The 144,179-nt window shown below is 43.1% G+C and overlaps 5 protein-coding genes across 8 annotated transcripts; 4 read left to right on the forward strand and 1 right to left on the reverse strand.

Annotated features, from left to right (window-relative positions):
• Positions 1–3,222: 3,222 nt before the first annotated feature.
• On the forward strand, positions 3,223–15,712 carry ankrd50l (ankyrin repeat domain 50-like). Of its 3 annotated transcripts, XM_084545093.1 has the most exons (6): positions 3,223–3,472; positions 3,563–3,665; positions 3,764–4,346; positions 10,930–11,147; positions 11,325–14,889; positions 14,995–15,712. In XM_084545093.1, exons 3-5 carry the CDS (start codon positions 3,898–3,900, stop codon positions 14,876–14,878), a joined length of 4,221 nt encoding a protein of 1,406 aa, XP_084401219.1. In that variant the 5' UTR covers positions 3,223–3,472; positions 3,563–3,665; positions 3,764–3,897; the 3' UTR covers positions 14,879–14,889; positions 14,995–15,712. The 3 variants fall into 3 exon arrangements, with proteins under 3 accessions (XP_084401219.1, XP_084401218.1, XP_084401220.1); XM_084545092.1 differs by having other exon boundaries at positions 3,563–4,346; XM_084545094.1 differs by lacking the exons at positions 3,223–3,472; positions 3,563–3,665 and having other exon boundaries at positions 4,207–4,346; positions 10,935–11,147.
• A 14,058-nt stretch (positions 15,713–29,770) lies between these two features.
• Positions 29,771–53,289, reverse strand: fhip1b (FHF complex subunit HOOK interacting protein 1B). 2 transcript variants are annotated; one of them, XM_084544977.1, is made up of 12 exons: positions 52,599–53,289; positions 47,209–47,643; positions 44,398–44,802; positions 43,561–43,791; positions 41,220–41,465; positions 40,796–40,963; positions 40,141–40,220; positions 39,749–39,918; positions 37,982–39,367; positions 35,955–36,133; positions 35,408–35,570; positions 29,771–34,072 (listed from the first exon to the last, which is right to left on the reverse strand). In XM_084544977.1, exons 2-12 carry the CDS (start codon positions 47,335–47,337, stop codon positions 33,762–33,764), a joined length of 3,468 nt encoding a protein of 1,155 aa, XP_084401103.1. In that variant the 5' UTR covers positions 47,338–47,643; positions 52,599–53,289; the 3' UTR covers positions 29,771–33,761. The 2 variants fall into 2 exon arrangements, with proteins under 2 accessions (XP_084401103.1, XP_084401104.1); XM_084544978.1 differs by lacking the exon at positions 52,599–53,289 and having other exon boundaries at positions 47,209–47,782.
• A 4,277-nt stretch (positions 53,290–57,566) lies between these two features.
• Positions 57,567–62,779, forward strand: cnga4 (cyclic nucleotide gated channel subunit alpha 4; the record flags this gene model as incomplete). The annotated part of the gene is made up of 7 exons (XM_084545407.1): positions 57,567–57,763; positions 58,172–58,273; positions 58,363–58,469; positions 59,281–59,864; positions 59,951–60,196; positions 60,443–60,608; positions 61,980–62,779. Exons 1-7 carry the CDS (start codon positions 57,615–57,617, stop codon positions 62,777–62,779), a joined length of 2,154 nt encoding a protein of 717 aa, XP_084401533.1. The 5' UTR covers positions 57,567–57,614.
• A 1,255-nt stretch (positions 62,780–64,034) lies between these two features.
• On the forward strand, positions 64,035–86,693 carry trappc10 (trafficking protein particle complex subunit 10). The gene is made up of 23 exons (XM_084543991.1): positions 64,035–64,283; positions 69,386–69,467; positions 70,492–70,627; positions 74,511–74,710; positions 75,544–75,739; positions 75,871–75,982; positions 76,117–76,364; positions 76,690–76,836; positions 77,096–77,210; positions 77,856–77,932; positions 78,178–78,269; positions 78,718–78,858; positions 79,164–79,273; positions 79,549–80,087; positions 80,195–80,336; positions 80,514–80,672; positions 80,785–81,014; positions 81,320–81,420; positions 81,550–81,673; positions 82,043–82,207; positions 83,254–83,434; positions 83,867–84,061; positions 84,803–86,693. Exons 1-23 carry the CDS (start codon positions 64,223–64,225, stop codon positions 85,048–85,050), a joined length of 3,801 nt encoding a protein of 1,266 aa, XP_084400117.1. The 5' UTR covers positions 64,035–64,222; the 3' UTR covers positions 85,051–86,693.
• Positions 86,694–88,766: 2,073 nt separating this feature from the next.
• Positions 88,767–90,766, forward strand: gdf3 (growth differentiation factor 3). The gene is made up of 2 exons (XM_084544915.1): positions 88,767–88,986; positions 89,649–90,766. The coding sequence occupies exons 1-2, from the start codon at positions 88,776–88,778 to the stop codon at positions 90,500–90,502; spliced, it is 1,065 nt and encodes a 354-aa protein (XP_084401041.1). The 5' UTR covers positions 88,767–88,775; the 3' UTR covers positions 90,503–90,766.
• Positions 90,767–144,179: the final 53,413 nt, after the last annotated feature.

Below are 144,179 nucleotides of genomic sequence, written 5' to 3' on the forward strand. Positions count from 1 at the left end.
AGTCACAATTAATACAGTTATTATGTGTGGGATTAGTGTTTTGTGGGAGAAAATAAATCACACTGTCGCTGTTTGGAGCAGACGAGCCGACAGCCTGCAGCGGATCACCTGTAGATTCCGACGGATGTGAGCGAGGAGGAGCAGCTGATTGGCTGCAGTGTTAAATGCCAGGCATGCAACACTGAGCTGTGGAAAAGCACCAAAATTGGAGGTGTATTATAACAGTGTGTCAGGGAAAACAACGCAGTCAGACAAAAATATATGCTATGCTTTTTTTTTTTTTTTTTTTTTTTTTTTTTTTAAACCAGACCTGCAAAATCTTGATGCGAGCTACAAACAGCCTCTTTGACCTTTAATTTTAAATATCTTTGCTTCCCACGTGCCATGTTTGCCAAGAAATTGTCCAGATTAAGATTGGTTTGTTTTAAAATTGATTTGAAAGAAATGTTTATTTGTGAAACTTTAAAACAGACCCAAAGCTAGCTCCTCTTGTTCACATTTATGCTAAGCTAGGCGTTTATGCTAAGCTAGGCTAATCACATGCTTAATTTGTGAGTGTGTGTGTGTGTTTACAGCACTGACATGAAAGAAGTATATTGAAAATTATGTGTAGGTTAATAAAACAGTGTCTCATGAAAAACGCAGTCAAATAGTTTGAGGGTTCATAGTTACCTGCAAACTTAACATCTTACTGTAGCTACAAACGTCTCTTTAGCGTTGGGCTAACTAAGAATCATTTAAAAGAACATGTACAGAGTGCCAAAAACACTTCAATCAGACTGTTTTAATACAGATTTGTTTATAAGAATGTTTATATGGGAGCTTTAGAGGTGGAAGCTCAAACTTTTAGCCAGACGCAAGCTAGCTCCTGTTGTTTACTAGGCTAGGCTAATCACATCCTGGATTTACTGCTAGGTTTACACCGTTGATTTATCACATTAAAAAATAAAAATAAAATGTAAACATAAGTTCACCATTACATCACTGTATTTAAATATACATTTACATCTACAGTCAGACAAGAATGGAAACTGAGCATCTCTCAACAATCAACTGTTTGCTAAATCTGGGCATCTTTGTGCAATAAGAACCAGGAAGTTGCGTCTTATATCATCACCGCAGTTAAATTAACTATATACAGTATACGTATATACACCGATCAAGCATAACATTATGACCACCTTCCTAATATTGTGTAGGTCTCCCTTGTGCCTCCAAAACAGTTGTGACTCATCAGAGAATGGACATGGGCCTTCTGAGGGTGTCCTGTGGTGTCTGGAAACAGGATGTTGTTAGGGGAGGGACTTTGGGTCCTATGGGTTGAGGGAAAGGGCCTCTGTGCATCATCCCACAGATACTTAATCAGTTTCTAGTGAATTTGGAGGCCAGGTCAACACCTTGTGCTGTTCTTCATGTTTTTTTTTTTTAGTTGTTCCTAAACATCCCGCATCTTACTGGGGATGGCTGCTGCCATCAAGGAGTGTCATTGCTATGGGGTGGGGGTGTCTGGTCTGGTCTAGGTGGGTGCTACATGTCTAAGTAACATCCACATTAATGAATGCCAGGTTCAGAAGTTTCCCAGCAGAACACTGCATTGTCACAAGATGGTCAATGTTATTTACTTCTCCTGTCAGTGGTCATAATGTTATGCCTTGTCAGTGTATAATCCAGATGAAGGTAGGGCAGTGATCTGACTTGACTTCTGCACCAACAGCATGTCAGTAACAGCTTGGCTTTGGTTTCTGCACCAGTGCATGCCAGGTTTATAGAGAGCTTTGAGTACCACAAGTAATGACAAGAATGTAGACGACTTCACAGCTCGGTGCCAGTTCTTCTCATTACTCTCCTCAGTGGCCTGGTGAGGCATCACATCTCTTGATTTTCCAGTTGATTTTCAGTGTTTGCTTCTTGCCAAATGACAGCGGAAGTATTAAACACACATGCGTCATCGAGCTATAGGTGGGTATTCTTAGTCTGGGAAATCATTAAGGCTGAACGCTGCCTGAGATTGAAATGCTTTAGTTTACAAGAACATCAGGTGGCTTAACTTAGGTTTTTTAATTATGCCGTCATGTTGTAGCTGAGTTTCTTTGTATAAATATTGTTTAATGATGGGTTTTAATCCGTCGGAGACCTGTCAGCGTAGCTGCCTGTTGACAAGTCGCTTAATTGGAATGAGCAGCAGTGTGCACTCTCGTCACCATGCTAACGTTGTCACAGAAACCTTTGACATTCTTTGTCTGGATTCTTTGAAGGTTTGGCCTTCTTCTTCCTTTTATTGTTCCAAATTAAATTAACCTACATTACAAAAGCTTGTGTGTGAACATGCTTCTGCCACAACCTCTCAATTAAACCCACGTGTAGCGTAGTATGTCATTTGTCACATTACTCGCATGTTATGAATAGCTGCACACACTCTGGATTAATGACTAATTAAATATACTTGGTATTACAGGGATTAAAAATGCAAAAGTTTTCACATTGGGCGGCATATTATGAAAATTGCTGAAAGCTAATTATACAGTGGGGGTAACAAATGAAAAAAATATGGAGGGTTTATGTGACAGCTTGTAAAATAACTGGATAATTAGTGTAATTCTTGAAAGGTATTTACTGAAAATGGCAGCGACTTTGTAAAACTTTCTTTCTCGAACTTTCTCGTGAACGCATTATGATTTGCACTTCCACACGAAGGCCGTAGCAGAGGGAAGATTGAGCTAACTGGTCCTCCGGTGCATCAAAAACACAGCGGCCTTAAGGTTTGTTGCACAGCTAGAAACTTTTAAAAATGTGTGGTGGATAGTGCTTGTTTTTCTGCCAGTCAAACATTGATGCAAAGCAGAGAAATCATTTTCTAAATCACACCGTAGAAGCTATAAACCTAGACGGCCACAAAAAAATATTATTAGTGACTAATTAATGGTTTCAAACTAAGTCTGAGGGCCATGATTTTACTGATAACAGCACCTCAGAGGACAAAGAAACAAAAGTTTTCCAGCATAACGTGGCTTTACCTGGATACCTCATGCAACACCTGTAGTCTGAGGTATAATATTGCCCCGTGACTGAACCTTGACCCCAGGTAACCCCTCCCACTTGCCGGCTGCAGAGTAACTCACACCCACATGAGCCCTCCCCCTTCTCTCCGCCCCTCTCCCTTCCTCTCGCTCGCTGCATGTCTTGACATGTCGAGAAACACCAGGGGAGGGTGGAGACAAAAAAAGAAAAAAAAGAAAAAACCAAAACAAGAAAAACCAGAGAGCATGACAAGCTGAGAGACAGAGAGACAGAGAGAGAGAAGGAAGGAGGTGTGAGGTACGAACACAGGGAAGAGAGAGAGAGAGCCGAGAGCGTGAGAAAGGAAAACAGGATTGCATGCTAGAGCTCCGCCGTGTTGGGTCTCAGAGCTGGAAAAGGAGGGAAGACTGTAGCTGTAATTGGAGCACGGAGGACGACTCAGACGGGGGACGGGGTGAGACGCGGTGTCATTATATCTGTGAAAACCACGCTGTCTAGTTCCTGTCTTGACTCATTCCTTCTCCCTCTTTTTGATTTCTGACAGGGCAGCTCCACAGCCCCCTGTGGAAGCATGGTGAGCGTTGGTAACCATGGCATTTCAAGCCAAGCAGCGAAGACATCAACACTGAATGAAGAAATTTAAAGAGGTGACTTTTTCTAGCTGACTTTATTTTTTTGCAGACCTCTCTGTGACTCCTGTTGCAGGACAGCTACTGATACCTCTCACCTGATGCAACCCTTTCAGGAACTGACAGGTTGAGGAAATACCCAGGCATTGCCCAGAGCTATTGCACACAAGCCGCAGCTCAGCCTCAAAGTCGGAGTGAAATAACCGGAGGAGCATGGGACGTGGACTTGAGAGCGCACAGTTTTCCCTGGATGTCAGATCTCCAGGAGCAAATGAGTAGCAGTGGATTTGGCTGCAGCAGCAGCTTGCTCCAGGGCCGGCGTTTTTACTGCCGGGAATGGGCCCTGGACAAACTGCGGCGCTGCCTGGATGCCCGCTCTGTGCCTGGCCAAGCACCAGGGCTGCTGATGACTGGGGGCCCCGGCGCTGGGAAGACTGCCTTGTGCACCGAGGCGGTGTGGCCCACCTCAAAGGCAGGAGTGGCAGTTGGACTGGCACGGCGATGCCTGGCTTCCCACTTCTGCCAGAGGGAGGACCAGAGGAGTACAGTGCTGTGGAGGTTTGTCCTCGGCCTGGTAGAGCAGCTGAGGGCCTCCCCTCTCCTATCTCCTGGGTACGAGGAGATCCTAAATAGCACGTCTGTGTACCCAGCTCTGGAGCCTCTCACCTGTCAAAGAGACCCTGATGACACCTTCAAAAGGTTTGTATCACATTTATTCACTTAAAATAATTGTCAAAGTAAGGATGTCTTGTCATTTTTTTTCCATGTGACAGTCAAACGTGAAAAGGGAAGGGAAATTTTCCCTCTCTTGCCAAATGAGAGGGGGTGGAAAGTTGCCGAGAGGTACTGTAAGAAGCATGACACCGGCCCAGGTGCTCGGCGTGTATGTGCACGCTCAAGTGCATGTCTCATTCCCAGCTCGGCTCGGCGTAATTTATGTGTGGTATCACTTTCTGTAAATGGCGACGGTGCATGAGCAGCTGAACAAGCTGCGTCCAAACGCGCCCGTGTGAAAAGAGGGTTTTATCAGATTCAAACGCCCGTGAAAACAGAACGGGGGAAACCTGCTTGGCCGCTTTGTCTCAGTCGTGTAAACAGTCGGCCTCGGCAGTCAGCTGTTGTGACCGCAAACTTTAAACATTGTTGTTTAGTAAAGAAACTGTAAGTGACTATGTACCATGGTGTCATCTGGTTCATTGTAAATCAGATAATCTCTGATTTGAAACTGATGACACATTGATGATAAGATTTTTTTTGCCTGTTGCTCAATTGACTGCAGTGGTAAATAGGAATGCAATGATTACTTGTTACGAAATGAGAAGATGTTTATTCTTACAGTGATAAGACATGAGAAGTTTGTCATATTTTACTTAATGAGTGACAATCGATTATGAAAGTGTTGCTGATTCATTTGCAAATTTGATTAATTAGCCAATTGGAGACTATTATCTAAACGACAAACTCCTTGATGTTGGTATATATGTGATGAATTAATCACAATATACTACGGCTCATTGAGCCACGTCCCATCGCTCTTTATATCACTTTATAAGACAAGGACTCATTTTTGTTAGCTTTACGTCTCCACAAAAGAGATTATTCTCCAAAACACTGACATGAAACTGTAGTACAACTCCTCAGTCGCTGTATACTGCACATCTGAAAAAGCTGCTCGCTCTAAAAAGAAACACGAGGCTGGCTTCTGCTCGCGTGTGGAGAAAGATCTAAACTGAGGCGATATTCTGCAGGTGTTTAAACTGTCAGCAGAATTCTGAGAGGCTGTAAATGTAAAAAAAACCATGTGACCGTCAGCGAAGCAAACAGAAGCCAGGACAGTCGCAGGAAAAGAGACGGCAGCGGCCATTCTTCCTCGTCTTATATTTATTTCTCCGCTCATAATGCGGCCCATTCACGACCCACACAATGGGCCTGCAGAGTGAATGAATGCTACAGTGTTATTTACGACGCGACATCCTTTCAGAGAGAAGGTTGAAAAAAAAAAAAAAAAAAGGACAAAGAGGTGAAAAATGCCTCCAGTACCCCGGTGACCATCTCAGCTCCAGTCAGAGGCGAGGTCACCCTCCTCTCCAGGAGTTTTAAACTCTCTCCCGGTGTGTTTACTTTGCGATGAGTCCGGGCCCTTGTGCACTCCTCCTGTGTTTGCTTTCCTCTGGTGTGAAGTGCCGAGCTGGATTCCACACTCCCCCACGGACTGACTCGCAGGCAGCGGCCGTTTGGAGCTCAGAGGAGGGAAAAGGTGGCTCTGGGCGAAAATCGACCATGTGAGGACGGCCGTCGACAAACCGATGAAACGTGGGCTTGAATTGGCAGCGAAAGGGCATGTGTCAGACACGGGCCTTAAACCGGCCGGAGACTTGTTGTAGTCAGTAGGTCATTAAGTCCTCGCTGAACTTTTGTCGTGCAGCTTGCCCTGTCTGGAAACTTTCAGTTTCTCTTGGTTGTATTTTCATTACTTATTACAAAAGATGAGTAAATATCATTATCTGAGGAAAAACGTACACACCTTATCAGTGCAAACTGCAACTCCACTTCCTGTGACATTACTGTTGACAGATGCACAATGGATTGAAATGTTACTGATGGGTTTACGCCAGGGAACCAAACATATGGCCAACAGCCCAAAACCTAATCTCTTCCTTTCAAAGTAGAAAAATTACATAGCAATTGCAATTTTCCATTGAAAGTACCTGCTATTCCTAATTTGTCCACTGTTTTCGTCAGTGTAGCAGACAGAACATTTTTCTGTACTCATTTTCATAATGTACTTATTTGCACCAAAACAAGGGGGAAAAAAATTGGAGGTGTCGTTATTTATAGGTTATTATGCTGTTCTGTTACTGGCCTGGCCCGCTGGAAATCAAACTGAGTTTGAACTTAAAGGGGAACTACTGTTTTTTACAACCTGGACCTTATTTCTGGCATAAAATACGATCATTTACTCACCCATATAACTTTTGTGTAATTTGTAGTCCTTCGGGAGATAATTAGATCAGCGTATATCCATGTAATGGGAGTGATTGGGGCACCGAAACGCAGCCTCTAAATAACGCATTATCTGCCATGAAACTCGTTCATTTCACCAATATTTTGTTATGATACGCTAGTGCTATTTCCTGTTGAGTCCGGAGTTACCTGTTATCATCATCCAAGGTCTGTAGATTGACCTACAGACCCCAGATGATTTCTTCTGACCTGGACAATGTCGTCTCTGAGCACCGTGCGCACCTGTGGCGGTTGGCTTGTTTACCTATAATTTGCTACTTCGTCCACAGCTTCAGAATCGGAAAAATATTCAGCCATGTTGTAAAAAAACTAGCAGTAGCAAATTACAGGTAAACAAGCCGACCGTCGCGGGTGCGTTTAGAGGCTGCGTTTAGAGGCTGTGTTAAGAGGCTGCGTTTCGGTGCCCCAGTCACTCCCACTATATGGATATACGCAGATCTAAGTATCTCCCGAAGGAATACGAATTACACAAAAGTTATATGGGTGAGTAAACGATCGTATTTCGTGCCAGAAATAATGTCCAGGTTGTAAAAAAACAGTAATTCCCCTTTAAATGAGTTTGACACAGTTTGCTCACATACAGAGAACAGGCTGATTTCTTTTTAACCACTTTCTGACAGAGAAAGAGAGAATGCCTACATACCGTAGCCTATATGTAGCCATGGTTACCAAATTGTCTGTCATATTCATATATGGGCGTAAAAGTATTTATCTTGCTTTGTTTGCTTGATAGTCGACGATTGTGTGGAGGAAATGGCTTTTTTTAGCTTTTGATTTAACATCATCTGTCTTATTATATCATCATGTAACCGACTCCTACACCCCAAGCAAGCTGCACCGATGTCTCAATTCTGATTTTGGGATGTCTTCTTTTGAGTTATAAGAAATGAACATCCTTCATAGTGTCACGTTATCCCTGAAAAATACATATTTTTCCAACTGAGATTTGCTCCTGAACTCACAATGGATTTATACGATGCATATCAATAAATAAACGCCAACGCTGTCAGGTAACATTATTTTCTTATTCTAGCTACAGTAGCGGCTGCTGGGTTGAGAGCTCCGGTCGAATTGAAGTTTCCATAACGTTGACACGCTTCTCTCGGGAGTCCAATTAAAGCGCGGTGTCAAAGGTCTCCCGCAGACATGTGTCCACGAAAACCTTGAGCTACAATAAAAGGTTAATTACACTCACTCCTCCGCAGAGGCGAGTGCCAGACCGGTGAGGGAGTGCTCCTTCAATCAGATGACTAAAGAATGCCGCGGCGTGATAAGCTTAACCTAGATGTAGCTGTCATCAGGGCAGGGTGTTGATCTACTTTTAACAGCAGGATATGACCGACGATAAAAGTCAAGGCTATTATGTAGGCAGGGTAATTAAACGATTTGTACACATTAAGACCGGATCTAGGCCGAGAGCCTAGATGTGAGACAGCATGACCTGAAGACATTCTTTTTTTTTTTGGTGGTGATAATTACTTCCCCTTAACGGTTTGATCAAAAATAAGGGTTTGGATTCATTATCTAAAGTTAAATCGAGTAGATATCTGCTGCTCTCAGGCACTGGGAGTCTGAGGATTTGCAGATATTTCACCATTTCTTTCACCAATTATTTTTTAAATTGGCTGCACTAAATGTTGTATTCGAAAATGTCAAAGGATCTAAAACCTTTTTATTAACTGGATTAAAAAAGTGGATTCAAGACTTGAAGAGGAATTGAGTTGGACTCCTGAACAAATCTTTAAAGCTGAAGGAAGCTGAACTCTGAACAGACGATAGAAGCTTAAGTGAGACTTACTCCGTGTCCATCTCCACATCTTCTATCTGCTAACTAATTCATCACAAGCTTGAGCTGCGTCCACGATGTGAGGACAGATGCATTAATTTGTAGGCAACTTAAAGGAACATCCAGTCTCTAATTTGTTTCAGCGTTGGTTGCCTCGTTTGCCGACATCTAATCATTACAGATGACTCATTTCTTTTATCTGGAAATTCCACATCCCACTCCCTCTGCATATGTAGAGTTCAGATATTTAGTTGTTGACCTCTCTGTGTTCAGTGTGTGTTAGCTGATCATCTGGCTCCTGTTTGATTAATTCACCAAGATTCTGTATTAGCCAGAGTAAACTGAATATTTGATGGATGCATTTCTGGCATCACTGCTCCGCTCAAAGCTCCACTGACCTCTTCCTTAATGTTTTAAAAACACTTCAGAAGCTGTTTCTTCTTGTTTTATTATGTTGAGAATTTAGACTGATTTGCTGTTTATTTGGTATGCTCACAGATGGGTTGTTTTTTGACACAGAAACAGTACTGATTTGGTTGTTTTTCTTTGAATCAGGTTTAAAGAAAATGACTAAAGGGGACTGGACCTTGTGGTCACTCTTAAACATAGACATTAACACTTAATAACAGCACACGCACAAACACCCGCCCTGTGTTTGTTGCAGAATAAATGACTTGTGTTCAGCCCTTCATACCGGGTTGGTGTCACAGGTTAATTGCTGTTTGTCACCTTTGAAACAAGGCCCTCAGACACAGCATTAAACCAGACCCGGTGTGTCCGCTCAGTGCATCTTGTAGCCGTTGAAACATTTCAGTGAAACCACTGACAGCAGAAGTAAATAATACCAACCATCTTGTGACAATTCAGTGTTCTGCTGGGAAACTTTTGGACCTGGCATTCATTCATATGGATGTTACTCAGACATGTAGCACCCACCTAGAACAGACCAGGCACCCCCACCCCATAGCAATGACACTCCTTGATGGCAGCAGCCATCTCCAGCTGGATGCAGCCTGACACAGACACACATACGCAAAATCGCTTTAGGAACAACTCAAAAAACATTTAGAACAGCACAAGGTGTTGACCTGGCCTCCAAATTCACTAGATCCCAAACTGATCAAGTATCTGTGGGATGATCCACAGAGGCCCCTCCCCTCAACCCATAGGACCCAAATGCCCCCACTAACAACATCCTGTTGCCAGACACCACAGGACACCCTCAGAAGGCCCATGTCCATTCTCTGATGAGTCAGAATATTAGACTGGTGGTCATAATGTTATACCAGGTCATTAATCCAGTGACTTCTGGTTGACTGGCTCCTGACCTGAAAGAGGACTGCGATTATTTTATCTTAACATTACTGTAGGTGCTGTTGTTGTACTACCGCCACATCAGTTTAGTCTCCACCTCTTCATTGTGAAGTTATTTTTGTTCCAGTGGACTGCAAAACTTTTCTCCACAGATCACCCTTCATCCGGTCTTTAGGCCTGATAAAGGAATAAAATCCCATCTGTTATTCATGCTCTGACGATGGGTTCAACTTCTAATTCAGGACTTTTGTTGCTCTCTTTAGTCTAATCCATTTTTTTGTTTCTAATATTTGAAGGTTTATTGAGTGTGTGTGTGGGAGACAGAGAGTGTGTGCGTGAGTTTACAGGGTGGAGCAGAAAATTACAGAAATTCCACTAACCTGAGTCAGCGTCAGGTCAAATCAGGGTGTGGGTGCTGAGTGCACGCTTTAATTGACACTTACTCTGTGATTTGCCGCCAGTTTTAAATTGTTTTACTGTTTTATGAGGTGTTCCAGTGTTACAGTAGAAGATACAGTGTTTACAGTTGCTGTTATAGCCGGGGGCGGCACAGTGATGTGGCGGTGGTTAGCACTGATGTCTCACTGCAAGAAGGTTCCGGGTTCTAATTCATGGGCTGACTGGGGCCTTTCTGTGTGGAGTTTGCAAGTTCTCCCTGTGTCTGCGTGGGTTCTCTCTGGGTTCTCCGGCTTCCTCCCACCGTCCAAAGAAAGGCTCTTTAGGTTCATTGGTGATTCTAAATTGACCGTAGGAGTGAGTGTTAATGGTTGTCTGTCTCTCTGTGTTAGCCCTGAGATAGACTGGTGACCTGTCCAGGGTGTACCCCGCCTCTCGCCCCCCCATGATGCTCAGAGCTTGTTTCTGAAAGATGTGACATGAAAAAACATAAAGCCGAAACTCAACAAAACATTTCTGCGTTCGAAATAAAACTGCCTGAAGTCATAGCAAGATAGCTGCTGGAATATTGATCCAAACTATTTCATTTAGTAGCTCTGACTATATGCATAAGGCCCCCGCTATCTCAGATAATAAATAGAAACAGCTCACATTGTTGCTCACTGCTCCGTTCGACTCCCAGATCCACCCACGATTCCTGTGGTTTTCACATCGCTGTCTAACATTTAATGTCTTCCTTTGTGTGTCTGCCACTTCCTCTAGAGCAGTGCTGGGACCCCTGTTGGACCTTCCTCCTCCTGCCCAGACTCTGATGGTGGTTGTAGACTCCCTGGATGTAGAATATGGGCCAGGTGAAGGAGTTGGGAAGAGTGGCTCTATTGCAGAGCTCTTGGCCGCCAATCAACACCTGCTGCCCAGCTGGCTGCTGCTGGTGTGCTCCGTCCGCCGCCATAACAAGACGGTGTGCAAGATGTTCTCAGGTACGTAGAGTGTATAACTCATAGTTATTTGTACGGCCAGACAGGCATTCTGCCTTGTGTGGCAAAGATCTTGGGCAGCTAGACTTGGACACTCATTGAAAAATAAAGAGCACAAATGACCATAAAGACAAAAACTATATCAGGGTTACAAAACACTATCTCCTATGTGTGTTGAAGGTTTCCGTAGGCTCTGCCTGGATGATTTGCGGAAGCCTCCAGCAGTCCGTGATGTACAGCAGTACATCCTCTGTCGACTGGACGAAGATGGCGCACTTCGCCGTCAGCTCACTCCCGACACGGCTGACATGCTGAACCTGCTGCACATCAAGAGTGGTGGCTGCTTCCTCTTCCTCGAGCGTGTCCTGGATGGTGTGGCAGCTGCGCTGGTGGGTCTGCGGGAGATCCGGGACATACCCGGGACTCTCAATGGCCTCTACTTGTGGCTGTGCCAGAGACTGTTCCCCCGTGGGCTCTTCGTCTACGTCAGGCCTCTCCTCAATATCCTCTTGGCTGCCCCAACTCCTCTCACGTCCCAGCAACTATTCACAGCAGCCTGGACCCAGGACACCTCCCTCAACTTTCAAGACTTCCAGAACAAACTTCGAACCTTATCTCCTCTCCTGATCGATGGACCTGGCGGCACCAAACTACTTTTTCATGCCAGTTTTACGGAGTGGCTGACTGATGTTAAGTACTGCACACAGAAGTACCTGTGTAGCAGAACAGAAGGTCACAGCATGCTCGCTATGGCTCTGACTCTACAGGGAAGCCATCTGGATATTGAGGACACTTGCCAGCTGGCCACACACTTAGTTTGCTCAGGTCACCATAAAGATAAACCCTCATTACTGGCACTGTGGATGTTGTTGGCAGATGTACCGGCTCTTACTCCCAGCTGCAGTAGAGTCCTCACCACATCCTTAGCTCAACTTCCTGTTCGGGTCAGTCAGGATGTCCCTCAGCTGTTAATGAGAAGTGGGCTCGTCTCTCCGGCCTGTTTTCCAGATGCAGACCCAAGTGTTAGACTGCATTGCATAGGTGAAGAAAGAACAAATTTACAACATGCACTTGAGAGGGAGCTGTCAGTAAAGAAGCTGTTGGACAGTGGGGTGTCTGTAAATCAGCGTGACGCTACAGATGGACAGACTTTGCTTGCTAGAGCGGCCCACGAGGGTTCTGCAAATGTAGCAGAACTTCTCCTGTCACGTGGATCTGATCCATTAATCAGTGATCATCAGGGTCAAACACCGCTGACTTTGGCTTCCAAGCAGGGTCAAGTCAAAGTGTTGTCTCTGCTCCTGGAGTGGTCCAACAGCCAGGACAAAGAAACTGCATTACAGATGATGGAGCACGTTGACAATGAAGGCTGGACAGCACTGCGCTCTGCCGCTTGGGGAGGACACAGTGAGGCCGTGCGGCTGCTACTGGATGCCGGAGCAGATGTGGATGGATGTGACAGCGAGGGTCGGACTGCTCTCAGAGCTGCTGCGTGGGGGGGTCACGATGAAATTGTCCTCACACTACTGGAATACGGGGCACAAGTTGACAAAGCTGACAGCAAGGGCCGCACGCCTCTTATTGCTGCTGCCTACATGGGACACCATGAATCTGTGGAGATACTGCTGGACCATAATGCAAAAGTTGATTTAGCTGATGGAGATGGACGCACTGCTCTGTCAGTCGCCGCCCTCTGTGTCCCTACAGCAGCAGGCATTAAAGGTTTTGGTGATGTAGCAAGTCAGTTACTGGAACATGGGGCAGATCCAGGGCACAGAGACCACGATGGAATGACACCGCTGCTTCTCGCAGCCTATGAAGGCCACGAAGAGGTGGTTGAGCTTTTGTTAGAAGCCGGTGCTGATGTAGATGAAACGGCTGGCCCCAATGGAAATATCACTGCTGCAGCCGCTGTTACTCCCCTGCTGGCATCGGCAGCAATGGGCCACATGATGACAGTGTCACGGCTGCTTTTCTGGGGCGCGGCTGTGGACGCCATTGATTGTGAAGGGAGGACAGCGCTCTGCCTAGCAGCAGCCAGAGGAAGCGTCGAGGTTGTCCGTGCCTTGCTGGATCGAGGCCTGGATGAGAACCATAAGGATGACCTCGGCTGGACTCCACTGCATGCCGCTGCTTGTGAAGGCCACCGTGCTGTTTGTGCTGCTCTGACGGAACGAGGAAGCATGGCACGTGTTGGAGAGATGGACATTGAAGGACGCACCCCACTTATACTGGCTGCCCAAGAAGGTCATTGGAGCACTGTCAAACTATTGTTAGACAGGCGTTCTCCTATCGATCACAGGGCATATGATGGGCATTCTGCATTAAGTGCCGCACTCCTGGAGGGTCATGCTGATGTTGCAGAGCTGCTTATGAAACGAGGGGCTGATACCGATGTCCGGGATGCAGAGGGACGTCCTCTGCTATACCTCCTGGTGCTGGAGGGTCGCCTTGACATGGCGACTCTCCTCATAGAGAAAGGGGGTGTGCCCCTCGAATCTCGAGACTCTGAGGGCCGTACAGCACTTCATGTGGCCTCCTGGCAGGGATGTGTGGAGATTGTGGACCTACTATTGAAACATGGGGCAAACCCCAATGCACAAGATACAGAGGGTAGACCACCAATGCATTCGGTAGCTTGGACAGGACATACTAAAGTAGGACATCGTCTCCTAGAGGCCAGTGGAGTCAATATAAATCTAGCTTGCCACCAGGGGGCAACAGCTCTGAGCATTGCTGCCCAGGTTGGACATTCGAACATTGTGGCAATGCTTCTGGAGAGAGGGGCAAATCCAAATCACGTGGATAAATATGGTCGTAGTCCAGTGAAAGTGGCTGGGAAGCATGGACACTTTAACATTGTCAGACTCTTGGAGAGCTATGGAGCCAAGCCTTACATAGGCCTGTTGCCTAAGTCTAGTACCACATCACCTGCGAAACCCAACAAGAGTCTCTCCTCAGTGATTTCAGACTGTAACGGAGATGAATTAACAGCTGCTACCTCCTCCTCTTCGGTTTCTTCGCCTGGCTCCACTGCAGAACGATTCCACTCCATGCAGAGCTCCCAGACCTCCTCTACCTGCCACTCACTTGCCACAGTGCAGACAGTTCCAGCTGACAGCCTCAGCTTTATTCAGCAGATCCAACAGCACTCGCTGCCTCGCAGTCGTAGCCGTCCCTCCACCCTTCCTCCACCGGGGAGCTCAGGCATGGGTAGCCTCCACGGAAGTTGCCAGAGGCACCCCAAAGGCAGTCCTCCTCCTACTGTTTGCACAGTCACTGCCATGGTGCACAACTGCGACCCGTCCCAGAAAGGCTTGTCGTCCGGACTTGAGTATAATGACAAAATGAACAAACAAAATTCAAACTTGATAAAAGCTGACAAGACTTCTTACACTGGTGGCAAATGGCACTCAGTCATGGCTTCACTTGGAATAACACCGGGTCACGATAGTCCCCTAGGTGCTAAAAACAGAGAGGACCCTCCTCTGGGCTACCCATATAGATTACAGAGCCCACTTCAAGGAGAAGCTTGGGATTCTCTACCCCAGAAGAACATTTTGTCACCTGTTTGCTACAGTTTCTCCCCAGTCCCGGCTTGTAGTGCCTTTCCAGACGATGTTATGGCCACTATGACCACCACAGACCCACAGCTTAATCTCAAACAGGCAATCAAACTACAGTTTGAGGGTCCCACCAGTGCAGCCTTATACAAGCGAGAGACACCCCTGTGACTGGCACTCAAGTAAGTGTCCCTCATCGACAATTGCTATATTGACTTTGCAAACCTTCCTATTTCAGGAATCAATGCAATCAAAGCACTGACATCAATTTTACATCTTTGTTTTAGGTGGGGTTGGACATTTGTGGTTTGAGGCGGAGGCTGTTTTCTCAGCGACTCACTGGGTTTGGCTGAGGAAGTGATCCCTTTCTCCATCCCCCTTCAGAAAACCGGAGGAAGGACAAACTGAATAACTTTAGAGCTCGTGTTTTCAGCTGCGTGTGCTGAGCAGAGCTCTCACGGACGCAATCCCGCCGATTTATTTAAAGCGTAATGTTTAATTGTGTTCATTTTTAACTTGATCCCTGATAAGCATCGGTGACGAAAAGGCATTTTGTTTCTTTGCTGTAAAAAACAAAACAAAAATCCCTTTCGGGGAGTGAACACTCTTTTAAGCTTGTGGCCTTGATCTTTGTTGAAGCCTTTGATATTTATTATAAACTAGCCTCCATTCCCTGTAGCTGGTCCATAGCTGACAACCAAAATAGTCTGCAGAAATGTTAGCCTACTGAAGCTTGACCCTGTGCGGGTTTATGAGGCAGCACAAACTATAAACCGCAGCCAAGTTTACCGAATCAACTTGGCACGCTCACAGTGTGTCAATGAGCAGGCAGGAAGGAAAATGAAAATTGGACCATATAAACCGAGGGCGTATGTGGGAGGGTTGTCAACTCTAAACTCGAATGTGGCCTAAAGAAATGTCTACTTTTTGATCATTTTTCATTGTATTAGTATTTAATTACACTCATTAATTAAAAAATGGCAATCGGTGCTATGATATTGTCTACCTCTGCTCCGTGTGGTTCTTTGATAATGTGTCAGAGTGTGTTGTGTAGTTACTTTTCATGCACTTTATCACTAAATGTCACGGGTAGCTTCTGATGTGGCGGCATCGTGCAGAGATCAAAGTCTGGAAGCAGGTTGATGTTGGCCACCTGGGAGTGTAATCCCCAAAGCTTTTGAACATTTTTGAAACCGTAGAAAGGAGAACTCTGCAGATAGATCTAATGGTGATACATCCTTCATTTTTATTGCTTTGCTGTATCTTAGAAATTTGTAGGAAATAGATTTCCAAACCATTTGATGTCACTATAAACTTTCGTCAAACATTTGCCTAGATGAATCAAGGTTTGGCCCTACTAATGAAAGCTTGCATCAGATCTGCAGAGCACTCCTTTCTCCACATTCACCACACCTTTTGGCCTTCTTCCACCTTTTCACCACGTTCCACATGAAAATTATGAGGAAACTAAATGCTCTAAATACAAACGTGCTCAAACATAAAACTGAGCACTCTCTGACAAAGGCTAATCCAGATCTCACAATACAGGTTTTGACACGGACATCCACTTCTGAATTCTCGATGTGAGGAAAACTGACAACGACACAAATATATATTTTCCAAAATAGAGCTGTTTCCCCTTCTTCAGATTTTTTTTTGCTGAGCGTTTTGAAAAAAACACAGTTCTCGGGGGTGAAAAACGTCAGCTTTAGAAAACAATATTATTTGAAATCACACGGTGATAAGTGAACAGGCTCTGAGTTTATTTCAGTGCCGAAGTCAGCACTGTCACCAAGGTGACTGATGAGATGGGTGTTCAGACGCTGTTCGTTTGTTTGTAAGCGAGTCACACTACTCTGAGTTGTGCTGACAGCTGTGTTATGGCCCCTCTGAGGATGAGATTGAAAGGTCGGCACAGGCTTTCAACAACTGTAATGTGAAGTAAGTAAATAAGCAACCTGTTTTGAAAATGCGTTTGCGTGACGTGTGAAAATGATCAAATCCACTCTTTTGACACAGCAATTTAATGAAAAGGTAAAACAACTTGTCAGTCAAGTTAGTGGCAAAAAACCCAAAGAAAATGCATTAACAGGCTTAGATAATACAGTAATGCTGGTATTTGCTTGGCACCAGTGCAGTAATCTAGTAATTTTGTGTTGGTGTCTTGTGCGTAGGAGCCCACTAATTTCCATAATTCCTCCACAGCTCAAGTGCAAATTGAAGTTATGTATATCTTATATAAATATATATAAATGTTTAACATTAACAACGCTTCCTCATTTTTTTTTTTTTAATGTATTTTCTTTGCTGCAACTGCCGCGAGTTATGTTACTATAGGATCAGGGGTGCGTTAAAAGAGAAAATGTTGGATGACAGGATGCCCCACTGGTTAGGAAACGAGAAGACTCGCTGACTGGAGAACAATGGAGAAACAGGATAGTTCATCAGCGAGGAAACAGCCGATGGGGAAACAGGTGGAGCCCCAGAAAGGGGAAACAGGAAGACTTATTCTGCAGAGGAGGAGATGCAGCACGCAGAGAGGAGAGAGGAAATTACAACTGTATATATGAAGGCAAGGCTTGGCTTTAAAGGTTCACTTAGTAAACAATGTGTCTTTAGTAGCATCTAGTGGCAGTAGCAGGAAGATACTGCTCAAACAGAGTAGACACCCTTGCAATAAGGAGTGTTCACACCACCTGCAAACAAACACTGAGTTTTACACAATGCCAGCGGCAAAAATTTGAGTTTGCATGCAAAATATTAGAAATGCAATGTGTGTATTTATTTCAAAATGTTCCGATCTTAGCTTACTAGCTAAGGGGCTAATTCAAAATATGGATTTCGTGTCCACCAAACAGAGTGAAGAATTCCAGCAAATAGACAGAGCCACTAGGTAGTTGAGTTGCTGTGCAGAAAATGCTCAAAGCCAGGGCTAGACATGAGAATCTGTAGCATTTCCAGGAATTTGCTGTGTTGGATACCTCCAATTTAGCCGGTCTGACCCCCAATCTGGAACCTATCCAACAAAGGTTAAAATTAAAAGGTTTAAATTACAAAGAAGTAGCTTGCTGCTGCTGCTGCTAGCTAACAGGCTTAGCATAGTTGCAAGGAGGGCTGAACAGACATTATCTGGTGTCTTGGGCAATGTGGTTGTTGCCTTGATTCGAGTTAACTAGTTTGCTTAGGATGCTAGCTTTGACTGAGATGTTGCCACCAGACAGTAGCATCAGATTGGTTAGCTTGACATGTTATCAACTGGAATGCCTTCACATTATGCAAGTAGCTGGTGAAATCAAAGACGGAAATATAACTTACTATAGGGATCTGTGTTGAGTGTGTGGATGTGTGGATGTAGGTATGAAGGGAATGTTTTAGGGATGCTGTACCGTACTGTTTGTCCAGAAACTCAATGCAACCTTTTACACTCATGCACAGATTTATAGGGAAACCATGTTTGGTCAGATATAGTTCTCTATACACTAAAGTTGATTAATAGTAGTCCTTGGAACATCTTGCAGAACCAGATAAAACAATGTGATGGTGGCAATCAAGTCATGAATATCCAGAGTAGGCAGATGTGCTGTAGATATAAAGCTAGGTCAGGCCACACACCTTTTCTTTGTATTGACGAGAGGAGGATTTTGAGCTCTAGGTCAGGACTACAGAGTGGCGCATGATGGTAAATTTACAGGCAGTTTTTTAGCCACTGCAGTGCCCAGTCATTGGTCAAAACAACATTTTGATTTCAGTACATATTGAAATGTACGTAAAAATAAACTAAAGCTGTTTTCCTGCATGAATGCACTCACATGTACCAAACACCAGGTGATGTGTCAGCTACTAGAAATACTGGGTTTGGTTTAGACAAAGGGTGGCACCTAGGTAGTGTTGCAGGAAGACTAATGAAGGCTGTTTGTGCATTGATATCTAAATACAATAAGAGAGAGTGGAAAGCCATATGCGGGTAGCCAGGAAAAAGTGCAAATCACCTCTAATTGGACATTTCATTGACTTTTTATACGAGAGAGCTGGCAGGATCAAATCTATTTAACGTTTTAGACACTTAAATGTCAACAATGGAGTGCACGAGCGAGAGTGGATTATTTTATTAATCTTCGAGTATAAGAGTGACATCACTGAGGCATTTTCTTCTGCAACCAGACACCATGACCGTACAAAAACCACTGGATGTCAGACAGAGAGTACATGGTGTATTGCAGCGAGAGTGAATGCCGTGCACTGCTAAGCAATCATGACACATTTTCAAGCTGTGAAGCCGGCATCTAGAGGATAGTGCTGAACAGCTGATTAACAGCTGGAGGGGCCGAGGTGTTTGATCTGCGGAGAGGCCGGCATTAGTTTGTCAGATGTGCAAGAAATAGACTTGGAGTGCAAACAAAACCCTTGTTATCCTTTATAGTTTGCAGCAGATATGTAAGTGGGCGTAGGCCCCGGAGCGACACTGTAACAAATTGGCCCTTAAATTAACAGTAAACTACCGGCAGCAGGGTTGCCAGTAAATTACAGTTTGAGTTTATGAAATATGATTGTTTGACAACCAAATTAAAATGTGCAGCATAGACCTATATTTTGCAGAAAATTACTAACACGCTGGTGTCCTTTAATACTACTTTAACACTTTTACAATGGCATTTGTCAGCATTTATATTAAATGACCTCTTTCTGGATCGATCCCTTAGGAAGCACCTGAAAAGGTTTTTACAGTTATTTTTTGCACTAATCTGCTTTTTGCACTGCCTTATTTTGCACAAACCACTACCTCACTGTCTTGTCCAATACATTTTATAGTCTTAGCAATTTTTTTGTAAAAAATCTCCACCACAACACTGTACATACAGAATGTCTTTATATTTCTAGAGTGTTGTTATTTTGTGTATATATTCTTGTCAAAGTCAGCGCTACTGTGACAAGGAAATTTCCCATATGTAGGATGAATAAACAAACAGTGTCTTATGTCTTATACCTTTTGTTACGCACCTCTGCACCTCAGTGGCTGTGCAAGTGTTTTTGGCTTGTGCTTAATCACCTTAACCAGCCGCACCTGAGAAGACCAAATAAAAGGCCTTGTTGAAGAAGCCTAGGAGGATCACTTTTCAGCTGCAGAGGCTCGCTGTGTCTGACCTGTCGTCTTTTTGTCTTTTTTTTTTTTAAATTAAAAACCTTTATTTTTCTAACTCCGTCATGTGTTTCCACTTTATGTTGTGCTCCCTTTCAATATTTAACTGAACACACAGTGAACAAACGGACAAACCGCCAAATAGGTTTGCGCCGTAAAGCTTCCAGTAGCAATTTGGTTAAACAAGCAATGTTTGTTTGTTTTACCTCGGTAGCTACTCTGAAAATGCAGTAATCCGGCTAGATATTTACAACTGAACAGACACAGTAAAAAAGATGATAATAAGAAACCATATAATGTCACCAAAAAAGTCAAACTTAGAATGATGATTGCTGATAGAAAGTCGGGTCGTGGCCTTCCAGTGCTGTTCCACTTGCCTGCTCATGGAAAACAGTACAATTCTGTATTTGCGAGGCCTTTTTTTCTGTTGATTCACTCCCACAGTCCAATGCACTGTACAGTATAACACAATATTTTGTAGGAAACTGTAACTATTACCCAGAATGCAATCTTTTCTGAAGCAATTTATTACAGTTCTTTCTGCGTGCGAAGCTCATTTTGCAGTTATTAATTTTAATCAGCATAACAACTCAAATTGCTGTTGTGCTAAAGAATTGAACTCAACTTGTAACCCTATTAAATAATTAGATTTTCATCTGTAACCTTTAACTTCTTTAATAGGAACCTCGAATATAATTTTACATGGTAAATTCCTACAATAGAAAATGTGAAGTGTTTAACCAGTTCTCCACGGTGTTGTGACTCCACCATTGTTTCTCAGTTAAGGCTTATAATTTTGCCGACACTCCAAATGATAAGGCTAGATAATACCAGGATTTACTAGAATCTTTTGAGAGAAAGGAAAAGGGATTAGCGAGGAAAGGATCACAGCAGACAAAATGCACAAAGGCACGTTTTTATTGTTACTGTTAGCATGCAAGGCTTTTCAGGAATAAATATATGCATAGCATTAAAACAAAAATAATGAGACCAGCTTTTAAAATAATGGCTCACAACAACAGCTGGATGCCTCCCAAGATATTGTCTGTTTAAATATGTCATGGTGTATGGACGCTCTGGACCATTTTGAATGTAATCCAAGAAAATGTAGTAAAGTGTAAGGTACAAACTGTACCCAAAGAAATCACAAGAAATGAAACACTCAGCAATCTGTCTTGTGTAAATATTCTGAATGACTTCACACCTCTGCATGTTCCCAAACAAGAAATAGCTGCCTGAATAAAATGCTATAAACAGACACGTCTCACAAAAGAAAAATGTGGATGGCAGTTTGCTACCACTGCTGATTATTCACCCACATGTGCATCATGGCAATCGCGTATCAACGTGTTAAATGCTGAATTTACATTGCAGAAAGGGGAGCGTGGGAGGACTGCAAAAAAAAAAAAAGCCACAAGCCCCACTCATCAGTCAAGATCACTGACAGCATGATTAATCGTAGAATTTGTAGGAATTATTGACTCCAGTTGTGACAAGATTCAACTGAATCATCTAAAACCTTCCTGTCTCAACACATCAAAAATGCCTCACTGGAAAGGAGAGTAATCCAAGACCCTTTGCTTGAAAGTTTCTTTTTTGTAAAAACTGTAAATCTTCTAAATGCACAGTGAATACCAGCCTCTGCTATTCCCTGCAGGTTTGCAGCTTTGGAGGAAAACTCACACAGAGACACACACAACAGAATAGACTGTAACTGAACTCTAATCTACAAACTACTGTCAACAAGCAAACAGCAATTCTAGTTCACTTTGAACACTTAAAGGGGAACTACTGTTTTTTACAACCTGGACCTTATTTCTGGCATAAAATACGATCGTTTACTCACCCATGGTTCGTCAGATATTTATATTAGTGAAAGTTGGGCACATTGCTGTCTGCTGTTTAGTCCTTTGTCTCAGTGTTGTGTTCTGTCCACTTCTCTTACTAGTAGTAGCAAATTACAGGTAAACAAGCAGCGCGGGGTGCGTGCGGCGCTCAGAGATGACATCATCCAAGTCAGTGGTTATTAGGTCAATCTACAGACCTATGATGATAACAGGTAACTCTGGACTTAACGGGGAATAGCACTAGTGTATCATAACAAAATATTGGTGAAATGAAAGAGTTTCACGGCAGATAATGCGTTATTTAGAGGCTGCGTTTTGGTGCCCCAGTCACTCCCACTATATGGATCTAAATATCTGACAAACGACTACAAATGACACAAAAGTTATATGGGTGAGTAAACGATCGTATTTTATGCCAGAAATAAGGTCCAGGTTGTAAAAAAACAGTAGTTCCCCTTTTGAGGATGAAGCTAGTGTTTAGCTTGCAAATTTAGGCAAACTCTTAAGGTATAGCTAGACCAAACGACATTTACAGAATTGTAGATGCAATTCATCTATAAATTGGATTCATAGGAGCAACTAAGTCTATATCATAGTTTTCTTTAAGCATTGTAGATCTTTCTAGTCCTGGGGCGATTTGTACTGGTATATCTTAATGCAATGGTGCATGCTGTCTGACAAAGCTAGTTGGCCCTCAGGTAAGAGGGTCAAGCCCCGTGGACTACTCAAGCCTTCATTGATTATGGGCCAACCCACTCCATGTGCTGTGTATAACAGGACTCGGTGCTGCTCGCCCCAGTCTGCGACCAGTACATTACCATCTTTATCTATACAAATACCCCACGGACAAGCCAGGACTGGTCCCATACCAGCACACACCCCCAGAACTCTCACTGTGTTCCAGCCTGGCTCCAGCACTTTGATGCAAGGCACGTGGCCTGTTTCATTGCCCCTTTCAGACACAGCTATCATGCCCGAGCTCAAACAAGCCGCCACTAAGTAGGGCCGGTGGAATCCGGTCACCACTGTGCGTTCAAGTCGAGAGCCTGTCTTGGGATCAAGCTTTAGGGCAATAAGGGTACCTTTCCGGATATCTGCTATCAAGAACTCATCAAGCCTGGTTACAGTCACGCCCCTGGGAGCTTCTAGTTCATCTTTTGCTGAGCCCAAGCCTGACCCTCCATAAGTCTGGAGCAGGCGGCCATGCCGGCTAAACACGAGCAGGGCCCTCTCTGCAGCACAGCTTAGGGCAATCAGACCCTTAGCGTTGACAGCAATGTCAAAGTAGTTCCGACATCGTCTCGCTGAGCCATCGGCAGTTGGGGAGGTCACTTGCTGGAGGACATTGCCCCGAGGGTCAGTCACCTGTTTCAAAGTTCAAATTTAGTGTATAGTACTCATACTGTATGTTGTACAGGTTTGACACAATTAATATAACACCTACCTGAACACGTGCATTGCCACAGTCCACTATAAAGAGTTGTCCCTGTGGTGTTGCATGGATACCACTTGGCAAGGTAAGGTCAGCCCGACCAGAACCCTGCTTCCCAAACTGCGCAATGGGAAGGATGCCTCTGGGGTTTAATACCCCAAAGGACGGGTCACCCTCCTCCTCTAACTCCAAAAGCGCTGGCTCTCCTCTCTCTCCTCTACCTCTCTTCGGCTCTTGAGAGGAACAACCTATGACAGACATGGATAAAGACCTAGCCACAAGGGGCTGTTTTGATCTAGCCTCAGTGACTTGTCTCTGTGGCTGGTGCAAAACATTGTGACTTCTATAGGCAGGGTACAAGAGAGTCTGCCCCATGTCAGAGACTCTAGGTCCCCTACTGACAACTGGTGAAGCTGGGGTGGAGCTCGACGTGGAATTTAAGTTGCTACGCTTGACTCTCCACACTCCATGCTCATTTGACCCTCCACTGATCAACGGATGTGTTTTGTGTGTCAAGTCCACTGCGGACTTCGATAAGCGGCAACTGTTGTTCAAAGAGCTTTTGGTCGCCTTGTAGTCATGAGACGGGCTAACAATGAAAGTGTAGCTGGAGTCGAGGCTGTCTGTTGGGGATGGTGCTCGACCAGAGTCGCCAAGCGTCCCGAGGGAGTGTTCATCAGAGGACTGGCTGAGGCGAGAGTGAGGTCGGCCCCTGCAAGTGAGGTCTAAGCAACTTTGACTGGCCACAGAGTCTCTTGCATACATTCTGGGGGATGTTAGGGCACCGCTGCCATACCTAAAATGTCTGCTATTGGAATCTTGACTCACTTTTCCTTTATCTCCATCCTGGCTGTCTAAACTCAAGCAGTGACTCAGCTTAGGATGCTCCCGTCTTCGTTCGGGTGAAGGGGATGGCTTCCTATTGGAGGCTGCAGTAAGTAATTTTCTCTGATTCCTGGGAGAGTACTGTTTTCCATTACCATTCATTTTGTACACCTGGTCCTTGTCTTCATTGTCAATGTTTTTAAGTACAGTAGGGACAGCCAGAAATACATCCTCTCCCTGTGACTGAAAGGACTCCATCTCATCATCATGGAATGACTCCCAGTCAGACTGTTCGCACTTCGGAAGCCAGCGAGATATCTTTGCAGAGGACAGCCTTTGCTCCTCTTCTGATTCAAGGTCACTCCTGTTAGAGAGGCTGATCTTTCTCACAACCCTGCCTGTTGGTGATGTCCAACCCTGTCCTTTGGGGCTCTTCTCACCCCCAGAAGCTTGATGGTCTGTGTCTTCACAGTGAATCTCCTGTGAATGGAGAGCACACATTTGTCCCTTCGGCCCACAACCTCCAGCATTCAGACGCAGGCTTTGTTCTTGCACACGAATGTCTCCAAAGGTGACAGCATTAGGTTGAGAACTAGGTTTGAAGTTAACTTTCTTTAGGGAAACGGAGACTTCCCAGGGTTGTAGGAACTCTGCAACCTCCTTATGCAGCGGGTTTTGGTTTGCCCCACTTTCACTCAAGACTGACCCACCCACGTCCTGAATCCTCCGCTGAAGTTGAGCCAGTTTACGGATCCTTTGGTCCAACAGAGACTGGCTGACTCGCGCCGCCGCCATGTTTTCTCTTTGCACCTGCTCCAAACGCTGCTGAGTGTCTCGATGGTCCTGCTCCACTCTCTCCAGCAGACGCCTTTCCTCTCTGCGCGCTCCCAGGATGGCTCGCTCTACTCCCCGCTTCACGGACTCTGTCTCGGTTGCATGACGCTCCTGTAGCCTACGCAGCTCGGCCTCCGCCTGGGCAAGGTCACACTGTGCCTGTGCTACCCAACATGGAGGGGACTGAGGTAGGAGAGCAGCTGAAAGACCATCTGAGTGGGAATCAGGGCTTGGGCTGTGGACTGGGACTGGAGAGGTGGGGTTGCTCCCCAAAGGACTTCTGGCAAACATCATAAATGGATGTATATTTTGTTTCCTAGTATTCACTTTGAGTTCCTGCAGAAAGACAAAGGAAAAAGGGAAAATACATGAATAATTTAATCTTGCATATAATAAATGTGAAATGCTATGTCAGTAATTAAGATTATAATGAGTTTGTTGCTGTTTCCAAGCAAAATCCTTCTACCTCCTCTATCGCAAGTTCTTTCTGCAAGCAGTCTTGCCTGCAGAACTTGCACAGAGCAGGACGAAAGTTTTGAGTTTTGCACTGAGAAATCTATTAGCAATTCAAAAGAAAGCAGACAGCCAGAAGCATCCAGAGTGAGTACAAGAGTGGGAGGTAAGGAGACAGCCCAAGTGTCAATAGAACAATACATCTCAAACTCCCCAGTTCTGTGAATAGACCCCGCTTTGATATTTTATTCATGAGCTGAACAAAGTAATGCAGAGAAACGTGCTGAAAGATATCTGCCTGTCCTGTGTGTGATGTGTTGTCATAATACTGCAACCGCGGGGAGCCGTCATATGATAAACGGCAAGTAGCGTTTTAAGTGGGCGAACATTAGAAAATTCATGGCCCCAAACCGTACTTTTTTTCCCACTTTATATTCACAATAAAAAAAATTATTAAATCATGCCTTCAGCAATGTTTGTATATATAAGGGCCTTTAGCGAATTTAGCCCGAAATTAACAAAACAAAGACTCAAATTGTTGAATTGTTGCAAGCAGCTTGAACACAAAGAACCAGTGAATTGGAAAGGAAGTACATGGCCAATAAAAAGTCTGTGTTATCAGCTAGAAAATGCTCAAATGTTTTCATTTTATTTGACCTAAAGTTCGCAGACAATATGAGTGCGACTGTAGAATTAATAATGTATGGTCAGTGTCAGTAGTTAGATAGGAGGTTGTAGGACATGAAATCAACTTTATGCAGTTAATATCGATGCTACTGACTTATCATTTTAGGATTATGCCACAGACCTCCACATAAATCAGCCGTACCATTGTTCTTTTACTGTGAATGCACTGTAGGCAATTTTAAAGTTCTACTACATGAACCGTCCCATTTGAGTGGCACATTGTTGGTTTTTGTCTTGAAAGGGAATTTGTCGTGGTATCACAACAAAGTATTCAATGTCACCAGCCTTATCCAGCCAAGAGGAGAAAATAGAGAGATGCATCCATCAACCGTATAACTCAACTTTGAATTAAGCGGCCTTTAATAGACTGATGCAAAACCAATAATGCTAAGAAGATGATGATGCTGATTGTACTTAAAATAGCATTTGGTCTGCATTGACAGCATGTGTGGTTTAACCATTTAAGTAGTGTGACGGCCACCTGCTACTAGGGTCTCTTCCGTGTTTTTCCTTTGTGTTGTTGCTGGTCTGTCTCTGCAGGTACCTTAGGGGGCGGGTCTCAATTTGGGCAATTGGGAACACCTGGCCAGTCTCCCTGAGCCTTTAAGAACTGGAAGTCACGGTCCTCACTCTTTCTCTGCTCTTCGACCTGGAGTCCTCCGACATGTGATTTTGTTCTGTTGGCTTCGGCTTGTTTGCTTTATGTTAGCACCTTTCAGCAACACACACACTGATACTCACACTCAAACCTCATTACTTCTTATGGGTTTTTTGGTTTTGTTTAAATAAACCTGGTAACCGTTATGTTTAGATCGTGTTTCTCTGTTTTTTGTCCAGGCTTATGAGCCATGTCATGACAGTAGCCATACTATAAGTGTACTTGCTGCCGTACAAGTTACCTTACACATTAATAATTTATTATCCTGAAAGCAACATTGTTCCTATGAGAACGTTGATGTTAAATGTAAAAACGACGAACAGGGACAGTTTTAATTGGAGTTTTTTTTTTAGGTGTAGCTACTTGTATTTGAGAACTTCTTCTGGTGCCACCGTCTCTTATTTCATGTTTTAGAAAGTTGACAGGTGTAGCTTAGGGCACCGTGACAGTCCCATCTGTTGGTGTCTCGAACCAGGTTCCTTCTCACGTTACCAAACTACATTATAGATGAGGGGGGCTCAGTTACTCATCCTGTGAATGCTGCGTCACATTATGAATAGTCGATGATGAAAAACGCTGCTATTAATGCAAAAAAGTAAGAACTTAAGACTGTAATTAAGAAATGAAAATTAAAGTTACTCAAATTGTACTTTACAATCTGTTATTTGTTACCGCCTTTCGTGTAGAGCACAGGTGTCAAACATACGGCCCGCGGGCCAAAAGCGGCCCGCCAGAGAGTCTAATCTGGCCCGCAGCATAAATTTGCAAAGTGCAAAAATAACATGCACTACTTTGTCCACTGTTTTAGTAAGAGAACACAACGCTGAGACCCCGGACTAAACAGCAGACAGCAATGTGCCCAAATTTCACTTATTTTTGTTAAGAAATTTCATTTTTTTTAAAGGATAGTTACAGAATGTAAACTTTCTTCTAATTTACTTCACTTATAGGTTATTATGCCGTTATCTTACTGGTCCGGCTCACTTGAGATCAAATCAGGCTGTATGTGGCCCCTGAACTAAAATGAGTTTGACACCCCTGCTGTAGAGGGTCCCAGGTGGCTGGGGACTATCCCAGCTGGCACTGGGCGAAGAGTTGGGAACAGTCCAGAACAGGGCTAACTAAGAGAGACGACCGTTCACACTCACACCTACAGCCAATTTAGAAATGAACCCAACATGCACGTCTCTAGAATCTATCACTGTTGTCTTACCTATAGTCAGGTGCCGGCGCTGCTACCACCCCATGCTCCACTCTTCTTCACCACATCCCTCCACTCCTTCACTCCTTCGCTCCTTCACTCCTCGCCTCCCTCCCTCTGTGCCGGTGAGCCTCAATTTGGCTGTTGCTAGGACACGGCCAAGCCGACTCCAGTTTCCTCTGTATGCAAACTCAGAAGTGTGCGCATCCACACTTGACATTTGTCTTGGTTGTCAAGCTGCGTACTTTGCACTTTGCTTGGACTCACGCTGTGTGTTTTAGAAAAGCATCAGAGTGGAGGGTAAATCCAATAACAGGCTGCAGCTTCAGGAAGCGTGTTTACCCCAACATAGACGTGCTATATGATATAAAAGCAGGGCAGTGTTGCGGAGATGGTTGGTAATAAGGGTTTACTTTGACGTGCATTAAACATTGATTTCCAAGGTCGGTATCGTGCTGTCTTCTGGGTTTGAGCCAGTGCTTTCTTTATAAGGTCTCCGTCAGCTCTGCTTCTGTGATGTGCTGGCGACAGGCAACAAAATATTTATAGTGTTAGCCGATCCATTAATAAAGAATGAACAATGAATTAGCAAATATTCACATTTAAGAGGCGGGAACTAATCGATTTTGAGCTGTTTTTGTGCAAATTTGCAAATCTTCTTGTAGTTAGTGAGTGAAATGTAAGAATGCAGCCGTCGCACATTTGCAGAAGCCAGTGTGACACCTTCAGATTGGTTGTTTTGTCTGACTTGAAATATAAAAAACAAAATAGTTTAAATTAAATCAATATAAAACAAATAACTGCTGCATTTCCTCTGATGGAGCGGCTTGTATTTGTAAAAATAAGTGCCTTCAAATGATAAAATGTTGAATTTCTAGTTATTGTAACTGATTAACTCACAGCTCTAAGCATTAGCCGAACCTAGGGTGTACAGACTGATCAGGCATAACATTATGACCACCTTCCTAATATTGTGTAGGTCTCCCTTGTGCCTCCAAAACAGTTGTGACTTATTAGATAATAGACATGGGACTTCTGAGGGTGTCCTGTGGTGGGGGTCTTTGGGTCCTATAGGATACTTGATCAGGTTGGGATCTAGTGAATTTGGAGGCCAGGTCAACACCTTGTGATGTTCTTCATGTTTTTTTTTTAGTTGTTCCTAAAGTGTTTTTGTGGGTGTGTCTGTCAGGCTGCATCCTGCTGGGGATGGCTGCTGCCATCAAGGAGTGTCATTGCTATGGGGTGGGGGTGCCTGGTCTGGTCTAGGTGGGTGCTACATGTCTAAGTAACATCCACATGATGATATATGCCAGGTGGAAAAGTTTCCCAGCAGAACATTGAATTGTCACAAGATGATCAATGAATCAATCACTTCTCCTGTAAGTGGTCATAATGTTATGGCTGATCGGTGCAAACAGGGCACTCCAAAAACTGAAACCCTAGCCTGCAGCTCCAGCCTTGAAATGGATGAATAATGAATGAACACTGCTTAGTATTTGTGCAACGACTGTGTTAGCACGCTCACCAGCTATGAGTGGACTCAGCGTTGTTGCAGCAGTTGCAGCATTTACAGTACTGTGAACCGGGCGTCTGTGGAGACGTTCTCATGCAAAATCACAAACCGTGCACAGTTTTCTTTGCAGCCTCTTTAGATCTCTGGGAGTCAGGTTCAATTTATTAGCATATGTGCCGCCAAAGACAACAGAACAGATCTTTTAGAATATCAGATACTTAAATTAACTGGAACATACTGTCATTTAACCTCAAAGTATGGCAGCTATTCAAAGCGGCTATCCTATAATTACTTTAAGACTTAAAACCATGTAGAAATATTCAAGTAAAAATCTCCTTTAATGGAAAACTAGTGCTCAGACTAGTTTCTTCAGAGTCGGCATGATCCATAGAACCACCCCCCCACCCCGCCCCCTCTCCCTCTCGGAAAAGTCAAAGAAAGGACACCAGGACAAACGTGATATTGCTAGGCAAAGAATTTATAAATTAATAAAAACATTCCCTTTGTAGTGTTCTTCTAACAGCTTTTCCCACTTTGCATTTCTGTCCTTTTTGTTTTTTTCCCTAATGATTTCAAAATATAGAAAAATATTTCTGACAACATTCATCGTTACATTATTTTCATTCTGTCCTGTTGGTTATTTCTCACACCTCTGCATTCTGACCCACTGCTTTGACTCCTTCCTTCCTTCCTTTCGTTTTCATTTTATTTTTTTTTTTTTACACTATTTACACATTAAATCAGTCCACATCATCTTTCAGCTTCAAACCGGGGACACCAGAGCATGTTTTGCATAGATCACAGATGGGGAGGAGGGGTTCGGGGCGAATGGTAGAAGAAGTCAAAGCTTTTGAGAGACGCTGCAGATACTGTGCGTTACAAATCAACACATGGAAAATCAGAAATCACACATGGCACAGCGTGTACATGACGAGTCCTCCAGATGAGATTTCATTTGTAATTGTCCGTGATCCTTTGCAGAGAAATAAACTAACCGTATTTGCATTTGTGACTAAAATGCACGAGGAAACTTAACTTTTTATTTATCATCTTTGCCGATTCTTCAAACGAGAGTCGACGGCTTTGGCTCGCCGCGCGCCCTCGAATGTACACACAACACAGAAACTAAAGACATAACATGCTCCAAATCTAAATCGTGATCTCAAACTTTATACTTTTAAGTCATTATTTGATCAATTGTAGTGTTTAATTAAAACAAAAAAACAGAAAATAAAAAAAGAATGAAAGCTTACACAGTCTGTGACATTACAATACTTCTTCTTTCTTCTGAGGCGTAGCTTTGGGTTTACCACTCAACATTTTTGTCAGTTAACAGAGTCAGAAAATCAAACATTTGATCAAGCACATATGTTTGGAGTCGGTAAAGAAGCTGAGGCGATAAAGCCGACACGTTTCCAAGCGAGAGTCTTTTCTAAGGCCTTAACTCGTCGTAGTTACACACGGAAATGAAAGACTTCTCTGAATTAGCTTCAGCATCTGGTCGCGTTTGCCGCTGCCAAAAGGCCAAAATCCCTTTTTATTTAATGTTAATTTAAATCATCATTTTCCTTTTAACAGGCCCACGATCTAGAGCTTGAACAGCTGGAGTGCTAATTATTTATTTTTTTTCTTTCTACCGGTGGAGGAAGCCAGCTCCCATAAAGCTAAGTAATCCATCACACTGACCACAAAGCCTTGATTATATTTGTCAAACTGTCTCGTTTTATTTCCCAGTGAGCCGGTACTGAGCGTTGCACTAAATTAAGCTCTGCTTCCAGTTTGACAGATGTGGGAAGACGTCAGTGTCCCTGGTAGGAAGTGATCCCTTTATTTTAAAACAAACAAACAAAAAAAGCTTGCTGGGTTTTTTTGTATGCATACAAATGAAATCAAAGCTTGAAAATGACAATGTAATGCCAAATTAAATGCCAAAAACTTAAAAATTCTGCAACTCAGCATTACTGAGAAGCTCCCTCTTTTTTAAATTAGGACACAGCCTCAAATTAAACTGGCACCTTTATTATTTATTTATTTTTTTTAAATGGCACCTTCTATTTGAAAGCACTTGTAAAGAAGAAGTGCTAAGCGGACAAGGTTTATAACAGTGTTCGGATTGTGTGCCATTAAAACTACGCCTACGAGCGCTTAAACAGGCATTTTGAGTTTCAGGTATCCGGAAGATTGTCTTTGGTGTTCATGAACGCGTCACAGAAAACTGACTGTAGCTGCATGAGAGAGAGAGAGAGAGAGCACTGAGAAGCTGAGAAAATATGTTCTATCTTTAAAAACACACACAATCTTGACTGAAGGAGTAGTGGAACCTGAAGAGGAGGACTTTAGCCCCCCGAACACGCAGATGTGCAGAAGACGAGGTGAACAGCTGGACGGACGGCAGTGGATAAAGTACAGAAGCGTTTTCCTTTTTTTTTTTTTCCTACTTAATTAACCGAGAGCAAACATTCAGTGTGAAAGTTGTCGCCACAGATCTCTGCCGGCAACGGGATGACTCTCTAAATCACTAAAACCTACCGCGTGGAAGTTAATTTAAGCTCAGTACGACTTCACAAACCAAACACTGTTAAACTATTAACTATAAACCTGGCATCAACTGGCATGCAGAAACTTTTTAACTATCTGTTTTTTTTTTATTTTATTTTATTTTTTTTTTTTAAAAACTACGGGTCGTTTACGAAATGCGTCTAGAAATTCGTAAAAAAGTGACGCGCGGCCGTGACGGACATTTACAAACATGACGGCGGGGGGTTTGGGGGGGCCACTGACTGCTATGGCTTTGACAAGCTGAAAAAAAAGGCCTCAACTTGCTGGAAAACAGATGAAATGTCTTGTGGAAGAAATGTATAAAAGTTTTCCGAGATAAGACTTTTGAAGGATGGCAGTCGAGAGTCGAGTCAGAACGGCTAGCATGTGCAAAAAAAAAAAAAAAAACACGTTAGTTGATAAGAAGCTGGGTCTTCCTCATGATTTCCTCTAGATTTATAGAGAATAACTTGAAGAAAATAAGAAATTTCAGACCTTTAAAATAACTATTTAAAGAAATAAGTGAATATTTTATCTTGGCTTTTAACACTTTGTGGCTGCGACTTCATTCGACCTCAGACACGATGAAAATAAATTAAATCACAATCGACTCCTCCACATCCTCACGCGCACACTTATACTTGGTACCTAACATTGAAGTAAAGATAGTAGCTATGTCACCAATAATAAAATTGAGTGTTAGTGTTTTTTTAAAAAAAGAAAATAGCAGCATGTTAATTTCCAAGACGAACGGATGTTTGTTCACATTGGTGTGTCTCACCAAAAAAAATTAAGTAAAATTAAGAAACAAATATGGAGATGCAACACAAACTAAGACCTGTTGGGATCCTTTTTGTTTTCCGTTTGACAAGTCCGCTAGAAATCGTGCCAACGCTCTTTAAAAAATCATTTTAAACGACACACAAAAGGTTTGACTCGTAAAGCAGTGCAGCCTTTTTCAATCCCACGGCCTCTTTTATGGCAACAGGTGAATGGCTTAATAATGGCCTGAAGAGTTGGCGTCACCTTTTGGAAAGGTCATTTTAAAACGATCTCACACACACACACAATGACACACACACACACACCTGCTCCCACATGTTGCTGATATGTCTAGAAAATGGTGCAAATTCAAAAGACAAAAAGAAGAAAAACAAACAAAAAAAAAACCTTAATGGCGTTAATTACCCAATCATTTTCCAGTACGTTTGTGGCGGTCGTTGCTGATTCTCCCACAACCTTTCCAGTTGTTCTCTCATCCATCGAGCATTTCCAGCAGTGCAGCCTTTTTTTTGAAAGCGCACTCGCCGAGCTCCAGTGTTTTTCCGACCAGTCCTTGACGGAGGATGAAAAGCTCCGGTGAAAGCGCGGCTCGTCGAGCGGAGGTGGCCGAAATGATTGGGTCACTTTGTTGCTGATTGACCCCGCCTGCACTTTCAATGTTTTACCCTCAAAAAAAAACAACTTTTTGGTGTTTGTCTTAAATTTTGTTGAGAATAAAACCTTTTTTCCTTGTGCCACCTGAAAGCACCCTTTCAAATTAAAAGAAAAACCCTAGCACCGATATGTGCACCTACTTCTTTTTACCTGTGGCTTTACAGTGTCACATTATACCACGACATGGTACGTGTATGTACAAGCTCCCAAATCTTGAGTAATTTACTGAGATTTTCTGTGTATAGAATGTAAATATAATACATGATATGCACAATATGTTTACAGATGAGGAAAATTCTTCCAGTCCTATAGGTTTCCTATAATAATTTTGGTACAAAAGTGTCACGGGTTCCCTCTTGGAGTCAGTTAATTTTACAGACAGATGAAGTCTCAGTGCTCCAGTCTGTCCTCTGGTAATGGGAGGATTCTATATAACTCTTTTTACAGCCTGAACAAAAAGAAAAACGAGGCCAGGACGCTAAAATAAACCGTCTACTCCTCTGCCTCCTGGCTCTGAGGGAAAGGCAGGTTGACGGCGTGCTCTTGAGCCAAAGCCGCCAGCTCTTTGAGGAACTCGCAGAAGATCACGGCGCAGTAGACCGCGTTCTTCACTCTCAGCGCCTCGGCTTGCTTCTCCAGGCCGGCCACGCCTCCGCCGCCGCCGCCCCGGAACAGAGCGCTGTGCAGTGAATGGCTGCCGTCCCGTACGTGGGCGAGGGCCAGCTGAGCGGCGTGCCGGGCCCGAGTCGGGCTGTTGGTGTGGCGAAGGATTAGATCCCCGAGGGATGGCTTACGACTCTTCACTGGAATAAACAAATACATTGGTTATTAACATTACTTAATGTAATTATTCTGTTTCCCACACATTTCAAGTTTTCAGAGACGGTGGAAAAGCTAGATTATTTTGTTTTGTTGATCCAGTTTAATTATTTTGAACTTTGTTTTATCTCTTAAATCATTTTAATGTCCCCTTGTAAAATATTTCTCTCTATCAACTGTGCTATAAAGAATTTAAAGTAATATTTTAGACCACACAAAGGATGCAAGCATTGAAGGATACACTACTCAGGCATAACATTATGACCACTATTTGTGACAATTCAATGTTCTGCTGGGAAACTTTTCCACCTGGCATATATTCTTGTGGATGTTACTTAGACATGTAGCACCCACCTAGACCAGACCAGGCACCCCCACCCCATAGCAATGACACTCCTTGATGGCAGCAGCCATCCCCAGCAGGATGCAGCCTGACACAGGCACAAAAACACAAAAACGCTTTAGGAACTACTAAAAAAAAAAACATGAAGAACAGCACAAGCTCTATTTTAAAAAAACTTCAATGGAAATCGTTCGAACAGTGCCTATGTTCTTAAACTTTTACTGTACCTACAACCTCTGCACTTTATTTCTCGCATCTTAAATTTTTATATTTTCATGTTTCATCTTTTACTGGTTGTTTGTTATTGTTGTTTGTCTGTCCTGATTACCATGATGTGTGCTGCTGCCTTTCTTGGCCAGGTCACCCTTGTGAAAGAGGTCTTGATCTCAATGGGTTTTTTATCTGGTTAAATAAAGGTTATAAAAAGGTGTTGACCTGTCCTCCAAATTCACTAGATGCCAAACTGATCAAGTATCTGTGGGATGATCCACAGAGGCCCCATCCCTTCAACCCCTCAAAGCTGGGTTCTGCTCAAGGTTTCTTCCTGTTAAAGTGGAGTTTCTCCTTGCCACCGTCACCTTCAGGCTTGGTCTGGGGGTTTCAGGCCAGGTTTTGTAAAGCGCCTTGAGACTATTGTTATTGACGCTATATAAATAAAACTGAATTGAATCCATAAGATCCAAAGGCCCCCAGACACCACAGGACACCCTCAGAAGGCCAATGTCCATTCTCTGATGAGACACAACTGTTTTGGAGGCACGAGGGAGACCTACACAATATTAGGAAGGTGGTCATAATGTTATGCCTGATTGGTTGCAGAAAAAAGAAAGATCAATAAACAGTGTTCCTATAAAATTGATTACAGATTTACAGTAAATGTAGGAAGAAGAACTCAACTATAACCCGTCTGTCAGAGCAGATATCATCACGTCAAACCCGTACATGTAAATGAAGTTTCTTCTGTTTCTACTCTCACCTAGTGAATCAGAGCGCCGCAGTGTCGGAACGGCTGCAGGACAGTCAGTCCAGTCCACTTTGCCTCGGGCTACCAGGTACTGCTGGGCTTTCCTCAGCATCGCAGGGAAGTCCTCGTGAGAGGCTGCGAACGCCTCGATGCGATTCTTCACAGAACCAAGAACCTGAGGAGAAACGGAGAACAAAGTTCAGACTGATCTTCAAAGTCTTTGCTTGTTATCGTTGATTACTTGGTCTGTGAATTTCACTTTTCTGAGATGGTCTGAATCCATTCCTCACGGATTTACTCTCTCATGAAAGTAGAAAGATCTTCAAATAAAGTGTCAAAAAATGAAATGTGGAAAAAAAGCTGTATGCAAATATCATTGATTCTCTTGGAACTGAAGCTTGCACAGAAGTGAGGTGGGCTGGACGTGGACGACTCACAACATAAATAATGGATTTTAGGTTCCTGTTTTTAGGCTCTTGTTTCAGAAATGTACCAAACTTCAACTTAAATGTAGGCATTCCTTGGTCATTGCATCCGACCATTGCACAGTGCGTAGTACCTGGATCAGTGACTTGACACTGGGCTGGAAGACCATGTTGGTGTTGAGCAGGAAGGAGCGTAGGAGCGGCTGAGGATAGCAGGCCAGCTGGGCCACGATGCCAGTCAGCAGGATGTTGACGTACAGAGAGTTCTGGAGCATGTTCTCCAGCTTGGCAAACAGAACCACCATGAATGGACCTGCAGTGAATGAAAAGATTTAAGAGACTCAGACTTTTTTTTTCAAATAACTGAAGAGATGTGAGATCGTCAGATGAAAAAGACTACAGTCTAATGAATGAACAGCAAAATTAGGATATGACACAGAAGAACTGTTCAGTTTTGGGTGGGGATGTCCCCATCGGTACTGGCAGATCAATATCAGGGCAGGTCTAGACATTAGGTCAACCAAAACCATGTGTCTGTAGCCTAAAAACATCTTCTTCCTCTTCTATTTTAATGGCGGCTGTTCAGCGGCAAGAACAAGACAACCGAAAAAACAATCATGGGACTAATCATGTCTGCTGTGTGGAAGAACTTTACTCTGGAAAATGAAGCCAGGCAGAAAAGCAATTTGTAAATTATGCAGATGTAGATGTTTACACGAGGTGGTAGTAGGAGACAGTCGCTTAAAATGTAAAATATGCCGAGTACACTGAAAACAACAATGGACACCGAAAGCTACGTTTAAAACTACGGATGCACGATTACTTTTTTTAAAAAAAACTATAACTTTCCGCGTCCAAAGGTTGATACTGATAACCGATAACATACCTGAAGATGAGGAAGACTAATGACTGGCGTCCTCATACGCCTTCAAAACCCCATCGAATCGATGGCTATGTTTCAAATGACTTTTCATGTTCGAGGTATTAAAGCTGGTGCTGATTTTTCCACCTCGCGGCACTTTCTTTAAACATTTATTACAAAAAGCCAGAGAAATGTCATCCTCGGAAACTTTGAAAAGTCCCACACCGCCGCCGCCGCCGCCATGTTGTTTGTTTATAAACGTATGCACGTTGTGCTGCATTCAAATGGTGAAGTTCCCTGTTCCCGGTTTGAGAGTCGTTTTTCCGACCTTTTATGTTTCTGTGGTTTATGTGTAACATCCTGGGTAATGGCAGCTACTACCAAAATCATGACCGAGTTGATGAGTTGCTTTCCGACATGAGGGAGTATTTTAATGATTTTTTTTTCAGCCAGAATGTTGTTTTTCCAATTATATCGATGCCACTTGAACGCAGCATTCATTTCAGGCCGTTCAGATCTCATGTGGGAGTTGGAGCGATTGATTAAAACAACCACTCACACCGCAGTACTGACAAAAATATATATTATATATTATATATTATCGGGGCCATTCGTTATGATATCAGACTTATCGGAATGACGTCATAATTTCCAGATATCGGGCCGATAATTATCAGACCGATAATTATCCTGCACCCCTATTTAAAACAGTTCTTTGAGACGGCCTGTTACAGAGTTTATGGTGCATGGTGACCAGCAGATTTCTGGATTACATTAACTTTGACAGGCCTATTTACTGGACTTACACAGTCGCAGGGTGCACACGTCATCTACGAGAATACAAAGAAGATAATAAAGACATTTATGAACCTCCAGGGGAGATCATTATGTTTATTTAATATCAGATCGTGACTCGGATCGGCCGATGCTGAATATTATAAAACCGGTATTGCATTGGGGGCCAGAGAAACTTGATCAGGACATCCAAAGGTCTTAGGGGATGCTGCTGAAAGAAAAATGCCGCTGATGAAACATGAAGCAGGTGATCTGACTATCGAGCACAACGCTCCGTAGCAGTAGCAGTCTTATGTAAGAGCGATTTACTGTAAAGTTGCTAAGAGAAGCTGTCATCTCACAATAACTAGTACTTGTTTGATGAACAATACAGTCTTAGATGAAGAAAAAAGTCACACTTACACTACCACCTACACATAATTTTCTGGAGGACTACTAGAAAAGATAAAATCAGTGTAATATCCCCACTTAAGGATTAAGAATCAAGTGTGATTTCATTTTTACCTGTGTAAGGCTGGTAGAGAGGCTGGTTAAGTGGTCTGGCAGGACTACAAACGGCCATCACCGACCCGTCTCCTTTGCCGTCGCCCGTCAGCTTCGCCTCCAGAGCGGAGGACAGCTGTTCTTCCTCCTGCTGCTCAGCAGAAAGCGAAACTCTGGCAGTTTCTTCCTGCTGGCAGATCGCGCTACTGCGCTCCTTCACTCGGTCCTCCAGCTCCCTCAGCTCCTGTTTGAAGGCCTCGATGCTGATGCCCTGACCGTTGATGTCTCCCGGTAGCTGCGGGTCTCCCGGCGCCTGCTCCAGCAGCTCCTCTATGAGACGCTCGACAGATTTCTGCGTGTGGTCTGATTCTGTCAGATCTGAGGATGTGCCGTGAAGGTTTGAGGTGTCGCCGGTCGGCGGTTTGGTGTCAGAGGCTGGATGGGTGACGGAGTTCTGAGAGGGGACCGGGCTAGGGCAAAGAGGTTTTGCATCACTGATGTCGCTGTTGCTGAAAATCGACTGCGGGAGAGCGGCGCAGCTTTGGGAGGGACATGAAACGAGGGATCCGTTTTGATTGGCATTCTCATCCAAATACTGCTGCTCTCCCAAGTCTCTCTTCACTTTCTTAACCTCCAGTCCTCTATCGCGACTGTCTGAACACCCGTCCCCCTGCCCAGTCGTTCCATTATACATGGCCTGGTAGCTGACAGTGATGGCAGAGGAGGGAACGTGAGGAGCAGGCGATGAGGAGGGATGCGAAGCAGACAAAGGGGCGGCTGAAGACGAGGAAGGAACAAGAGGAGGCACGGGTTTGGGAAGGAGCTCCTCTCTCTGAAGGCTGCGTTTCTTGGAGCGTGGCGTTAGACTGATGCAGTTGTTTTTACCGATGGTAACGTCCCACTCCCCACTATCCCGCTCCGAGCTGCTCCATTCAGATCTCGCCGCCGCCACAATGGCCGCCCTCTGCTGGACTGGGGGAGTGTTAGCGCCTCCGCCCGGCTGGAAAGAGAAGTGCTCTGGGAACATAGCAATGGAGGGATTGGAAGTAGGGGGAGGCGGGGGTGGAGGGGCTGTGCTTGGGGAAGGGTTTTCTCCGTCGTAAGGCGCCGACCAATCCCGGCAGGCCCAGGAGCAAAGCTCGATACCCCGCCGGGCGTCCTTGAGGTACTCCAGGTAACCCGAGTCCCAGTCCAGGCAATCCGTGTGGGTCTGCTGCTGGTGCATCGGGCTGTCGGGCGACAGAGGGTGGGTGCTGGAAGGCCCCGACTGCATTTGCTCCATGCTGGTGGGGGTGGAAGGGCCCCCTCCTCCCGATCCAGTGCTCTGTTGGCGCATGAAGAAGGCCAAGCGGGACGGGGTGCTCGGTCTGGGAGGGGCTGGAGACTCTGTGCTTGGGCTGTTAATTACTGTGGGATGTCAATATACAGACAAGAGAACAACAGGTAAATTAACTTCATGTGAAAATGTCCAACGTACAAAAGCAAAGACAAGTTGGTCGGGCGTCCGGGCTAGCAAAGACACCATTAGTCTGGATATTCCAAATTAGGCCATTGTGTTTATGTAGTCACTGTCACATGTGTTGCCACAAAATAACACACAAGAGTCAAGTCAGTATCAAAACACAGCTGTTATCGTGCTGCTAACAGCCTCTGGGTATTCCCCCCTCATAGACTAGCGTAGCCACAACAAACTTTCACTTCAGTTTCAGCTATGACGGTTAATAGTGAAAGAAAACACAGATTCCCGAGCAGTGTGAACTGTTTTAACCACAGCCTTTTAGTGCTCACCTTTGCCCCTGAATGCATTATCCTCATCCCTCTCAGAAGGAGGCGCTGCATTCTGCCGGCAGCACTCCGGGATCAGGGACAGGAACTTGTCTGCTGACTTTCCATACAGGTCAGTCTCTCTGATAGCACGACGCTGACTCAGCATTACATGAGTACAGGGCAGCAGATACCTGGGGAGCAAAAACGCACGGAAGAAGTTCCTTAAAGTAAATAAAACCTGTTCATTCAAAGGACTCAGAAAGGAAATGCTGAATTTCAATGAGTTCACCAGTACGGAAAGTGACTTTGCGACATATATTATATCCTTGAGTTAATCCTAATGGTTGCGTATGCCCTTCAAGATCTTAGCTTTGCACATTAAATGATCTTATTATTCAGATGTGTGGGCATACCTGAGAACGAGCTGCAGCATAATGTCTTCACAGTTCAGGGACAGAAGAGTCCTGAAAAGGCTCAATGATACCATGCAGAGCTGTAACACACAAATGAGGAAACTGGTTATTAAAAACTCTGGAGAGATTCAATATATAGGCCAACTAATGAGATTAAGTTATTAAAAATAAAAGAAGTACTTCTTTCTTTCGTAATTTTTCCAGGAAGCAGCAAATTAAATTAAATAATTCCTCCGATTCTGAAATTTTCCCAGACGTGGGAATCCTGTTTTTAGGACGAGAAGCTGTCACTTTCTTTCCTTTTAAAACTAAAATATTTACTTCCTGTTTTCCATCAGTGCCCTCTGAATTACAAAGATAATAGCCGAGCACATGCAACATGAAACTGTGATGAAATCTTCTTGCATGGTTCCGTAACGTCACTACCGTTCCAAAATTGGATTTACTTGGATGAATGTTTAAAATTACATACACGCATTTTTGCTGCGGCTTATCTGACCGGATTTAAACAATGTGCAACACGACAGTCAGAGGAGTAGCTTCCACATTTGTTCAGTATTCTACTTTCAGCCCACTCACCACCCACGCAGCCCTCGAGGCTCCACCGCAAGCAAGCACACACACACACACATATGCAGCGTATGTATATACAGACCCTTGAATTGCTGCTGATGCGCGTGAGCAGCGTGTCCAGGATGGTGTCATTGTCATGGCGATGCAGCAGGATGAAGCGCAGGAAGGTTTTGAGGAGGGAGGTTTCCGTCACGCTGCGCAGGAAGAGGTCCAGGTAGGCGGTGCTGGCGATCATCTCGTCCACCGACGACTACGGACACACAGAGAAATCAAGTCAAAGTGCCAAAGTGAGAAATGTGACAACCATCACACGTCTAAGAATAGAAGTAGGCAATCAATCAGTTTTTATTTTTTTTTTGTGAATTCATTTTTCCACTCATTATCTTCAACCTAAACAAATTCAAACAGTAAAACCAAAGAAGAACCATTAGCTGTGGTTCACATCGTCCTGTTTTACACCCATCCATGTCAATAGTTTTTTAACTCTCTAACTATCCCTTTCCTACCTTGTGCAGGGCGGGGCCCATGACGGGTACGAGGAAGCCGTTGTGGAGGTAGTCCAGAAGCTGAGAGCGGACCAGGGGGTGAGCGACCTGCACCACAGCGTTGCAGAACTCCAGGGAGTTCATGAAGAGCACGAGTGACGACACCCCCATCCAGTCCTCCCGCCGCAGGGCGTGCCAGTCGTCTCCCCGGACTTCAATCTTGCGGGGCAGGGAGGAGTAGAGGGCGCTGAGGCCCGTCGCCAACACCTGAGGAGAGGGGGAGAGGTTTCAGTTAAGACGGACGAACCTCCACGACCCCAGAGGATCAGTAGATGATTGACAAACTCGACAATAATAGGCTGCAGAGCTATAATAATTGCATGCTAACCCTTCTATTAGTTTTAGTCATTATTACCGATTGCTGCTATATTCTAAAATGATATCCCCTGTAATACAAAAACAGACAGTAACAGATAATAAACCTAGCGGAGCTTAAAAACATCTCACTTGAATTCTGCAGCCTTGAGAAAGGGTTTGAATGAGCACAGGGACTTCAGGGACACAGGGAGCAGCAAAAAGCTCTCAGCAATGCTTTGTCAAACACTCATGACATTTGTGAAAATATATTTTAATATTTTTTTATTTTAGTAGTGGACCAGTGAAAACATATAATGGCACAACCTGAACCTGAAGAAGAAAAAGCAAAGAAAAAGCAGACAATCCCCCCATACTGGAACTGAAGTACAGGAGGAAAAAAGAAGGCATGCGTGATGTGCACTGCCTCCACAGTAAGAGGTGCTGGAGTTGTTTCACTCGTCTAAACATCTACATCTGCGTCCAGGAATCATCCGTCATCCAGAGCTGATTATAATGTGCGAGAATACAGGGACAGAATATAGCAAGGCAGAGAGGGAGTGTTCGGTCCTCGATGCCACCTCCACTGGTCCTTTTCGGCAGTAAGTAGGTCAGACTGAAAGCTGCTGGAAGGAAGACGAGAAGAAAATAGCTGCGCCTGCTCTTTAACACAGAGCGTGCAGAAAGGGGGAAAGATAAGAGCACTGACCACAGCATTAAACTGTCCCTACACCGACGTACACATCACACATAACGATGTTCGCTCTCATAATGCAAATGTCTGACAGCTCAGGTTGCTTTATGGCCAGTCATTCTTGGGTTTACAGCAACAATGGGACTGACATTCAAACGAATACACACACATTGAGTCACTATCTAAATGCTAAATACAGCCTTATACTTTAAAGATGCATCTTGAATCACAATGAATAAAATGTGGCTCTTTGTTTACATCTAGTGGCAGGTGTAGGTAACTACAACCATGCAGGCACAAACTGGTCATCATTCACAACTTGAACTTTATCTGTTTTTATCTGTTTTTATCTGTTCTATCTGTCTTTTTGGACCCGACATTCATTCATGTGGATGTTACTTAGACATGTAGCACCCACCTAGACCAGACCAGACACCCCAGGACACCCTCAGAAGGCTCATGTCCACTCTCTGATGCGTCACAACTGTTTTGGAGGCACAAGGGCATGAATATGTTTTTAAAAAATGGCTCCATGGCTTGTCCAGGTCTCTGAAGGTTTCTGAAACCAGTATAAGAATAAGGATGCACAAAACCAGATACCTATCAGCTAAAAGTTCCTGTTCTGTATAAAAGTAACGGTACGTTTATTTAAAACAGTTTATTTATATATATTTAAGGCGGTAAAGTGTGATCTCGGATGAGGTGGCTGTTTTTTTTTTAAGATGCTTACAGGAAGCCCCCCGAGTTGAAACAGAGCTGATAGGATGTAGATAAGGATGAATGCTCTGTCAGAGTGCATAGTCATCTCCTTCCTCTTCCATTATCGCTCACCATCACTGATGCATTAGAATTAGACAGCACGCACACACACACACGCACGCACACTCTTCTTCTTAAAAGCAGCGTCGGGAAGCAAGCGAAGGCCCCACATTATAAGCTGTCCTGGACTATCACATCAGCAAAGAGTGGGTTAGAACTATTGTAACTATTTCTATAAATAACTGAACATATATTTGATAGGAACGTGGGTTAAATCAGATAAGAGACCTGCAGCCGTTCAAATAAGGTAACAAACGTAGACATAACCGCTGGTCCTCTGGAGGGTCGCAGGGGACTGAAGCCTATCCCAGGTGAGCAGTCTATTGCTGGGCCAACACAGAGAGACAGACAAGCATTCACTCAGTGGCTCTCACTCACACCTACGGCCAATTTAGGACCAAGCAAACAACCAATGGACCCGAACCCAGAACCTTCTTGCCGTGAGGCATCAGTTCATAAAGCCCAGACACGTCTTTCACAAGCGCCGCCACTCACCGGGCAGAAGTAGGAGTTCTCAGCGATGTATCGCGCCACCGCCTCGTTGCTGGCCGAGGTCGCCATCACCAGCAGCAGCGCGTCTCGGGCCTGCTGACCGATGGCTCCGTCCCGGTGGATGAACGGCACGAGCAGCGAGAAGATCAGCAGGTTGGTGGAGCCCTGCAGGGCCGGTGCCGCCCGGAACAACATCTCCAGAACCACCGGCTGGCGAGCCATGGACACGCAGACCTGGTGGGGAATTTGAAAAACTGGATTTTACTTACGTTTCCCAATAATCACGTACCAGACACAGATCTTCTCACCTTCAAAACAAAAATTCCGTTCGATGTGCTGTTAGCACTTTGGCTGACAGCCATTCAGTGAGAACAAACGTCACTGGGCTGAATTATGGAAAGAATTTGAGCCTCAAGACAGAACAGATTCATTTATGATTACAGGTTGGGAGGGAAACCACTGACGTACAGCGTGTGGTGTTTAATAATTCTCACAATGAGGCTTTCTTATTAAAAATGACTTAAGACAAGTTCGATTTTTAGAACTTAAACGACAAAGACTGTTGACACCACCTGGAGGCAAAAACCTGTCCAAAAGTGACAAGCAAACAAAAAATAGGCAGTGTATGAAAAGTGATATAATTTAGTTTGTCAGATTTGAGCACGGAGCTGCAGCTCACCTCTCCTGTGATGTCTCAGCAGAGTTTAGAGTGATTCAACATTTATTCTTTCTCAACTATCTACCAACTAAAACTAAAGAAAACCAGTGAGTTTGTTTTGGGGGTCTCAAAAATGTCCAGATCCCGTTTTCATTAACACATAAGAGAAGGTTTCTGCGTACCTGGTTGAGCAGGAGCACCAGGCTGTTCTCCAGGGCAGGAGGACAGCCGAGCTCCGAGTCGGCGCACGCTCCCAGCAGCCTCAGCAGGGGGTGGAGGAGGGCGGTGTGCTGCAGCAGAGGCTGCTGGGACTGGCCGATGAGCATCTCGAACAGCTTGAGCAGCGCCCCCTGGCTGTCCGGGTCCAGGCCGCGGCGGAGGTGCCACTGGACCAGGCGCTCCAGGATGTTCTCGGTGACCATCAGCTCCAGTATGGGGCCCATCGCCGGCGCGCTGTCGCCGCCCTCCGCGCTTTCGGCGGGCCGCTCCTCCGCCAGCAGACACAGCATCTGGTCGGTGTGGTTTCTCACCGCCGTCAGGTCGTCGCTGGAGGAGGAAGCGTCGTGCTGCTCCAACACCCAAGAGACCTGAGGAAAAAGTCAAAAATAAAATCGTCAACCCTCGCACATATCTTGTGCCACTGCGGCTGAGTTGTGAACAGGTTTGGTTTCAGTGCACAGACAACTACGGGACTAAATATCTAAAAAAAATTCAAATCAAGCGTTTGCAATGTACATATATACACTAGGGATGCACCGAATATACGGCCACTGAAAAGTTTCGTCCAAAAATGGCTCAAAAGGTGCGTTTTTGGCCGAAACAGGATGTTGTGATGATGCAAGCAACAACCGCAGGAGTGCCCAATACGTCGATCGACCGGTAGATCGTGAAGGCAGTGCGGGAGGGGAAAAAAAAAAAGTTTTAGATGTTAGTCTAATCATTTATCTGTTGCACCCACAAAACAAACAGCAAGACAAATGTTCTTTCGGTGTTTCGGCCTTGGTTTCTCCATTTTTCGGTGTTTCGGTTTCGGCCAAGAATGTCCATTTCGGTGCATCCCTAATATACACACATACAAGGGATTTGTTCCTTGCATATAACCCATCCACATAAGCACACTTGGAGCAGCGGGCAGCCATGGAGGCCGCAGAGGAAGCAGCCATGAACAAAGTGAAGACTTAACAAGTGACCACACCTCACGGTCTCAAAGTGTCCCAAAGCTATTCCAACGCCTTATAAGGCTGGCGAAGGACTTTGTTTTATTGTTATAATACGTGGACATAATCCAACCATCCAGTCTGTGAATCCTTCCTTTCCTTTGACGTGTTGAAACTGTGTGTTTTCTACCCTTAATCGCATATAAATGGATACTAAATTAAATGTGTTCAAATACGATTTCTAAAAAGCAACAAAAAGAAATGATCTGCACCGAAACACCGTTCATTTATAAGATATGTTGTTATATTAAACTGTCAAATGAGTACAGTGAAGTCAGCATGACTACAGCAATGAGATGGGGAAGCAGCTTGTGCAGATAAGACGTGTGGTTGTTTGTGCTTTCGTGGCTCAGAACATGTGGTAAACCATTACAAGAACATTTCACAACAGATGTTTGTGTCTTCCACAAAAACAGTAGTTATATTTTCTTATTTTTTGATAAATAACTGAGACTACACGACTTCTTTAAAACCATAAAAACAAACATTATGCATCAACTAGGTGCGGTGCCTAGCTTCACGCTTTGCCGATATATTGCATATCTTCTGCACGCAAGGCTGCGACCGCAAAGCTTGTGCACCGTGCAATCTTCCCCCGGTGGACGAATGGCAATCCCTCAAGAATCTCGTCGTTGCCTCGGAGCAATTTCAGCTGGCAGGAAGCGACAAGGCTCCGTAAGCTATAAAACTTTCCATCAGTGATTGGACACGAGCCAGTCACGCTGTTAAAGCACCGACTGACTGACATTCTCATCGGCCCCGCGCCCTGCCAGCTGAATGTGTGAACGTCCACACTCGGCGTCCGGATAGATAATCATTCACTAATCATTTCACAAAGAGAGGCGTCTGAAAAGACATAGCTGTACCGTTTACTGTTAACAGGAGGTGAAAACACGAAGGTGAAACAGACTGATGATATATAAACACTAGGAAATTGTAATTATATGATGAATTTAATCCGTGACATGACATACTGTAGAATAAGTAATGTAAATTAAATACACCTTTGGCTGAGGCAACTTGCTGTTGCTTTTAAAGACAACCTTGAGTTGTTTGTTAATTTACAACCAACGTCAAAGATAATTACATTCCTGGAAAGCTGCACTAAATCAAGAAACCTACACGTGTGTACATGTACTATTTCTGTCTTTCCTATCTGACTGAGTTAGGACTCAGGTTGCCACTCTACTCTGCCTGTTGGTAGGTGATTATATGTGTATTTATTTCACCCGGTCTTGATTACTGTAATTCCCTTTTAACCCGACTGGTTTAAAAACGCTGCAATTTCTGATCAAACCACCCAGAAGGGTCCTTACTCCGGCTTTCGACAGTTCAGGATCATTGTGATTAAATGTGATCTTTAGAGGCCTGCACGGTCAGGTAGCTGCCTGCATGAAAGAGTTGCTGGTGCCACGTAACACCAGTATGAATTTGATGTTCTCTTGCCAAAAGTTGTTGGGGAACTCCCTCCCATTAGAGTAAATATCTGTGGACGCTGTGAACACTTCTCTAAAGCAGCCAAACGACTCATTTGTTCAGACTTGCTTTTGTTTAATTTGATTTATTTAGGTTTCGCCTTGGATTTTTATTATTTGTTTTATTGTGAAACACTTTGAAAGGTGCTTATTGCTGCAGCTCCAACTGCTAACGGTGCTGGTGTACAGGAAAGATCACTGGCCAAACTACACCAACGTCCTGTTGTTGTCTAGACACCTTAATTCACTGAAGTGTGACGATGCACCAGTTTTGTGGGAAGGAGGCGTGTCTCCGGCTCACCTGTCTCCAGTGGTTCTCAAACACCATGAGGCACGTCTCCGGGTCAGCTGTGCAGGGGCTGGAAGGGGCGGAGCTCCGGCCCGACCGACTCCCGGGACCCCGGGGGTTCAACCTGCTCAGCCAGCTCATACTGGACCCGGCGGGAGGCAGGTGTAAGGTCACGGAAACTCAAAGAGAAGAGATAGGAAAGAAATGTGATAGAAGAAGGGGAGGAAAGAGGGATGGAAAGTGTCTCCAAACGGAGAAGATGAGGAGGAGAAGGAGGAGGAAGAGGAGGAGGAGGTTGGCTCAACGGGCTGTCACAGCAAGTCAGTGTTCATCCAGGAGAAGCCCGCCGCCGCTTTAGAAACTGTGTGACCCTGTCCTCCCTGTAGACCCTGTCATCCAGTCTGAAGCCAACACCACTCCATAGCCGGTCAGGACGGGCGCTCTGCTCTACGGGAACAAAACAACAAAAACAGAAAATGTAAATACAGCGCTTTTCACAACCTTACAAGTCGATAGGTTTCTAATTTGTGTGTGTTACTGCAACACGGAGCCGTGTATGTGAAGCCTGAATTGGTATAAAACACACAAAGGAGGCTGCAGCTACAGCAGGTTGTTTATAGATAAGGTAACCACGAGGGATTGACTGCACCGGCCGATGCGATGCATTAAATGTTGAAAACGATCTCGTAACTAGCTAAATAAATAAATAAATCCATTATGTTCTGTAGGTTTACCCACTCGTTAATTTACATAATGAGCCAGACATGTCAAAGGTGGAAACTGCAAACATACAAAGTGCATTTGTCCTGCAGTCCAAACCAACAAAAACCCAGTCAGATATAAGTCGGCCTCTACAGTATGCTGTTACCAGGGAAACCATTGAGTTCTTCTGCAGAAAAGCTACAGCCAGTCCTCCTCCTCCTGCTTATCATGGGATTTATGAATGCAAGCTTTACAATTACAGGCTCACAAGCATACAATAAGCCTCAGAAAGATTTGAATTTAATCTTAATTTAAAAAAAAATAAAAACTTCTGCAGAGCACAAAAAAATAAATGCTGCTCCAGCTGATTGGTTTTAGAGCAAAATGGCTATAACTTATCATTTAACATAAATGAGATGAGATGAGACATGGTACAACAAAGCATAACCCTTTCTCTAACTAAAGGCGCTTATATAGCGCTGCGGGACCTTGACAGCATAACCTACGCACGTAGCCGACTCTGAATATTTTGCCGAAATTTCGCCGAACGCGAGTAACACAGATGTCTGTATCTCCAAACCTCCTCAGCGAACCGTACCGATTCTTAAATGATCCAAAACTATCAATTTGAAAACTGCAGAGATGGAGAAGCAGCCAGAAATACTAAAGCAGAAACACGCTACTACCAAACAGACCAATCACAGCTCTTGCGCTCTGCGTCGCCACGGCACCGTAGCCTCAGCGTCAACTTAACGCATAAGTACATACTTGGTATTAGGTAAAAACCTACAATAAGCCAACTACAAATACATGAACGCCTTAGTAGTTTTGTTAGACATGCACAAGGTCAGAGCTGCACTGCATATAAAATGTGTTATCTGCGAGTTAAAAAAATTTGGTTATAGTTTCTAAGATAAAAGACAAAGCGGTTACAATGAACTGATAAAGAGCAGCAGCAGCCAACTCATCCTCACACCTCTACTCTGACACTTGGTCATACTGAAAAAATTAAAATTTAGCACTTAAGTCTAATTCATGAAAACACCTACATGGACTGAACCCAAGTCCAGGAAATACACACATCCTCTTGCTACACCTCTACAGCATATAAATACACATGACGTGCTGAGTTTCTCATTATGACAAGAAACTCACAACCCTTTTTATATTTTGACAAATCCTCGTCCTACAACTAGATGCCGAATGCAAGAACATGAATACTAACGCACGTTTCTTTCTACTAAACAACACAGGGTTTAAGCTAGCAAGTAAAGGATGAATATCAAGACAGCTTTAAATAACATGAATCCATATTGTCCGCCTGTAATACCTACTTATTGATACCTACCTACTTTTCAGTTGTTCTCCAACGCCAATACTGTCAGCTCAGTCATAAGAACACAGTAAAAAGTAGAAATACTTGTTGAGCAGGCGCCCCACAAACTGAAGCTGTACTCCTCACTGCAGTGGCGGTAGTTGGGTTCCAACTTGCACCCTTTGCTGCATGTCACCTGCTCTCTCACCGCTTCACTTCCTGTCTCTCTACGCTGACGAATAGTCAATGAAGCCACAAAAGGAAGGGGGTACATGTCTAAGTAACATCAACACTAGACCAGGTCCAAAAGTTTCCCAGCAGAACACTGAACTGTCACAAGACAGTCAATGTTATTTACTTCTCCTGTCAGTTGTTTTAATGTTGTAATGTTTAATGTTGAAATAACTCTTTACAACTGTTCTTTGAACTTTGTCGTTTTCTTTACTTTCATCACATCAGTCTGTCTTCTTCTTCTGCAGGCTCCAAAAAAAAGCTAGGGCCACGGACCGGCCCGACACGAGCAAACGGCCGACCTTCAGCTTCATGTGTCACGGCCCTAAAACAAAAGAACGTCTCTCTACGCTTCGACGAGCAGGCAGTTTAATCTGTTTACTGTCGACTTCTTGCCCTAACGCGATTTCTTAAATATTTTCCAACAGCAGGTTTCACACTCACTGCCCTTCAACACCACGCACCACATCCATGCGGCGCTATCACATCACCCCAGCTCCAAAAATTAATGCTTTTAGTGACTTATAGCGAGGATTAGTGGGGAAATGACTAAACAGATGGACAACAGTGGATTTTTTGCTGCTGGAGCGGTTTGGATGTTTTGATGCCCTTTATTTTTTTTTTAATTTGGTTCATGGTTTCCTCTGAAGCTGGTTTCTACTGTAGTTGATAACAGAGGCATGTTCCTTTCATTTCTTGTGGAGAAACTTCTCCAGAATTTGGCTAAATTTTAATTTCAAAGCGTGAAATCTTCAGAGAAACAATTTGTTTTCATTTCCTCATCATCTGACTAAAAGACTGTTCCTAGGACCCCCCCTGGTGAGTCCAGCAAGGTTGAATAGGTTAATGAGTGCAGTGCTAGAGTGAGATATGTGAAGTTAAAGTGGATTTCAAACATATTTGTTATTATTTGCGGCCACATGATGTGGTGGACTAACATCACATGACTCGGACTTGGGTCAGACATGAGGAACAGACTTGACGACGTCTAGCTCAACTTCTCTAAATCAACAAGTATCTATACTTTACTTCTTCCACAGCAGCAGCTGTTTGACACTAAATACACAAACGTCACCAAAAAGGGACGTTAGCGGTCATCAGCATTGATTCACAATTCCTCAGCATATGAGTCAAACATAAATCCATAGCCTATAAAAAGGTCAGAACACGAGATAAAAGCAGCAAAATGACAAAGAGTGACATTAAGATTACTGGAAATGCAAGATGCCTGTGATTCACAAGAAATTAAATTACCTTAACCGCACGTCGGCTGTTGTGCCCAAGCATTTCAACAAGACATCCAAGCATCCAAGACTCCGCTAATACGAGCTACAACACATACGGAAATTCAAACTGTGTTTTATTTTTTCAGGTCAAACACGAAGCATCGTAAAAAAACACTCATAAAACGAGTTCAAAGTTCAAAAAAAAAAAAAAAAAGATTCCACTAAAGGGTGGCTGGTTTCATAATGACAAAGAGTGTTTGTCAAAGCTTAGTAATCAAGCACACCATCCCACAGCCTTAACTATTACAGGACACAAAGTCTAAAGGTCAAGATTTACACAAGACTGAGGCTAAGTTTCTGTCACTTCCTACAACAGGCGAACGGACAGCGACACCTGCTTCAGACGGACACTTTCCAGGTGCGCGCAAGTTCCCGAACAGCTGCGACAGATGTTTTGTCAGAACATTTCAACATCTCAAGAAAATGTGGTCGTCATTTATTTCCTGTAGGTGCTTTACTGATATGTCGTAACAAACATTCTCAGCTCCTACTGCCGCTGTTTAAATACACGAGTTTCGGTGGCGTAACTAAAATGTGACTCCGAGACTCAGCGCTCAGGTGCACGAGGTCACGATGCCCCGTTTGAAAAGGCTTCCTGCAGATTTGTTGACACAACAGACAGACAGACGCACACAGTAAAAAATACTTAAGAAAGAATAATTAGGTGAGTCACTTCTAGTCCGTTCCCTGGAGCTGTCAGAGAAACACAAAACGCATCGATCTCTCGGTTTGTGTGAATACAGAGTAGATATTGTTGATACTGGTTCCCCGGCTGCTGATCAATCTTGATCAATCAATCATAATTTAATCAATAAAGGACTGAAATCTTGTATTAAATTGAACTGAACTCCTTTATTGTCATTGCACAGAACTAGTACAATGATATTTCAGTGCAACTCAACGTCAAATGGTATCTACAACTACAAAAAATGATTTTACAGCGTATCAAACTGCAATGTAAGACAATAACAATATAAGGTGTGCAATATAAGTATTGTGCAAACTTGTGCAGTAGTGTGCGCTTCAGACTTGATAGTTATTTGTACATTAATGACAACAAAAGTAAAACTGCCCAAAGTGGCATACTTAAAACCCTTATTTACCTAAACAGCAGTCCAAAGGCCTAACGTGTTCAATACTCCTTCGCCGAAACAATTCAATTTTCCTTTACGGCAAACAAATATTTGCAGATCCACTAGTGCACTCTAAAAACAGCAAGGTTTTATGAGCATCCAAGTTTAGCCTTGAGCTCGGAGACAATGTTCACGAAAGGCGGTTAGATGTGGCCACTGAAAAGCTGCTAGTAGTAAGTAGTGTTATTTAGATCATCTGACCAAGAACCACACTCAAGTGTTCTTGACGTGTGTCTGTCATGATGTAATCAAATAAGTTGTCGCCTTTAAATCAAGATAACTGATCCACCCTATTTTAAGGTGTACTGAGGCTAGAGATAACGATTTAAGTCAGGACACCACAGTTCACAGGTCGGGATTACATCTAAGTCTGACATCAATCACTGCAGTGTTTTGGTTCATGTGCCCCCCCCCCCTTCAACAAGAGTGCAAACATCAAACAGTGCGACCATGCCTCCTGTATTAACATTGTTATCTCAACAGCATTTGGGCTGATCCTGAACTCATCATCCTGCACCAGATCAGACCCTTTCAGCCAGGCGAGGCGGCTTACGCTGGAGCTCCCAACGGAAAAACAACAATCAATGCATTTCAATGGCGAGATGATGTAGCAAGCTAGTTGATGTAACTGCAAATTGAATTAGCCAGCTTGTAAATGTCAACCAGGCGTGCAGTTAGTTGGTTCGCACGGGGTGACGGCGTATTTAAATGTGAGGTAATTTAGAAGTTGCGTACCTTGGATGTTTGCGTCAACAGTTGCTGCTGTTTTCCTCGGATAGCTACCCGCTATGCTAGCTGGTTGCTAGTGGGTTAGCTCTGGTGTGTTGCTAACCGTTGCTAACGACTAGCTGCTGATGAATTCCACAATGTCAGAGCAGAAAACGGTTGGCCGGCGCGAAAGTAGCCCGGAGACGAGCGGAGAGCGACACCGCGGCGAGCCGGGGAAGCCAACGAATTAACCACTCCTTCTTTCGGACTGCCGTGCATCCTGTTAGCGACAGATAAACATCCCATTAGATGATTTCTCAAACACTGTCCCCTTTCCCGCAGCCATCTTACTTTAACTCCTCCCACACACGGCTCCTGTGAGTCACGGCGACGCTGCTCCTTCCACTCCTCGCCGCTGTCTGAAGGGGTCCAAGTGCCAAAATTAAGCGGCACACACACTGTGACCCACTTCCAGCATAACACCGTCAAACGTACGCATGCTGAGAGGGTTATATTTTTGGCCATTAGTTAAAAGAGAAACTGGTGATAAATGATCTCTTGACAACTGAGCATCATTCTTGACCTTGATGTTAGATTCACTGTCCCATCTCAAAGTCCGCTAACTGGCTTCTTCTATGGCGGACCAGAGAGGCCATAACTAAAAGCCAAAGAAAAAATATAATGCAAATTGACAAAACACAAGACATCTCCACCTATTAAATATTACAGACATTTAGGGGAAAAACAGTGTTAACCAAATTTAGAAATAAGCTATAGTTTAGCTTAAATATGGAAAACACAAGCCAACATGGGATTGAGTCAAAACCATAAAAAACACAACCAAATATAGAAATTGCAAATACAGAAAAATAGCTGCAAATATAGAAAATAATATAGGTGATGAATGATATCTTCACAACTGAGCATCATTCTTGACCTTGATGTTAGATTCACTGTCCCATCTCAAAGTCCGCTAACTAGCTTCTTCTATGGTGGACCAGAGAGGCCATAACTAAAAGCCAAAGAAAAAATATAATGCAAATTGATAAAACACGAGACATCACCGCCTATTAAATATTACAGACATTCAGGGAAAAAAACAGTGTTAACCAAATTTAGAAACAAGCTATAGTTTAGCTTAAATATGGAAAACACAAGCCAATATGGGAATGAGTCAAAAACATAAAAAACACAACCAAATATAGAAAAATAGCTTCAAGTATAGAAGATAATATACGTGATAAATGATATCTTGACAACTGAGCATCATTCTTGACCTTGATGTTAGATTCACTGTCCCATCTCAAAGTCTGCTAACTAGCTTCCTCTATGGTGGACCAGAGAAGCCATAACTAAAAGCCAAAGAAAAAATATAATGCAAATTGATAAAACACGAGACATCTCCGCCTATTAAATATTACAGACATTTAGGGGAAAAACAGTGTTAACCAAATTTAGAAACAAGCTATAGTTTAGCTTAAATATGGAAAACACAAGCCAATATGGGAATGAGTCAAAAACATAAAAAACACAACCAAATATAGAAAAATAGCTTCAAGTATAGAAGATAATATACGTGATAAATGATATCTTGACAACTGAGCATCATTCTTGACCTTGATGTTAGATTCACTGTCCCACCTCAAAGTCCGCTAACTGGCTTCTTCTATGGCGGACCAGAGAGGCCATAACTAAAAGCCAAAGAAAAAATATAATGCAAATTGACAAAACACAAGACATCTCCACCTATTAAATATTACAGACATTTAGGGGAAAAACAGTGTTAACCAAATTTAGAAATAAGCTACAGTTTAGCTTAAATATGGAAAACACAAGCCAACATGGGATTGAGTCAAAAACATAAAAAACACAACCAAATATAGAAATTGCAAATATAGAAAAATAGCTGCAAATATAGAAGATAATATAGGTGATAAATGATCTCTTGACAACTGAGCATCATTCTTGACCTTGATGTTAGATTCACTGTCCCATCTCAAAGTCTGCTAACTAGCTTCCTCTATGGTGGACCAGAGAAGCCATAACTAAAAGCCAAAGAAAAAATATAATGCAAATTGATAAAACACGAGACATCTCCACCTATTAAATATTACAGACATTTAGGGAAAAAACAGTGTTAACCAAATTTAGAAACAAGCTATAGTTTAGCTTAAATATGGAAAACACAAGCCAATATGGGAATGAGTCAAAAACATAAAAAACACAACCAAATATAGAAAAATAGCTTCAAGTATAGAAGATAATATACGTGATAAATGATATCTTGACAACTGAGCATCATTCTTGACCTTGATGTTAGATTCACTGTCCCATCTCAAAGTCTGCTAACTAGCTTCCTCTATGGTGGACCAGAGAAGCCATAACTAAAAGCCAAAGAAAAAATATAATGCAAATTGATAAAACACGAGACATCTCCGCCTATTAAATATTACAGACATTTAGGGGAAAAACAGTGTTAACCAAATTTAGAAACAAGCTATAGTTTAGCTTAAATATGGAAAACACAAGCCAATATGGGAATGAGTCAAAAACATAAAAAACACAACCAAATATAGAAAAATAGCTTCAAGTATAGAAGATAATATACGTGATAAATGATATCTTGACAACTGAGCATCATTCTTGACCTTGATGTTAGATTCACTGTCCCACCTCAAAGTCCGCTAACTAGCTTCCTCTATGGCGGACCAGAGAGGCCATAACTAAAAGCCAAAGAAAAAATATAATGCAAATTGACAAAACACAAGACATCTCCACCTATTAAATATTACAGACATTTAGGGAAAAAACTGTGTTAACCAAATTTAGAAACAAGCTATAGTTTAGCTTAAATATGGAAAACACAAGCCAACATGGGATTGAGTCAAAACCATAAAAAACACAACCAAATATAGAAATTGCAAATATAGAAAAATAGCCTCAAATATAGAAGATAATATAGGTGAAAAATGATATCTTGACAACTGAGCATCATTCTTGACCTTGATGTTAGATTCACTGTCCCACCTCAAAGTCTGCTAACTAGCTTCCTCTATGGTGGACCAGAGAGGCCATAACTAAAAGCCAAAGAAAAAATATAATGCAAATTGATAAAACACAAGACATCTCTGTCTATAATACAAACATTTAGGAAAAAACTGTTTATTTACCAAATTTAGTAACAAACTATAACCTAGCCTAAAAATAGAAAACACAAGCCAATACGCAAATGAGTCAAAAACATAAAAAAACACAACCAATTATAGAAATAAGCTTGGATTATAACACAACCAAAGATAGAAATTGCAAATATAGAAAAAAATAGAAAAATTAGCTGCAAATATTCGCTGCCTGGCTAAAAAAAAGTCGCCACCAAAAAAAAAGGGGGTCACACACTCTAATATTTTGTTGGACCGCCTTTAACTTTGATTACAGCACACATTCTCTGTGGCATTGTTTCAATAAGCTTCTGCAATGTCACAAGATTTGTTTCCATCCAATGTTGCATTAATTTTTCACCAAGATCTTGTCTGACCACTGCACAAAGCCTTCTCCAGCACATCCCAAAGATTCTCAATGGGGTTAAGGTCTGGACTCTGTGGTGGCCAATCCATGTGTGAAAATGATGTCTCATGCTCCCTGAACCACTCTTTCACAATTTGAGACCCATGAATCCTGGCATTGTCATCTTGGAATATGCCCGTGAACACCAGGGAAGAAAAAATCCACTGATGGAATAACCTGGTCATTCAGGCCAATACGTAAATGAGTCAAAAACAAAGAAAACACAATTGAATACACAAAATGCTGCAAATATATATATATATAAAAAAACCATTAGAATTAGTTGCAAGTATAACCAAGTCCAAATACAGAAACAACTTCATTCTTGATTATGATGTTAGAGTCACTGTCCCATGTACATATAATTAAATGTTGCTTGCTCAGATAAGATAAGATAAGACAAGATAGGACTTTATTTAATGTCCAACCACAAGCTATTGCAACAACAAGTGTTGACCTCATAAAACTTCCATACTTTCTGGCAATTCATCATCCATCAGTGTCTTTATTAATCATTAGCTTCTCTATATGACATTCTTCATCTTGGGAAATACTTATATTTTAAATCTATATATAATATTCTCCCATTTATTAGACATATTCTGCCTTCAAAACGCACAGTTCCCTCCCAATGAGTTTGTAACAAAATTGTTTTGAAGATTTCAGGCCAAAGATTTCAGTCTGAGATTGTCCTTAAATTTTTGAAAGCTTCCTCCACACCCTCAGACGGTATCCCGCAGGCTGTGGAGCACTCTAAACTCTAATCTTAAAAGATTAAACATCAAAGCTTTTCCCTGACCTTGGATGTAGTTTGACAACCTTTGCTGATGAAGACTGTGGGCAGGATGACGGCAAGCGACTGGGCATTATATTATCAAAATTGTGCTGATGGTGTCTTGTCGTCTGTGAAGCTTAAGTCCGTCTGGTCATCCATTCTGATCCATAATTCATTGTGGTGGATGTTCAGTCCAAGGAGAATATTGCTAAAGGATGTCCTCTGAACTTTTCATTTAAATTCCTGCCATTTATACTCCTATTTGTGCCTTTGAAGATTTCTGTTTAGCCATTTTTGTTTCTTACAGCTTTATTTTTATAGCTTTACTTTAAAGCTTTCCATTTAAAGGTGTTTTAATATTGTGTTTTTGTTTGTTTGTTCTGTTTGCTACGTGAATGAAATTGACTTTGTGCTCTGTACTCTTTGTTACTATCAGTTTCTCTAACAACGTCAGAGATGTGCAGAGAAAGACCTCTCTGCTCTTCTTAGGGACAGACGAATTCCCAAAAGAGATATGACATCTGTTGTGGTTTCCTTCCATAGAGACCAGCATCACCAGGCAATGCTCAGGTAGACCTGGTTGGTTGTTAGGTGGACTGTACAGTGGTGCCTAATGCAAATGTGCACTTCTCAAGTAGCATAGTACCAAGAGCCAACACCATGTTATCTTAAAAATATTTAAATTTAAAGTCAATCTTTGGAGAATGGAAAAATCAGGTGATGCTGCCATCAGAAGTAACCAATGGCAGAGACTGCTCAGGTGGCATCGGGGGCAGAAAACGAGTGAGGAAGAAGAAGATATGAAAGGTGGAGGGAAGAGTAAAACCTTCCAGGACCTGAAGCTGAAATTTAAGTGAGTGGAAACTAAATCTTGTTTGGCAACATTTATCCTTTCATTTTTTTCTAAACTAATGTCTCTTGGATGAAAGAATTAATGTCTATTTAGAGTCAAATTTGTGTTTTCTTGTTATATCTTAATATGATTGAAAATAGCATCTGCCATAGCAGATCATTAGATTAAAGATTAAATATTCTGGTAGTTGCATTATTAATGTGTTAGGTGAAAGCTTTCAGAATTACTTGGAGAACATGTTTATCTTGCTTTGGCTGAATTTTTATGACAAAAAAAAAAATGTTTTTAAGCTTCTAGTATTTATGCTGTGTCACATTTAGGTATCATTGATCTTACTTGAGACATGAGAACCATAGACCTTAATGTATAACTGATTTATTATCTCTTTATCATCATTCTCTTCTCTAGCTGGAAAGAGTGGGCGATTGATCCGGCAAATCAGTTTTATTATGTTTGGCTGCAGGTCATGATATTTCCAATTGTTTACAACTCAGTGATCATCATTCTGAGGTACGGTACATGTTTGCTATATGATGGATATCACATAGTAATCACATCTACTGTAAGTAACTCTAGTCTTGATGGTTATGTGTTGTCAGGACGTGCTTCACTACAATTGCTCTGAGCTACCTCCCTGTGTGGCTCACACTGGACTACCTGTCAGACCTCATGTACATCATTGATATGATCATCACGCTTCACAGTGGTAAATATGATTTATGTGTTTTGGTTTTGAATGAGTCGTCAAAGTATTTGTGTGACACAGATAATGTAAGCCAAATGGACAAATTAGAACCTTGCAACACTTTAATAGTTATCATTTTTAATAGGACAGAGTAGAGATTTCTGAACATCAACAGATGTGTTGAATTACAGTCAAATTCAAAATAACTGAAAAGAGTTACAATGATTTGAAAATTAAGAAAATTAACTGTAAATGTCCGAATTTTCCTGATCTTACCATTTATTTCCACCTCGGTGGACAATAAAGTTCTATTCTATTCTATTAGGTACCATGAAGAAGTGTCTTAATGTTGTCTAATGTGATAATGTTGACCAGTGCCTGGATCAGCACTAATGTTGTGATGCTCTAAATACATGTTTACATTTGTCTACCACTTGAGGACAATGAACCATATATGGTAACTTTGTTGACCTTGATTTTCTACACGAAATTGAAATTCTTTTAAAAATTGCACAAAAGTAAAAAACTCTTCTTATGCCCTACAACAACACCCTATGGTTGAAATTTAGAATTTCCAAGTATTTCAATGAGTGCCCTATAAAGGGTTAAAGATCCTGTTGATTGTAGTAGAGTAGTCTGTCGGTTGCAAGTAATTTCATCAGAAGTTGTCAGAGCTCAAACAGACAAACGGAAACTGTTGCGTTAATTTGGTTCATTGAACCAAAACATTTCTTTTGATACCTCCTGATGGTAAGTGCTAACCTACGTTTCGACAAGGTAATTGTATGAAATCCACGCTGGACTTTGTTAAACCCTGTTCCTCCCTCTTCAGGTTACTTGGAACAGGGCATCCTTATCACAGACCTGACTCGGCTGAAAGAGCGCTACCTGCACTCCAGGCATTTCCTGTGGGACCTGGCTTCCCTGCTGCCCACCGACCTCCTCTACTTTGCCTTAGGCCTCGAAACTCCTCTGGTGAGGATCAATCGCCTCCTGCGCATGCCGCGACTCAGCGAGGCCCTGGATCGCATGGAGACGAGAACCTCCTACCCCAACACCTTCCGCATATCCAAGCTCATGATCTACATCTTCGTGCTGATCCACTGGAATGCCTGTCTCTACTTTGCCCTCTCCAGCTACATTGGCTTTGGGAGCGATACGTGGGTTTACCCCAACATCTCTCGCCCGCAGTTTGCCTCCATGCGGCGTCAGTACATTTACTGCTTCTGGTTCTCTGCCCAGATCTTCACGACGGTAGGAGACACCCCACTGCCGAGCAGGGAAGAGGAGTACTTGTTCATGATCGCAGACCTGCTCATTGCCGTGCTGGTGTTTGCATCAATCGTTGGCAATGTTGGTAATGTCATCACAAGCCTACGTGACCGAGATAATGTCTTCTTCCCTAACCACGAGCTGGTGAGTTGTAAGAGTATTAAATAAATAATGTCCAATTACATTCTTTGGCTAAGTTTTCCAATCATGTTCTTCCTTTCCTCTTTCAGGTCAAGGCATACCTGCGCAGCCATCACATCAGCAAGGAGCTTCGGCAGCGCATCGACAACTGGTACCAGCATCTTCACATCAACAAGAAGATCATGCGAGAGAACGAAATCCTGCAGCAGCTGCCCGTGCACATGAGGACGGAGATCGCCGTCAGCGTTCACCTCTCCACGCTCTCCAAGGTCACCATCTTCCAGAGTTGTGAGAAAAGTCTGCTGGCGGAGCTGGTTCTCAAACTAACACCTCAGGTCAGAGAGATGGCAACCTCGGGATACAGCTGGGGGTCCAATGTAATGCTTTTTTATGTACCCTCTGCCAGACACCGCACACAGTACATGGTGGCATCTGGCCTAACTTTGACCAAGAAAATGTACTTCAGTAGATATTCATAATGGTATTTTAGATTGGATAGCAATGAAAAAGTTATGATGACTTGAATTAATTTTGCATCAGATAGAAGACCCTCAAATTTTTATGTCCCTCTTGTCTTGTAGGTGTTCAGTCCAGGAGAGTATGTCTGCAGGAAAGGAGATGTGGGCCATGAAATGTATATCATCAGAGAGGGAAAACTGGCAGTTGTAGCAGATGATGGGGTTACAGAATTTGCCGTCCTAAGTGACGGGACTTTCTTTGGGGAAATTAGTATCCTGAACATCAAAGGTAATTAAAATATTGTGTATTTCCTTATAACAGGCAAAATTAATAGGCAAAATTATGAATTTACTCATGGACAAAAAATGGGCCCGTTCTTGACTCAGTAGTCCAAATTTTTGTTTTTGGTAGCATTTGCATTCTGCTCTGCACTTATGTGATGAATCCAAAAGCCAGGAATAAAGTTCCAAGTATTTTCAAGATTGGAAAATGTGATGTGAGTCTACCTGAGCTCAAATTTAAGACTGCTGAGAGTCCCAGAGAAAGTGAATGGGAAGATGCTTTGAAACTGAAGCTCAAGAACGGAAACTGGTATTATTCTGAAGTGCAACACAGAAGCTTAAAGAGGAATTGACGTTTTTTACAACCTGGACCTTATTTCTGGCATAAAATACGATCGTTTACTCACCCATATAACTTTGGTGTCATTTGGAGTCTTTTTCGGACGATATTTAGACCCGCGTATATCCATATAGTGGGAGTGACTGGGGCACCGAAACGCAGCCTCTAAATAACGCATCTCTGCAGGGAATAGCACTAGCGTATCATAACAAAATACTGGTGAAATGAACGGGTTTCACAGCAGATAATGTGTTATTTAGAGGCTGCGTTTCGGTGCCCCAGTCACTCCCACTATATGGATATACACAGATCTAAATGTCTTGCGAATGACTTCAAATGACACCAAAGTTATATGGTTGAGTAAACAATCGTATTTTATGCCAGAAATAAGGTCCAGGTTGTAAAAAACAGTAGTTTCCCCTTTAAGATAGAACTCCAGAGCAGCGTAAGATGCCTTTATAGTGTTAGAGAGCAGGCTGTGGAACAGGGGGATACTGATGCATGCCAGAAGGTTTTGTTCCACGTGCTTGTGCTGTCATATAATGTAGTTTTTACAGAGCCCTACACGGCTACATTTATGAGCCTCGGTAATTAAAACCCCAGGTGCCTGAAATGCTTAAGGTTAATCAGCTTATCCGAGACAATAAATGAGTTTTGCAATTGGATTCTTTATAAAAAGTTGATCTAAAATATTCTCCAGTTATATTCACGATCGTGCATTTGTGTTTGTTCGTACGACACACACTAGTCAATACGCCAGTCATTGGGGGACTGAGTAAATTACAAAATCAGCATTTTTAATTGCACACAAATCCTGCAGAGCAACCAAAAGTTAATGATATAATTGCTGTCACTGCAGAGCACACGACACACAAGTGATTACTTTGTGCAGCAGTTGCAGAGACTACAAACGCTTGACCTACAATAACACATGAATCAATTTAAAATACAAATAATGAGACATTGGTTTAATAATATGTTTTTTGTCTTTAATATCTAACCAAAGTTATAGAGAAATACAATGCTGTTTCCTTTTAGGTAACAAGTCTGGCAATCGTCGCACTGCCAACATCCGAAGCATCGGCTACTCTGACCTGTTCAGCTTGTCCAAAGAAGACCTGACAGATGTGCTCTCCGAGTTCCCTGCAGCCAAACGTCACCTGGAGGAGAAGGGCCGACAGATCCTCACTAAAATGGGCATGCTGGAGGAGAGCGGGGAGGCGGAGGAGAAGGAGGCAGAGAAGCCTGAAACCAAGATAAAAAGGCTGGAGGACAACCTGGAGACCCTGCAAACAAAGCTGGCTCGACTTATGGTGGAATTAGAGTCGAGCAACTGCAAGATGCAGGCCAGGGTGGAGCAGCTGGAACTGGAGGTCGCCGAGCTGGAGAATCAGCTGCCAGAAGAAGAAGAGGAAGAAGGAGAAACAGCGGGGGGGAGAGGGGAAGGCGTGGGAGGGGAGGTTGGATGGGAGCGAGAAGAGGCAGAAGGAGAAGAGGAGGATGGTTCATGTGCAAAAGTGAAAAAACAGGGACAGGAAGAGGACGGTAATGATGTGACTAAAGAGGGAGATGGCGAGAGCACTAAAAGCACAAAGGAGGATGTTGAAAGGATGGTGGAGGGAGACAAATCTGGGCTGAAGGACCCGGATAATCAGGAAAAGAAAAAAGAAGGTGACGGAGAAAAAATCAGAGAGAAAGGAGACGACAGGCCGGGGAAAGGAGATGGAGCTGAGATTGAATCTGAAAATGGGAAAGAAGTGAAAACTGACGAGGGGAGAGAAAAGGCTGAGGAAGACTCTGATGAGATGGGGGAGGAAGATAAAAGTCAGAAAAAATGAATGAAAAAACTGTAATGTGTATTTCTGTCTGTAGGCATGTCAATGTTTTAGATCAGTAATGCTGGAACTCAAACACTGTGATAGACTGGCGACCTGTCCAGGGTGTATCCCGCCTCTTGTCCGATGAAAGCTGGGATAGGCTTGAGCCCCCCCGCGACCCTTCACAGGACAAGCGGTTACAGAAGATGAACGAATGAATGAATGAACTCAAACATCTCTCAAGCACACCTTCTGCATTACAAGTATATACCCATAGATGGCAGCATTGCACCCCTCACCATACATAAACTTACCACCCAAAGAGGTAAAGGCGTGAAACTACAGTATGGAATCTGTGATATTATCCATTCATTTATTTATTTACGCACTGTTTCTTTTTGTTTCGATAAAATTCATCACAGGCATTTGTTGGGTTAAAAGCTGAAGAAGAGATGCTTTTCAAATTAATTTAATTTACAAATGTCACATGAGGAAATTTGAATGATTTTTTGTTTCATTCTGAAACTTTCAGTATTTTATTTCTTTTTTTCTTTTTGGAAAGAGTGAATAAAGAATATGAATGGGTTTTTGACAACACCGATATGCAACATGCTTAACTGATATTTCTGATATGCAACAAAAGCCCATAATAAAACACTGTTCTCCTCATTGTTTCATCCATTCATGGAAAATCTAATTAGAGTTTCATAGTGGGTTATTGTGTTCTAGGATATTACAGCTACAACTACAACACGGCTTTCAGGAAGAAGCGCTGAAAGTTCACGAATTTGAAAACACCTTTTACGTTCCTGAAGGTACAAAGTAATTCAACATGCTGTTTATTATGTCATGGTGGTAAGACTAACAATCAAGCTGGAGGCTTCTGCTCCTTGTCGTAACCAGTGATCACCAAGATTTGACAAAGGACTTGTCATTGTAATTTAGCTGAATGATCCTTGGCCCCTTAACAAGCTGTTTTGACCTGACGGATGTGTCCATAATTTGATTCCCATAATGCATGTGTTACCACTACGGTTTTAATGCTGTTGTATGCAAATACCCTTTTCCCCACCATAGTGAATGGGTGTGTCAGTCACTTTAAAAATGTCTCTTTAAATCCTTAAAGGCACCATCTGTTATCCAAAATAAAAACAAATACACCATCAAATAAGAAATATACATTTAACACCACCAGGAGCCAAAATTAAGGACTTCCTTCGTCATTATAAGCGACTCAAAATAAATTACACCTGATATCACACCTGTAATTCCTACTGTTTTAAAAAAAAAAAAGAAAAAAAAAAATCACTAGCTGGCCCTTTAATGACGCACCGCTTACGCACTTCCCGGAAGTGCAGCGGGGACACAGGCCCCGTCGATACAACACAACTGCATACATAAGCACTTACTAATAATAAAGCTCTGTTTGTATGACATTTTCATGGAGCGCCACCGCTAACACATATGGAGTGTCAAGAGGAAAAGCCTATCATCTACACCATGGAAAACAAGCCGATTGTAACATGTGAGTGTTTGAAAAAAAAACAAAAAAAACCCCGAGACGTTCAAGTCTTTTATTTTTTTCTGGTCTTGACAGTTAGCCTGCTAGCTCTGTGCATTAGCTCATTTTAGCTAAGCTAGCTGTCAACCTCGTATTAGCCAGCTTGGAAACGCTGCTCGTGTGTGTCGACTGGGGGCTTTATATATATATATATAGTTTTTTTTTCGTATGCGCATACTACTGTCTGTGCTACTCGTTGTCATGGGAAACTGGATCTCCTAGCTAGCTAGCTGCAGGCCCTGCTAACGATGTAACGTCACGGCTAGTTGCTGCAGTTTTGGGAAGGATATCATCTTGTTGCCTGCCCGTACAGCAACAGTTCCCCCCTGTTAGCAGCCCAGACGAATGCGGCCTCATGATGTTTTGGGGGCTAGGGTCAGTTTGCCATTCATAAATCCCTTAGGAGTCTTAGAGCTGCTTTGCTAGGTGGGTTATTTTAGGAGCCGGCGTTGTTAGAGGGCTCCAGCTTCATCTCACACCGCAGGCTGCTCCATTTTTAGTACCTTGCTCCGGGTATGCGAGCACACAGAGAGATTCTGGGAAGTCTGAATATGAATGGAAATCATAATCTAGGTGTTGCGATTTGGCATGTTATACAGGATCACAATTACATGTTGCTGTAAGAGGAGTTCATGGCTTTCCTATCAGGTGTTTTAACTCGGGATACATGCCCCTGAAATTAGATATTAAAGTTTTACACAGATGGTTTGTGTCACGTATGAACAGTTTACTCAGAAATAATTACAATTAAACCTGCAGGTTTTGTGCTACAACATCCACATACCACAAAAGTCTGTGACCGTAGTATTTCACTACTACGGTGGCAACCCAACAACCAGAGATGTGTCTTTCTTAAGTTTCCTAAAAGCTGCCAAGGTTTTCAAATGCTGGTTCATTGTTTTGGGTGATTTTTAAAAAGACTGCCTGCACGTTACAATACAGATTGAAGCCGCTTACAGTTTGCATTAGACTGTGGGATTTATGGTTTACAACTTCCTGCACAAAGCACAGTTCTTTATTTGTGTTACAGATGTCAGGTGCCCTCTCTTCTTGGGTACTAATTACCTCGGTGTACACTTAAAGGCTTGTGTGTTTACGATGCTTTGCGCCGTTTGATCATTGATTTAAACCTGTAACTCAGACAGGGCTTGACGTTGTCCAACAAAGAGTTCTCGTACGCTCCGATATCGGTTAATTTCCCATTTTAAATAACGTTTATGAATGAAAGGCTTCTGCGAGTGTGCAGCACTGCGCTCGTTCTACTTTCACAGGTGTCCCCTGCCAGGATGAGCCGTGTTGAACTTTTACTTGACCCCGTGTGCAAGATTGACTCATGCTGCTGTTTGCTTTGCAGGGTCGTATTTGATAGCAGCTTTTGAAAGAACATTCAAAGTTCAGTTTCGTTTTTTGCGCGTGCCGGAGCTTTAAGATCTTGGAATTTATCGACCGATTAACGTGTGTTCTGCTTTGGTTTATTAGTGGAACTGCACTTTAACGTAGTTTCAGATCAGGGGATGTCATCGCACCGTGGGATTTGTTACGGAGAAAAGATCAGGTTACAGTGGCTTCTGGCAGCTATAAACCGCGGGATTGACCTCTACATACTGTGTATCTGTGTTGATGTCACAGGCAAACTGCTCAGGTCATTTGACTTGTAGTTTAGCCACACGGGAACCCTCCTCATCAAGCGATGGTATATATTTTTCCAGGTGTTAAACAGTGTGAAGCGAGGCTAACTGATTCACAATACGGTTGTAATTGCCAGCAAAAGGTATTGTGTTGGCCCACATCAAGGACAATGCATTCAGATAGAGCTCACATGGGCTTAAGTGCTTTGTCTTGTAGGTTATTTGGTGATATTTGCATCCATATTGTAGCACTAGTATTTCCGTGTACTCTTGTAAAGTATTTGTTACACAGGCCTTTTGCACGGCTGATTGGATGTGGCACACTTTCAATCAATCAATCAATCAATCAATCTTTATTTATAAAGCACTTTTAAAAACAGCGAGGTTGGCCAAAGTGCTGCACACAGACATAAGAATATAAAAACAAGATTTAAATCATAGAACCAGTCAAACCATGTAAACAATAAGAACCAACATCTCATGCTGAGTTAAAAGCCAAAGAGAAAAAATGTGTTTTAAGAGAGGATTTTTAAAATGACGAAGACAGTCGGCCTGTCTAATGTGCAATGGCAAATTGTTCCACAGTTTGGGGCCAGCCACTGCAAAGGCACGATCACCTCTCATCCTCCTTTTTTGTCTTTGGGACGACCAACAGTGACTGATCTGCCGACCTAAGAGAGCGTGAGGGAGCGTACACGGCTGGAGCAGTTCGGACAGATACCGAGGAGCGAGGCCCGTGAATCCGGAAACGGACAGGGAGCCAATGAATTTCTGCTAAAATTGGAGTAATGCGATTGTGCTTTTTGGTACCGGTTAAAAGTCGAGCAGCAGCGTTTTGAATGAGCTGTAGTCGAGACAGTGACGTCTGGCTTTCGCTGTGCGTGATTGGCAGTTCAAGCGTGGCTGTGACATTAAAGACCCCTTAATGAAGTCAAAACGGGTTGCGTTCCTTTGTTTGACCGTGCTCCGCATTGAGCAGCACAAGATGAACCGGGCGGTGAGTCATCTGGTGAAGACGACCAACGCTTTGTTCACACTGGCCGCATAGGTGTTGGCAGTCGTACTTGTGCACTGGTGTGTCGGGGTTGTTCTGTGATTACGACGCTAAATCTCTTTTCCCTGAGTAATCGGGTGTGTTGACGTTCTCGATTGGAGCCCGGTGGACTTGATATCGCTGCTCGATTGATTCCACTTCATTAGGCCTCGATTTGATTTGATTAAATATCAATTTATTTAGAGATATTTCAGTTCTGAAGCACAAAAGAGATTTTCGCAAAACTACCGCTGTTAAGTTATGCAAAAAATGGAACGCTCTGCTTTTCTCTGCCTTCGGTCCAGCTCTACTCTTGTCACTCATGCAGAAACATTTCTGGGTAAAGTGCTTACTCACAGCCGAGATCTAAAACGTAACCATAGATCTGTATCTGTCAATATATTGTCAAGTGTATATAAGAGCACGGTCTGCACATGTTTCACGCTGCATAGTAAATTATAGCATTTGTTACAGCTACGACGAAGGTGTTAAGAATTATTGGTAGATGCGTTTCTGCTTTGTGGCAACTGTGTGCTTTATGGCCGATGCTCTGTTTGCAGGTTGAAATGGCTCAAGCTGAGCACTTTGGTGCACGCTGTATGTACAGATGACACGTACACTGAACGGGTCTAAGGATAGAGGGTGTTAAAGTGGCGACGCATAAATAATATGACTTGAGTCGAGCTGTGAAAGCTCACTGATTCAACTTTCTTGATAAATGTAATGTGTTAGAAATATCAAGATCTATTAAAACACAAACATATATGTAGTTTATTCTTTCCTCTCTGCGTTATAAGACGGCTTCCCAGGAAAACTACATGTGTTAGTTTGGCCTGGCGTTTTCAGCTTGAAGCTCCCTGAAGCACAGCCAGAGTAGAACACATGAAATGCTTTTGGGCGATTGCATTCATTCATTAATTCCTGTAGCTAACCGCTTGTCCTGAGAAGGGTCACGGGGGGGTCAGGGGGCTGGAGCCTATCCCAGCTGTCATCGGGCGAGAGGCGCGGGGTACACCCTGGACAGGTCGCCAGTCTATCGCAGTGGGCGATTGCAGCACAGAGCTAACATGCAAGGCTTTTTTTCTGAAGCGTGCATCGACCAGTCTGCGAGCAGAAGAGACAGAAATGGAGTAAAAATGAGTACGTAAGATGTAAGTCGTGCTCCTTCATACTTCCAGAAGCTGGTGCTTCCTTTATTCTGTCCGGTTAGAAGAAGAAGCGGCCGTGTTTTGGACGGAGATGAGGCTTTATGTTGCGAAAAAAACAGCTTTTCACGTTAAAGGACACGCCAAAGTTACAGCGGATCCACGCGGCTGTTAAATCTGACCTCGACGTTGACTGTCTGTCCTCGCACCTCAGCATCCTTTACTGCTTTCTTAAAAAATCAAAAGATCACATCTCAGGATAATTTGGATGTCCTGCCGGCGGTTACAGAAGATGAATGATTGAATAAAATGTACAAACAGTTGCTGTTACTTGGCCTGGCCCACTGAGACACTGGGATTGTTAAAATAATAGAAACATATGTCAGTACAACACAATACAATTGAATGGTGCTGCACACCACAGCCTCAATGTATATTAACACTATTTTAAACAAATGCTGAATACCACTACCTCCATTAACCTCAGATTTAGTGCAGGACTGTTTTATTTAAACACATTAACTGTCACTAGTGTACCTAATGAACTTACAAGTGAGTGTGTACAGCAATGCAACTATTCAGTCTGCTCCGAAGAAGGCTGCTAAACACGAGGTTTGCTTTAGCGCATCACTTTGTGTTCAGGTTTTTCTTTCAGCGTTGCCTGTGCTCTTCATTATTATTTGGGGGTGATTCTATTTGTATTTACATGATTATAACAAGTTAATTGGTCCCAGAAGCCAGTTATATTGAAGGCCTCTGGATAACACTGTTTACACACTGGATACAACTGCTACCTCCATTATTTCATTATTTAATTCTGGTTACTATTTAATTACTACCTATGCACCTTCCACTGTGACACTTTTTACATTTCTAAAACACTTTTAATTATATTTTATATTCTATTTCATACTTATACTTTATTTTAACTTAGTTTAACTTACTTAATTACTTATTATTGTACTGTATTATACTGTGTCCAAGCTGTTTCGTCTCGTTTTGTTTTGTCTTGTCTTCTGTTTTTTTAAGTGCCACCAAAATTTCGTTGTAGAAATACAATGACAATAAAAATCTTGAGTCTTGAATCTTGAACATTAGTAAATGTGAGGCTCTTGAATCGAGCGTCGTGCCCAACGGTCATTGTTGTGAAGATGTTGATACTGGATTTCGGTTTTCCCCCCTTAGCTTTTATTATTATTTTTTATCTTTGACCTAATTTTTTTTTTTAAATGTTCTTTGTCCTCTTCCTTTTTATCGCAGGTGCTGGAGATCAGGGCTTGTTTACGTCTCTGTATACCTCATTGGCCCAGCAACTTCCCAGGGAGCCAATGGAGTGGAGGAGGTGAGTGCTGGCCCCCACGTAATGCACGATGGAAAAAACTATATGACAAAATATCAGCTGTTGCTAAAAGCATCACAAGTGGGTTCTTTAATTGAGTGTTTGTTTATGAAGAGAAAATAGATTTCCTTTCTGTGCGGGTTTCACACATTACTGTCATACATTAGATCATCATGCTGTGAGTGCAGGATGTACGACGCGTATCATAAATTATGATCTTAACAGGCGCAGCCGGAGAAAGAAACTGGTTGTTTTGGTTTCGCCCGAGCAGCAGATAAACACAATGTGTGTGTGTGTGTGTGTGTGAGTCAGGTCTCCTTGCCCTCATTACTGACTTTTAGAGGCGTTTAACTGATGGCATGGGAGCGCTGGTAGTATTCAGCGCGGGACAGGCGATGCAAACTCCAGTAACACGCCGTTCCGGGTGATGCACGGATGTTTCAGTTCATTGGCTCAGTGGAAATGTGGCAGGAGGTGTAATATTGGCTCATATTGAGGTTTATGAACTGGCAAAGTAAAGTCCTTGGTTTATAATCTTCACTGACAATCCATTTTAGATTTTTTTGCCAAAAATCGATTGAGTCAAGTTTTGAAATGTGAAACACTCGCGTGTCAACCGTATTGATTATGCTCTGGATCAGTTTTGATTGGACGCTGTTTGTGTTGGAGCTGTGGCGGCGTCAGGCTCAGTCAGTGAGCGCTGAATGAACGCAGCCTCAGGGGCAAGATCGGGTGTGATGCAAAGGGGAAATTTAGCCGTTTTACAACACGACGCGTTACACTGGCCGTCGTCAAACAGGAAGCAAAGTTTCTCAAATGAAAGCCTTGTTCCCTGTTGACGAGATATTTGATAACGAGACAAAATACACAACATTAAACCAAGTTTTCAATTAAACACCGTGAAGCAAATCTTGTAAATTAGTTTCTGATCCTGCGACAGATGTGTTATGCATTTATGTGACCGAATGTAGCGCGATCACGCCTCATACTCTGCTCTGCTCTCTCTCTCTCTCTCTCTTCTGCGCAGGACTTACGGCCGTGCACCAAAAATGATCCACCTTGAAGCTAATTTTGTCCAGTTTAAAGAGGAGCTCCTCCCGAAGGAGGGCAACAAGGCTCTTCTCACCTTCCCCTTCCTCCACATCTACTGGACTGACTGCTGTGTGAGTAACTTGAAACACACACACGTACACACACACTAACTCTTCTCTGTTCTCTGTCTGACTAACAGATCAGGTGAAAAGGGATATTGTCCTAACCTGATCTTTGGGTTGGTCAAAGAGCTATAATGAAAAAAAAAATGTTGTCGCTCGCGAACCGCGTTTGAAAAGTTGAAAGTATATCTTGCTAATGCAGACGGAAAAGCAGACTCGATAAAGTTTATTTTTTTAGCCCATGTGTGTTTGAGCACAGGCATGACTGCTTGTCTATCCTCTTGATAAGCACTTGCAGTCATCCTGTGTGGACAAAAATAGGTCGCAGGCCTGTATGCAACATATGCAAACTCATAATTCACTGAGTTAATATCGTGTGTTCCCTCCACAGCCACACATCAGTGTTATATTCCCCCGTCCACGCGACACTGAAAGTATTATTTTTAAAACGAATCTGAAGCTGCGCAGCGTCGTTTTAGCACTTTTTTTAGTTTTATGGGTTGAGAAATGACAGCAAAAAAAAAAAAGTGACAAGCAAGTCAGTGTGCATTATTGTACACATCGCTTTTCTTCTTCTCTGTTATGAGCCTGCAGTCACCGGTCTGAACTGAACGTGACATCTTCTTCGCAGCGTTGTGTGTATAGGAAAGAGACGGGAGAAAAACAAGAAGGGAAGCAGGAACCTGCTGCTGCTGACTGGGCAGCTGGTTTGTTTAAGGAAGTGCTGCCTTCAGCTCGTGACTCATGACATTTTATAATGACTGTGCCCCGAATGGAGGAGCAGCGAGCCTGTGAGTGTGCACAGTGTCGACGCGTTAATTCCTGTACACTTTTACATTCAATTACATTCCCTCAATTGCAAGGATCAGCTTTGCAAAATGTAAAGGTTCTCGTATTTGCACACACGGGCATTTTACAACAAGTCCATACAACATCACGTCATGTCAGCTGACTGGTAACTCATTGACTGGAGTGTTGTAGTGGAAATGTGATAAAAATCCAGTTGCAGTAACCGTGTGCCGTGTTATCTCCGATCAGGAGCATAAATAGTCGATTATTACTGCATCTTAGCAAACAAATGCATGTTATGAATATTGACAAACGCTTGGAGACGGGACAAAAATGATGTGTTCAGAGACATCATGAGATGATTACCGTGCGAGTCTTTTAATGGCGGGTTTAATTTAGGTTGGAAAAACACCCTGAATCTCTTAAATCTTTAATGAGACATTGAGAGTGGGAACTAATGCGTCCCTGACAAACAAGGCCGAGCACAAATGCAGGTTTATATTCCTGTTTTTTATTCAGGAGCACGCTTTTTTTTTAATTTGAGAGCATAATACGATATGTGGGGCGGAAGAGTGGGGTCGTGGTTAGCACTGATGCCTCACAGCAAGAAGGTTCGAATGTCAGGTACTCCGGCTTCCTCCCACCGTCCAAAGACATGCTCGTTAGGTTCATTGGTGATTCTAAATTGGCCGTAGGTATGAGTGTGAATGGTTGTACATCTCTCTGTGTTAGCCCTGCGATAGACTGGAGACCTGTCCAGTGTGTACCCAACCTCTTGCCCAATGACAGTTGGGATAGGCTCCAACCCCCCTCTCCCTGCGACCCTTCACAGGACAAGTGGTTACAGAAGATGAATGAATGATATCAAATGTTTTCTATAATATATTTAATCTGGGAAGTTGTAAACTGTTAGTGAAAGGGTCTTAAGTTTCAAAAAGAGCTTGCACACGTTTGGATGAAACATCAATAGGGTTATTCATTTTAAGGAATATTTAATCGTAATAGGCAGCAAAGGAGCGATTGTCATCACACCGAAAAGACGCCCAGAGCTGCACCTCTGTGGATCAACAACATGCACGTGGCTTAAAATTTGGCAAGATATATCGTCGTGCGATCTCAGGAATCTTGCGAGAATCTAGCTGCTCCATAGAGGAATCAAAACACTGCCCTGACGCTCAAATAATCTCCGCTTTCTTGCAAATTTGTTTTGGTCTTCCTCAAAATTGTACGCCGGCGCTAAGGGCTGACAAAACTCATATATACTGTTGGTTTAAAATCTAAAAAGAAAATGTTAAAACAAAAGCAGGAGGAGCCAAAATCGATTATTTTTTATTTATTTTTTTGCATAAAGATAAGCACAGAGGAGCAGCTTAAAACCTGTGTGTTTACCTTTAGATAGTGCAGGTGCCGCTTTCCATTTCTTTCTCACTTCACTGCTCTAGCCATGATGTCATAGGTGCAACGGGAGGGTGCAAGTAAAGAAGTAAATGGAGAGTTAGGGAGATGTCTGCACGACCTTGTGTTGCAAGCAGAGTACGTGCATCAGGAAGGTAGGGCTGCAGCTTCCCCTTTTCTTTCCAATAGTTGTGACATGACCTTATTACAGGTGGCACAGCAGATAAAGTCCAGAACGCTCTAGAGATGTGACCTAGACTTAAAAAGCACAGTGCTCTGGTCAGTTTAGTGTGAAAATAATTCAAACTTCAGGTATTATTTTCCTGCTAAAATAAAACTCTGCTCGCACACGCAGCTTCAACATTGACCGAGCTGCAGCAAAGAAGAAGTAAGCAGTAAATGGAATGGATCCGTCCACAGTTATCCAACTGTGGGAGATTTTGGCAAGCTCCTCAATCACAGGACAGTCAGGCAGAACTAATCAGCCAGTTTAATTATCTTTGTGGGGGTTTCCTTGTGCACAGTCACAAATAAACAAACACTTTTTCTTATAAATACAAAAAAAACCTGTCAAATTCTCCAAAAAAAAAAAAAAAAAAAGGCTAAATTAACTTAATATCTATCAACAACATATGCTGTCACCAATCACAAAGATTTACAACCTAAATCTGATCCTGCGGACTGCAACTGCAAGTTCCACATTGTGTAACACCAGTTTCTCTGCCAGCGGACCGTTGCATAATAACTGAGTCACCGTATTATACCCACCTCTACTCATTTCCAGCCAATTTAAAACTAAACGCTGCCCCCCAGCAGTCGTCAGTCCGCAGCCGTTCACTCTGCAAATCCCAGCCACAACATGCGCATCCGTATCCTGCAGGCAGAATAGGTTTAGCTATAAGAAAATGTAAACTTGCTGGCCGGCATTCTTTTAGTTGTTATCTTCCAACGGTTGTCGGATGCGGGTAGAAATGCGTGCCACCTAAGAGTGAAGTCTATTTTCCTTTGCCTTCCTCATCATAGGGCCTCAGTAATCAAAATGTATTTAACTAAATATATTTGTTTAAAGGAGACAGTCCTTTGATGAAAATGGGTAAACACCTTCCTTTATCGAATAATAGAGGTTTAAATGCAATGATCTTTCAACGTGTATGCACAGTATAGGTTTAGTTTTTGCAGAATATTCAGGGAGAGATAAGTTATGTGAAGATTATGGCATTGTGAGGAATTATTATTAGCTGTTTATAAGGCAATAGACCCTATTTATATCACTGTGACTTTAGAAAGATGCCATTCAAAACAATTGAGAGTACGATGCCAAATTATAGGCACTAAAATATGCCATGAACAGTTTTATCTATTGAGTTAAATTAAAATAAATTTAAATTAATATCTGGTGTGTGTTTTTCACTTTGCATGTCGGTTCTTCCAAACATCTTGGAGATATTGCCACAGCTCCTCTGTGGATTTAGTCTGTCACAGGTCTGTTTAGGTGCCACAACACTCTCTGGCTGAAAATAAATCTTAACGACTAAATCTTGTTTGTTCGCTTTGCCGTCTTGCTGCAGAGTAAATTTGCGACACCTCAGACTCTAAACAGACTCGGAATCTAAACATCTAAAGTGCTTTCTAAATGTCTTTTACAGTACTTTATATTTAAATCTTACACAGAATACCGGAGTAACAAAATCTGCGTGATTTATTGTAGGATACGGAAATGTACAAGAGCTCGGTGAAGGAGGACATGCTGCGCTGGCAGAACAGCTTGAAGACCCACGGCTCGGCGGACTGGGTCATCATCGTCGTGGAGACCAACGACACGAAGAAGAAGAACAAGACCAACATCCTGCCTCGGGCGTCCATCGTGGACAAGATCCGCAGTGACTTTTGCAACAAGCAGAACGACAGGTTAGGATTCATTTATATGAAACTGGAAGCAGATCAGTGAGAATAGGTAACAGACTGACTTCCCTCAAAGCTCGCTGGTAGTCTTCAGTTCCTCCCTTTGTTACGGTATCAGTCAGTCAGTAACAAGTTTGTCGACTCATTTTGTTTTTACTTAACGGAAATGCAGAATATTATCTTTTCAGCAGGTTTCAGCTTCTCAGATGTGACATGTTAACGTCCTGCTCCTTCCCTATTTTACGAACGCATTTGTTTTTCATTACTTACGAACATAAGGGGAACTATTGTTTCTTGCAACCTGGACCTTATTTGTGGCATAAATACGATCGTTTACTCACCCATATGACTTTTGTGTAATTTGTAGTTGTTTGGGAGATATATAGATCTGCATATATCCATATAGTGGGAGTGACTGGGGCACCGAAACGCAGCCTCTAAATAATGCATTATCCGCCGCGAAACTTTGTTATCATATGCTAGTGCTATTCCCCGTTGAGTCCTGAGTTGCCTGTTATCATCATCCAGGGTCTGTAGATTAATCTACGATAACAAAATGTTGGTGAAATTAGCAAGTTTCGCAGTAGATTGCGTTATTTAGAGGCTGCGTTTCGGTGCCCCATTCACTCCCACTATATGGATATACACAGATCTAATTATCTCCCGAACGACTACAAATTACACAAAAGTTATATGGGTGAGTAAACGATAGTATTTTATGCCAGAAATAAGGTCCAGGTTGTAAAAAAACAATAGTTCCCCTTTAATATAACAAATCAAACATTTTTGCTTTCCGTTTGCTCCCTGTGTGAATAAAACGTTGTTGTTCTTCGATCTAGGTGTGTGGTTCTGTCCGATCCTCTGAAGGAATCGTCCCGGTCTCAGGAGTCCTGGAACTCCTTGCTGCTGAAGCTGCGAACTCTCCTCCTCATGTCCTTCACCAAGAACCTGGGCCGCTTCGAGGACGACATGCGAACGCTCCGAGAGAAACGCACACAGCCTGGCTGGAGCTTCTGTGAATACTTCATGGTCCAGGTACCTAGAAAAAGGCTCAAAGTGGTGGACGCTGATTAGAATCTGAGTAGATTACCTTCCCATGTCCTCAGGCTCTACTTTGTTTGCAGTTGTGATTACAGTTCAGTCATGTTTTGTGTGTGATTGTGCAGGAGGAGCTGGCCTTTGTTTTTGAGATGCTGCAGCAGTTTGAGGACGCCTTGGTCCAGTACGATGAACTAGATGCTCTTTTTACCCAGTACGTCCTCAATTTTGGAGCTGGAGGTACGTAACCACCACCCAGTACTTTTGTTTGGTCTCAGTATGGCTGTTCTCTTATCCAGAATTAACATTTGCATGCGATTTATTTCTTTTCTAAGATAAAAGTCACACTCTCTTGTTGGTTTTTTGGTCCTCAGATACAGCCAACTGGCTCGGCTCGTTCTGCGCCCCGGTGCGTAACTGGAGTGGCCTGCTGCTCCGGAGGCCCATCGACATGGAGAAGAGGGACGGGATTCAGCGTGGAGAGGCCAGCCTGTTAGACCTGAGGAGCTATCTGTTCTCTCGCCAGTGCACTTTACTTATCTTCCTCCAGAGACCCTGGGAGGTCACGCAGAGAGCCCTGGAGCTGCTCCACAACTGTGTCCAAGAGCTCCGCCTGCTGGAGGTAAACGGATTAATTCGGTGGCATTTTTCATATACTTCACAGAAGACGTCCAAACAGGTTAAATATACACATGTAACATATTAAAACTGTGGCTTGAACAAATATAACCTTACTGCCAGACATGCTGGACAACAAGGAAATAGGTAATATTTGGATTAAAGTAGAGATTTCTCTTCTCATGCAAAACTTCCTTTTGGAAACACATTCGTAAAATATAAAGAATACCCTTAGGAGGTCTTTTAATCATCCGTACTTGAATGGATGAAGCCAAACCAACACTGGTGTTATCCCATCTCAAAATGCTTTTGTTCTTTTTGCCGTTCAGGTGTCGGTACTCGAGGGCGCTCTGGACTGCTGGGTGTTCCTCAGCTGTTTGGAGGTCCTGCACAGGATTGAGGGCTGCTGTGATCAGGCCCTCTTAGCTGCAAACTGCTCCCACACTGTGGGGCTCTGGGCTTACGCTACAGACAAGGTAAAAAAAAACAAAAAAACACCCGTTATTGATTAATTGTGTACCTCCAAGGATGTGTATCTGTGGGAGCTGTTAATTTGAAAAACTGACTCTGACCTTGTAAGAAAATTCTCACTAGAAAGTTAAACATTAAGGGTTGTCCCGCATCATCTGTCTCCACCAGCCTTTTACAATTAATATCGTATCTCGTGCATTTAAATTACTGAAGTTCTGATGTTCTGAGGTTTTCCCTAATAATGCGAGTCCTCTCTTCCTCCAGCTGAAATCTCTGGGGGAACATTGTGGCCTGGTGTCAGAAAAGGGACCCACATCTGAAGACCTGAACAGGACCGTAGATCTGCTGGCTGGACTGGGAGATGAGAGGCCCGAGACTGGTGAGCACTCAGACCCTGCTGTCAAAATGAAACCAGTGTAATGACGTGTTGGGGCGGTAATGAGCCTTCAAAAAGTTTGCACAAAAACCTGATCCCTTTGCCCCTGACATCGGTGCACGGACAGTGATTTAGGGCACAGAAACAGGCAGCAGACAGCAGTCAGATCTCTTCGAGCCATGCGTGGGTGATCGTTGCCTGTAGTTGTCCTGAATCACTGGCCCTGCTCAGCCCCAGTCTGCCCCCATCAGCAGCAGCAGTTCAGCTGATGCAGGACTGACTGGATGTCTGACGGACTGCTCAACCTGATTTTTATCTCCATTATTATCTGAAATGCAACACAACCAGTTCCAACTTTTCGCCAGACTTATACTATGCATTTTAAACACTCTATACCTGGTTTCTCAGCTTCCTCTTGGTATACAAATGTAGCCCGGTGCAGAACATACATGCCTCTCTGCTGTCGTCTCTGCAGAGCGGCTTTTAACAGCCGACTTGATGCGACGTCTCTGTTAAACTATGGCAGCCGTTCTTTTAAATCCCATTTGCTGAAACATTTGCGAGCTTGTTCATCCAATCATGTTAATTAAGGATTAATGGAGAACCCAGACTCTTGTCACTGTGAGCGTCCTTTGTCTTCCTCCACAGTCAACAGTTTGCAGAGCCCTTACAAAAAACTGAAAGAAGCCTTGTCGTCTGTAGAAGCTTTTGAAAGGCACTATCTTGTAAGTCGCACACAAACACACACACTCACACTCACTCTCACAGTTTGATGTCGTAGTATAATAGTTGGCAGAGTGAACTCACACTTTTCTCTGAACTCCTGTCCCAATTTTTTATTTTTTTTTTGTCAGTATTTTTCTGATGAAATGTCACGAAAAGCCTCAGCGGAAACAGTTCGTTTGATTATCTTTCTCCTCTCTTCTTCCTCCTCCTCCTCCACCACCTCGTTGGCGCCTTCTTGCATCAGGAACTTTCTCATGCTGCTATGGAAATGTACCGAGCCATCGGCCGGCTGAGGTCTGCCCGACTCGTGGGAAAAAGCCTGGCTGAGTTCTACATGTAAGTCAGAGGGAAGCTGTTGATTCGGTTAGGGTATTTGCAAGTCGGAAATTTGTCTTAAAGGTCCAACGCATCTTTCCTAGTGCTTTAGGCGTCTTAAACACCCACATAATTCTAAAGAGAGAGGTCTAGTCAGGCAAGGAGACCGTTAAACTAATGTGAATGAAGTTGAGGTTAATATAAACTACTATAATCGCCATTTAGTGACATAATTTGCTAATTTGAAACAGGGCAAATGAACTATCTGCTATTTGCTGATCCAGAATCTAATTTAAGTTATCCACAAATATATTACCTCGAAATTCCCACACAGTCTCTTGAGTTAGTTGCATTGCTTAGCTCTGTCGGCAAGCACACGCGACGAAACTTTTCTTTGAGCATTTCTGTAGTTAAGAAGAAACAAAGTGATGTTTTTGTCTATTTTTGTGTGTGTGTGTGTGTTCATTAGGAAGAAGGGGGACCCTGAGCGGGCCGAAACCTTCTTGCAGGAGGCGTTGAAGTCGTACGTATCAGAGGGGTGGAGCCTCCCTGTGACTCACACCAGGAAACAGATTGCTGAGTGTCAGAAGCTGCTGGGCAGAACTGAAGAGTATCCTTCGAATCGCTGGCCGAGACGCCAAGACTATTGTGTGTCTAATATGTGAAGTAATTTCTAGATTGAACTGTAAAAGGATGTGAAATAGGCTTATATAAATCATTTTTAGTAAGGCCGTTTATTAGAGAAGAATTATTGTCATCAGAAATACGTCTTTGAGTCGACCTTTTCAGTCAGGGAGAATCCCTCCAACCTACTTCATTGAAAGGTTTATAAACGGTTCCGGTGTCGGCCTTACGACCTCGGTGTTCTTGCAGCAGTGCACTGTAGTGTTTGGTTTCCTTTACAACGCTCCACAGGTACTTACGAACCAGTGCCTTGTTGGCTGGTGATGTGAATCTGACCACGGAGGAGAGAAAGCACTTTTGTCAAGAAATCCTGACCTTTGCCGGCAAGTCTGGAGAGCAGTGTAAGTGATAACGCTCACTACTGGTGCAGGATTAGTTGTGCAAAACGGACCGTAAAGAAAAGCCTCTTATGCGCTCCTTGCTGTATCGTTAGTCAGTTATTTCAAGGCGTCATTTGTTTCTCTGTGCATCATATCACCTTTAATTTCCACAAGTAGACGATGACATCAGTTTGTTCAAATGTAGACATGTTGTGTATGCAGCTACCTTTCAAAATAACTTCATCTTACAAGTTTCAAAAGTCTGTACTTGACGTAATTTCCTTCTTCCTCCCCAGCTCCCAAAGTCACCCTCAGCATGAGCGTTTTCACTCAGCTCACACGGCTACAGTTCCACCCGGCGACGGCCTCGGTGCACTCTGGAGCCGTCCTGCAGGTGGAGCTCACGCTGCGATGCTTGATGCCCGTGTCGGTGCGCATACAGCAGCTAGCGGCTAGCATTCACTTCGACATCGACCGCGGAGGGACTCACGGAAGGTCCAAGGTCCTTGCTCAGAGGCAAGGGACCCCGGGGTCGGTAGAGTTCAACCAGGCCGGCTCCTCGGCGGGTCCCCCCTCCGCCTCCTCGAACGCCCTTCCCTCGCTAGAGCTGGACGAGATTCAGGACAGGAGTCCCTCGGACAATTCTCTCAACTCCACGGGGGTGGTGTGTAAAAACACTCACTTGCTCATGCGTCGCCATGACAGCGGCTCGCCTCCGGACACGCCCAACTGTGTCAGCCCTCCCACTGTTGCCATGAAGGAAGGAGCGCAGATGCTGAAGGTGCAGGATGTAACGTTAGAGCCTGGGAACAACAGCATCATCTTCACAGCACCAGTAAGAGACGAAGAAAAGTTTATTTTTTCCACTCTCTCAACATATTTCATGAAAATTTCTCATGTTGTCATATTTTTTTTTATCTTTTCCTCTGTTTTTCCTCGTAGAGTGGACAACCAGGTGTTTACACGTTGCGTCAGCTGTGTGCCACAGTTGGTGAGGTGCAGTTTGTCCTGCCTCATATCTACCCATCGGTCCAGTATGAAGTATATTCTCAGGAGCCTCAGCTCACCGTGGAGCCTCTCTCAGGTGAATATTTTATGCCTGGAATTACCTAGATCAAGTCGGTTGTTATGCATGGCCTGGTATCTATCCGCTGACACGTCTGTGATATTGTCGTCTGGAGAAGCTACCGCCCTTTTTATGATTACATATGAACCAGAACGCATCGTGTGTCGCTCACTGTAGCTGTGTTTGCGTCCTCAGAGCCGCTGCTAGCCGGTCTGCCTCAGATGGTGAAGTTTACTCTGCTGACGGGTCACTACACTGTGAAGAAAGGAGATGCTCTGCAGCTCAGCAACACAGACACCATGCCCATCCTGCCCTCCACCACCTGCACGGCGCGCATCAGCAGCCCCTCTGCTGGTCAGTGACTACTTTTATGACTGTTTTGGTTTCCGCTGAGTGCCTGTTACACGTCTGCCTGAGCTTTCGTTTTCTCACGGGAAGCCTTTTCTTTCCCCCGTCACGTGTCCAGAGTTGGTCGGCGAAAGCGTCCTGTCCATCCAGTCGTCTGAGAAGGTGACCAGCATCACCCTTCCTCCCACCCCTCCCTACCACACCTTGGAGTTCCAGCTGGAGGTTTTGTGCATCATCCCGTCCGGGTCCGACCGGCCCCCCAACGAGAGGCTGACCAACGGGGAGGTCCGCCATCGGCCGCGCAGCTACAGCCACCCCGACACGCCCATGACCGCCATCGACCAGAGAGTGAGGAAAACAAACATGTGAAGTGTTAGAGGCGAAGATGAGTCACAGTTTAGTGATGCAGTGATGGAGGCGTTTTATATTTCTGCTGCTGCAGCTATGGACTGTACCTTTACAGTATATATGTACAGTATCAGTGACACACTAGATGAGGTTACATTGGTCTCAAAGATATTGTAACACACAATATTCACCTCTATCGTTTTAAAGACCACAAGAAAAGATTAAGATCTGTTAAGATAATCACAGTATTTTGGTTTGTTAGCCGTTTGATAACATTTTAAAGTAAAGTCTTGTCTGTCCCCCAGATGTCCATCGACTGTCCGTGGTCGATCTACTCCACACTGCTTGCCCTCACCTTCTACATCCCCTTCAAGACCAAACACTCATTGCTTTCTGCTGGTAACAGGTGAGCCTCCAGCCCTCATAGATTTTTATTATAATAGTAAACAAGGATCTTGAGAATGCCAGAAACTTTAAGTTTGCATGTTTAATATAAATACTCCTATCACTTATATCGATGTTCCTGACCCGACAGGAAGTACATCCAGGTGTGCGTGCAGAATGTGTCCGATGTGAACTTCACGCTGGCAGAAGTGAAGCTGACAGAGAAGCAGCACGCATCACTGGAGCTACAGTCTCTCAACACTAAATCACAGCAGGTGAGGAGGAACAAAACCTAAAAAACCACCCATCCATCCATTACCTATTACGGCTTGTCGTCTAGGGGGTTGGTGAGTGGCAGGGGCCTTTCGGGTACAACCTGGACAGATCACCAGTCCATCGCAGGGACCAAGTTAAACAATGACATATACACCTACGGCCAATCTGATCCCGTCTTTAAGTAGGATTCATAGTATCTGGATGTGCCTCTAAGCGATCTGTCATCAAATGTGGGAATTTTCAAACTCCTTCACGTCATCAGTAAACCTCTGCTTTGATTTAATTTTAAAGAACATCAAAACTACCTCAACCGTGAACTCACACTGGTGTCTGGTGTTTTTTTTGTTTTTGTTTTTTCCACTATACAGCTGCTGTGCAGTAAGCACAGCGTGTTCTGCTTGTGGGAGGTGAGGTGGAAGGACGACCTGCCCTCCTGTCTCCACTGTGTCTTCTCTGCCAACTTTTGTCCACTCAACCAAGACATCTCCGCCTTCAAACCTTTCCACTACCAGTTCCAGCTCGAGAGAGTCACTGTAAGTCCACTTAAACACTTTTTACCTTAAAGGGGAACTACTGTTTTTTACAACCTGGACCTTATTTCTGGCATAAAATACGGTCATTTACTCACCCATATAACTTTGGTGTCATTTGCACTCGTTTAGGAAATAATTAGATTCACGTATGTCCATATAGTGGGAGTGACTGGGGCACCAGAACGCAGCCTCTAAATAACTCATTATCTGCCACAAAACTCGTTCATTTCACCGATATTTTGTTATGATACGCTAGTGCTATTCCCCATTGAGTCTGGAGTTACCTGTTATCTATTCGTGGATGTGCAGTGGTTTGTTGTTCTGTGGCCAGCTGTTCCTCTCTCTGCCTCCGCATCCTCCTTTCTACAAGCTCCTCATCCGTATACTCTGGCTCAAAACGGTAAGGATATCCATCATAAACAAATTCATCGTCCACAACCTCAGAATCGGAAAAATATTCAGCCATGTTGCAAAAAACTAGCAGTAGCAACAAGCTCGCAACAGGTAAACAAGCAGCACTCAGAGATGGGGAATTCAATGGGGAATAGCACTAGCGTACGATAACAAAATATTGGTGAAATAAACGACTTTCACGGCAGATAATGCGTTATTTAGAGGCTGCGTTTCGGTGCCCCATTCACTCCCACTATATGGATATACGCCGATCTAAATATCTGACGAACGACTCCAAACAACACCAAAGTTATATGGGTGAGTGAACAATCATATTTTATGCCAGAAATAAGGTCCAGGTTGTAAAAAAACAGTAGTTTCCCTTTAATGCTGTGGCTCTGTTTCGCTCAAATATCAAGAACTTTTTTATTTAAAACATCTGAACAAGCAAATTAAATGTGACTTTTGTTTTCTGTATTGCTTTTGTGGATAGCTGACTAAATATTTAAAGGTTAAATATGAAAATTGGTAAATAAATACAGTTGTTAATGGTGTAATGCGCGTAACGTCATGTGAAACGCTTGTTAAAGTAGGAATCCCTGCCTCTGTCAGAGACCCTCGCTCTATTAATAACCCGTCCTTCGCGCTGTCAGACATTGTACAGCTTGAGAGCGGAGATCTTGCCTCCCGCCGGCGAGCAGCACTGCCGCTCTGGCCTCCTCTGTGGACTCGAGGTGTGTATAACGCGACTGACCGAACCTGCAGAGGGGGAGATGACGGAGGAGAGCAAAACTGACACGGACGGCCTCAAAACCACCAAACTCATGTATGAAGGTAGGTCATCAGACCGCTCTGCTTGGAGGACGAATTAATTGTCTTTTGATTAGGCTTTCAACTTAATCATCAACGACTGCTCTGAGTTAAAACACACGTGACGCATCACTTAAACTCTTGTCATTTGTGACACACAGAACTCATGATTATATGATTAAATAAAAATATAACAGTTAGCTATCATCATATACTGCAGCCAGCCACCAGGGGGAGCGCTACTTGCTTTGGCTTCACTTTTGAGGAGCAGTTCCACCGTCCATCTTTATAGTGTCTATGGTCACCACCCACAAATGAGATGTAATAAGATTCATGAAGTGGACAACACCACACATCACTAACAGCATAGAATCAAAACATGTGGCTGTATCGTTCTAGTATCACCAACTCTGCAACGACCAACGTGTGTCTTTGTGTCTGTGTGTGTTTCCACAGTGGCTGACAGCAGCAGTAACTGGGCGGTGTGCGGGAAGAGTTCAGGGTTGGTGTCGATGCCCATGGCGGCCAACGCCACACACAAGGTCCAGATCGAGGTGATGCCTCTGTTCGCTGGACACCTGCCCTTCCCCAAGATCAAAGTTCTGAAGTACCTGCCTCACACCTCAGCAGTGGCCATTCAGCCAGACCCCGGTGAGAAACTCCGAGTCATCGTACACCGATCAGCCAAAACATTAAAACCACTGACAGGAGTTAATAAGTGAATAACACTGACCATCTTGTTACAATTAAATGTTTCTGCTGGGAAACTTTTGAACCTGGCATTCAGTCGTGTGGATGTTACTTAGACATGTAGCACCCACCTGTAGCACCCACGTAGACCAGACCAGACACCCCCACCCCATAGTAGGATGCAGCTTGACACAAGCACACCCAAAAAGACGCTTTAGGAACAACTCAAAAAAAAAACATGAAGAACAGCACAAGGTGTTGACCTGGCCTCCAAATTCACTAGATCCCAAACTGATGAAGTATCTGTGGGATGATCCACAGAGGTTCCTCCCCTCAACCTATAGGACCCAATGGCCCCCCCCACTAACAACACCTCCTAGACACCATAGGACACCCTCAGAAGGCCCATGTCCATTCTCTGATGAGTCAAAACTGCTTTGAAGGCACAAGGGAGACCTACACAATATAAGGAAGGTGGTCATAACGTTACGCCTGATCGGTGTATATCCAAAAAAACTGAAAACAAGGGCTTCTTAAGTTCTAAGAGACTGGTGGTGAGTTATGGGTTTAAATAGGAACATCTACGGGTGTAGATATTAACTTGGTGGGACCTTAGATGTCCCTCACTTCATCCCCAGGTCTCAGCAATAACGTTGTAGATCTTCTTCTCTGTAATTAGTTTGTTTTTCTTGCCACCCTCAGACAGCTGCGTGGAGAACGACAGTTTGTCCCTGCTGGACAAAACGCTGGACGACCAGGGGGACACGGCGAGCATCCGCAGCCGGGGCAGCATCCACTCCGTGGGCAGCGGCGACCAGCAGCAGAAGGGCGTGGCCATGCCTCGCCTCGAGCCCTTCAGCCCCGGACAGGTGTTCAACAACAGCCACGCGCGGCAGGTCCTGGTGCTGCCCGCCACCGACGACCACATCATGGAGGTCAACGCTACATGACCCTGGTGGCGAGATCGCCCGCCGCCCACTTCTTGTAGGACTGAACCCAGGCCCCGGATGGACTCTACTGAGCCTCTGCTCCGGGGCGGATCAGATCCATGAGTCCATGTCCAAAAAAAAACCGCTGCAGGTTTATGGACTCACCCCCTTAGCATGAAACATCACTGGAGACGTTAACGGACTAGACAGTGACGAGCCAATGACATCTGCTGACAAATTTAAATAAATAAAGATTTTTCTTTGCCATACTTTGTACATAGCTCATTGAATGGATTTATAGGTATAAATATATAAATATATATATGGACTGACGAATCAGACCTGTCGTACTATTTCAAAGTGAAGAAAAACACTCCTGATTGTCCGATGATGCACCAAAGCCCTGGATGTGTGTAACGCCTCGATCAGCTCCTCAAGTACTGTAACTCTGACTGAGTGTGTCCAGCTGTTTGTGATGTTCTGAGCCTCTCAAGCGGTCATCACTGTTATATTTGAGACTTTTTGCCTTCGCGATCACAAACGTTGATGCATCTTTGGAGAAGTATCCGCAATCCTGAGACTCCTCTATCCTGCCAGTATGAAAAAACTACTCTCCCTGGTGTACATTAAAGCCTAACGCACCATCAGGGACGCGTCTAATGAGTTTAATATCCTTGATTTGTTGCGCCTTGGTGATATCAGATAGTGAACTCCCAAAATATTGTGTATTCTAGTTATTGGAAAGATGCTTTTTTGCAGATGATTGTCACGTGACGTGGTGTTGTGTTCTTTTTTTTTTGTCTTTTTTAACAATAGAAAAGGACAGTTGATTAAAATAAAATTTTAAAAAGCAACATTTTAAGTTAATACTGCTATGGTTTAGCTAATTTTGGTGCTTATTTGCAAATAGCCAATCAGAACAACTGCGTTTTTTACTAGACTAGTCGACCAGACCGATCAGTGTGATTCGTTCTTGATTAATTAATGTCTTGAAACGTGCTCCCTCCCCCTCCACAATATGATTAAATGTACTATACTGTATACTATATTCTAAAATCATCTTGCAGGATAGTTTAAAGTCTTTCAGTCCGGATGCTTCTTCAAAAATGGCAAAAAAAACAAAAACGTATTAAACTTTATTTATTTTAAGACCACTTTTCAATTCCAACATCAGCACCGAGCTCTCAAATATAAAACCAGCGATGCCACGAGAGGACGGCGTGCAGTGGTGTGTGTGTGTGTGTGTGTGTTTCTGTTCAGCAGTGGTTATGTGTGTGTGTGTGTGTGTGTGTGTGTGTGATTGCGTGGAACTTTTACACCACTGTCATCCAGTGCACATTACTGTCTACGTGTCGTCAGCGGGTTGTTCGTGTGCATATTTATTCTGCGAGTGTGTGTGAGTGTGTGTGCGTCGCCAAATCCGTGTCCGAGCTATGCACGCATACCGTCGGCGTTGGATGGATGAAATGTTTGTTTATTTGAGAAGATGAACGTCGGCTTCTCCCCCTCATGTCCTCCCCATTTCTCTCCCTCCCCTCCCCTCCCCTCCCTCGGCACTAACACACACAGTGTAACTACAGCCTCCTGCTCTCCTTCGACCACTGTACATACTGATCTGTAAATACTGATTGAAATCAAGATCATCTTTGATTGCCAACTATATTAAAAAATCATTGGAACTGACTGGATGTATGGTGTTTGTAGCCACATGGCAGCAGGATTATTATAATGCGCCATCCTGAGAGTTGCATATTCTTTGTTTGAGTCTGTTTTAGTCATTGTTGTCTCAGAAATGAAGCATCTGAGTCGCCACTTCAGATCTGAAGCAGTGTCCCTTTTTCTCAGTGGTTCAGGTGACAGAACTGGAAATGTGAAGCATCTTATGAATGGAGTTGCATTTTAAGGCGTCTTCCTGTTTTGTGAATGAGCTCTCAGTCTGTCAGGAGAGGATTTATTATCAGAGGAGGTTTATATTCAGTAGGAATACGCTTTAATGAGAAAGCTTTATATGGTTCAGGAAAACATGGACTTAGAGTTAGACTTTATTGATCCACAAGGGAAACTGCTTGGTCACAGGAGCTCAGTTGCACATTTAAAAAAAATAAAAATAAAAATAAAAAATATTCAGAGAAAAATATGTGTAATGTAGTTACAAAAATAAAATAAAAAATTGACAAAATAACAAATAAAATAAAAATTATAAAAAATAAATAATAAAATAGAAATTATAAAAAATAACTAATACAATAAAAATTATAAAAAATAAGTAAAATCCAAATTAAAAAATATAAAAAAATAATAATATAAAATAACGATAAATAAATAAAAATAAGATTATAAGATATGAATATGTACAAATTTAACAAGAAATAGAAGTAAATAAGGTGCAATAATATGGATGGAAAAGCACTGGAATGAATAAGATGGAGTTATCTATTATAGAAAGGTGAGTTGTTGTACAGCTGGACTAAGTTTGGTATGAATGAAGTCCTGTAGCGTTCACTTTGGGGACCAGAGCTGGATGAGTGTGTTGGAGAATGAGCTCCACTGTCCCTCTATGGTCCGATGTTGTACTTGTACTTGCAAAGACTTAGCTGAATTCTCAAAAGCTGTGATTGCATTAGAAGATTAACCATGTTGTAGGTCGTTTTCTTGTCCTTTTGTTGAATACTCTCACTGCTTCCGGCCCCTTATTAAGACTTCTTTGTGAAGGGAAAATATCACCTAAAGCATAAACTGAGGCTAAATCACTGACATGGAAAGCAAGCAGGACACTTTATTTTAATGTGACACGGGGTGGAAAAATAATCTGTCAACCTTTGCTTTATTTAAATACAGTAAAACAGTAAAAAAAAATATCTGAGTGCTGCAAGTTTGGACTGAAGTACCACCACTGAGCACTAGAGGGCGGAATAAACCCACAACTGGAGCACAGACACTATAATCAGCTGATCAAATGATTTATAACTGTTTTGATAACAGATTAAACGCCTCAGTCGGTTTTTACCTCGGTATCATCTCATCTAGAATGATAATGAGATCTTCTTGTGATCGTAAACTCAAATCTTTACAGCTGATCAAACAAGACAAGAGGACGCGCTCATTTAAAAAGTTTCCAGGGGGTGAAGACGAAGAGCCTCTCACTGTCTCCTGACGTTTTATAAACCGAGCAATCAGTTAATTAATAAAGATGTGACAAGGAACAAGTGATCAGATCTGTTGATGGTGAAATAATTGTGGATTCTTTGATGGGAATTTTTAAATTTAGGGATTTTAAAAGCAGCAGATCTTGAAACAGAGTCACTGCGCAAATTGTTGATTGAGGAGCCAATGTAACTTTTGAACTAATCTGTAGTTAATCATTAGATTTTCTTTCATTCTGGAAACTTCTGCTAGGTCTGCTCTGTTGGAAGATGTTTCACTTTGTTTTGATCATTTAATCAGCCAATAGATTAAGTCCATGTGAGATTTTGCAGACTGTTTTTCTGGTTTAGTTGGTTGTTGTTTCTGACCTGAGACCAGTCTCCATGTGTCACCCCCTTCCTCCTCCTCCTCTTCTCTCATTAACATAACTATGCAGCTGCACACCGGGAGGCGTCTCGGGTCAAATCAGTCGTTGCAGGTGAGTAGTGATCGGAGCAGACCCGAGGCCAGACATGACTCCCTGGCTTCTGGTGCTGCTGCTGCTGGTGGTGGTGGCCGCGCTGTGTTCCCTCGGTGCCCGCGGCGCTTCACACGCGGAGGAGATGAAGAGCCAGGAGCGGCTCTTCCTCAGCTCCCTGGGGCTCTCGGCGCGGCCGCGGCCCCCGGCGGGCCAGCAGTCCCGGCGCCGCGTCCCCTCCGAGCTCTGGAGGATGTTCCGGAGGTCAGAGAACACGCGGGCCCAGGAGAGCGACCCCTGCACGGTGTCCGAGTACGGAGTCCGCGGCAACATCATCCGATACGTGCAAGACCAAGGTAGGCGCACTGTTGGTTGTGCATGTGGACAGGTTGCCACGGTTGCAGCAATTTAAATGCTTCAGTTTTCATTGTAGAGTCTATAAATCTCTGTTTAAAAGCCTTTTATATGCTTAAGGTTACTTCTAATGGAAGGAACACATTACATTTTGGTTAAAGTTGACTGTAAATAGTATGCATGACACTGAATTGGCTCTTTATCACTTAATACCTGAACAAAGTTTGCCAACCTCTCAAATTTTATACTATTAATATTCCTGGGCCAGTAGCTTCCACTGGTTTTTGTAAATAGGACCTTTTAAAAACTATAAGTGGCCCCACAGTGGCCAGAAAATTGCATATTCCCTCAGTCTGCAAGGGTTTCATCATTCAAAAAAAAAAGCTAGTTCATCCACAAAAAGTGAAATCACGACAGATATTTGCACTTGTACGAGAGAATAAACAACATTATTTATTGATATAAGAGCAGGCATTTAAAACTGATTAAAAGTGTTGGTGAAAACGTGATGAAATGCTGGTGTTTCCTCGTAACCGTTCTGGAAATGTGCTTTAGCAAACCTCTGTAGATGTAAATGCACAACGAGAATAAGCACAGTGTGTGTATGTGTGTGTGTAAAATGCTGCAGAAAAACCCTGTTCCTCTCCACGCTGGTGTTTCGTAGGCAGGTTCGTGTCTGGCTGGAGCAGCGGATGTCAGGCCTGTCTGGAGAAGCAGCTCTTCTTCAACATGTCCGTCCTGCAGCCCGTGGAGCTGCTGTCTCTGGCTCAGCTGGAAGTCAAGTTCCACTGGAAGCCCCTCAGATCTGCAGAGCTCCTGCAGGGGCCCAGGGCCGTCAGCGTGACCCTGTACAAAGTGATCCGAGCCACGCTCCGGGGAGCCAACCCTCAGGCCAACCGCAGGCTCCTGCTCTCCCAGTCGGTCCAGCTGCAGCCCGAGCCCACCTCCATCACCATGGACCTCACCTCGCTGGCGGAGAGCTGGCGCAAACCGGGGCGCAACTACGGCTTGGTTTTGGAGCTGCTGCCTCTCGGTGCAGATCTAGAGGAGCTTGTTTCTTTTTACCCCGGTAACTCCCTCCCAGTGGAAGCAGCCTTCCCCCTGCCTCTGATCCAGGCCTCACTGGTGGCGGTGTCCCTCAACCCCCACCAGTGTCGCTCCAGACAGAGGAGGAGCGCCGTCCACCTCCCCGTGACGCCCAGTAACGTGTGCAAGGCCCGGCGCCTCTACATCGACTTCAAAGACGTGGGCTGGCAGGACTGGATCATCGCCCCGCAGGGCTACATGGCCAACTACTGCCACGGCGAGTGCCCGTTCCCGCTCAGCGAGAGTCTGAACGGCACCAACCACGCCATCCTGCAGACCCTGGTGCACTCCCTGGACCCGCACGGCACGCCGCAGCCCTGCTGCGTCCCCATCCGTCTGTCCCCCATCTCCATGCTGTACTACGACAACAATGACAACGTGGTGCTTCGACATTACCAGGACATGGTGGTGGACGAGTGCGGATGTCGATGACGATATTGAACAGTTCTTTTTAGCTTCGTTGCTGATTGTTTGATATGTTTTTTCAGTATATGATGGGATTTCTTTGTAGTCAGTGATTTTAAAGAATGTTAAATATGTACTTGTTGGATCTCAGGGAAAATTTAAAAATAGTTTTTGCACAAAATTAAATAATAAAAGCTTATTTGTGTGCAGCAGTGCAGCAGGTCAGGGTGAAACTCACCCGGGAGCCACAATCCAGTTTGTCGTCTCTAAATAAAGTTGTGTTTTAATTAACATTAATTGTATTTCTCTGATTTCACATGGTTTCTATACAATTTAACTTCTGTGTTTCATGTTCCCCATCACTTAGACTTTTCAGCCTTGAAGTTCAGACACACCTAGTGACCCAATTGTTGAGGTTCCAACAGCAATCCAAAATAAAAAATCATGAAATTAAAGAGAAATGGGAATATGGGCTTAAAGTGCAGAGTCTCAACTTTAATTTGGGGGTGTTTACATCCATATTGGAGGAAAGGAGTAGGAGTTACAACCATTTTTGGACACAGCCCCTTATATTCCAGTCTGACTCTGCACTTTAAGCTCATATTTATTACTTTCAGCACAGCTTAAGTTACCAAACTTGTGCCTCTGGACTTCCCTTGCTGTAGTTTAAGGTTAGTCTGAAGCTCAGTAACTCATCTACTGCTCTGCGTTTAGCGCAATCCCGCTGTTTAATCTAAAATAAATAAATGATGGCCAGGTCACTAGCTTAAAGGGAACTACTGTTTTTTTACAACCTGGACCCTATTTCTGGCATAAAATACGATCATTTACTCACCCACATAACTTTTGTGTAATTTGTATTTCTTCGGGAGATGATTAGATCCGCGTATATCCATATAGTGGGAGTGACTGGGGCACCGAAACGCAGCCTCTAAATAACGCATTATCTGCCGCGAAGCTCATTCATTTCACCAATATTTTGTTATCGTCCGCTAGTGCTATTCCCAGTTGAGTACGGAGTTACCTGTTATCATCATCTGGGGTCTGTAGATTGACCTACAGACCCCGGATGATGTCTTCTGAACTGGGTCTGTAGGTTTTATTTAGAGGCTGCGTTTCGGTGCCCCAGTCACTCCCACTATATGGATATACGCTGATCTAATTATCTCCCGAAGGAATACAAATTACACAAAAGTTATACGGGTGAGTAAAGGACTGTATTTTTAAAATGATCATTCACAGTCCTGCAGCAGTCTTAGATTGTGACCGGAAGGAAGAATTAACAGTTTAACGATTGTCGAATAAGCAAATGTAGCAATTTATTGGAGATTAGGTCGATTTTCTAGACTCGGAAGGGTTGTTTTTGTTTTTTAAGTCTCAGTCCTAAAGATGCTAAACAAGGAAGCAAGCCTCTCACTTGGGACGTGACTGAACACGTGACTTCTTGTTGAAAATCAATTTGTGAACTTCCAGTCTTAATTGCACCCTGAAGCGTGCGTCTTCTTAGGAAACAAACAAGCTCATTTTAAGATGAATTTCTGAAGCCTTTGCATCTGTAAACATCTTCCAGTGCTTTCCTGCCGTCTGAATGTTTCGTCAGAGATACTCGGCTACTCCTTTATCTGCTCAATGAGAAATAAACTCTCTTATCTCACCTTCCTGCCTGATAACACCAGCACCCCCCTCCTCCTCCTCCTCCTCCTCCTCCTCCTCACCTCTCCCTCCTCCCACCTCCAGACAAACCACTGGGGTTGCCGTGACGACAGCCGGTCGCCACAGCAACCGGGAGAGGCTGACAGGTTGTAGTAATTAGGGAGAGAGAGAGAAAGTTTGGGGTGTGAAGGAGGAGAGAGGAGAGATTTTGTCGCCCAGCATGTTCCAGTAACGTCTCCAAAATAGGTTTTGTACAAAGTTAAACAACATTACCACCTTTCTAAACTTATCCCTGTCAAACCGCTTAAACATTATCCTGGTTAATGTTTCAACACTAACTGGCTTTAATATCCAAATCCAAGTCAAGACAGAAAGGGGGCTGAAAATGCTGCAGGACTGCCTCTGCTAGAAATACTGTATGAGCATGATTTTGTGTCGTCCCAGCTCAAACACAACTTCAGGCATTTTTGACTGCGCACCTTTTCTTTTGCATCATTCAAAAGAAAATATTGGACGTCTACGTGGCCGCGAGCACCGTTTTTATTCTTCTTCTTCTTTTTTTTTTTCTAATGAGCGCGCCGCTGACGGTGTGCTCAAATTAAATTCTTCTGCAGAGTTTTAGAGGGGAACATGAGAGGCCCAGGCTCCCTTTTATCTGCATGTTCAACAAAAACAGTAGAAAGATGCTCTGAAGCGTTTTTAATCTGGCACTTCCCAAAAAGCGAAGAATTTACAAAACGAAAAGATGTGCTAACTTCACCAAAATCACCTAAATTTTATCATAATGCAACTCAATGTGAATGTACAAAGATCAGCCAAAACATTATGACCTATTATTGTGTAGGCCTCCCTTGTGTCTCCAAAACAGTTGTGACACTTCATGGACATGGGCCTTGTGGGCCTGTGGTGTCTGGCAACAGGATGTTGTTAGTGGGGGAGCCTTTGAGGGGAGGGGCCTCTGTGGATCATCCCACAGATACTTGAACAGTTTGGGATCTAGTGAATTTGGAGGCCAGGTCAACACCTTGGGCTGTTCGTAATGTTTTTTTTTTGAGTTGTTCCTAAAGTGTTTTTGTGTGTGTCCTGCTGGGGATGGCTGCTGCCATCAAGGAGTGTCATTGCTATGGGGTGGGGGTGCCCACGAATGAATGCGAGGTCCAAAAGTTTCCCAGCAGAACATTAAATTGTCACAAGATGGTCAATGTTATTTACGTCTCCTGTCAGTGGTCATAATGTTGTGGCTGACTGGTGTAAAGTGAAAACTGAAACCTGGAGCTCAGCTGTTTTGTTTAATTACATGCCTGTTTCTGTCAGTTTGTTAAAGACATGTACTGCTTCTTTAAGCCTGGTTTCCATTCTCCAACGTGTGATGTGAAAATGATGTGACTATGGTTAAACAGGGCTTACTCTGTGTGTGTGTAAACTGCATGGGATCTGCATCCTTTCAGCTATTGTAATGACACTGTTTCCTCATACTCCTCTGATGTGTAACGCTGCCGCACAGACCCAGAGGATGAATGAAAGCGAGATAGAGCCGAGCAGCGGAGGGAGACAGGAAAAGGAAGGAGCCTCAGGCACTTCAACAGCTCTTTTCTGTCAAAGACAAAGTCATTTCCACTTTACCCTCTGGGACCAACAATACACACTCTATCTCTACCAGTCAGACTCACTGAAGTGTTTTCCTTCCTGTCTCTAAAATGGAAACACTCTCTCTCTCTCTCTCTCTCTCTCTCTCTCTCTCTCTCTCTCTCTCTCTCTCTTCCTTCCAAATGAATCTTCACTCAGTAATAGAGCCACTGAGCAACATTATCGTTATTAAACTTTACATCAGTGGTTCTGTCACTGTTAGAATTTTTCAGTTTTATCTACACTTCAGATGGAGACATTGCTTGGTGCAACACTTTCTGATTAAAAGACCCCAACGATAATCAGATGGACTGCCACAAAACCTCTTTTTTCTGGTGACACCATGAAGTCCTTCTCTGAAGGCTTGAGTCAAATACACCAATCTGCCACAACATTAAAACCACTGACGGAAGAAGTAAATAACATTGACCATCTTGTGGCAATTCAGTGTTCTGCTGGGAAACTTCTGGACCTGGCATTCATTCATGTGGATGTTACTCAGACATGTAGCACCCACCTAGACCAGACCAGGCACCCCCACCCCATAGCAATGACACTCCTTGATGGCAGCAGCAGGACAAACACAACAAAAACGCTTTAGGAACAACTAAAAAAAAAACATGAAGAACAGCACAAGGTGTTGACCTGGCCTCCAAATTCACTAGATCCCAAACTGATCAAGTATCTGTGGGATGATCCACAGAGGCCCCTCCTCTCAGAGACCCCTCCTACTAACAACATCCTGTTGCCAGACACCACAGGACACCCTCAGAAGGCCCATGTCCATTCTCTGATGAGTCACAACTGTTCTGGAGGCACGAGGGAGACCTACACAATATTAGGAAGGTGGTCATAATGTTACGCCCGATCTCGGTGTACGTCAGCAACTGCTTGATGGATTGTCACAAACCCGGACACAGACATTCATGTCCGCCAACATGATTAATAGCGATGAAGCCAAGGCAAACGTTTAATAAGGAACATCTGTCCCCTCACATTTCCTCTTCGATGAATTCAGGCTGTTCCTGCAGCTCTATTTCCTCGTCTCTTCCTCTCTTCCCGACTGTGCTGCCCAAATCACTCCATTTCCAACCCTCACCACTCTTGTCCAATGACGTGCTTGCCTTTATGCCTTCTGTGAGCCAATCAATCCCTAGCCCTTGTGCTTTAAATTTACTGTAAATCTCTCACTCAGCTTCCAGGCGGTCTATCGTGCAAACCTCTTCCTCCCCATCATCTCCACCACCACCACCACCACCAGCAGCATCTGGACTCCAAGGCTTCCTGCCCCTATCCTCACTATAACATCTCTCTCTTTGGAGTCTGATCATCAAAATACTTTGCTGGCTCATGTTTCTACTATAAACGTTCATGCTCTTACACTCCCATATTGAATTGTCTCTGATAAGCATGTAAGCAGACGCATTTAGCTCTCTAAACCATTAACATGTCTGTAGACTAGCCTTGGTTTGAGTTTGAAGTAGGCCTTCCATAAAATGAAGGAATAATTCGATCACATGTCTCTCATCTGCTGAACAAGCCGACGGCAAATCTCTCAATCTAACTAACTAAGTTTGGGCACACCTTGTGAGATAGCTCCTCATTAAGCGGCGCCACGTTCTAAGTTCCTGACATTACAGCTTGACTTTATGTCTCTCTTCCTCCTCCTGCAGTTTCACTTTTTTCCCACATGAGCGCAGTCGATGAGAAATGAATAATCAATACCAGTCGAGGTGGAGCCTGCAGAGCCAGTGTGAGCCAGCCATCCGGAATTGATGTGGCTTCTTCCGCTCATCTGTATCTCTGTCTCCGGCTCCTCTGTCTATAACGATTCAACGCTGCTGATACAGTTATATTATATAGACAATAGGTTGCTTTTTAACTTTGATCACCGCAGGTCTGCACGGAAACCTTAAGGAAAGAGTATTGACCGGGGGCCTGGCACTAAAACCACTGCAGCACCTCGGTTTAGCTGACGTAGCTGCAGTCACGTCCAAAAAAAACCCCCCAAAATCTGGAGAAAAATTCATGCAGTTTGGTTTGAAAGCTGGAAGTCCATTATAAAAGGGACAGCCATGCGGAACAGACTTTGCCTACATTTGTTGTTTACTCCTGCGCGCTCACACCAGCGGATTCTGCTGCACTTCATTAGCGCCTTATCCCGCGAAAAACGGGACGCGAAGCCCAAACAGCTGAATTAATAGAAGGAGATACCGGGGTTCTGCTGCTCCGCCTCTCCCAGGAGCAAAGACACAGACGTAAGGAAATGTTGTTCTTTTATTTAGCATGAGACAGGAAGAGAAAACACGGCGGTGGAAGGCATGGCTTTTAATAAAATAGGAAATAACGGAGGAATGAGGCTTAAATCGAGCACGGTGCTTAAAAGCAAATAATTTAAGATGCTTGTCCATGTAAATACTCGGATTTTAAAGGATTTTACATTTGACGTTGAGCTTACTTGGCAGTTTAAGATCCACAATATCATTTTTGCTGTTGGATTTAGCTCCACCTGGATCAGCTACTACACTACATCTGATCTGGGTTACTACATGTTGTAGTTTAACAATATAAATGTATTTTTTATTATATCTTTGGTGTTAGGAATACATATATATATATATATATATATATATATATATATATATATATATATATATATATATAAAAAGCCTCTGTCTGCTGTGGGAGGGTTGTTCTCAAATATTTAAAAGTTTGATCTGAAAACTTTTTAAAAACTGACAGGAAACGTTCCTCTATCCACCAGCAGGGGGCAATGTGGCTTCAGCTGAAGGTTCAGAGCTGCAGTGTCTCCTGTATCTTGCTGCCTTTGTATCTACTGGTTTGATGTTTGTCTCTGTGTGTGTATGTGTGTGTGTGAACACTCAGCATGAGGTTGCTGGTTAGCTGTGGGTAGGTGCTGAGCAGACCACTGCAGAGCCCATCAGAGTGAATCTCAGCGAGAGCCAGTGCTGCGAGTGTGTGAGTGTGTGTGTGTGTGTCTAGGGTTTTTATCGCGTCATTATTTTATTTAAGAGTAAGCGGGTCAATAAAACATTACGAAAAACAGTCAAACCTCATATTTATTCTAACGGCAAACGGGTTCCCTCCGTTGTAAAACACACAATCCAGGTCTTCAAAGTCACACATTTACAGTTTACGTTTGCTGGACCTTAATGTGGGACATTTACGAGAATAAAATATGAATTAAACCCTGTGAAAACATGTTCTCTCGACACAACATAAACCTTCATGGAACATGAGGAAACGCGCAAATATAGCTTGATAACTCATTTCATTGGACGCCACAGATCTCTGCAGTATTTTGCTATGAAACAATAAACTGTTGGTGTCTTAAGAGATTACTAGGAAGACACATATGAGACATGTTTATGATGATAATGAGTTAGAGAGGTGGAAATACAAGTATATTTATATAAAATGATAAAAAAAGGCAAAATAAGTGGAATATAATCGCGTTTAACCAAATCATTTTCACATATATTTATATATGTATATAGAATATATATATATATATAGATTTATAGCCCTGCGATAAACTGGAGACCTGTCCAGGGTGAACCCCACCTCTAGCCTGATGACAGCTGGGACCACCCGCGACCCTTCACAGGACAAGTGGTCACAGAAGATGAATGAATGAAATACCAGTGCCTTTTTTTATTTTGCTTGAAAAAGCTAAAAAGATGTAAGTAACCCAAAGCTTCCGTAATAAATATCTTTATCTCGTATAGTATACTGAGAAGCTGTCACATATTGCTCATGAGCCATGTTTGGTGTCCATGCATCGCCTCTTAAACCCTCCCCATATATCTGAGTCCACTCCCACCTCCCCTGCTCTCAGTTCCTTCATCATCTCACCTGTTTCCACTCTCTTCATTAGGCCGACAGTTGATATAAGCCAGCTCTCCAGGTCCAAACTCAGCCAAGCATCCAGCCTGGTTTTGTCCTGCCTGTTTTCAATGACCTGTTCACACCTTTTTCTTTTTTTTACTCTTCATCCAGTCTCTGATCTCTGTATATTCTTTGCTTTGTTTACTGGCTAACTCCTATAAGATCTTCGTTCTGAATTCACCAATACAGCACCACAAAATTGTTACTTCTATTCTCATTCTGCATTTGAGTCCTCTCTGCTTTCAACTGCATCTGGTTGTACTGACTGGTCTGCTGACCAGCAACCAGAGGACTCATTCCTATTGTCAGTCCTTTCCTTGGCTTCCTATGTTGCCATTGCTGAGTTAGACAAACGACAGCAACGTAAACTTAGTTAGTATTGAAATTGGGAGTCTTCAGTTGACAAATGTGGCTACAGCGGAAGAAACAACCGTACATGAAAACTGAAAACTAGTGAAAAGATGTTAGCTGTCTCCCCTCCCCATTGACTGCATGGCTATTATTGATCTAATATAGCAACAGTACCTTAAGCAGGGATTTGACAAAGGTGTATGAGCCCTCTGGTTGGTGGTCAGCAGACCAATAAGAAGTCCAACACAGCGGGACACTGTTTTTAGCTATAAAGCTCTAAAACCAAACTGTATACTGCTCACCTCCAACCAGCAGACAGACCCTAACCCTAAACCATTTAGCAACTAGTGATGCACTTCCAAAGAAATACCGTAATGTTTGAAATAACTGTGCAGTGAAAAACTGAGAATTTGATGTGTGACTTGCTATATTTCTTCAATTTTAAGATACATGTGTTTACGTGTCTCAAATAACCTACGTACGTAGCCGACGCCGGTGCTAGCCATTTATACTTGTGCACTCGTCCGTCTGGCTCACTCTGTAACAACACCACCCAAACGCTAGTTGGCGCTGTGTCTTTTTTTGCCAGTCGAGTTCATTTTTGTTACCGCTTCCTGCTTCATTTTCAACAATGAAGACAAAAACTTTTGCCAAAATTTTGCCAAAGATGAATCGTGCAAATGTTTGTACCTCTGTACCTCCTTGGTCAACCTTTCCTTGATGTGTTCCATCTTTACTGATCCAAAACCATCACTTCGAAAATTGCGGAGATGGAGAAGAAGCCGGAAATACTAAAGTGGAAACATGCTACTACCAAGTGGACCAATCGTTGGTCCACTTGGTAGTAGCATGTCTACGTTGCCACGGCGCATAGTTACATTTCTGGGGAGGTGTACGTCAAATGCAGCGCTCGGGTCTGCATTGGGTCTGGGCTGTCAGCGTAGCTACGGCGTCAAATTGACGCAGAAGCTTAAACCAGCTGCAGAACCTCCCCGTGTCTCACTTGTCGCCTTTTTTGTTTTTCTTTTTAATGAAATAAATCTTTATTTTTGTGATGCTGTCATGTGTCTCCACTTCATGTTGCGGCCCTTGAGCCGGGTCGTACCACATGTGAGCGGCAGAGACGACAGCAAAGCACTTATTCCGTCTCAAACACACACAGACTCGCCGTTCCATTGACCTCCATAGTGAGTACAGTCTGATGCCACAAGCTCTTTCTTGGCCGCCATATTTCTAATCCTTTTACTGTGTATGTCACACTGACACACATTTGGCACACACTCACTCACCTAATCAATGATAATGGAATCACCGTGTATCCTGCCTGGTAACACAAGCCTCTGCTTCATTAACATTCTAACCTACACACGTATACACTGGCGTTTGCATGTCGGAGCATGTACGTACAGTCGACGGCGCACCGGGCCAGATGTTGCACGGTATATGATGTTGTCGCTCGGCATGCTGCGAAATCCCCAAAGGATCTGGAGATAATTCATAGAGCTTCAGAGATTCAATTTGTTGCGTTACAAGTAATTAATCAATTGGCTACGAAATGCGAGCGAAGGCGCCTGCTGCGATGAAACCAGAGAATTATCAGCAGCTCTGCAGTGCCACAGAGCTTGTTTAGTTCCTTTTAGCTCATATTTTGACATTATCCTACAGTTTATGTCCGTTCAGGTCTCAGCGGCTGCAGCTTTTTGCACTTCTATACCTATTAACCACAGGAGGCGTGCGGAAATATTGAGTCACGTCCTGTATATCCAAAAAACAAAGTTAAAACAAAGGGAACCTGACTTGTTCCCTAAACCGTGGACTTTAAGACTGTGTTGCAAGTGGCCACAAGTAAGTATCTCGCTGATAGCAGCCTCTAGTCATGCGAGTTTCAGGTGGGCACCACCTGACAGTCGGGCATATCCAAAAAACAAAGCTAGCACAATGGAAACTTGAACTGTTCTCTAAATGGAGGACGTTAAAACAACCTGTCAGGATGTGACTATTTCTACATACCTCCAATGTAGAAGCACATGCACAAGTGCAATGCGGGCACCATGAATTAGCCTTACCGGAGCTGAATAAACATCTGCAGGTGCTGAGGCTTTCTCTTATTGCCGATAAGTATCGATTGGGTTGTTATCAGACTCTAGTCACGTGAGTTTCTGGTGGGCACCACCCACAGATGTTGCAAGTGAAAACCCAAACTCCCCACCAGTCTTTTTATAAACTAAAGAACCCGCTTGGATAAAATATCTTCAAGAAACTCCAGCATGATTTTGTACATTGCATTTCACAATAGCAGGCATCCCGATTACTTTTCTGGGATAGGTGCAGTCAGCGGGCAAGCTGTGCACGGCCCACCTGGTCTCAATTTCTGAGCTGCATGTTCAGCTGTGGGGTAGTAGCGGGTAAAGTAGTGGAGTAAATGTCGCATGGGCCCCTGCAAGAGTGCAGGGCGAGCGCCACTTCTGTGCGTTAAAACCCAGAGATAGCAGAGCAGTAAATGCAGGAGAAGAGCCTTTCTTTTATTACACCGTCCTCACAGTTCCCTCCACTCCTCAGTAAAAGTTGCTCCCAGCAGCTCTGTGAATGACTCCTAAAAGGAAAGACTCTCGGCTCAGAACTTTTTTTATTTATTTTTTTGGTACCATTTAGGAGGAAAAACTCCTGGTGGTGAAATAAAATTCTCCGCGAATACAGCCCCAGGATGTCGGAGTGAGCTGTGGCTGGCGGCGTCCTGTAATGAGGTTCCACGGACACACACACGCGCTAACACCTGAAATGGACACACACTCGCAGGGACAGCGGTGACACCATTACCCCTGACCCCTTCAGCCTGCACTTTCCTCTGTGTGCGTGTGTGTGTGTGTGCACGTTCTGAATATTTAATTACAAACCATACGGCTGAGCTCCCTCCTCATTCCGATACACTTCAACGCATTCACATTACCTCTTACACAAATGGTGTTTTAATGAGTATGTAACAACTCTATCATGCATTCGGACACATCCACTTCGCGTGGTCACTGACCCTCCGCAGGTTAAGGTGCCGTATTTATGAAGAACATATTTTTGCTCGGTGAGATAGCTCCATGACGGGAAGTGCAAAGTCAGTCCTGACCTCCATTTGCTTAATTGCCGGAGGATGAATTGACTCAGTTCCTTTGAATTAGCTTTGCAAATCAGTAAGGGAAATGATCTGAGGATGATCTGTTGGACTGCGGATCATTTTACAATGAGCTCGCCGACCGGACAGCCAGTTCCCTGCATGCCTTTAATTCATCAGCAGGTAAAGTAAAGTAGTAGCCATCCGAGTCGAAGCATTTTTCTCGAACCAGAATGAGAAAACTCGAGCCGGTTCTCCAGACGCCTTTGTTTTGGATGTAATTAGCTGCGACGTGTCGTAAAAAAAAAGAACGTAAAACAACTGAAAAGACACAATATTTTAGTCAATACAGGAGGAGAGCATGAAAAATCGTGCGCGTGTGCTCCAGACAGGATTAAAATCAATGGTCAGCACATGCAATATTAAAATGGCAGCCTCCTCTAGAGAAATGAATCCTGTCTGAACAAGGCTTCGGTCTGGCCGAGTCTGAGCTGATGGAGGGGAGGCGCTGCCAGGAAAACCTTTTCAACAAACCTGAACCAGAGAGACAACAGAAAGAGGAGATGAGAAGGCCCTATATATAGATCGGGCAGAAGTTCAACTTTGTGCGTGCGTATTTGTGTGTGTGTGTGTGTGTGGGTGTGGGTGTGTGTGTGTGTGTGTGGGCTGGTGAACACACTGCTTCTCAGACCAGCGTAATTAAGCATCCAGTCGGACTTACAGCATATTGATTAAATTAGCATTTGTTCCACAACTTGAATATCAACTCATCCAAAAATACACACACGATGAAAGTATCAGGCAAGGAAACTTTACAGCTCTACGGCAAAGAAACGTAATCTGTTATATGAGTATGAGGTGCATCTGGTTTGTTGGTGGTTCTCACCTATCCACCCCCCCTCCCATTATTTCAGAAACACCCTGTCATGTTTTATTTATGCGGAGGGCTGCCCAGACTTCTTCTACCACTGTGAGACCAGAGCCCACTGACATGGCTTCCCTCTGTCAGCAATTAGAAAACTTTCCACTCCATTAATTCGTTGAAGAAATGCGAGCAATTAAGCAGAAAAACAAAGAACTCCCCAGCCTGTTTGTTCTCTCGTTCTCCTTCAGGTACCATTTCCTCTCTCCCCTCTCACATGAAAGAAACAGGAACCTAAAGGTATATTTGACTTTTCTTTATGACAAATTTATACACCGATCAGCCACAACATTAAAACCACTGGCATGAGAAATAAGTACAACTGATCATCCTGTGACAATGCGGTGTTCTGCTGGGAAACTTTTGGACTTGACATTTGTGTGGATGTTACTTAGGCATGTAGCACCCACCTAGACCAGACCAGGCACCCCCACCCCATAGCAATGACACTCCTTGATGGCAGCAGCCATCCCCAGCAGGATGCAGCCTGACACGAGCACAAAAACGCTTTAGGAACAACTCAAAAAAACATGAAGAACAGCACAAGGTGTTGACCTGGCCTCCAAATTCACTAGATCCCAAACTGATCAAGTATCTGTGGGATGATCCAAAATGCGTTTGAGAAAGGCAACTGGACTTATAGAGTTTTTGAGAAGATATTCCACCACTCTTCCAAGTAGCTTGAGTGGCAAAACGTCTTCTCAAAAAACTCTACAAGTCCAGTTGCCTTTCTTTTTGGATATACCATGACCTGAATGACTGAGAACCTTCACAGACATGTCTGTGGGATGCACTGGAACAAAGCCTGATCCACAGAGGCCCCTCTCCTCAACCCATAGGACCCAAAGTCCCCCCACTTACAACATTCTGTTGCCAGACACCACAGGACACCCTCAGAAGGCCCATGTCCATTCTCTGATGAGTCACAACTGTTTTGGAGGCACAAGGGAGACCTACACAATATTAGGAAGGTGTTCATAATGTTGTGCCGGATCGGTTTACGTGCCTGGTGTTGGGCCTTCTTTGCGGCTCTCATTTTTCAGGATTGTCCTGCACCGTCGTCAGACCAGTGTTGGCCAGTTTTTCGGCTGACTAAGTAGGTTTAATTGGCAGAGCACCAAGAGTGAGAGAGATCACTCGTTCTGGTTCTGGCTGTTCAGCTCAGCAAACCAGTGCATGAGAAAAGAATGGGAAACGATGAAAGTAAACAAACCCAGAAAATCCCAGTCCGCAAATATTTACACAAAAACAGAGTCATCTGGTACAAATCCACATGATTTTGTAATCTTTTTGCGGCGTGTTCGTTGGCGGCTTTTAGCCACAGAAGCAGTAGTCCTTCGCTGTTGTTTGATGTCGGTTTGATGTGTCCAGGCCCTTACATCAAATAAAATCTGTTTGAACCAACATGTTCTGCAAGGAATCAAACAGGAAGAAGAAGCTACGGGTGTGTAACTCATCCCTTAACAATATTTTTGAACAAACAGCGAGCAAAACATTTTAAAGGATTTTTTGAAAAGTGGCACAATATTTCTTTACATATCTTCCACACTTTTATCTGATTTGGCAAATTAATTTAATGTAATATTGCCTTTCCACTCTGAAATGTATGCCAGATGTTACCCTCAGATAACTGCTGAGCAGCCAGTGTACAATCAGTGTGTTAGACCCATTTATGGGTTGATGATGATGATGAGGCCAAACCACACCATAAAAAAACATGCGCTAAAATACTCATATGGAGCTAAAGTGAAGTGGAAACTGTAGTTTAGTCAGAGAGAATCATGTCAAGAAATCAGAATTACTGACTCACAAAATCCATGCAAGAAGACAAATCTTATGTAAAACAAAAATATTGAAACATACAGAAAACGTTCATGTTGTCAAGGGGCAGTAACATTAAAGGCATCGGCTTAAAATATCAAGAGGATATTGTCAAATCACAAGCTGTATTTGGTTCTGAGTTCCCTCAAAATGCACACGATATGCAGCTCAGTAATGCACCTGTGCAAACACAAGACATAGCACCGGAGCTGCTCATGCCACACCTTCTAAAAGTGTAAATTGGATCAGTCTTGTTCCAGTGCATCTCACAGATACTTGATCAGGGTTAGAGTTAGGGTTAGAGTTAGGGTTAGTGGCTGACCTGTGTATTCGGAGTGTCTTAAGTCTGACTGGGTATACATATCCTCAACAATTGAACAACAATGGAAGAAAAAAGTATTGTTCATGACACGTACACTATTTTCTGTTAATCCCACAGTGTAATGTGACACCACAGCTGACGGTAAAGTTGCTTCCTGGACAAGGTGGTGATTTCAGTCATATTGTGAAGCTGTCAAGTTCCTATCTATGCTCTGTTTTGTTTCCATTGTTCCAACACTGCCTACCGTCCTGGGGGCATTTATCATATCATATGCATCCTTGTCTATACTTGTGTTGTTGTGGACCTTAGACTCACAGCCCTATATTGTTCCAACTCAATTTGCACATCTATCCAAATGCCCAGATGTGTTCTTGCTCTGCCTGTATCATTGAGGATGCATTTGGAGGTAACTTGTGTGGACAGGTATCCCAGAACGAATTTCCAGGGCGTCTGCAAGTACAGTGCTATTCAAAATAACAGTAACGTCCCGTCCTACCGGAGTCTGCACTTCAGAGTCAAATTTATCAAGTCCAATGTACCAAATATGCAAGCCCAAAGGTTGCAGACTTGGTAATTAGAAATCCTTCTATACCTTTCCCTGCCACCTGACAGCCACACCCACCTCACCTGTTACCAACTCAACCATCATCACCAATTTGTTTGCACCTGCCTTGATTTTGACCTAACGACCAGTTTAAATGTTCCCTAGGTCTGCCTTTGTGCTCTCCTTCTACAAACCGTGACAGAAGCATGGATAAAACAACTTTAGCTTTACCATTTATTTGATTCCATCTTGAAACCACAATATTGACATGTGCAACCAAAGACATTCCTGTATGAAATATTTTACATCCTTCTGTCTTTTCTGTCTCCATCAACGCCTCCTGTTGCTTTGTTTCTGCCTCTTCCTTCAAATGAAAAGGCCATAAATTACAGTGTATCACCGTCATATTCTCAATTACTTCTCGTGAATTGCCTAAAATTTCCCAAGGCTGCGTAGACGCCGAAGCACTCTGTCCTGAAATTAATTATCCTGGCCCATCTGCTCATCCTGGCAGGTTCAAAGCAAACAAACTGATCGTTTGTAAAAAACCTGTGAAACCGTGTGCCACAAAGGGCCCCGCGATTTGAGGAAACAGCAGAGAGTCGACCAGAAAGGGCGTAATTAATTTGACCTCCCTGGTATTCAGCAGAGGGTTCGACTGTTTTACTGCAGATGGTGGAGTGAAACCACAGAACGTATGGGCAGCAGATACTGCAGCCAAAAAGTTTGTGAAATGTTTTTAGAGGAGGACCTTGATGAATTCTATCAAGCGCTCATTGGTACACTCACTCACAGTTCTTTATTTTTTTTCCTCGGCTGAACTGAGATGCAAAATGTGCTGCAACAGGGCTACTGTTCCTCAAGCTGGGAGTATAACAAACCCTAAATCAAAGGTCACTGCACTGAACAGTGATTCTTTCAACTTGGAACCAGTGGTCCATAGAGATTGACTTCTGGCCAAGGGTTGGGTTTGCTGACATTTACATGTATCTGATCTGATTTGGATGCTGGAAAATACACAAAGTCTGAAGATGCACAAAAGTCTTTATGCTCGGTCTCTTATCTGTCATTCTGTCTCTATCCGGCTGGCCTCAAGCAGATGGGTCCCTCCATATGAGCTGGGTTCTGCTCAAGGTTTCTTCCTGGTAAAAGGGTTGCTGTGGGGGTTTCAGGCAGGGTTTTGTCTTGTGTCTTGAGACAATTTGTATTGTTACTGACGATATATAAATAAATGATTTAAATGAATTTAATATCTGGGCAGGATTTTAATTCAAAATTACAAAGAAGCCAAAGGATTGTTTTGATACCTTTATTTAAAAAGAACTGCGAACTAGCTAGGTTAAATCTATTTGTCTGTGTTAGCAGTGTAACTAACGCTGCAGTTCACTGAGATTATATAGACAGATCAGCCACGACAGTATGACAGATGACGTAAATAACTTTGACCACCCTGTGACAATTCAGTGTTCTGCTGGGAAACTTTTGGACCTGGCATTCATTCATGTGGATGTTACTTAGACATGTAGCACCCACCTAGACCAGACCAGGAGCCCCCATCACATATTAATGACACTCCTTGATGGCAGCAGCCATCCCCAGCAGGATGCAGTCACAAAAACGGTTTAGGAACAACTACAAGGTGTTGACCTGGCCTCCAAATTCAAAAATCCCAAACTGATCAAGAATCTGTGTGATGATCCACAGAGGCCCCTCCCCTCAACCCATAGGACCCAAAGGCCCCACCACTAACAACATCTTGTTGCCAGACACCACAGGACACCCTCAGAAGGCCCATGTCCATTCTCTGATGAGTCCCAACTGTTTTGGAGGCGCACGGGAGACCTACACAATATTAGATGTACATTCGTAATGTTATGCCTGACACGTTCGCATTCGTCATTGTGCATCATCACTCAGGACATAACTGCAAACCGTGAACTGACTCGCCATGTGTGTGGCTTCATCTGACATAAACCAAGAAAATGCTCTGTCCTGAACTATCTTCTTTACATATGACCGACCTGAACACAGAATAGAAACGGTCTGAAACCTTTTTTATTCGATCTGAGCCTTGACGCTGCCACTCACTGGGTGTAACTGTGACGTCACGTGCATTACGTCTGTGCCGTAGAGCATGTTCATTTGACTTGATTATGTCAAAGGAACATGCTCTGTAGCAAATGCTCATTTGACTTGATTACTGAAAGAGAACATGCATCATTTGTTTTTTTTTTAGAACAACTGCTGAGTGAAGGATTGTGCTGTGTCTCAGAAGCTTGAGGAAAGAAGCAAGCATTAACTCGACTTGAGGTATCTGTCCCCTCCATGCTTGTAATGTAATTGAGGTCTTAGGGGTTAAGTACCACCCGACAAAAAGTGAAAGTGGTTTTGCTTTAGCCGTACAAAAGTAAGAAGTGAATTCCACTTGCAGGAGTAAAAAAAAGACAAAAAAAAAAAAAAAACGGGACAAGCATGAGAAGAGACGATTTAAGTTGATTTAAGTGACCTGAGCCTCTCTTGTTTTACTGCAGTACATGTCATGGTTCGGTTCCTGTGGTTTCTGTGTTCACGTTTTGAGTTCTTGTCTTCCTGTTTCCTGTTTTATTTTGTTAAGTTTTTGATTTCCTGTGGTTTTACTCCCTGTGTTTCTGTGTTGATTGTGCAATGGGTTTCACCTCGTGTCTCTTGATTTCTGTCACCTGTGTCTCGTCACCCCTTGGTTCCTCGTGTATGCATATATAGCCCTGGCTTCCCCTTTGTTCCTGTCGTGTCATTCCCAATGGTTTTTTACTGTGAGTCTCCATGTTTTTGCTCTTCTGTGTTTTTGATGTGTCTCCAGTGTTTCTAGCATTTTTTGTTTCCAGCCTCTTGCTAGCCTTTTTGTCTTTTGTAAGTTTGGATTTTTGATTTGTTTGGTTTTGGAGTTCCTGCTGTTCCAGCAGCGCCTTTTGTTCCTTTTATTTTTATTAAACACCAGTTTTGCTCACTCCTGCCTCATCATCCTTCGTCCTGCTCTTGGGTCCTACCACCTCCTCCCCGGACAAAACCGTGACAGAACATCTCTTATTTTTGGGTATCATCCCTTGAATATTCAGAATTTTGATCCCGCTCTGGAGCACAGCTATGTTTGAGATGTACAACGTCATAAACCAATCATAAACGGCTCTGAGGGTTGATAAATCCACACGCCTATAACTGTTGTGCTCGCAGGGAACATAATGACCGGTGGAACCATTTGTAACTCGCATCTTAATGTGCACATTGTGATGAAACTGAATCTCTTCCTCCTCCGCCCTCCCTCCTCCATTTGCTGCTGTAAAATTTAACATAATGCAGTTATCGCCATGGAGATCTCCAGGAGATGGACTCTCTCTGGACAATGTCAAGAGCCTGAGTAGCTCTGGCCGCGGAGCTGATTTAAGGCTCGAGAGCTGCTAAGAGCCGAAGCAGATGGACGAGTCTGAAAACGCCTACACTAGAATTTGAAAAGTCACGCTGAAGGACAGAATTTTAATCTCGGCGGCTTTGTGTTGCCAGCGAGAAGTGTGATAGAAAACCATTGTTCATTTAAACAAGAGGGAGTGCACTGTTTGCCATTAAGATGCAAAATCCAATCTTTTCAAACGATTTGAACTGAAATTCTCTCTCCAGCTTCCTCCCACTGTCCAAAGACATGTTCGTAAGGTTCATTGGTGATTCTAAATTGGTCGTAGGTGTGAGTGTGAATGGTTTTCTGCCTCTCTGTGTTAGCCCTGTGATAGACTGGCTGACCTGTCCAGGGTGTACCCCGCCAATGACAGTTGGGATAGGCTCCAGCCCCACCGTGACCCGCCAGAGGACAAGCGGTTACAGAAGATGAATGAATGAATGAGTTCTTTTGCACCATTGGCGTCACGACTTCTGCAAATCCTTCTGCAAAAACTGACAAAATGTTCATTTGCATTTATTTTTGTTGAGAATCGGAGCTTTTGGGAGTTTTAGTTACAGATTTCTTGTTTTAGGGAAGAATTGTAATCAGGGCAATCTTATTTTTTTTTTATGCTTGACACCGTGGAATATGTACAAATTTGTTCACAGCGTTCAGCAGCGATGAGAAGATATGAAACACAACAGTATTTGAGTTTTGACTGACAGTAGTGACGGGGCTGAGAAGAAGTGAGGGGGAAAATGAGGCTGTATTGTTTTCTGGCTGGATGGCAATTTGTACTAAAAAACATAAAGGCAGCAGTGATTTCTCTTTATGTGTTTGTGAGCTGATTATTTTACCCTAAAATTGCTGCTGTAGAGAAAACAAAACGGCAATGAAATACCAACACATATAGAAAGATTGATAGCTACCAACAAAATATGTTCTCTGGACCCATTTAGGTTTAATAACTACACAAAACCTCTGTTTGATTAAGATTTGCAGGCTGTAGCTTATAGGAATCAATTGCTTCTGCAAATATCATCACTTTCCAGGATACTTTGGCTTCACTTTATTTACCACGGGGTCGTGCAGTTTATGGATTGGGCTCTGAAGCCGAGGTTTAGGATAGATTTAAAGGCTTCAGAAATGACCTGCAGCACACTGTTTCGTGCAGTTCAAGGTTCAGGGATGATCCAGCGTATCACCTGCTGTGGAAATTACAGGGCACATGTTGTTCCTGGTGTGAGAAAATCTTTTTGCTTGTGCTCGGATACAACAGAGGAAACAGCGAACGTACAAACATGTCCAGTTTGTGGCTGTAATTATGTCACTGCTTGAGCTGTGTTTATATGGACACACTAGTGATCAGAGTAATGGGCCAGTTAGGGTTCCTCATGTAATGAGAACTGATCAAATCAGATTGAGAGTGGTGGTGTAAACCTCTGAGGATCTGTTCAATATGAAAATATTCTACGGAATGAATTCCAATTCACTTCTATTGCCAATAATGTTTACAAAGATTTAACTCTCCACATATATCCTGATCAGGCATAACATTATCACCACCTTCCTAATATTGTGTAGGTCTCCCTTGTTCCTCCAAAACAGTTGTGACTCTTCGGAGAATGCACATGGGTCTTCTGAGGGTGTCCTGTGGTGTCTGGCAACAGGATGTTGTTAGTGGGAGGGCCTTTGAGGGGAAGGGCCTCTGTGGATCATCCCACAGATACTTGATCAGTTTGGGATCTAGTGAATTTGGAGGCCAGGTCAACACCTTGTGCTGTTCTTCATGTTTTTTTTTTTGGAGTTGTTCCTAAACTATTTTTGTGTGTTTGTCTGTGTCAGGCTGCATCCTGCTGGGGATGGCTGCTGCCATCAAGGAGTGTCATTGCTATGGGGTGGGGGTGCCTGGTCTGGTCTAGGTGGGTGCTACATGTCTAAGTAACATCTACATGGGTGAATGCCAGGTCCAAACATTTCCCAGCAGAATGCTGAATTGTCACAAGATGCTCAACGTTATTTATCCTCCTGTCAGTGGTCATAATGTTGTGGCAGATCTGTGTATATTTCGACTAATATTTTGTTGCATGCCAATTAGCGTCCATGTATACGGTTGAGCTGGAATCTCTGATCAGAACGGGTTGCAGAAAGTAAACGTAGTGAGTGTGATTATTAATCCTGGCAGCGTGTCTCTAAACCAGGAACAGCTGCGTCCAGCTCTGTCAATACATCTACTTTATGAGTTAACCACTTGTTATGATTACTGACATAATATGAAAAGCAAACGAAGAACAGATTTCCTCTTAGGACCCAGCTGCCTTTGAAAATGAAATAAATAGACTGGCAATTATAGATATTTTTTGTGATCGAGTGCCTGTTACTTCACCTTACAACCTTCCTCTGATTATAGCTGACATGTCTTATTTTCCAGTATATATAATAAACAATGTCACTGCTTTTCTTTTTTTTTTTTTAAACCCGGCGGCGGACGTATTGAACTGTTGGTAACCATAGCAACAGTGCATTACTATCATTATCTAACTATCATTCCGATTATCCTTCATATTCTTCTTATTTTAAGTCCAGCGAGTGGGATATTTGCCTTGATTTTTTTTTTTTATTGGTTCTGCTCCTTTTTATAGTCCGCTGTAATAAAGTATAATGGAATTAAATTAAAGTCTATTAATGGCCCTCTATGAGATAATAGAGCCGGGAGTGAGGGCTGAAACATCTGTGAGCATGTTCTTGTAGCTGGGGGAAGAACAGAGATGGAGACAGAGATTGAAAGAGAGAGGAGAATGAGAAGGAAATAAGGTCCAGTGCGTCCTAGAATAGAAAAAGAAAATCCATTTATTCTGAGAGGCCTGCAGGGCTGGAGGTAGCAGGAGTCCGCCGTTACTACACGCACACACACGTGCACACAGAAACATGCACACACAAACACACAAACCCCTCATCCCACTGGAGAAAATGAATTCTTTTCCTCTTTTTTCCCCCCTTTACCTTTTTTTTTTTGCCTCTGTCAGCGCAACCGCCATAACTTCAACCTGGACACAAATCCCATCTCACACACAGAAACACACAAACACACGCACACACACACACACACTGAGAGTCACTCACCTGGTCACCTGCCTCGGGGGTTGTGATGCTGTTTCCACTCCATGCAGGGGTCTCTGTTTCCTGTCCGCCTGGCCACAGAGAATACGAGGCCATCAATAATCCTGGCGAGAGGAGAGGAGGTGAGAGGAGAGGAGAGGAGGGAGGAATCAGGAAAAAGAGAGGAGATAAAACAAGGAGGAAATAAAATAGCATAGGGGAAACAATAAGAGAACACATTTAAAACAAGACAACAAAAGTCAAATACGAAGCAACAATTGAAAAAAGCCAGGTTTAAACAAGAAAAGGTAAAAAAAAAGGTAAAAAGAAGAAGTGGAGAGGAGGAAACGACGAAATGACAAAGGAAACACAGATAAGAGACGGAGGACAGGATGAACAAGGCGTCGGAGATTACAAAAATCTTGAGAGAGGAGATGAAAGCAGAGGAAATGATGACAGCAGAAGGAGAACGGTGGAGTGAGGAGAGGTGAGGGAAGGAGTGGAAGCATGATGAAACAAGAGAGAAGAGGAGGCAAATGAAGACAGGAGTGAGGAAAGGGGAGAAAAAGGAGGATGAGAGTGGGTGAGGAGGAAGTGACAAAATAAGAGGGGAGACCGGGAGAGATTATGTGTTAGGACCCTGGCACATCAAACTGACGGTCATCTGTTTCCAGGTTGGGCCATCATCTTTGGGCATCTGTGGCCCTAGCTTTCCAAGGTTTGTCCTGCACTGCTGTCAGACCGGTGTCGGCTGGAAGGTGATGTTATGGCTATTTGTTGCTCAACATGTTGCATTGCTCTGAGTCGACTAGGCTTTTAAAGGGGAATTAGAGTTTTTTACAACCTGGACCTTATGTGTGGCGTAAAATACGATCTTTTACTCACCCATATAACTTTGGTGTCATTTGGAGTCGTTCGGACGATATTTAGATCCAGCGGAGAGCCGCGTCGCTCCATATAGTGGGAGTGACTGGGGCACCGAAAAGCAGCCTCTAAATAACACATTATCTGCCGCGAAACTCATTCATTACTCCAATATTTTGTTATGATACACTAATGCTATTCCCCACTGAGTCCAGAGTTACTTATCTATTCGCGGACGTGCAGCGGTTTGTTGTTCTTTGGCCAGCTGTTCCTCTCTCTGCCTCCGCATCCTCCTTTCAATGAGCTCCTCATCCGTATACTCTGGCTCAAAACGGTAAGGACGTCCATCATAAACAAAGTCGCCGTCCACAACCTCAGAATCTCCGGACTCAACGGGGAATAGCACTAGCGTATCATAACAAAATATTGGTGAAATGAACGAGTTTCGTGGCAGATAATACGTTATTTAGAGGCTGCATTTTGGTGCCCCAGTCACTTATATATATATATATATCTATATAGATATAGATATAGATATAGATATATATTTATAGTGGAAGTGAATCTAAATATCTTCCGAATGACTCCAAATGACACCAAAGTTATATGGGTGAGTAAACAATCGTATTGTATGCCAGAAATAAGGTCCAGGTTGTAAAAAACAGTAATTCCCCTTTAAAGCAGTAACGTCCGAACAAGAGGCCCTCACCTTTTCTCAAGTGTCTTCACCATCCTTGGACTCAAGGTCTAAAGCTGGTACTCACAAAGATAGAAGTACACAGAACCACTCATGCAGACACACTCAGGAATAAAAAAAAGAGAAGACGAGACAAAAGGTACATATCATCTTCTCTTCATTACACTCCTTGCTGAGTTGATTCTCCTCCCAATTTCATTTTAAATCCTCTTCTCCTCTCTGTTCAATCTACGTCTCTCACCCAAACTAATTTCTCCTCCTCTTCTTACTCCTTCATTTTTTTTCTTCCAACACATCCTTCTGTCACCATCAACCTCCACTATTTCATCCTCCTCTAATCCACCAACCTTGAAACCACCTCTACGCCTTCCTCCAAAGTCCAGAAATACTCTGAAATATCACCTGTCACCGCTGATCTTACCCTTACTTCCAAAACTAACACCGGAAAAAAGTTTGTGTCCGGCATGAGGAATCGTGAGGAACTGCAGCTCTAGTGGATGGCCGCAATTAATGTTGTACAATTTTTTTTTATTTTTTAAAAAAGCAGAGGAAGATTACCTTAACGAGAAAAACACTGCAACGACATGATCTCCTCAATCATGTTTATTGGCTTTTTAGATCACCTTGCGGCCAACCTTTTTATTGCTGACCACACTGAAAGTCCAATTTGCCATCCGCCACATACACCGTGTCACTGCGGCTCGAGACTGATCATTTCATTTATTTTCCGTTCCCTTCTGGCTTTGGCCTCTGATGGAGTCCCCTTTTTGAGGGGCACTTTGGAAATAATTACCCGTTTTGAAAAGAGAACTTTTGAGAGGACAAATGGAGTAGAGCTATACCTCTAAAGATCTGATAGGCTATATAAACATGGACTTAAACTGCATGTGGAGGAGGGGAGAAGGATATCCTTACAATAAATACTGCATCTGTAAAGCTTTTAGAAGGTACATCTTGATGGTACTGTAAAATAAAAAAAAGTTTAAAAACAAGTACAGTGATAAGAAGGCAGACATTGCAGTTTAGGAAAAAATTTATGACAAAAGCTGTCATGTCTCTGGCCTGTGTCGCTTTTTTTTCTGTGTTCTGGCCTCCTAAATTATAAGGTCTGTCTTTCAGAGTGACTGGTGGCTGACTGCAGACACACCTGATCTCTATTTCCTCATCAGGGTCACTTCAAGTACTGGAGTTTGACGCTGGATCGTCTGCTTTCATGTGGTCTCTTGCCTGTTACCCAGTCCTCTCGCTGCTTCCCCTCTTTATGGACTTTCTCCTTTTGAGCTTTTCTAGCTATCTGTTTTTGGAGCAATAGGCGGTTTAGACTTCTGTGTTGATTTGATGCAGAAGCTACAGCGGCAGTGCAGACCCTAGCACTGTAGCTTGACGTGCACCTCCCCAGAAATGTAACTACGCAGACCGCAAGAGCTGTGATGTGTCCACTTGGTAGTAGCATGTTTCCACTTTAGTATTTCCAGTTGCTTCTCCATCTCCGCAATTTTTGAATTGATTGTTTTGGATCAATAAAATGGAACACACAGAGGAAAGGTTAACTGAGGAGACACAAACGTTTGGATGAAATTTCGGGCAATTGTTGAAGGTGAAGCAGGAAGTAGAAACAAAAATTAGCCTGACTGGCAAAAAAAGACAGCACCGACTGTTTGGGTGGTGTTGTTACAAAGCGAGCCAGACTGACAAGTCTGCACAAGTATAAATGGCTCGCACCGGCGTAGGCTACTTACGTAGGTTACGGCATCTATGTCCTGCAGTTCTCCAAAAGAGCCTTAAACCCTTTTTGGGTTTTTTCAGTTGTCCTTAGTTTTGACTGTAATTTGGGTGAGGGTTATGTGGTTTTTGCTCCTGATTGATAAGTTTAATTAAAGTTCTTTTGTTTCAGGCGTTGACTTCCGTCTGCATTTGGGTCCTAACCAACCACTAAACATAACAAAAGCACCACAAAATGTTTTCCTGAATACAGAATATTATATAAAACACATCTCTGACAACCTGCTGATGGTTTGTAGATTTTCCTGAATTCTACTTAAACCAGTATGAGCAAGAAATAGTTGAGGGTAAGAAGAGTGGTAAGTGTAACCCTGAAATTCTAGAGGTCAGATAGTAACACCTTCCTAATATTGTGTAGGTCTCCCTTGTGCCTCCAAAACAATCGTGACTCATCAGAGAATGGGTCTTCTGAGGGTGTCCTGTGGTGTCTGGCAACACAATGTTGTTAGTGGGGAGCCTTTGAGGGGAGGGGCCTCTGTGGATCATCCCAAAGATATTTCGTCAGTTTAGGATCTAGAGAATTTGGAGGCAAGGTCAACACCTTGTGCTGTTCTTCATGTTTTTTTGAGTTGTTCCTAAACCTGCTGGGGATGGCTGCTGCCATCAAGGAGTGTCATTGCTATGGGGTGGGGGTGTCTGGTCTGGTCTAGGTGGGTGCTACATGTCTAAGTAACATCCACACGAATGAATGCCAGGTTCAAAAGTATTTCTGGCCGATCCACCTTGTCAAAAACTGTTCTATCCAGATTGAAGTTTTTGAGGCATGTAAACACATAAACCCCTATGAAATCATTTTGTTTAGCGTCCATGTGAACAGTTAAGTTGGAATCTCTAAATCACATTTTATTTATTTTTTTTTCCCCAGTCAGGTTAAAGAAATATTGTCCATGTTACCAAAGCAAGTGACAAACACTGGCGATACATTTGGTTTTAGACTCAAAGGAGGGCAAGCGAGTTTAATAAATCTCAATCCTGTGAGGAATCATTATAACCTGTTAAAAATGGCTCAAGTCCTGTCGTTTATCATGCTGCTAAACCACGGCACCGATGCAATAATTTCCAATGAGAGTGACGGAGATGTATGCACGAAATCTTAGACACAGACATACACACAAAACCCCCAGAGGGGAAAAAAAGGTGATTAGGGAAAAATGTGAACTATATATGTGCAATTCGTCTTGTTACATTAGTAGTATGAGGTAGTAGGAGATAGTGTTAGTAAAATTATTAACCATGAAGCACAGAAGAGACTTGGATACGCGAGAGAGGGAGACAGACGATCGTAGGGCCACTATATCCTGGACCTACTGACACATTGGAGACGGGGAGGAATTAGGTCAGGGCTCGAATGTAGAAGGTAATAGATGGATACAGCAGAGATTTATGTGCGGCACCTTCTCTCCAGAGAGAAATAGAGGGGCAGAGACAGAGGGAGAGAAAGAGAGATGGGAAGTTGGTATTGGAACTAAATCAGACTGTCAGTTGGTGCTGAATTCTTCCTGAGGCGACAGAGGAAGGGAGAGAGAGAGAGAAAACTAGAGAGAGGGAGAAGTGGGACATGGAGAGGGAGAAGAATAATTATGGAGGAAGCGGAGAGGCTGAAAGAAAGATCAGGGTGGTGGAGTTCACGGGGCAGAAAACAGCAAGAGTGAGGACACAGCAGAGATCAGGAGGCATTTAGAGGATGCGGCTTGCTCCATGATAGCAGAGGTGGAGGAGTTATTTTAGGCTACCAGGGCTCCAGAAGTAGAAAAAAAAAATCTCAAGACAATGTTAGGTGACAAGTAGTTGGAGCACTTCCAGTAATGAACACAAAACTCTCCTGGATGAGTCTTCAGCACAAGTCAGAGGACTAGACTATGCACCCAAAATTCAACCACTACTTGAATGTTTCTTGAACGGTGCTAAAGATCACAGTTTATAGGAATCAGATATAATATGTATCTGTTTAAAGCGCTTCATATACTGTTATCAGTGCTGGAAGAAGGATTTTTTTTTCCAGTTATAGTTCCTCAAATGTCTGGAGATAAAAACTGTTGTATGCTGCACAGATTATAAATGGCAAACTGATGTATAGAAGCAATGCTGACTTGATGCTTTCTGCAACTGTGCTGCAGAGTTATACAAAAAGTGATTTTAGCTTATTTTTTTAAAATCTACAGAAAGAACACAAAGCACAGATGTTGATGATAGTATACACTGATCAGGCACAACGTTAAGACCACTGACAGAAGTAAATAACATTGACCACCTTGTCAAAATTCAGCGTTCTGATGGAAAACTTTTGGACCTGGCATTTGTGTGGATGTTACTTAGACATGCAGCACCCACCTAGACCAGACCAGGCACCCCCACCCCATAGCAGTGACACTCCTTGTTTAGGAGCAACTCAACCTGGCCTCCAAATTCACTAGATCCCACACTGATCAAGTATCTGTAGGATGATCCACTGAGGCCCCTCCCCTCAACCCATAGGACCCAAAGGCCCCCACTAACAACATTGTGTTACCAAACACCACAGGACAACCTCAGAAGGCCCATGTCCATTCTCTGATGAGTCACAACTGTTTTGGAGGCACAAGGGAGGTCTACACAATGTTAGAAAGGTGGTCATAATGTTATGTCTGATTTGTGTATACAACAATGAGAATCAATCAGTCAAAACTACAATGTAATTTAGAGTTCATATCAGCTAATTTCTTGTTATTTTGGACTTAGTACTCATGTTGGCTTCAAATAGAACTCATTGTGCTTGTGATCACGATGCGGTGTTCAAGTGCTAACATTAGCTGCAAGTCGTGAGAATAGCACTGTTGCGCAACTGCTGGTGTGTTGGAACCACAGAGGCTAACAGTTTAGCAGGCTAACGAGCGAGCAAATTAACATGTCTATGGGGAATATCAACATTTTCCTTGGATATATTGTAAAATTCATATGACTTAACATCTGCACCATTTCTGCAACTCATGAAGTCGAGCTACACTGAAAATTCCACTTCTGAGGTTGTGAACACTGCAAGATATGGGTTGTTCTCGTGAACATGGTTAACATGAAACCAATTGAAGTAGAAAGATTAGTTTACATGGAACCTGCCTGCATAAAATAACAAGCAATACAACCATTTCAGTCCTTTCCACTGATTTTTTTGTGACCGTTTTTCCTGCTGCTGTTTTCCAAAAACGTAGCGACATTCTGAGCTAGCTGTGCAGGAAGATGACATCTCTGTTATTAATCTCACCTGAAGCACTGATCAGTCTACTGTCAATACTTAATAACAAGTAGGAAGGAATTCAAATGTTGGGAACCAAGCTGCCCTGTGCTGCCTCCAGATTTTAATAACGATAACCGATGCATTGTGAGTGGAGCCTGATGGAAATGTCAGTGGATCAATGCAGGTCAAGGTCCTCCATGTAAAACCACTCACGTATTGATCAGTTTTACATGAGCTTATAGATGTAATCCAATACACTGCCACCCATCCAACAGCTTGACATTATCTAATTTTTAATACAGTGTGCATACGCCACGTGCATGTATAATGTTGCAATCTTAACACAAGTACCCTGAACCACAGATGGCTGACAATGACAACAAGCCTTCACTGGACAGTTGCAGCACTTACAGGCTGCTGTTGATGTGGCTCTTTTACACAGCCACTCTTCTCTTTATCAAAAATTGGCACTGAGGCACATTTGAGCACAAAGAAAAAAAGGAAATAGGGGAGGAGAATTTAGACCGTTTCCCTGCACTTTGCTGTCTCTGAGTGAAAGGGAAACTCTTAAATGTCAACCTGAAAAATACAAAAACCTTGTTTGACATAAAAATGTTTCCAAATGAATTTGCTTTGCACACGTTGATTGATACAAGCTGCACACAAACAAGTCTATGTGGGCTTTAAGTGCTTTCTCCCACAGAGACACAATCATTTTGTCGTTGAAACACACTCTTCACACACACACACACACACACACACACACAGACTAGCACACTAATCAGTATTACACTTGCTGCCAGTGACTCTTATTGAAGGCTGTGTTAATGATGACTTAAACAAACAGTGTGTCTTTAGCTCCAGTCAATAGCTTTAAACAGCCACGAGTCACAGCACCCATTACAATTAGGGTAGAAGTATTAGAGCTGCTTCTATTACACACAGTCATATATGTGTGCTTAGACGTGTATTACTCACATTGTGGGGACATAGATTGGTTTATGCAGTTGCACCATGGGGACCTACCTTCGTTGTAGGGACAAAAAGGAGCTCTGACTGAGTTAAAGGGTCAATTCATATCATGGACAAGGTAGGGTCCTCTGAAGTTATGAAAACATCCCTATGTGCGTCTGTGTGTGTGCGCGCGCTTGTGCTAATGAAGGTATTGAAACTGCCATTAATGTGTGATGAGTCAACACTAGTCTACCGCAATTGGGTTTATGAAAGGCTCATTGCCTTCCATATTTCAGCCTTAAGCAATATAGATGTTTATGTGTTTTCCCATTGGCAAATCCATTTAAAGCAGCTTCCAAAGACCCGACAGGCCATAACTAATTCTGTGTAGCTGCTGGCCCACGAGGGTTACAGTGACACATTGGACTCTTGCAGCACAGTTGTCCAGTTAGCGTCAGCCACCATTGATGTAGTATGAGGCCAATGTGCATGGACACTTGTGCTATGAACATCAAAACATATGTGTTACAGCTGACATTCCCAAACTATTACCATGCGTTAATAACTGCCTACGCTCGGGGGCTGTTACTGGAGCCTCACATTTTTCAGCATCAATGATGTTTCGTTACATCCTTCTGCACTCACACTGGCCTGATCAGCCACACCTGAGGAGATGCCTAGGAAGACAGCGCCGCTCTTTGCTGCGGAAGCTCAAAATGACCCCCCTGTTGTCTTTTTATCTACTTTTAATAAAATAAACCCTTTAATTTTGTAACTCTGTCATCTGTCTCCACTCTGTGTTGCGGCCCTTGAGCTGGTTTGAAACACACTGGAAAATATTTTCTTTATGGACCGGACTTTGTGTTTCTTGTAAAAGCTAGGAGGTTCAGCAGTTTCCTTCCCAGGATCTAATGCACTAATCTAATGAAAATTGCATAATAATAATAATGCAATGATAACTGGTGGTTGGTTCAGCCAATTAGAAGAACCTGTGCTGGGTCATCTTGAATACTTTGTTTAATTTGTTCGAACAATGCCCGTATTGGCTGTGTTGCAAAGAAGAAACTGCTACAATTATGTCCAAATGTTCAAAGCATTCATGCTAGCCATTTTCAATTCAATTCAATTCAATTTTATTTATATAATGTCAACAACAATACACTGTCTTAAGACACTTTACAAAATCTGGTCTGAGACCCGACCTGAAACCCCCAGAGCAAACATGAACTCAACGGTGGCAAGGAAAAACTCCCTTTTAACAGGAAGAAACCTTGAGCAGAACCCAGCTCATATGGAGGGATCCATCTGCATGAGGCCGCCCAGGTAGAAGCAGAAAAAGTAAGAGCGCAGCAAGAAGAACTAGCTAAACGAACATCTGTCATAGATACATGCATCTGTTGATGTAGTAGCATGTATGAGTAGTAATAGAAAAGAAATATATCTAGAATATATCAAGTTCAACATGAAGTGAATTTCAGAGGCAAAACATGACTGAAGGGGAATAAAAGACCACTGGACAAAAAAGGAGGTCTTGCTCTTTTATACACAAAATGGAAGTGTGTTTTTGCCCACTTGCATCCACATATTTAAAAAAATCTTTTAGTTTGAGAAAAATGTTTTAAAGATGTGTGGCACTCAAAAAGAAATCAAACCTCAGGAAAATCAGCCAAGAACTAGCAACCTGTAATAGCTTAAGCTGGAAGAGTGAGTGTTTGTGAGGGTAAAAAAAAAAAGGAGACATGCTGCAAAAGCCCTCTGGCAGTCAAAATCAATTGCACAAAGTCAGAGACATATTTTTGTTGATTCAGTTTGATAGCACCTTAAAGGTACAAAGCACGCCTAGGCAGCGTCAAGCTTCCTTCAACCATGGCTGCAATCTCTCCTAAGTAGTTGTAGTAAGGTTAACCAGTCTTTAACTGTGGGGATGATAGATGAGATCAAACGGTCCTCTGAAGGCACTGACGAGTAAGTCTTTTGGTTATTTTGTGACTGCTAATTAGGCATTAAGCAGTATTTAGCCACATAGATGGGTTGGTTTCATTTGGATTTATCAAATGCGATACAGAGATTTCTGCTTCCACAGCAATACAAGGAAGTAAAAACATATTACTGTGTTATTCCAGAAGAAATGTCCCATTTATTCGGAAAATAAAAGTTCTTCAGCAAGGTCGGAGAATTATTCTGAATCACTTGCACATTGTTTCTCTTGAGATTTTAAATGTGATTCTGAATAATCTGAACGCAACAAGCAAAGTGCCATTTAGCTCTATTGTACTCAGAAAGCAGCACAAGCTCTCAGGCGATTATCTGAAAACCTTAAACTGCAAATTTAAATGAAAGTGTCTGCAGGACTGGTGTGATTCCAAAAGCCCTTAAAGGAAATCTCTAGATCTGTGTGTGTGGATGCGATAAAGTTGCAGAGCCGGAATGGTCTCAGTGCACTCAGTGTTTACTTGGCCTCCATTATCTTTTATTTGTAGGCCTGATAGTGTCTCTTGGCAGGGAATAAACGGGCTGTAAATCAGAAATGTGTTTGTGCATGGGTATGAGGGAATTCACACATGCACAAACACAATAAATATGCATGTGGGGAACACAAATGCAAGAAAGCACTCTCTGTTTTATTTTACTGTGAAAATCAGAAGAAGAAAAAAAATCACTGAGAAAAAAAATAGCCTGATGCATCTATTAACCGTGCAGAACGTGTACACAAATCCACTATGTGAATATGCACATTAGAGAATCAGTCATGACAAGCGTCAGTCCTCAACACATTTGAATATGCAAATGTTTCCCGGCACAAAAAGCCTTGACAAGCTGTTATTACATGATTCCAGTGGGTGCAGATAGAAAAAAGGCTAAAAAGATATTAGAGGAGAGTAGCCTCAGACAGTTGCCGGGGAGATGTGTGCCTGCATGAATCTATTTGACGGTGCTTGTATGTGTGGATTCATAGTAATAATGCCAGTGGTGTTTTTCTGACTGCACACCAGAATCTGAGATGCGCAGGGTCATACTGGTTATGATAGGGTTGGTCACAGGGGGCATCAAGACATTCAAGGACTAAAACCCTGATCACAACTCAACACAGCGGGAGGCTGCAGCTCTCAGACGTTATTGTTGTTTTCAAAGAGAGAATCTGACATAAGAAGTTCAGAAGTCATAAATGCAAAGCCCAAGTGTTCATGATGGTGATGTGCTACCCCGCGCTCCCACTGGCCTTGAGGTGGGAGTGCAACTCTGTTTGGGTGGCCTTTGGGCATGGATAATTAAGATGAATGGCATGACCGGGAAGGCCTGCAGAAATCGCCACTCTTGCAGAGACTCACTGTGTCATCTCGCTGCCTCAGTCTAGTCCACATTTAAATATACCTATTGAGGAACTTTCTTGAGGACCACTCATCCAAACAACCGCACAGTCGACAATGCACATCTTTGATTCCTGAGCAAGAGACCCACCGTGACATACTTGCATCCCCTGTCAATGCTAAACCTTGGCCACAGTTAAAGTCTGCCCTCGCTATAATGAGACTCCTTTAGCTGCAACAAAAGTCAAACAGTTGCTGGCTTGGGTTAAGCACTCAACATTTAACATTGCGGCATTAACTTGAGGAACAGTGTTTGTGCAAACTGAGCCAGCTGTTGCTACATAATAAAATGGTCTAATACTAGGTTTGTGTTGGGTCCTTTTGGGAAGGTTTCTTACTAAGGTGTCATGTCAAATTGTCCACGAGGAAAAGGAGTTTGTTACTTCTGTGGTTGGTCACCAATATATGATGAGTGCTCATCCAAACAACTTCAAAGTCAACATTGCAAATCCTTGGTTCCTGAGCAAGACACCTGCCATGACATACTTGCATCCCTTGTGAATGTTAGACTTTGGCCACAGTTAAAGTCTGCGCTTACAATAATGACGCTACTTTAGCTGCAACAAAAGTCCAACAGTTGCTGGCTTGGGTTTAACACTCAACATCTCGTGTTGCTGCAGTAACATGAGGAACAGCTTTCATGGAAGCTGCTACACAATCAAATGGAAACAGCGGTGATAAAATAAATAGTGGGACTAAATTTAATGTCTAATACTACGTTCGTGTCGGGACCTTTTGGGAAGGTTTCCACAGGTGAAGGGGTTTGTGACTTCTGTGGTACATTTTGAGACATTGCTGTGGAGTGAAGTTTGGCAGCCCTCTGGGGTCCCTATTGGACCCATGCTATTTCTTGCCTTCTTTGATTGTTGTCGGTGCACAATCGAAAACATATTTTCGCCAAAATATGAGGAGTGATCATCCAAACAACGTCAGTGTTTAACTTACTTGGGTCACCAGCAATATACCTGCCAAGTGTGAGAAGTGGTTGGTGAGAAAAGCGAATAACAGACACACAAATCCTTTCTTTTAGTGGTAAGATTTTACAGTTCAGAACTGTTTAATTAATACAAACACAAAGAAGACATACATTATCCAGGGAGAATACTGAGAATTTGAATAGTAAAAACATACTGTACCATTTACAAGCAGTTCTATTATTACATGTCAATGTCAGAGCTGGCAGATTAAATCCCTGATATTAAAGCAGTTAGACGCATTTCATTTACAGTATACTTGTTTACTGTTGCAGCACAATAGTTTTAATGTTCATATTATTAATCTGTCTTACCAGTCTTACTCTTATTTGGAGTCTGAATCAAGTCTAAACCAATTAAAATGAGCTGCGCATTGTGTCATCTTTGTGTAACTGATGCTCTGTTAAATATCTTGTGTAATGTCTACACATCAATGTCGACAAGTTTTTACAGCAGGCATTGAATTAATCCTGTCTCCAATATGACTTCTGCACGGCTTCCATCTATTCATAAACCATCCAGTTTGACCAGTCTGTTTTTACCCCAAAGGTCTTTGGTGTTTTTTATCTTCAAGGGGATAAAAGAATGTTCCGATGCAGAACCAACCTAACTTGATCCGTCTGAAAAGTAGCAGCTTCTCATTGTCTTTTTTTTTTTGTTTTTTGTTTGTTTGTTAAAGGACTGCTAAAGATCTTAACAGTAAGAACACCCAGGCTGATAATAATCCTGCTTGAGCTTCCAGTTTCCAGTTTGTATTCTAACCAGCGCAACGCTCCACTACAGTCCAATGCGGTTACAAACGGAAAAGACCGCACCTGACCACACCCAAATGAGGGAGTGTCCCTTTGAAGCAAGAAAAGGATCCGTTAACGCAGGCCTACAAAAGTGGGGCTCATTGGGAAGCGTGCAAGTCAACAGTCACATGGCTTATTTGGTGTCTGTACACCAACCTGATTGAACTTGATGCTGACATGTTATCACATATGTTGGAATACCAAAGTCCCAGTCATGAATGATGACAAAGAAGTTGTCAGTGGCTTATTCCTACATAGCATGTTGGCATAAAATATAGCTAATGACATGTTTTGTGGTTTTACTTTAGATGTAGATTTTTTTGGAGATAGACATATATAAATATATAAAATCTCATCTTTCAACTACCTGTGTGTCAGTTGCATCCTTGCAGAGCTGCGACGACCAAGTCCGACAGCTGTGAAGGTCAAATGATAATTTGGGGGGAAGAAGCAACAATAAAAGGAGAGGAATGAATACCTCCCATTTGCTGGTCATTTCGTAAAGGTCAGGGCGAAAAAAATGTGAAAAATCTACCGGGAATGAGAAACTGCAGATGGCAGTGGTAAAAAAAGAAAAAAAAAATCAACAGTGAATTTGAAAATGTGTTCTTATGCCGGAGCTCCTGACCTCTTCTGCTGAACTGTTTGTGTTCGATTTGTAGTTTTTGTGAATGTTCAAGGTCTCAACTCAATTTAGATCAGTGTAAAACTAATAATCAGATTCACACTGAGACTTTTGAACCACATTCAGCCGGTGTGTTGTAGAGGAATCTATCCTCGATGTTAAAATGAGCAAATACTGATACGAGGTCTCTTATACTGTAGGTCTCCATACATCTCAATTATTTAGGCTTATATTAAAATAATTTGTTAAAGCTTCTATTACACCTACAACGTTAAATATTAAAGCTCCAGCTCTGGCCTCGAGTCTCGTATCTGACAATTATGAATTCATGCGAACCGCTGAAAGACTAATAATCAAATAATGTGCTGCGCTTCCGAGTAAATATTTCGGCAACTCCTTTTGCTGGCCACTAGATAGCAAACCAAATAATCAAACCTCACAAGATAGATAATCATCAAAGAGTACCTTAATCCCTGAGAGCAACTTTCTGATGTTGGAAAACAAGTGTAAGAAACCCAACATCTGAAAAAAGACACAGATAGCTTCAGATCGTGTGACGTGCATCGAGGGAAAGGGTCTTGACAGCTGAAACTCTCAAGGTCGTCCTCTGATGTCTTCCATATTAATGACCAGCTTTATGGTAATGCTCCGATGAAAGAGTCTGCACTGCAGGTGTCGATCCAGCATCACAAATACGACTCCTTGAGAACTCAGGAAGAGTGATCACTAAAATGAATGGAGGATTGTTGGGCCAAATATGAATGAATGTCTTTGTGCAGTTGTACAATGAGATTAGATGTGCCACATCTGAACAATGCACAGATACCCATTCACACAGCCACCAATATCCACAATCATACAAACATAAGGGCAATAAAAAGCACGTGATTTAAAAATAATAAACTACTATGTAGTTTGCAAGTGATTGCTCATAATTATAGGGTGGAATATAACAGAATGTCTTTATTATCATTACACTGAGAGCAATACAACGAAATTTAAAAACAGCTCCGCTAGAGATACTTTCACCCACACACCCTCACATACGCACGGGTAAAATCGACTCGGTAAAATAAATATAAAAACTTAATGAGCGTGAAGATATTAAAAGTGCATTGCAGTGAGTCCAGAAGCTATTTAGATGGTGGAGTTCTTGGACAGCTGAGGGGCAAAAGCTGTTTCTCAGTGCCGTGGTGCGGCACTTCAGGGCCCTGTAGTGCCTTCCAGAGGGCAGCAATGTGAAGATGGAAAGGTACATAATCATAAATTATTCAATTACAAATACACCGATCAGCCACAACATTAAAACCAGTGACAGGAGAAGTAAATAACATTGACCATCTTGTGACAATTCAGTGTTCTGCTGGGAAACTTTTGGACCTGGCATTCATTCATGTGGATGTTACTTAGACATGTAGCACCAACCTAGACCAGACCAGGCAAATTCACTAGATCCCAAAGTGATCAAGTATCTGTGGGATGATCCACAGAGGCCCCTTCCCTCAACACATAGGATCCAAAGCTCCAAGGGAGACATACACAATATTAGAAAGGTGGTCATAATGTTATGCCTGATTGGGGTATGAACACCATCTCCTAAGAGATATGTTTATGTATTACCAAACATAAGTATAAAATACTGTAGGGCGGAGGGGTAACTTCAACAGTGTTTGATGTTTTACAAGTGGCATCACTCATACAATGCATGTCATGCACATTTAAAGTAGTATGTGTCAACACTGCAAACAGAGTTTCTGAATATCTTAACTAGGAATTTCTTTGCTCTTTCAAGTATTTTACTTTCTGTGACATATAACCAAGTTTGCATGTGGACAATAGGTCTTTGAAATTGCCGTGTTTGAAAAAAGCAGCTCCAGTTCTTTGCAGGGTTTACAGTCTCTGTTGAACACGTACCTTTTAGTCATCATCCATTCAACCTTTTTTCCTTTTCATTTTGTCATGTAAAAGGCAGTGTCATACGAGGTGTGGCTATGTGTCTTAATTACTATAGCAGCCACACCTCGTGAGCAAATACAACAGTCGTGTACAAGTTGAAAAAAGCACTGGGCCCACAAAGGCGTGTCTTTGAAGGAAAAATAATGGGGTCTAAAATTAGTAAGATTCATTAGCGGGAAGTTTCCGTCAAGCACCCGAAAAAGCGTTAATATAAAGTTCACTTTTGTTAGACGTGTGCAACAATCTTGAATGGTGACAGGGTTATGTTTTATTACTCTAGTCAGAAGCACTTTTCATTGATTAAAGTTCTGCAGTCCTGGCAACTGCAGCCTCTTTACCGCAGATACTGTAGGACCAGACTGTTTATTCTAGCTGAGTCACAAAGTTTAGATGGAGAAAAAAGAGTTGAATAGAAAATAATAACAATAAAAGAAAGCCTTGAGTGGCTCAGACGTTCCCAGAGAAGCCAATAATGACCTGACCTCTTGAGACTAAAACATCTAAATGTCAACTAACAATGACGGCAGGAATATACAATGTGCCTCACACAATAAAAGAAAAGGGACATGAATGGGCGGCTGGTTTCTTCTCTACCAGCCTGAAAGGTCAGGAACCACTTAATATATGTTGCCAGATGTCAGAATAGACGTACATGTGATAAATATTTGAAAATACAGACACCACAAAGTGATGCTATACACACACACACACACACACCTGCGTGGAGACTTCAGCCCCATTCAGCTGGATGGTTAAATGTCATTACAGCTGACAGTCTGAGTGGGCAGAAGGGCAGCCAGTCATTTACTGAAGGGTGCTTACAGTGAAGTGTGTGATGGCTGTTAACAGACCACACACAAACAGACAGACAGACGTCCAGGCATCACAGCAGACTGCACTGTAGGAAAGAGCTAAGAGAGTTGTTTTGGACTGAGGTCCGTGGATAGGGAATTATCCTTCGACTATTCGGTGATGTGGTTTCTGGCCGTCAACCCTCACAAACGGCCTCATTAAGAAGCTTTCATTCGTCAAACCGTGCACGAATTGAGTGGATTTCTGTGAAAGACCCGCACTCGGATGCAGAATACCGCAGTAGGAAAAGGTCAACACATACGCAGCTGAACGAAGAAGCAGATCTCCGGTGAAGACGAAGGCAGAAGGCTAAAACAACTGCAAAAAAGCAGAATAATACAATGACAAGAAAGACCAGAAAATTCCCCCTTAATTAAGTTTTTATTACTTTTTTTTTTTTTTTTTTTAACTTGAGGCATATCACAAAAGAACACAGATGTGAACAATAAAAGAACAGCGGCCTGGTTTTGTGGTTCACTGGCGCTCTGTCATGGCTCATTTGGGCTTATCTGTCCAAAAAAATAGAAAAGCTGCTGTTGAAAAGGCCACATCAGCTGGAGGTGATCAGAGTAATCAAGATGGTGAAGGGGGCAGCCACACCTGAGAGAAATCAGGACAATTTGCTCACACAGAAGTTTTTACTTCACTGTATGTTTAGTTTTCAGGTTGTCTGCTTCAGTTCAACAGAACTGGAGGGTTGGACGACAAATGGATCAACGATAAAGGATCATACGTGCAGTAAAACTGTCTGTTAACTTAGATAATCTGGGCATTGACACTGCTAATGTTGTGTTTCTCTCAGTCTAACATCTATATGCCAACAACAGAAAGGTATACAGCACATTTGTAATATGCATCTCGATAGGGGATTTTTGTACAACTGTTTGCAAATGCTACGCCCGTGCATTGCACAACTAGCCAACAGTTTGCATGGGCAGGGGTAAAAAGGCATGGCCAAAAGAAATGTCCACCCCGATAGCCAGACGGACATACACATCTATTTTCAATATGAGAGACAAGGTTAGTTTGAATTTGTTGAATGCAGAGGCGCAATAGGAGATTGATTTTAAACAGTCAAACAACTTGGCAGTAAGAAATATAAGTGCATCAGTTATTTTTGTTAGTCATATAAACAGCTTAGTAGGAATATTGTCATTTTCGTATTAAAGGGGAACTACTGTTTTTTTACAACCTGGACCTTATTTCTGGCATAAAATACAATCGTTTACTCACCCATATAACTTTGGTGTCATTTGAAGTCCTTCAGGAGATATTTAGATCTGCGTATATCCATATAGTGGGAGTGACTGGGGCACCGAAACGCAGCCTCTAAATAATGCATTATCTGCCGAGAAACTCATCATTTCACCAATATTTTGTTATGACACGTTCTGTTCCCCCGTTGAGTGACACCAAAGTTATATGGGTAAGTAAACGATCGTATTTTATGCCAGAAATAAGGTCCAGGTTTTAAAAAACAGTAATTCCCCTTTAAGTTCAAAAACTGCAGCCACTGAATGCAGACTGCTGCTTTCTTAAAATAAAATTGTGGACAGACATTTCAGTTCTTGCCACAGTTTTCTCAACACAAAGAAAACCGTGAAGTCCATCAGCTTAAAGTTATATAACGTAGACATGAGCAAATAAACTTAGTTCGAAACTATTTCACACCCTTGTGTTTACTTGCACTGATAATAAAAGACAGTGTTTAGTTCTGGTCTAGCAGTTGTAACCTTTATTTAACCAGTGTGTAGGTGGTACAGAACAGAAAAATGTCTCTGTTAAAGGGCAGCTTGCATAATGCATTTTATAATGCATTGTTCAATGGCAACAAACAGCAGACACAACAAATGAGGAGGAGAAACACTGCTCATCCCCCACTCCGCGCTGCATCCACACCTCTCTAATTTGATCTCGACGTTTCAGGCAAACCTCCCAGCTTCTTCTGTGCAGCCTGAAGCCAAATCAAAAAGTTCCACATCATTAACAGCGGAAGGTTGCTATACTGTTAATGAGAGGCCCAATTAGCCTTTACTAAAATAAACAGACTCAGAGGAACAGTTTCCCTCCTGTGTAAAATTTGTTGAGCCATTGCCAAGTTTGCACAAGACGGAAACTAGTCAGGAAAAGAGATAATAGGTGAAGCAAGTCGGTCCAGGATATTTTGAGATTTATTAATATGCTTTTATGACGGGAAACACAGTTTAGGATGTACAGCGCTGCTTAAGAGTTTTTGGGCCCATCAGAATTTTCTACATTTCTGCTTGACAACATAATTTTCAAGTCCTGAAAGTAGACAAATTTCTGGAAGAGCTCCTATTAGCTCCGAGGCTAGGAAGCTAGGAGGAGCTACAGACCACCGAACAGAACTGGCCCCTCTTGAATCATGGTGATAAGTTGTTCTACAGTTTATTCGCTCTAAGCGATCACGTCATTGTGAAAATATGTGCGTATTTGAATGCTAAAACAGCCTTCTCGTGCACTGGTTCCTTAAAGGGGAACTACTGTTTTTTACAACCTGGACCTTATTTCTGGCATAAAATACGATCATTTACTCAACCACATAACTTTTGTGTCATTTGTATTCCTTCAGGAGATATTTAGATCTGCGTATATCCATATAGTGGGAGTGACTGGGGCACCGAAACGCATTACACATTATCTGCCGCGAAACTCATTCATTTCACCAATATTTTGTTTTGATATGCTCGTGCTATTCCCCTTTGAGTCCAGAGTTACATGTTATCATCATCATTCTGCAATTTTTTTGCGACATGGCTGAATATTTTTCCGATTCTGAGGTTGTGGATGAACCATAGCAGCAGCAAATTACAGGTAAACAAGCCGACCGTCACGGGTGCGCGTGGCGCTCAGAGATGACATCATCCAGGTCAGAAGACTTTATCTGTAGATTGACCTACAGACCCCGGATGATGATAACAGGTAACTCAGGACTCAACGGGGAATAGCACTAGCGTATCATAACAAAATATTGGTGAAATGAACGAGTTTCGCGGCAGATAATGCGTTATTTAGAGGCTGTGTTTCGGTGCCCCAGTCACTCCAACTGTATGGATATACGCAGATCTAAATATCTCCTGAACGACTACAAATGACACAAAAGTTATATGGGTGAGTAAACAATCGTATTTTATGCCAGAAATGAGGTCCAGGTCGTAAAAAACAGTAGATCCCCTTTAAGATGAACAGCCAATCGGGGCGATCTGACAGGGGTCCAACTAGTGCCAGTGGCTTGGGACACACTGTAAAAACTGTGGCCACAGATGCTCAGCAATGGCCTGACACTTGCGAATGGACAACCGTTAGCTTGCTGCTTCTTATAAAAATTAGGAAATGTTGTCCAAATTTACGGCTTGACTTTGAAGTTCACATTTTCTTTCTGCTTGTTCGCCCTTTTCAAAAGTCCTCAAAAAGTGCTTGAGGACATCTTCCCTATGCCCAGATGAAAAATATAATGTAAACACAATTTATTTCCCAGGTGTTCGTGTTCAGATGTCAGGTCATCACTCCAGGTAAACACATCACAGTAACTGAGTCGATGAAAAAGCCACAACAAGATGTAAGTAACAGGAGCCAGGAGCCACAGAGGGAACCAAGTCTTCCATCAGTGCCTCCAGCCAGCGCCCGAAAAACAACCTGCCTTCACCTCAAAGCTGTTACATTTAAAATTTATAAGCACCACGGAATAATTTTGTTAAAATTAAAGACTTGAGGGACTGTGAGAACGGGACGAAAAGGGATGGATTGCAACTTTAGCTTTAGGCTTTTTTTGTTTGCCTCATGTTGCGACACGTCACAAAAACGAATGGCCCCGCTGCTCCGATGCGGATACCCCGAAAACACACGAGCAGACATGTGACGACACCAAGCGGAGCTCACACACACTGTGCCTGGTGTTGCCATGCCTCTGCTGTTTCCCATTTGCCGATGTTGCTTTTGTGTCAGACTTCCACTGGTTTAAATGCAAATAGGAGCCGTAAAGGATCACCTGAAGGCGCCATTAGTCTGGGTCTCTGTGAGGAGGATGAGCTGCAGATTCAGCCTCTGTTCACCTTCAAAGACTTTATATTAACACCTGTAGTACATCCTGTTCTGTTGGCTCAGTATAGGTGCAGTTTATGTTTCCTCTTCACAATTATTTAAGAAAAATCACTCAGTTCAAGCAAGTTTTTTTTTTTTGTAAGTTGTCTTACAGCATCCAGCTGTGTCGACCTCATCCGCACCCGTCAATGGCAATTTGTCTGCTGCAGATAAACAACACCGACGTCCTCATTTTTAATCCTGCACCGAAGCGCTGACCGTTTTCAGAGCAGACATTTTGACTCGTCACAGCAGGGAAGGCACAGGTGTATTAATGATGGCTGCATTCCGCTTACGGGAAGTCCTCCTTTCGTGCAGGGCTGTTCGTGGTTGTGGTTTACTAGGGCAGTGATTAATTCCACCTGTGCTTTTTTTTCTATAGAGACCAGTCAAAATGTCTTCCCTGATAAAGGTCTAGTGAGCGCAGCACCAGACCTGTTTGCATAATTAAACATATTGGAGGTGTAGATGGTGATGCTGAAGTCGGGAAGCAACCTAGCCAGGTCCTACCAGAGCTGAAACTTTGTCGATTTGTGTTTTTAATTGTGTAAAAAATCTAGATACAGCAGCTGTATTGCCCTCAAACACAGAGCGTTGCAGAGGATGGTAAAATCAGCAGAGTGCATTACCAGGTCAGAGCTGCCAGCCATCCAGGACATTCAGGAGGAAGGCACAGAGGATCCTCTCTGACCCCAGCCACCCAAGCTATAGACTATTTACACTCCTGCTGAGCACCCAGACTCGAATCAGCAGGTTCAGGGACAGTTTTTATCCACAAGCCATCAGGCTACTGAACTACTGAATTGCCACACATATACACACCCACATGCACACTTCCACTTTTATTCTGTTTCTATTTCATTTCTATTCTATATATTTTATCTTGGGTGGCATAGTGAGTTCTCTCCAGGTACTCCGGCTTCCTCCTGGTGATTCTAAATTGGCTGTAGGTGTGAGTGTGAATGGTTGTCTGTCTCTCTGTGATAGCCCTGAGATAGACTGGAGACCTGTCCAGGGTGTACCCCACCTCTCGCCCAATGACAGCTGGGATAGGCTTCAGGACCCCCCGCAACCCTCCACAGGACAAGCAGTTACAGAAGATGAATGAATGAATATTTTATCTTGGGCGGCACAGTGGCGTGGTGGTTAGCACTGATGCCTCAAAACAAGAAGGTTCTGGCTTTGAATCCGGGCCGACTGGGTGTACCTCGCCTCTCGCCCGATGAGAGCTGGGCTAGGCTCCTAACCCTAACCCTAACCCTGAAATAGTTCTGATTATAGACTCTGTGTACATGGACGCTAAATAAAATGATCTGACAAGACATACAGTATGTGTTTACGCTCCCCAGACATCCGAATTACGACAAAGTCGGTTGGGCTATCGTGAAACATTGATTTTGCCAGAATTACGACAGAGAAAAGAGAAGTCCCTCCACATAACTTCATTGACAACATGGAATTCATTCAATAGAATAAGAAGACCATACCAGACGCAAACATTTTGTTACCGCTATGTTCCTGCCCCTCCCAGAAACACGTCAGGTCACTTGATGTTTACCCAATTTGGGAAGCAGGGAGCATGTATTTATTCCTGCCAAAGAAATAAATTAGAACAAGTGTTTGCATGCTTACTTGGCGCTGACATTTTCCTAATCAAAGCATAATCAATTAGACACACCACCACCTCTTAGTCTGATAGATTTTCAGTGTCCTGATTGTTACTGGAATACTAGCGTCCATGAAAATATAGTGAATGTACTGCACGTGTCCGACTTCTCAACAGCAGTTTCACTGTTCTGTCTCTGCGTAGCTTAATATTTACAGTGTACTGGATTCATGATGCGCCTCCTCGCCAAGGAGGCATCCCCGTCGCTCTTAGTTTGATTCAGCACGGCGACGGGCGCAAACATGCAGCAAGAGTCACCTATTTTCAGCCACGAGGCGTCCTTGAACAGATGGTGCGATCCCCACCGAGCCCTGATCTTGACATTATGGAGTCGGTCCAGGATTACACGAAGAGACAGAATCTACAAAAGAAACCTACACCTACCAAGAACTCTGACAAGCTGAGTGCAAATTCAACCAAGAATACTTGTGATGTTTTAAAGGCAAGACGTGGGCACACAGAATTAATCTGACTTTATGTTAGACTGAGTCAAGGTGTAGGACTGGTTAGGCTTATTCTGTGACTAAGAATTTATTTCTACATTCCCTATCAGCAAGAGTACTGCGAGTCTTGGTCATCTGAAGCACTGTGTTTCGAGGTCTGCTCAGAGGTCTATTAGAGCAGCAGAGAAAGAGAATGAAAGAGACGAAGCACCATTATTTTACACCGCTGGGTCAATGTCAAAGAGAGCTGCTGGCAAATTAAACAAGAAGAAAGGGAAGCACTCTCAAAGTGTTTTAGGGCACTTCCTTCTCTCCTCCGCCAGAATTTATCTCTTCCACATTCCGTCTTTTTTCTTCTCCTTTAATCAACTCATTCTCTGTTATCCCCAAACTCTCACTTTATCTTGCTCTTCCTCCTCTTTATCTCCGTCTCCTTTCTGAAAGCTCGTCTGAAGCGCAGCTAAGTCTCAGGAGACGGCAGACCTCTCCGTCTCCTTCTGCCTCTTTCTTCTCACAATTTACAGTCAGCGCAGCCGGCAGTGCGAGTTCCCAAAGTCACATGCTCGCTGCATTGCAACCAAAGGTTCAATGCCACATGGCCCGTGACTCGCGATAACCAGATGAGTGGGAATTACAGGGCGCACTGCAGTGGCGTCACCACTTGGCAACCCCGGCGTCGACAATGCCGTTTCCTTCAAGAAACATTGTTGGGTGGTTCGCAGCTAAGAACGTTCAGGAGTCAAGGTGTCATCGCGGCGGTTTTACATTTCAATTATCACATTTTCATTGTGTTAATTAAAGAACCTGCACACTCATAGTACTGCTGACCCCAAGTGTATACAGATGGTTTGATTTACATTTTTCCTCTCGCTCGGTTTCTCTGTAATTCCTCGTAGAACTCCTTCCAGCATCGAACTGAGCACAAGTAAAAATGAAACAACCGTGGAAGGAGTTCAAAGATACGATTAATTCAGTGGTTGCCGTTTTGTGCCATACTGATGGGGATCAAGGACTAAAAATCATAACGACAATGGTAAGCAATCTATTTACATACGTGGATTAACCCTAAGGGCCCCGACAAACCAAAATGATATCGACCAAGAACCCTGTTTTGGGTCCAAATAGACGCAGCAAAGACTACAGCCTATAACTAGCATAAGCTTAATCATAATTATAGTTGGGTGAGTAAATTATGTTGTCGACCTGTCAATTTCAAAATTAGGGTATTAATAATTAATAAAGTTAGCCTGGTTAGCTTGGTGCCTGTGCTACAAAAGGCATAAATATAAGGAAACACCAAGTTTCAATGAAGTTCTATAAATTAAATTGGTTGTATTTAAACCCCATTATAATTCAACATACATAAAGATCAAACTGATATGTTATTGTCATTAGATCCAAAGATCTGTAGTCCTATGTCTCTGCTACGCAACGGCCAGCTGGCTCAACTGGAAATAACTCTCCATGCCAGCAGGTGGCAGTAGTCTGTATTCTCAAATGGGCTGGGACTACAAAGTTATAAGATGAGAAGAGCTGCCTGTGTGTGTGTGTGTGTGTTTCCCTTGAACTTTGCCGTTCTTTGCCTATTTTTGTCTCATCCATTTCTCTTCTGGTGCACTGGTTTGCTAGAAGATGATCATCCAATCAGAGCGATCTCTCTCATTGACACACTCCATCGCTGATTCAGCGTGGCTGAATAGCTGCCAGGGGTTGTCCGACTAATGGCAACGGTCCAGGACACATCACCAAAACTAAGATCAGAGACGCTCACTGATTGGCCCAAAGTTGGCTTGGTGAGTCTTAACTGTTTCAACTCATCATTTAAGAAGTATTGATATATATAAGTATCTACACTGGCGTGAGTGATTTGGCCATTAGATCAATATTTGTAATATATCTTTGTCAGTTTGACCGACATACACAGATGAGGCATAACATTATGACCACCTTCCTAATATTGTTTAGGTCTCCCTTGTGCCTCCAAAACAGTTATGACTCATCAGAGAATGGACATGGGCCTTCTGAGGGTGTCCTGTGGTGTCTGGTAACACAATGTTGTTAGTTGGGGCCTTTGAGGGTAGGGGCCTTTGTGGATCATCCCACAGATACTTGATCAGTTTAGGATCTAGTGAATTTGGAGGCCAGGTCGACACCTTGTGCTGTTCTTCATGTTTTTTTTTTAGTTGTTCCTAAATTGTTTTTGTGTGTATTCCTGTTTCAGGCTGCATCCTGCTGGGGATGGCTGCTGCCATCAAGGAGTGTCATTGCTATGGGGTGGGGGTGCCTGGTCTGGTCTAGGTGGGTGCTACATGTCTAAGTAACATCCACACGATTCCACGTTTCCCAGCAGAACACTGTATTGTCACAAGATGGTCAATGTTATTCACTTCACCTGTCAGTGGTCATAATGCTGTGGCTGATCAGTGTACGTGTTGTGCTTTAAATAAATAATGGAACTTTGCATCTGCTATATGTGATAAATGTAAATAATTCATATACATCTGATGTGTACTGTTGCTTGTACGTCTGGTCCTTGTCAGGGCAGAATGATAGAGATGCCACATAAAGGTGGCGGTGCGTGGAGATATAAACCAACAGCTCGCCAGAGGGCCAAAAACAAAACAAAAAACTGCGTCCGGGGAAAAGCTTTCATCAAGTCCCGCTCATAAAGACGATTTACAGCCATCTGGGGCACCTGACCAAGGCTGAGGTGTGCTTTTTTGTCCATATGGGTGTCTGCGTATACGGCCGTGTTCGCGTGTTCGTTTTAGGCGTGATCATAACTCAACCGGACGAGAGAAAAATTGGGATGTGAGAACCTGGTAAAAACGCATCAACACGTTTCAGCACCTGAATGGATTTTTAACATGGCGACCAATGTGTCGCGTAAAATGAAGGTTGATTTGTTAGCCTGTGAACAATATGTGAACACACACACACACAACCTAGGTCTTGCAAGTAATGTGAAGAAACATGTCCTGAATACTGGAAAAAATAATTGTGTATCCAAACTTGGGAAAAAAGACCACACTGTTATATAAAATATGGATTGACAAGCTAAAATATCTCCAAAGTCACTGTTCCTCAGTTGCAGTCTGGCTGATGATTCATTAAGTGGATACAACTGCACATTAATCGCGACAATTAAAATGAATTTTGAGTTTTATCCTTTCAAACGTGAACGTTCCCTCAGTTTCTTTCCCTTGGTTGAATCCCCTTGGTCTCTTGAAACTTCTAATAGGCATTTTTCTTTATATTCTGACAATCCAATTAATCACCAAAGCATAATTTTGTCTGATTAATAACTTTATATGAAAATAACTGTTGGTTGCAGCTATGTTTAGACTGTAATAGAGTACAGCACACACCGCAAGGGTGCCCTGAAATATTAAATTTATGCTCTGCATGTCTGAAACATCTTTCAAATACGTCTGGTGACGGTAATCTGGGAATAGAGGTACTTGCTCAGCGGGTCGCTCAGATACACTTCCCTGTTTATCATTTTCTATATCATGGCTGTCCCTTTCCAAATTTCTTCAGCAGCTTCCCAAATCTACCCACCTCGTGCAGGTGTTTAGTGTTTGCCTGATTAGTCCTCTGTCAAAGAAAAAGCGTGCGCTGGTGCTGATCATTTTGCCTGGAGGAGGTGTGGGTTGGTTAGCTGTTAGGAGCCCCTGGCAGCTGATTTCACTGATTAGCGCTCCTTCACGTAGAAGGGAGGGAACACGGGAGTGAAATCTCCAGCTGAGGTGTTTGGTTGCTGTGAAAACCTGCAGACTTGTTAGTCCTCCAGCACATCGGCTGCTTATCCCCGTCACCACACAGCTCATTCACATACACCTGCACCAAACAGGACGTGTTTGTTACGACCAGACGCTCAGATTTTTGCTCATTTACAAGTTCATCATTTTGTTTTAAGGGTGTACAAGAATGGTTTGACATGCTTTAATGTAAAAAAAAAAAAAAATACATTATTTGTCTCATTTTGTACATTCCTGCCGCATTTATTTTCCATTTCTGTCTGAAACTCTCCATTTTAGCTCCCGTCTCTTTAAGGCCCTGCCTCCTGAGAAGCCCAGTCTGCACTGATTGGTCAGGGTTTTTCTTGACCAAATTATCTGCCTTTGTAAAGGGGGGTTGTGTTTATCATGTGTATGAGAAATAAACACTGCCAGGCCAAAAAAAAGTTCCCACCTGGATTTAACTAAGCAAATAGGTACGAGCCTTCTATTGGATAATTATTGCATGGGCGATTATCTTTCAGCTGGCAACAAGTTATTTAACCCCAACTGATGCAATGAGTAGTTTCTCATTTCTTAAACAACCATGTCTTAAGACACATCCTGTGGTCGTGTAAAATATGTTCGACTTGTTGAGAAGGGTCAAATCATTGGCATGCATCAAGCAGAGAAAACATCTAAGGAGATTGAAGAAACTACTAAAATTGGGTTAAGAACTGTCCAACGCGTTATTAAAAACTGGAAGGATACTGGGGAACCATCATCTTAGAGGAAGAAATGTGGTTGGAAAAAAACTCTGATTGAACGTGATCGGTGATCACTTAAATGTTTGGTGAAATCAAATCGAAGAAAAACAAAAGTAGAACTCAGGGCTATGTTTAATAGTGAAAGTAAGAGCATTTCCACATGTACAATGTGAAGGGAACTCTGTGAAGGGATTGGGACTGAACAGCTGTGTAGCCTTAAGAAAACCACTAGTCAGTGAAGCTAACCGGCTTCAATTTGCCAGGGGGCATAAAGATCGGACTCTGGAGCAATGGAAGAAGGTCATGTGGTCTGATGAGTCCAGATTTACCCTGTTCCAGAGTGATGGAGGCATCAGGGTAAGAAGAGAGGCCGGTGAAGTGATGCACCCATCATGCCTAGTGCCTACTGTACAAGCCTGTGGGGGCAGTGCTATGATCTGGGGTTGCTGCAGTTGCTCAGGTCTAGGTTCAGCAACATTATGTGCCCAAAGAATGAGGTCAGCTGACTACCTGAATATACTGAATGACCAGGTTATTCCATCAATGGATTTTTTCTTCCCTGATGTTCACGGGCATATTCCAAGATGACAATGCCAGCATTCATCGGGCATTCATCAAAATGTGTTCTTGTCTGTGTTGTGTTCTTGTGAAACGTCTTCTGTACTGTTGCAAGTAAGCATCTGACCAAGAACAGTACAAACACCCAGATGTGTACTTGACGTTTTTGCCACTGTTCAAATACCAGATTGAGTTTCCTGCGTCCTCTTTTCCTCGAGAGTTAGTACTTCAGAATCGAACTACCAAGTACACAAATTCAAAGTTTGCTTACATTGGTATTGATACCGTCTGACTGTTGGAACTCCCCAACAGCCAGCTACAAATCAATGGAAGATGATGATGATGAGCGATTCGCTTTACTGTATGTGAACGGGGCTTAAGTGGTAGATTTACAGGCAGTTGAAGAATAGCAAACATCTCAAAGTCAACAAGAAGAATCCACTGGCTAAGAAATGCTCAGCAAGTTCAACAGACTCACTGACTTCCTTCTGGTTTTTAGTTGGTCACAAAAAGAGCTCTTTGTTTTACTCTGATTAATCAGATTGTTTACAGCATCTCATTAAACAGTCAGCATCAGTGGCAGAAGCTAGATATTACATCTATTACCTATTGCCCTTAGACTTAGAGTTTATTGATCGACAAGGGAAATTGCTTGGTTACAGTAGCTCAGTTGCACATAAAAACACTGCAAGTAAAAAGAAAATCTACAAGAAACAGAAATAGAAGTAAATATACAGTATATGAATAGAAAGGATAAATGATAAGGTGCAATAATATGGATGGACTTTGATTCACCCTCAGCATGCGGTGTTAAAGTACAATACAAATGCATATTCTACTTTCTCATAGTTGGTACTTTATTGCTAATTTAGGCAACAAATACACCCCCCATTTGTAACCTTTGTTCTTTTTATATCCTCCACAGTATAACATGTGGGCATAGCTATTTTTAACCAAATGAGAATTTACATTTTGCAAATTAGCTGAGCTAACACACCTAACTGGAAATCACGGGCCTGTGATGACAATGAGCCAAAGGAGGTACTAAGATATGCTTAGCATCATCACAATCAGTGTGAAACAATCACATATCAACTCACATTGTGGAAGACAAAGAGGCAGAAATCCTACTGACATTTGATTACATGTGATTAGATTGAGTTTCCAGCAGAAAACAGGGTTGGTGCAGCAAATTAAAGTGGTACACGGCGTCAAAAACATACGAAGCCTGCGCATAATGAACGGCTTTCTCCGCCGCCTCTATTTTCTTTTTCCGCGAACATGCAAATGAGAACAACCGCATTTGCATGTCACCTGCCTAAACAAGTTGGAATTAGCGGAGACAATCAGAACACATGAGGAGTGAGAGATGAGATGTGAACAGCACCTCTCCCCAGGCTGTTAAATAATACATCACTGTGGCTTTTTAAATAGAGTACGTAGCTGTTGGAAAACCAGCCGAGACGCTGACAGATATTTGTTCATTATGTTAAAACAGTGATGACACGGGAAGTTGGCCGCAAAGCACGACGTTCGCTCACAGCGGGGCGTCCTGATGGGAGCTGGCGTTACTTGTTGATGTGTGTCATGTAAGTTGACAAGATCAGAATTCCCCGGAGAAGTTTCATCAACTCCGTTTATTAATTTAAAGTGAAAGTGCGCACTGAGTAGGTTTTGTTTTAATTAAATTTTACTGCGAACACTCACAACATTAAGAACAGACATGTGACCACTAAGAGCAGTGAAATATTATTGTCCACGATGTGATGAAGACATCGATGATGTTATTTCAAAGTAAAATGGTTTATTAAACTATTTGGATGATCTGCTGTAAATTAAAATACATTATGCACACGATAACCCCTTCCACTTGTAGTTTCAATAGATCAGACAAATTTGTAATTGGTAACATTATTTATGCCTCTGTTCCATTTTGTTGGGCCTGAGCCTTGGTATGTGGGTAAACTGAAATGACTGAGACAATGAAAAGAACCATATTGGTTGTATGAGTTTTACCTGTGTTTACTCTGCCTTGACATTTCAATATGGCTGCTGTAAAAAATCCATTACAGTGATAGAGCATACGTCTTGGAGAGTGTTATCCCCCTTACACCATGACTGCTTGCAATCAAAATGCTGTTTGTAATCAAATTTAAAATCATTCATTCATCTTCTGTAACCGCTTGTTCCCATGAACGGTCGCGGGGGTCTGCTGGAGCCTATCCCAGCTGTCATTGCGCGAGAGGCGAGGTACACCCTGGACAGGTCGCCAGTCCATCGCAGGGCTAACACAGAGAGACAGACAACCATTCACACTCTCACATGCACACCTACGGCCAATTTAGAATCACCAATTAACCTAATGAGCATGTCTTTGGACGGTGGGAGGAAGCCGGAGTACCCGGAGGCATCAGTGCTAACCACCTTGGCACTGTGCCTCCCCATTTAAAATCATGAATCGGTCAATAATTTACTGATGAGTCGTAATTCATTCATTCATTTTCTGTAATGGCTTGTCCTCTGGAGGGTCGAGGGGGGAGGTACACCCTTAGACAGTCCATCCAGTCTATCATAGGTCTAACACAGGGAGACAGACGACCATTCACACTTACACCAATGGCAAATTTAGAATCACCAATGAACCTAACGAGCATGTCTTTAGATAATACAGTAGCAGAATTAGTTGCGGAAGCTAACACGGATGTGCCAAAGGTGCAGTTCCGCAAATGACCACTAGAGCACTACAGGCTACCTCCAAGAGTGAGTCAATCCTCGTAGACCTTCCATTGTTTTATTTATTTTTTTCTTCTGTACAGCACTTTGGTTATTTTTTAAGTGTTTTAGAAATACAGGTGGATTGGATTTGATTGGATATTAGGCCTAACTTTACAGAAGAAATTAACAATTTTTTTCCGCCTGTGGTCTCCATGTCTCACAACAACATCAATATCATCACAGGGGTAAATATTTATGTAACTCACCAGTTTGAACACATTTCGGGGCCTCAGCTGCATTAACACTTTTTGAATTAGCTGTGAGTTAGGTGGAGTCCGTCTTTGTATAGAGCCAATGGGTGATCCCCATGTGTTCCAATATAAGGATAATAATCATATTTTATCCAATAGAAACCTGTGATTTATGACAAAATACCTGCAAAACTAAGAACATTCCCATTAGCTAAACTTTGCATATTGGGTAATGAATGTAAACTTTATTTCTGCTCGACACTAACATGAAAGCATCATCACTGTGAGCGTGTTAGCATGCCAAGGTTGGCATTTATCTCAAAGCCAAGAATGGCTCAAGTTTTGGTTCTGTTGCTGATTTGTGAAACTTCCATCTTCTTCATCTTCTATACCCGCTTATTCCTGTTAAGGGTCGCGGGGGTCTGCTGGAGCCTATCCCAGCTGTCACCGGGTGAGAGGCAGGGTACACCCTGGACAGGTCGCCAGTCCATCGCAGGGCTAACACAGAGAGACAGACAACCATTCACACTCACACGCACACCTACGGCCAATTTAGAATCACCAATTAACCTAACCAGCATGTCTTTGGACAGTGGGAGGAAGCCGGAGTACCTGGAGAGAACCCACGCAGACACAGGGACAACATGCAAACTCCACACAGAAAGGCCCAGTTCGCCCATGGATTCGAACCCGGGACCTTCTCACTGTGAGGCATCAGTGCTAACCACCTCGCCACTGTGCTGCCCGAAACTTCCATCTTATCCATCAAAATAAATTATTAAATAGTAAATATCAAACAATCAAGTGGCTCCCCCGTTTATCATCTTTGCTCTATGTGCTTTCACCAACATACAGCATCATCTGCTTCTTTTTACCTGTCATCCAGGAGCTTCACCCTTGGAGCTTCATTGGACATTCATTAGCATGTATGAATCTGTATTTATGCTTTTGGCACTGCAGTGCTGGTGAGTACTTCACTCATCAAGAAACTTATTCTTCTCATTTAAAATGGAGATCAAACACCCCCACACATACCGATGAGTTGTATTGCTGAATGTCACTTTACAACCGTGCTGACCTAGATAAAGCCTTGGAGAAAAATGCTCTGCACCTCCAGACTGAAACCATGTTTCAGTTTTAATTAGAGGGGAGAACTTTATCTCCCTCTCAGCCCTTCTCTCCCTCGCTCAGCTCCCCTCAGCCACCTGGCCGAGGCAGCAGCAGAATGTAAATTGGGTTCTGGGCTTTAATTGGACACTGTACATGCTGGGAAGGACCTGCACACTAACCTCACACACACATACACACACACACACACACAGACCCTGCTGTCTTACACTGAAAGGTTGCGCTAGAGGATACTGACAGAAGATAGCTGGACGAGTGAGGCTCTGCAAAGCTGAGCAAGTTGGCACCGATGCTTCATTTTGCCCTAAATTCGATTCAGAACTCAAAAAGTGAATGTGTTGGACATGTTTAAAATTCAGTCAGCAGTTTCAGAGTTTCTTAGACTATCGTAGGTAAAAAAAAAAAGACTAAAAACACGATTTAAAAGGGAAAACCGTTGTGACTTCTTCCTGCAATAATAGGTATGAACAATAAACAGACAACCAGGGGAGACTGCAGGAAATCATAACTCTGAACAAAGAAGCAGTTCAGCACATAATGCCCCCCTGAAGCAAATCAGCATATTTCTAAAATTCTGAATAGTTCCTTGAATGAAATACTAAAAAAATTCAAGTGGACTCTCTCAGCATGAGTCGGCTCACCCAAAAATAACATCTGAACCACAGGTGCAGATAAAAAAAAAAGACCTCCCATTATTTGGCATTATATTTATACTGCAATCAGTTTACAGATTAAGTCAATTCACAGATTATAAACCAAACGGCAGATGAGCTAAATTAACTTAATCTATAAAAACTGACCTGCATGAAGCAAAGACAAGTGATATGATCTCGTACGTGAGCAGCTGTGTTTTCTTAATATTACCTGAACCTGTGAGATTTTGTTGAAGTACAAAGAGATACCTCTCAGATAATTGCAGCTCTTTTGTATCTTGGTTTTCAATCGAAAGGTCTCAGGCTAGTAAGGACTGAGAACTAAGGAAAAGCAGAAGGAGAAACCAGATCGCAGTCGAGTGTGGGTGGAAACGCACCGGAGGATCAAATCTTGGCCCACGTTTGGCGATACGGCTGTGAAATGACTGCCAGGCCGGCCTCTGAGATACAAGCCTGAGATCATTTGGGCTGAAGTCAGCTCTAGTTTAGAAACTCACGGGCAGCTGCCGGCTGGTTCCAACACGCCGTTTTTTTTCACAAATCTGGCGCGGGATTTCACCGCTGTTTGGACAAACCAGTTTGTCTGCGTGGATGAGATGCCAAACAAGCACATTTTGGGGAAAGTGTTTAAAAAAAATAAGTGTTCAATATGGTCTATTTATATGTGCATAAATGTGTGTGCATGTGTGTGAGATCTTTTTTGGGAACTCTTACTTGTGAGGAGCCAGTTGTTTCTGTGAATTTAGAAGCTGACAGTGACAAACTGTTGTTTATTCTGCATTTGAGAGTGTGTGTGCATACGTGTGTGTGTGTGTGCTCTATCTCAGCTTATCGACACACACCTCACCGGGAGACACACACACACAC

The sequence above is a fragment of the Chelon labrosus genome (assembly GCF_963514085.1).
Source record: "Chelon labrosus genome assembly, chromosome: 5".
NCBI classification, from domain to species: domain Eukaryota; kingdom Metazoa; phylum Chordata; class Actinopteri; order Mugiliformes; family Mugilidae; genus Chelon; species Chelon labrosus.

What these genes read in the sequence shown, in the direction of transcription:
- ankrd50l (XM_084545092.1), top strand. Translation starts at nt 3,898, where the DNA reads ATGTCAGATCTCCAGGAGCAAATGAGTAGCAGTGGATTTGGCTGCAGC. An exon ending in CCTGATGACACCTTCAAAAG is followed by an intron (nt 4,347 to 10,929) that starts GTTTGTATCACA and finishes CACTTCCTCTAG; the next exon opens with AGCAGTGCTGGGACCCCTGT. An exon ending in GGTGTGCAAGATGTTCTCAG is followed by an intron (nt 11,148 to 11,324) that starts GTACGTAGAGTG and finishes TGTGTGTTGAAG; the next exon opens with GTTTCCGTAGGCTCTGCCTG.
- fhip1b (XM_084544977.1), bottom strand. Translation starts at nt 47,337, where the DNA reads ATGAGCTGGCTGAGCAGGTTGAACCCCCGGGGTCCCGGGAGTCGGTCG. An exon ending in TGGTGCTCCTGCTCAACCAG is followed by an intron (nt 43,792 to 44,397) that starts GTACGCAGAAAC and finishes ATTCCCCACCAG; the next exon opens with GTCTGCGTGTCCATGGCTCG. An exon ending in ATGCTGCAGCTCGTTCTCAG is followed by an intron (nt 39,919 to 40,140) that starts GTATGCCCACAC and finishes TTTGCTCCCCAG; the next exon opens with GTATCTGCTGCCCTGTACTC.
- trappc10 (XM_084543991.1), top strand. Translation starts at nt 64,223, where the DNA reads ATGGAGTGTCAAGAGGAAAAGCCTATCATCTACACCATGGAAAACAAG. An exon ending in GTGAATACTTCATGGTCCAG is followed by an intron (nt 75,740 to 75,870) that starts GTACCTAGAAAA and finishes GTGATTGTGCAG; the next exon opens with GAGGAGCTGGCCTTTGTTTT. An exon ending in GGCCATTCAGCCAGACCCCG is followed by an intron (nt 84,062 to 84,802) that starts GTGAGAAACTCC and finishes TGCCACCCTCAG; the next exon opens with ACAGCTGCGTGGAGAACGAC.
- gdf3 (XM_084544915.1), top strand. Translation starts at nt 88,776, where the DNA reads ATGAAGAGCCAGGAGCGGCTCTTCCTCAGCTCCCTGGGGCTCTCGGCG. An exon ending in CCGATACGTGCAAGACCAAG is followed by an intron (nt 88,987 to 89,648) that starts GTAGGCGCACTG and finishes GGTGTTTCGTAG; the next exon opens with GCAGGTTCGTGTCTGGCTGG.